Here is a 144179-nt window from a genome sequence, read left to right as displayed (position 1 = left end):
CCTTAAATAAAGCCAAAATAATAGCAATTTTTTTCCAACTCAATATTCCAATTCCTTAAAATAGCCAACTAATTAAAAAAAATAAAAAATCAGCTAAATATGCTCCATAAAATCAGCAACAAATAAAAAAAAAATTGCTTCTTCACATACAAAATCAAAACTCACGTGCAGATGAAGTTTTTTTTTTTTTTTTAATTATTTTTTATTTTTCATATTTTTTTAATATTTTCTTAAATTCTTTTAAACGAAAATTTGATTTTTTTTCCCGACAAGTTTACTACGCCGAATATGACTATAGTTGAATATGACTATAGGCATATTTTCTTAAATTTTTTTAAACGAAAAATTGATTTTTTCCCCCCGACAAGTTTACTACGCCGAATATGACTATAGTTGAATATGAATATAGGCATATTTTCTTAAATTTTTTTAAACGAAAAATTGATTTTTTTTCCCCCGACAAATGTACTACGCCGAATATGACTATAGTTGAATACGAATATAGTCTAATATGACTACATGTGACTATATCAACTGTAGTCATATTCTTTCTTTATATTGCACTTTTTTAAATTTTTAACTTCAAAATTCTGATTATATAGTGCGGTAAAGTCATGTTTACCAAATTATATAAAAAAAACTAAGATTCTCTATTGTTTAGGGAAACAATGCAATCAACATCCACACAAAAAAAACAAAAAACCACAATTTAAATCTTGTTATTACAAGTCAACTTGAAACGAGAATATAGAACATATTCGAATATGACTACAATCATATTCAACAATAGTCATATTCGAAAAACGAGAGGAACATAGTCGAATATAGAAGGATTTGCAATTGGGGTGAGAAACGAGAGGAACATAGTCGAATATGACTATAGTCATATTCGAGAAGATAGAAGGATTTGCAATTGGGGTGAGAAACGAGAAGAACATAGTCGAATATGACTATAGTTATATTCGAATATGACTATAGTCATATTCAACAATAGTCATATTCTCTGTAGCTTCATGAGTAATAGGGAATGACATTTTCCTACTTTGAATTCGTGAAAATTGATCGGAACCACTCTTCATCATCAGAAACTCTATTATTCGTGATTCAAATTCATAAATCACTAATTGAATGAATCAGCAATAGTCATATTCAAATCAGAATATAGTCACTTTACTCCCGTTGCTTCAGATCTGGAAAGGAAAAGAAAATATTACATTACATTAATACTTTTTACAGTACACTACTTAACATAACCAAAAAGACCAAGCATCGGCTTCTCTGAAGAACGGGAACATAGAACAACACTATATACATTAAAAGGTGCAGGATGGAACAATTTTCAAAGCACATACATAAGTGCACATATACAAACATAGATAACAAAACACAACTTGAGAAATCAATATCATACATAATGTTTGCTAAGTCTAGTTTTAAGGCACAAAGAACACCATTGAGTAAGATTCCATATTGTCTACATAATCTAATTAGTTCCAATACACGTATTAACAGTGCCTACTTTATATAAAGTAATAAGCTATGCAATATATACGCTCTTCTTTTGGACTAATGAAGGTTCATTTTCTGTCTTTCTTTCTTTACGAGCAACAAGAAAAAACTCAAGAAACTAAACATAATGAGATATCAAACAAAATTCATAAAATATAACACCAACCTTCGTTCCAAAGGGATTCCGATGGGTGGTTGATTTCAAGAAAGTCCTTTCCCTAAGAACAAAATTAAGGGAGAAAACATTAATCAAATAATCAGAAAAATTTTCTTTTATCAAAAAAAAAAAATTAAAATTAAAAAATTAAGTTATTGCTTCAGATCTAGAATGAAAATAAAAATAAAAAAAATAAAAATAAAAAAAATAAAAATAAAAAATCGAAGATAACGAAAGCCTGGGAGGGGCTGGCGACGACGCCGGGGGTGAATGAAAGAGTAAGTGAGGAAGGTGGCTACTGTGGTAGTGGTGTACAAATCCGGCAAAAAAAAAGACAGAAATCGAGAAGGAGATTACGAACAAGAGAGAGAGAGATTTAGGTGGAGAGAAAGAGGAGGCAGTGGCGGCAGCACCGGCGGCAACAACGGTGGCGGCGGCGGCGGTGGTGGTGGCAGCGAAGGTAGGGAAAGCTCGAATTTTTTGGAGAGAGAGTTGAGATGTTTTGGTGGAGATGTGGAGAAGATGAAAGTGATAGAGATGAAAGTTGAGAGGCAAATAATTAAAATTTAGGGTTATAGTATTTGAGGGTATTTTTGTCTTCTCACACTAATTCAGGGGGGTCTCACTAATTTAAAATGGGATTTGGGTGTAGGCAAAAGTCTTTAAAGTCAATTGGGTTTAGTTCAAAATATTTTCCATATGAAGGGGGTATTGCATATTTCCCCTTGAATATAATATATACCCACTAACTTCACTAACAAATACGATCGTTTGTTCTCAGATTTGTACATAAACCTGCTGTTAGGGCATCTTCCATCCTCTTTCAAATTCTATTTTTCACTTTAAATATAAAAAATAAAATAGGATTTCGTGTAAGTAACACCATTTTATAATTAGGATATAAAATTATTACATCAACCTTTCATATGATTACCAATTTATAAATATATTTATAGTAAATGTATTAGTTAATTAATTAATTGTTCAAAATATAATTCATTTATTTTATTATTATATTATTTTTATTTTTTAATTGAATATAAATGTGTTTGATCCTTACATGAGATTGGATTAACTCCCTACTGACTAATTAGTTATTTAGTTAGTAGCATGTTCGGTTTCTTGGATTAGATTTTCTATTAAAGTTATTAAAATCAGTTATTATATATGAATTGTCTATAAAACCACTTAGTTTATAATAACAAAATATGATTTTAAGGATAAAATTGTATTTTTTCCTTTTTAGTCACCCCTATTAAATTAATCTCAGGAGGAATGGTGCTATACTAATTTAATGAAATAGTAACATTTAATAGCTAGCGGGCTTTGATTTTAGTATCGGGTTTGAAAAAATGTGAATTTTGCCAACCGGACATGTTATTAGCCCCTACTATTTATTCAGTAGAACCTCATAACGACAGCCAAACGAGCTTAAATATGCATTATCAGAAATCTGATAAATCAAGGAGAACATAATAATGAAAAAATAAAAGGTTAATAGCACATTTGTGGGATAAAGGTGATCAGCTAGATTATATAATCAATGTACTTATACCTGGATCTATAAATCAATATTTTGAAAATCAAATAGACTAAAATTATGATTAACATTTAATTTGTTATTTTGTGATATATTTGGTAAAATACTATGGGAGAGCAAATCAAATGCTATTCTATGTCAATAGGAAAATGATGTAATATTATTTATTTATTATTTTGTGTAAAATTCAATGGAATTGGTGAAAGACCAAATACACAATTTCATTACCGAAAGTAGTGAAATTGCATAGTGCCAGTGGTTGTAATGATATACCTAATTGGGTCGACCCAAGGGCCCCACAATTTATCTAATAATTGGGCCCGCTGCACGAAAGCCCAAACACCTTCAAAATAAGGCTTGGGCCCAACAAAGTGAACCCAACCCAACCAACGACATATAAATAGAGGTTTTTACTCATTTGTTAAGATACGTTCTATTATTCACCAGTATTCTAGAGCACATATTCTCTCTACCATCTCCACGATCCGTACATCTGACTTGAGCGTCAGAGGGGTTTCCGCCGAATTAACCCCCGGCTTAGTTCACGTGTGTTTATTTCGCAGGGACCTCATGACCATCCAATTGGCGAGCTACTGATCCACTTTGCTCTCCCAACACATTTACCACACTATCCCAGGTGATCTAAGTAATTAGCATCATCATTTTGGCGCCGTCTGTGGAAAGACAGACAAGATCACGTAGCGCGCAAGATGGCCTTGAGACATCTGCTCAGGGGAGTGTGACACTGCTAAAAACCTCCCACCTCGTGGAGGCTCTAGCTTGCCACTTCCTCCTCCCCGTGCTAGGGATCCACCATGAGACCCTCCTCGTGATGTCCCACTGGATACTCAACAGGATCCACTTCCCGCCCTTCGAACGGTTCAAATAACCGAGGAGGCCCTTCAACGCTAACAACCTCCCACCTCATGGAGGCTCTGGCTTGCCAATTCCCTCTCCCCGCATTCGGGATCCAACACAAGTTCATCCTCGCGAGGCCCCACTGGGTCCTCAACATGATCAACTTCTACTTGCACCTCGAACAGTTCAAATAACCGATGAGGACCTTCAGCGTATGATCGCGGAAGCTTCAACAAGATGAACTTCTACTTGCTCCTCAAATGGTTCAGACAACCGATGAGGACCTTCAGCGTATGATCATTGAAGCTTCAACAAGATCAACTTCTACTTGCTCCTCGAATGGTTTAGTTAACCGATAAGGACCTTCAGCGTATGATCGCGGAAGCTTCAACAAGATCAACTTCTACTTGCTTCTCGAATTGTTTAGATAACCGATGGGGCCTTCAGCGTATCATCGCGGAAGTTTCAACAACATCAACTTCCACTTGCTCCTCGAACGGTTCAGATAACTGAAGAGGACCTTCTGCGTATAATCACGGAAGATTCAACTTGTGTTGCCACTAAAGCAGTGGTACAATACATCGTCATAGCAGGACTCAATGCTCCTTCTACGGCTCCACCCGTTGCACATCCACCGCTATAAGGTAACGACCACCAAACGAGTGTGTCGTGGGCATCCATTTCGGACCCTCGATTTCGGATACAGCAATCCACTCATCGCCGAGAAATACGAATTGGGAAACAACACACACATTCACCTCCAAGAGGCAACGCCTCACCCTTACGAGCTCCTCCTTCCAACTATGTTAATGACATTTGGATTATTTCAACACAATAACAAGGTTCGTGATCGACCAACCCTCATTAGAAGAGTTGGTACCTAGCCTTTACCAATAGGATGAAGATCAATGGTTCGAGTCCCCCCCTCCCCTACTTCCCCTTATAATGGACTTGAATTTACTCAGAAAAAAAAAAAAAAAAAAAAAACAAGGTTCGTGATCGCCTCATCCTAAGCTGGGGGGCTATCTCGCCCCAAGGTTGGGCATCTCATTCCATTGGTTGAACATCTCATCTCAAGGGTGGTAAACCCTCTTACATTTCTATCCAAAAGAATTAGACATCCCATCCTAAAAGTTGCGTATCATTTCACTACCCCAAGGATAAGAAATCCCCCAATGGGGTGGATATCAACCAGCTCAAACAAAAAAAAAATTCAGTTGCATCGCGCGCCCTGCGCCCCAGCAGCACGCAAGCGCGCGCCCCGCTCCCCAGCAGCCCACGCGCGCGCTCCCCGCTCCCTGACCGCTCGCCCGCGCGAGCCCTCCTCGCTCCCCAGCAGCCCGCGCGAGCCCTCCTCGCTCCCAAGCAGCCCACGAGCGGGCGCCCCACACCCCAGCCGCAGCCTGCGCGCTGTCACGGACTTGTTCCCTCAACAAAGAACCGTGCGGCCTTAGCTCCTTCTCGCCCCTCGCGATAGCTAAGTCAGCCTCTCCCGAATGTGTTGCGAATACTTAAGTGATGGAAAACGAAAGAAGAGCTTAAGAAGACAAGAGAGTAAGAAGGTATGAAAGTACTTTATTGATTGGATTTATTGGATATGTGTTGGATGATTACAAATGAGGACCCTACCTCTATTTATACAAGACCACCTCCTCAATGGACGGTGGAGATCGATATGATCTAACGGTTGGGAGTGGAACACTCCAAAGAATCCCTTAAATGTCTCTGCCTACCACCACCTACCTCTACCTACCAAAGAATCCCTACCTACCACTATACAATTGGGCCAACATGGGCCTAACCCTATTTGGGCTACATCTTGGACTCTTTAACCTCCCCAACCCAAGGGAAATCGGCAAGGGGTTGGGTCAAAACTAGCGGGCCGTAACATCCTCCCCCGCCTAATCCGGCGACGTCCTCGTTGCCTCGAACAAGTGCGGACGATCTTGAAATTACCCTCATTGACGAGTCGAATGAGCTCCTTGGCCATTGGATCATGTTCGAGCCCTTCTCGGATCATGTCGGCCAAGTTCCCCCTTGTCGAGCTAATCGCTGCGAGTTCGGCCTCCCTTCTCAAAGCATCGGCCACAACGTTTGCCTTCCCCGGTTTGTACTCCAAAACGTAGTCGAACTCCGCTAGAAAGTCTTGCCACCGTGCTTGCTTTGGCGAGAGCTTCTTTTGCGTTTGGAAGTAACTCGTGGCAATGTTGTCGGTCTTGACCACGAACGGTGCGCCTAATAGATAGTGCCGCCATACTCGAAGGCAATGGATGATGGCGGTCATCTCCTTCTCTTGGACCGTGTAGCGCCATTCCGTCTCGTTGAGCTTTCGGCTCTCGAAGGCGATCGGATGCCCCTCTTGCATCAAGACCCCTCCAATTGCAAAGTCGGAAGCGTCCGTGTGCAACTCGAACGACTTCCCAAAGTCCGGTAAGGCGAGGACCGGCTCTTGGCTCACCGCTGCCTTTAGGTCCTCGAACGCCCGTTGGCATGAGTCGGGCCACTCCCACGTCTTGTTCTTCTTGAGTAAGTCGGTTAGTGGCGCCGCTCGTGCCGAGTACCCTTTTATGAACCGCCTATAATAATTGATAAGACCAAGAAAAGATGGTAACTCGGTTACCTTAGTCGGCGGTTCCCACTCGGGGATAGCCTTGATCTTCGCTCCATCCATTTGGAGTCGCCCGTGCCCGATGATATGCCCCAAGAATTGGACCTCCTCCTTGGAAAACTCGCACTTTTCTTTCTTCACGAACAGCTCGTTTTCCCGAAGTACTTGGAAGACGGTGCGAAGGTGGTTGACATGCTCCTCCATGGTATCGCTATAAACGACGATGTCGTCCAGGTAGATCACCACGAACCGATCTAAGTATGGATGGAAAATCTTGTTCATGAGAGAGCAAAATGTTGCCGGGGCATTGGTTAACCCGAACGGCATGCAAGCCACTCTTAAGAACCGTATCGAGTGATGCACATTGTCTTTGGCTCGTCCCCTTCGGCAATACGAACTTGGTAATAGCTCTTTTGCAAATCCATCTTCGTGTATATCTTGGCTTTACCAAGCCTATCGAAAAAATCGGCTCTCAAGGGAATAGGGTACTTATTCTTAATGGTTACCTTGTTTAGCGCCCGGTAGTCCACGCACATCCTCAAGGAACCATCGTGCTTCTTTTGGAATAAGACCGGTGCGCCGTAAGGTGCCTTTGATGGTGGGATCTTCCCCGTCTCGACCAACTCGTTAAGTTGCTTTTGGAGCTCCTCAAGCTCCGGCGGTGACATGCGATAGGGAGCCATGGCGGGCGGCTTGGCTCCCGGCTCCAACTCGATGGCATGATCCACCTCCCTCCTAGGTGGAAGCTTGTTGGGCAAGTTCGGTGGCATCACGTCTTGGTTGGCCTCCAAGACGGTTTGGATGATCGGTGGCACGCCCTCCTCTTTGCCGACGGGTGGGTTGTTCTCCTTTAAAGTGGCTAAAAATGTTGGCTCGCCCCGTCGAACTCCCTTGGCAACTTGCATGGCCGACAGTTGCCTCGGTTGCGTCCTTTCTTCCTTCGTGGTGCCGTTGATGGCCGGTACCATGCAAGGTGTCCCCTTCTCTAAGATGCAAACCGAATTGAAACAAGGCATCGGGATAGCCATTACCTTGCGGAAGAAATCCATGCCTAGCACCACCTTGAAGTCATCCATTGGTGCTACCGAAAAATCCACTTGGCCCTTCCAAGTGCCTAAGTGTAGCTCCGCGTCACGTGCTACATCGTTGAGCGGTTGTGCCTTAGCGTTAACGGCCTTGAGCCAACCGTCTCGTCTGCTCGACCGTAGGCCAACCCTCTTGGCCTCGTCCTCGGTGATAAAGTTGTGGGTCGCTCCCGTGTCCACCATCACCTTTGCTGGGGTATCGTTGATGCGGGCCTCCACGTACATCAGCCCCTTGCTTGATGTTGTCGGCATCGGATTAGCCTTTAAGGCGTTCAGAAGTTGGAGCGATCCCATGTTGCCTAGCTCCTCGTTTGTGCCTTGCTCGGCCTCTTGTTGTAAGAGTGCCGACAATGACCCCATCTTGGGACATTGACTCATCGCGTGCGGCCCCTTGCACACGAAGCATCCTCCCTTAGGCACAAACGACCTCTTCTTCTCTTCAAGTTGCTGGCGTGAGGATGGCTTGTCTCCTCCCCTCGAGGTTGACGCTCGCCTTGGGTCTCGGTTGTCTCGATAGTCCCGACTATGATTGTCCCGTCTCTCTTCTCCGCCTTTAGTCGGGCTCCACTTCTCTTTTCGCAACAGCTCTCTCGGTTGATACTCGGTTAAAGACTCGGCGGCGGCAATAGCTTCATCGACGGATTTGATGTCTCGTCGGTGGAGTTCTTGCTTGGCCCAGCCTTGTAACCCATCGGTGAAGTGGAAAAGGAGGTCCTCCTCGGAAAGGTTAGGAATTTGAAGGGTGAGGGTGGTGAACTCCGTCACGTACTCGCGGATTGAACTTCGTTGCTTGAGTTCCCTCAACTTCCTTCGAGCCTCATAGACGACGTTCTCCGGATAGAAGTGTCGCTTGAGTTCCCTCTTGAACTCTTCCCAAGTATCGATTCGACAAATGCCTTTCTCGATATCGGCGTGCTTTCTACGCCACCACAACATTGCCGTATCGGAAAGATAAAGGGAAGCAGTTCTTACCTTAGTCGTCTCGTCGACTAGACCGGTACCCTCGAAATATTGCTCCATCCTCCATAGGAAGTTCTCGACTTCATTGGCGTCCCTTACGCCGTTGAATCCCGTTGGCTTCGGGCAGTCCACCCTTGGACTCGAAGTAGCACCAACGCTACCGTTAGCGGCGGCCTTTTTGCACAAGGCCAAGTCGTCGCGCATCCCCTCGATGCTCTCTTGGAGGGATTGGATGATGGCCTCAAATCGATCCTACCGTTCCTCCCGCAACGTCTCATTGTCCCTAAACAAGTCGAGTTGCTCGGCGAAGTGATTCTCCAACACCTCCGTATCATGCTCGAGCTTCTCGAATCGTTCGCTAAGCTCCGCTATGGCGACGTTATTCTCGAGCCTCTCGAGTCTTTCGCCATGATCCGTTAGCACGGCCTCATTACCGGTACTCTCCCCACGAGCCTTGCTATGGTCCCTCTTCTTGTTGTTGTTTACGTGGGCCTCCCTGCCACGTCCCTCGGTCACGTACGAGATATCTTCAACATTCGCCATCGTTGAGAATTCAATCAACACAAAGCCCTTAGCCGGGCTCTGATACCACTTGTCACGGACTTGTTCCCTCAACAAAGAACCGTGCGGCCTTAGCTCCTTCTCGCCCCTCGCGATAGCTAAGTCAGCCTCTCCCGAATGTGTTGCGAATACTTAAGTGATGGAAAACGAAAGAAGAGCTTAAGAAGACAAGAGAGTAAGAAGGTATGAAAGTACTTTATTGATTGGATTTATTGGATATGTGTTGGATGATTACAAATGAGGACCCTACCTCTATTTATACAAGACCACCTCATCAATGGACGGTGGAGATCGATATGATCTAACGGTTGGGAGTGGAACACTCCAAAGAATCCCTTAAATGTCTCTACCTACCACCACCTACCTCTACCTACCAAAGAATCCCTACCTACCACTATACAATTGGGCTAACTTGGGCCTAACCCTATTTGGGCTACATCTTGGACTCTTTAACCTCCCAAACCCAAGGGAAATCGGCAAGGGGTTGGGTCAAAACTAGCGGGCCGTGACAGCGCGCCCTCCTCACGCGTGCGCGCCCCACCAACCCTGCGCTTGTCGCGTGCACGCGCCCCACTCCCCTACCGCGTGCGCCTCGCGCCCCGCTCCTTTGTCCCGCGCCCCAGCCTTGCGAGCGCCCCGCTCCCTATGCCACATCGCACGTTTGCGCCCCGCGTGCACAACACACCTGCGTCCCGCTCCGCGCGCGCCCAATACGCCTGCGCCCCGCGCCCCATCGTGTGCACGCTCTGCGCCGCCTAGAAAAAAAAATAATGAAAATAAAAGAGAATGAATAATAATATATTTATTATTATTCTTCCACAGCAGTGATTAACACAAAACTACAACACCGATCTACTCTCAACTTGATTATGCGCCAATCGCGCAGCGTATGCGCCGTTATCTCCAACCACGCTATGCGCTTGTGCTCCTCCTCTCCGCACGCTCCTCCACCGCGAACCTCCATTCGCGCCAGCGACCTCGACCTACGTGATCCTCCACCGTGTGAAAATGCTCGGTGATTAATGGATCATTATAAGCGTTTGCAGCAAGAGTGGTCTTACCAATACCTCCCATACCAACAATTGGGATGACAGTGAGTCTGGCTGGTTCTCCACAAAGCCTCTCCTTTATGGCCATCAAATCGTCATCAAAACCAACCATGGCTTTTTTTTTTAGGAAGGGTGGAAGTATTAACCATGAAGTAACAACATTTGAATCGTGATTACCGAGAGAGACCTCTTTCATTAGGTCTACATTTCCAGCAATTGAATCAATTTGCATCGATACTCTGCGAAACTGGAAACTAAACTTAACCTTCGCTATCCACTTGATATGTAACGAGTGCATCCTCGACAACCTAAAATTTTCAATCACATCTTCTACATCGTGTGCTACATCTCTGATTTGTCCTTCCAAAGTGTTGTTGACTTTCTCTGGAAATTCTCCAAGAAATTCTCGAAGTGAAGCAATATTTGTATTCATAGATATGATTGATGAATTTTCATGAGTAAAGGAATAAATATCACAATTTAGAATATGGTATATGGTTTGTTCAAGAGAATGAAGAGCATCAAAAGCCATTTTACTTCCTTCTTACAAGATTAACAAATTAATGAATGGGAAATAAGAAACACAACTTTAGAGAGGAATGAATAGGAAGGAATTTAGAGAGAAATGAAAGTAGCTCACACGATGCATTACCAAGCTTCTTTTGAATATTATATATGGAGTCTATGTCATTAATTACTTGCACGTAATTTTGACTAATTGCCAAAAAACACAAGTTGATAAAGTCTTTTCAGATCTCTTAACCTTAAAATACAATTTATTTTTTTGATTAATTATATTTTGAGTAGTTGGTACAATAACTTGTTTACATGACTCCAAATTAGCGATTGTTATATTTTCTTCTTGAAGGAATTTCCAATAGTGACCTATTAAATATTGTTGTCTTGTTCGGATTCAAAAAAAAAAGAAAGATGTGAGATGCTTCTGCTTGGCTCACTTTTTAAACAATTACACTAGGTGTGTCTGGTGAAATTAAATAATTTTTTTTTTGGAGGAAGATAAGATATTATTAGGCACTATCGGCCAAAAAAGTGGGAAGAATAGTTCCTTCCATGGAGTCCAAACTCGAAGACGCGGCTAAACGATGAGCGAGGCAATTGCCTTGTCTCTTAACAAACGAAAAAGAGCAAAACGAAAAACTACTAAAATAAGAAAGACATTCATCGACGATCGCCCCATATGACCGTAGAGTCGGTTCCCGTTTCTGTAGAACATCTATCAGTGGCCAACAATCACTTTCCACGGTGATAGCACCCCAGCGCTGGACCTTAGTTGTGCGGAGAGCTTAGAGAATTGCTTGAGCCTCTCCATCCGATGACACACCCTGCCCAACACACGTCGGACTTGCCACCAAACACATGTTCCTGTATCATCTCGAGCTATTAAGGAGACCCGATAAAATTCCGAGTTTGGGGGGAAGGCTGCGTCCACATTAAGCTTAAGGACTCCTACAGGCGGAGGCATCCATTTATCCGAGAATTCCGACTGTCGAATGTTAATATTTTGGAATTGGGCATCGCCATACGTCTGAAGATACGCTGCACACCATCCAACTACGTCCTCCATTTTGATAAATTCTTCGTTATGATTAATCTTATTCCTACGCTCCCACAATTTCCAACAAACGACAGCAGCAAGTAGCAATTTATCGTTATCCAATTCTCGTTTAAGAGTATCAAACCAATTACAAAAAAGCATATTGTCGCTGCTTGGGGTAATGTGGAAGGGTGCGCTCTCCCACACATGATTGGCGCCCATGCAGCCTGCCACGACATGGATAGTAGATTCCAATTTATTACCACAGGATCTGCAAAAGGGAGATGAGGCAATTTTCCGCCGATAAAGTTCCAAATTTGTTGGAAGGGAGTTAGAGCATGCGCGCCACAAGAAAACCTTAATTTTGGGCGGGATTTGAAGATGCCAAAGATGTTTCCAATCGCCAGTTGGTAAACCACTCGAGGGTCCATTGGCCGACATCCGGCTCGACTCCAAGATCACATGATAGCAAGTTCGTACCGTGAACAACCCCGATGATGAATGAGACCACACAATCTTGTCCCTGGTAGAAACCCCTCCTATCGGGACCGTTAAAATACGGTGACGGTCGACGGGCCAAAAAAAAGAATTAATAACTTGCAAATTCCATTCTCTTGTTTGTTGATCGATCAGGTCGGCTACGGTGTTAGGAAAGATAGAGTGTATAGGCCTTGGCGAAAGGATTTTCGGACGGCCCTCTCCAACGAGCCACGGGTCACTCCAAATCGAAGTTGTTTTACCATCTCTGATTCTGATTCGGATGCCTTCGCTGAGATTGGTGCGGGCTGTGATAATGTTTTTCCACGTTGCAGATGACCGATTGCCAACATTAGCGTTCCAGAAGTCACCGTTGGGAAAATAACGGGCTCTCAAAAGACGAGATAGTAACAAATCCGGTTTCGTGGCCACTCTCCATGCTTGCTTAGCCAGAAGTGCAAGATTGAAACACTTGAGATCTCTAAACCCCATTCGTCCCTCAGCTTTCGGTCTGCATAAATTACTCCACGTCATCCATGCCATGTGTTTGCCAGATCCTGTTCCCCACCAGAACCGTCGTATAAGAGCCTCGATCTCATGTAAAAGGTTTTTTGGTAGTAGGAAACAAGACATCACATATGAAGGGATAGCCTGCAAGACTGCCTTAATAAGGGTTTCCTTCCCGGCTTTCGATAGTTTGTTCGAGTTCCATCCCTGGATTCGGGCCCAACAACGATCCCGAAGGTAGGAAAATATTTCTCTCCGTGACTGGCCGAGCTTTGCTGGAAGGCCCAAATACCGTTCATGAGAGTCGACGACCTTGAAACCGAGAATGGTGTGGATGGTTCCATTCTCTGCTTCGGAAGTAGACGGGCAAAAAGCCATAGTAGATTTCTCCGTGTTTACCACCTGACCCGATGCCTGCTCAAATTGAGTGAGGATGTGGTGAATAATCCGTGCATTCTCCTCCGTAGCTTGGCAGAAAATGAGAGTGTCGTCGGTGAAGCACAAGCTCGAAACCACAGGCGCAGAGGGAGCCACTTTGATACCAGCTAACCGACCTCTTTCGGTTTATGTCTTGAGCATCTCTATGAGGGCCTCTGTACACAGGATAAAGAGATACGGGGATAGTGGGTCGCCTTGACGAAGGCCTCGGGAGGGGGAAACAAACGTAACACAGAGCATAATCAACTCAACCAACGAAATAGGAAAACCAAATTTAACCAGAATGCACCGTAGAAAACACCATTCAATTCGATCGTAAGATTTACTAATATCTAATTTTAATGTCATAAACTTAGACCGAGTTCTTGAGTTCGTTCTAATAAAGTGGTTGATTTCGTATGCAACCAACACATTGTCGGTTATTAAACGGTTTGGCACAAAGGCTGACTGGGTTGGAGAGATTATGTTGCTCAACACTTGTTTAATACGATTAGAGATGGTTTTAGATCCAAATTTATATATGACATTACAGAAGCTTATAGGCCTATACTCTGTCATATTTTCGGGACTATTGATTTTAGGGATCATGACAATGAATGTATGGTTAATCATAGCAGGTAAGGTACGAGTATTTAAAAAAGCGAGAACACAGTCAAGAACGCTAGTGCCAAGAATGTGCCAATATTTGTGTAGAACAAGACAGGAAAATCATCCGGGCGGGGGGATTTAGAGGGGGACATTTGGGAGATGGCTCGGGTTACCTCATCGGCAGTGAAAGGAAGAGAAAGGAGCTGAGAAGCAACACCAGTGATTCGTGGCTCAAAATGACCCAACACATCCTCCATCACTCTCTCGTCTGTGTTTGTCGACGTAAAAAGCTCTTTAAAGTATTTCGAAATAACCTGCTCAATCTCCACCTTATCCTCCCGCCAAATGCCATCCTTATCTCTAATCTTATGAACCCAATTCTTACGTTTACGATTTGACGCTTTGTTATGGAAGAAAGAGGTATTTCGGTCACCCTCTCGGATCCATTGGATCCGACTTCTTTGCCTCCAGTAACAGTCAAGGTCGCCATATGCCCTTTCGAGCTCCACTCGAAGCTCTTGTTGTCGTCGGATCACTTCTTCTGATTGTGTGGCAGCAGCCAATTCGCTCAATGAATTGTGTATTTCGTCAATTCGTTTTTTGGGCTGATGGTAGACTGTTCTACTCCAATAACGCAACGCCCGCCGACATCCATTGGAGTTATTGATAATGGTACAGTAGGGGTCTGATGCTTGCTTCCCTTCCCAATGATTCTTAATAATGTCTTCGCAATCCTCTCGCCTCGTCCACATCGCCTCGAAACGGAATGGTCTACCACGTGAGCTACTCGTGAACACATCTTCCCTCAGAGTATTGAGGAGAAGCGGAATATGATCCGATCCTGCGAACTTTAAGGGTTGAACTAAAGTTTCTGGAAAGAGGTCCATCCATCCATTCATGGCACACGCTCTATCAAGACGGCATCTCACAGTGCCTGTTTCCTCACGCCTGTTGGTCCAGGTGAACGGCGCTCCATTGAACCCCAAATCCGTGAGTCCACACTCGTCGAGAGTTTCTCGGAAGGCTGCAATTTGGCCTGGTGGTTTCACGGCTCCACCCTGCTTTTCCGAGTTATCGAGAATCTCATTAAAATCTCCTCCCACTAGCCAAGGTAAATTACTGTGGGATTGGAGGGAGCGCAACAATTGCCATGTTACCGATCTCCGAGATGGTTCCGGGCATCCATAGAACCCGGTAAATCTCCATTTTGCGCCAACTTGGGGCAATATCGTCGAAGGATGTCTCCGACCGTGTGAATTGTCAAGGGTGCCCCCAACCCTTGACAATTCCAAAGTAAGCAATTCATGAGGATCGGCGCGTCTGCCCTGCAGACGTCGCCGTTGAATTAAAATCGTCGTCCCGTAAGGACAGTTGTTGTCTTTTCCCCTCTCGACAATGGTTCATATCAGCCAATTCCTCTACTCTTTTCTTCTTGTTAGCCGCCGAAATACTCAAATTATTGCGTGGTGCTGAGGGGTGTTCCATGGCCGAAGCTACCTGGATCGGATTATTCACCAAGTCTAAATCACTGTAAGGTGGGCCGCTCGTGTTCTCGTGACCATTATGGGCTGCTGGCTTGCCTCCTACCCCATTCGTCGTGGCACTGAATTCGAAAATGCCCAGGCCCTTCGACGCAACCCTTCCTCCACCAATGTTCTGTTTGCTGACAAAATTAATGGGTTGTAAAGGTATCCTCGAATCGGCTCCCCCGAATTGAGCGGGTGCCTTCAACCACGAGCCATACGGGAGGTTCTCTCCGGGGTCCTCAAATTTCTCTTCGTACCGGAGTGGGCATCTTGCCTCTACGTGCCCTAAGATTCCGCAGAGGAAACAAAAGTTTGGAAGCCTCTCGTATTTGAACTCGATCCATGTGCTGGTGCCTTGGCAGGAGTGGAGATAGGTTCCCCGATGGAGGCGCTTGGAGACGTCCAGGGCTACTTTAACCCTAATGAATTCGTGCACATGCATCTGTTTTACGTTGAAGATTTGGCCAAACACTCCAATCTTGTTTGCAATCCGCGGTTCCACTTCGACTGTTCTCTGACCAGCGGGAATATGGTACAGACGGACAACAATGAGCATATTGTGAACCAGAGATTTACACGTGGTTATTTATACTGGGTGAGTGTGAACCGGAGATTTACACACAATCACACACACACACATCTATGTGTATGTGTGCTTGATGGGTAGTTATTTAATTAAATTTACGGTTCCAATTCGCCTGGTGTAAATAACTAGATATAGCATCTAACTTCTCAATTTGTCTGTTGTCTGCTGTTGAGTGTATATTTTACACTCAATGTATACTTTCTTACGAGGATTTTTGTATACCTTTATTGATTTAATGATGCTTAATGAGTGGTTTATTGTATATTAGGTACAACTTGACGATTTGGGAGTTCCAAGGATGAAACGTGCCAAAAAAAGTCAAACAGGGGCAAAACGGAAGAAAACAAAAATATGCTGAAAATTGGTCCGCGCGGCCGTGCCAAATTTAGCCTATTTTTGGCGCGGCCGCGCCAATTGCAGATTTTGGATAAAAGGTTTCGGCGATTCTCGCGCGGCCGTGTGAGAATTACATTGATTTTCGTGTGGCCGCGCCAAAACACGCTGGAGACAATTTTGGACTTTTAATCACACAAGGAAACCTAAAATCATCGACCAAGTTGGGACATCTATTTAACCAAGCATGAATTAAAGGACTTTTGGACACAATCTTAGAGCCAGAGGAGCGAGGGAACGGAGAATCGAAGACGGAGAATTGACAAATCTTCATCACAATTTTTCTTTTATCTATCTTTTCTTAATCTATGTCTTTTTATATTTTATTATGTTTTTTCGTAGAGAACATGAGTAGCTAAGTTTTTAATCTAGAATTTTGTTGGAACCCTATGTGGGGATGGTGAACCCATTTTCTTGAGATTATGCAATTATGATTTTATGATTATTTCTTCTACTTGTTATGATTGTTAGTGCATGAACCTGATCAATTTATGTGCTTTATCTGTGATTATTGGGATTGACTCGATAGACAGAGCTATTTTGATAATTAGACGGTAAGTATAAGAACCTTTGAGTAGTTTTCACCGAATGAGTGTGTCAATTGCATGTGGTGTCGTAGACATACTGATATCACCTTAGGTAGCCATTTACGAGACTTGTTAGTTAATGCTTTATTCATAATTGGTTTGCATAGACATATAGTGAACCGTTTATGAATAATAGACTCATAATACACGCGACAACGGGTTATGAGTAAATTAGTGTCTCGGGTTAATAATCAGGAATCATATATTTCATAATTGAGGGGTTTTGGGTGAGCAATTATTGCATAGGGGGAAGATAAAATCATAGGTCCGTTTTTATTGATATTTTCTCGTGTTTATTTGCTTTCATAATTAGTTTAATTGTTTAATTGATTTAATTTAACAAACTTGCGTAGGCTGGATAAGAATCATAGTTGTTAGAATTTGGTACTTAGGATTAGATAATTTGAGTATTCCCTGTGGATTGACATCCGACTCTCACGAGTCCACTTTTATTACTTGTTTGCGATACGTGCACTTGCGTGTTAGGTATTTAGCTCCAACATCTGCTAGTGCTATCCAACAACGATAAAAGTAATATAAAATGTGCACCTTTGCTACTATTTAAAACCTCCTCATTTTTTCTCTTTATGTTTAAAATGGCCTATTTAACTAGCCATCTGGTTTGGTGATTGTGGAATCATGTAATATATTACAATAGACACAACAATATAAAGAAAGCAAGAGAGAATGCAAAGAATAAATTGTTGAGTGTAGATTTTACACTCAATACATTTACTTTACGTGGATTGTTTGTTTAGATTTAATTATATTTGTGCTTTAATTTATTGGTTTTGTGTTTTATAGGTGAAAAACGAGAATTAAGTGTCTCTGAAGAAAAAATGATCAAAAAAAAGGAAAAATTTGCAAATAAGGAAATAACTCAAATTGGAAGAAGGAATCTCACAACAGCTTTGGCAGTGTCCACCATTTCGAGCATATCTCTCTCATACGAACTCCAATTAAGTTGATTTTAGCAGCATTGGAAAGCTAATTTCAAGGGCTACAATTCTTATTTCACGCAACTTTCCAACATTCGAACTCCAACATGGTAAAAATCAAAGGCCAGATACTGGTGGGGGAAAGTGGCGGAAATTGATTCCTATTAGGTTTAACTACATTCTTATCAAGAAGTTATACACCACAAAACACGAAAAACGAAGATTGACGAAGACTCATGCATACTTTTTCTTATTTCTTTTATGAATTCTATTTTGTTTATCATAAGAATTACGAGTAGCTAATTAAGTCTGTCTCTCTAGGATTTTATTCGAACCCTATGTGGGATGTGAACCCAATTCTATGATTTCATGCAAGTTTTAATCCCGGATTGTTTCTTCTACTTCACTTATTAAGTGCATGAACTTTATCACTTTATATGGTTTATTATTATTGTTGAATGCATGACTCGGAAGATCGGTTTAACAATTAGAACTGTGGTAGAAGAGCCTTTAGGTAGCCACTATTGAGATTTGTGTTTAATGCTTTGTTCTTGATTGAATTGTGTAGGAATGCGGTAATTTAGTCCAAAATAATAGAATCATAATACACGCGGAAGCGGGTTATGATCAATTTAGCATTTCACGTTAGTAATCCGAATTAGTTGCTTGCATAATTAAGGAAATTGGAGGATCGGTAATCACATAGGGGGAAGATAAAGTCCTAGGGCTTTTTACTTTGATACGTGTTAGTTGCTTACTTGTTTTTGCTTGCATTTTAATTTTAGATAATTTAGTTTAATTTTAGAATAAATCAATCAGTTTTTTCGACTGTGTAGGGTGGGTTTGAACATATTTGTGAGAATCTAGCGTTTAGGATTAGACGGTTGAATATTCCTCGTGGGACCGATACTCAGACTTTTAGTCCATTATATTACTTATACGATACTTGCACTTGCTTGTAGGTATTTCCACCAACACAAATCCTTAGAGAGTACAGAGAAAATTAAAGAGATTAGATGGTGAGGGAGTTTTTCTCATTAATATAAGCATAAACCTCCAGAAAGTTAAATAGACTTTCCAAGTAGTAGTAAGTTAATAAAATAGTGGAAGTAACCATCAAGTGGTTATGATTAGGAAAACCAACACTGTTGATTATTTACAACACTTTACATTTTTTCCCAAATAATAATATTGGATAATTTGACAAAACTCCCCCATTACACAAGGGTCATTACATTAGGCCCAAATTTATTTTTCATTTTTAACATAAATCCAAAAGAGCTTTTATTAATTAAAAACCCTTAATTATCACTATTATGCTCTTACTAATGAATACACATGTTTTTAATATCTGTTATTAGAGAAGATACATAATATTTTTTACAGAAATATTTTAATGAGCAGTTTCTCAATTAATTTCAACATTTTCGCTTACTGATTGCACATCCCTGTTTATGTGGAATCGAAATTGTAACTCACATAAATAATAATTTGTTTGTGTCATTGTATAAGCGGCGGCTGTGCCGATTCACATGGTGGTTTTCGGCTCACATGAGAATTTAAGATGGGTTATATGTGAAGTTTTGTATTGATTTACGTTGGACAGTAGTTTGTATGTGTATGTACACATTTTGTTGATATATATAAGATTTGTATGTGTATGGTGCACTGTACACGTTGTGTTGATGCTTAAACAAATGTAAAAGTGGTTTTTGCAGGCAGAGTGGTTTTTGCGCACAAAGTGATTTTCGCGCGCAAAGTGGTTTATGCCCTTTCCTTATTAAATCCATGAAATTAGACCTTCCCATATTATTGAATCCACTATTATGCAAAGTGAATTTTGCCATTTCCACTGTAATACACGTCATTTTTTTTACCAAAAAAGCTTGTGTGATGTTGAATCAATTTATGTATATTGTTTTCCCTAAAGAGAAGAAGTTTTTGTCCGAAAATAATATTAGATTTCTTACACTAAACGTGAAGCCATTGATGCAAAATTTGGAGATCAAGAGAAAAAAAACGAAATGGATTTTGGGGAGAGAAATATTAGAAGAATTTTCAGGTAATGCGATTTTTTGAAAGGATTCTGCATTTAATTCACCGTATTTTTTATTTAAAATAATGATACTAATAAGTGGGGTCATATAAGGTTTTTTCGGCCCAATAAATTTATGTTAAATATCAATTACAAATTAAGGATTTATCGAGAAGTAAAATCTCAATGAAAGGTGTTTAACAAATAGCCCCTAATAATATATAGAATGTACTTCACCCGGCATACCATAAAATAAACTCTTGTATTCATAAATTCTTAATAACATATCATCCTTCAAGAATATATAACAAATTCATATTGAGAAAATTAAGATTTCCGTCTCTCGAGTTTGCACCTATTTCACATTTAGCCTCTTATGTTTACCAAAAACACATTTTGGTCCCTCATGTTTCAACAATTCGACATTTTTTGTCATTTCAATCAATTTACTGTTAGTCGGCGGTCAGTTTAAATAGGTCACATGCTTGATTCCAGTAATACTAACAAAAAATTGACGAAAATGACCAAAAGTGTTAAATTATCAAAATATGAGGGACTAAATCTATTTTTTATGAACATGGAGCACCAAGTATGAAATCGAGCTAAACTTGGGAGCAAAAAGTGTAATTTCTCCAATTCATTTTTTTTAATAGAAGGGATTTAAAATCAAAACAAATAGGAAGGGGTTTGAAATCAACCACAATTATTCAAGAAATAATTAAAAGTGGGAGCTGTAGATTTGAAATTCATTGTCAAATAACTCAACCCAAACAAGCTCGATAGATTTGTTATTCTGGATTTCAATTTCCTCCCTCAAATCCTCCGATCCAAATGCACCATAATTGTGTGTTTCCCACCCTTGAACATCATAAAGCCCGAAAGGCACTGAGGGTGATCCTAAGTTGGGATAGTTATATTTTTGATCCCCCAAGTTTGCCATTTTTCACTTTTGGTCCCAGAGGAATAATCTAGAATAAGACATGTGTTTCTTCCTAAATAGTTGAGCTGTAATTTTGAAACCAATTTGATTCATTTTCGTCCCTGTACAAATTTGTGTTATCTCATTTGTCACTTTCTTGGGATAATTACACTTTTCGTCCCTATACTTTACCACTTACTCGTTTTTCGTCCTTAAACAAGTTGGAGTGACATTATTCATCCCTAAACATGCCATTTTTCTGCTATTTTCGTCCCTCCGTCAATTTGGCTGGTCAGTTTGGACGGAAAATAACATGTGCTTCGCACATGATACGTAAGAGTCAACCCCTCTCTTCAATTTCAGATTGCATCTTCTTTAGATCATAAGCCTTCTTTTCCAAATGGTTAATTTCTTCAATATCACACCTCTTTGGACTCGTAAATAGCCTCAATAATCCCCAAAAGATAATTTTTGCCATCAGACAAAAATCTGATGCAATGCAATTTATATTTTGAATGATGTTTTTCTTCGAAGAGAAGATGTTAATTAATATATTTGGATTTTTTGAATGAAATTTATTATATGTTAAGCTACTCAACAAGAATTCTTTGTTTTGTTACATATTGAGGATTTGCACGATTTGCAATTTTGTAAACTTAAATTTAGATTGCCTAACCTTATTAGTCATTATCTCCATATTGGACGAAAACCCAATTGACGTTAACTACTCATTTAAACAAAAAAAATTGTCATGGCCGGTGTAGGAGATATTAATCCTATATTATTTAAACTTGTTTTTGATTGATGCAATCTTCAATCGTGTCTAATAATATTGAATAGAAAAAAAATATTAGATGTAGTTGCATGTCTTCTATATTCATTGATTCTAAAGTGTGTGTATGCACACACATTGCAAAAGGTTATTTCACTGTATGTTTTGAGTTCAAATATGGAAATTTCATGCAAAGTCAAAATAAATATTATTCATACAACAATTGTATCGTTCACATTCAATTTTGCGAATTTCCTCTTAATTAGGTGGGAATGGGTCTCTTGCATGGTGGTGGCTCGTTTGCAAAGTTGAAATGGAATGTGCATGGTGGCTCGTTCTCTCTAGCAAAGTTTAAAGACGAGTCTTGTTTGGTGCCAATGCATGGGTAATTTGAGTTAATATGAGTTGGCTTCACGAAGCATATCAACAGCAGCATACATGTGAGTGGCAACGTGGATTAATCGTCCATGTCAGCAGCATACATTAAGATTTTCAGGTTCACGTCAGATTTCCATCCAAAGTAACAGCAAGAATGAACGGTAGGACGGAAACTACTAAAAAATGGCATGTTTAGGGACGAATAATGTCACTCCAACTTGTTTAGGGACGAAAAACGAATAAGTGGTAAAGTATAAGGACAAAAAATGTAATTATCCCTCACTTTCTTTGCATTCCTTCGAGGTTTATATGCTTGGGGTTTTTCGGGCAGATTTTTTCAGCCTCTCCTTCTTCGAAGATTTACCACCTTTAGAATAATAAACATAAGATGCAGCGAGCATAACATTAAACAAAATCTAGGATAGCGCGAAGAAGGATCACAAGAATATTTTGCGCAATATGTTAAAGAAAGAGACGACGAAAAAAAAAAAAAAAGAAAAAACGAAACCTTTATTTGCAGCAGCAACTTCAACTTTCAGCTTCCCGTCCTTCCTATCTGACTGACTACCAGCAAATTCCTCGTCTTCCTGCAAATTATTATATCAAATTATCGGGATCAAATGTTTAAAGTATTATTTTTTTTTTAAATTGATAAGGCAAATATAGAATACCATTTTTTGAAACAACGGTGATGGAGTTCCGATTTCATGACGACCAGTTAGGATCTCCCAAGGTTTTTTAGCTCTTTCCACTAAGAGGGTGTTTGGCTTAGCTTATTTTAAACAACTGATAAGCTCTTACGTCTGATAAGATGTTTTAAGAGCTGATAAGCTCTTACATCTTATTTTTAAGATTAATATTTATAGTATTTGGATAATGAACTTATTTTTTATTGTTACTCATTATAAGATCTTAAATAAAAATGTGGGGTGGAGGTACTTTTTCAAAAAGATCTTATTTGCTCTCCAACAACTTATTTAAAAAAAATATTAAGATTTTCTTTTAAAATTTACCCAACACTTTGGAAGAGCTTATAAGCTCTAAAACATCTTATAAGCTCATTTTAACATTGTATAAACTTAGTCAAACACGCTCTAAGTCGTCAGAAAGTGAAACGTGTTCCTGCTTTCGCTGCGTAAGTACCTAAATGGAATAAAAACACAATCAATTCATTTATTATACCACAAGTTATTATTTTCCATTCCGTTTGATATCAAAATGAAGCTCTTACAAATTACCTTGACCGCGAAAGAGGGCATAGAAGGCTCGAGGAGGCATTCGAGAAGATACACGATTCCAACAGAGGTTTTCAGAATCATAGCACAAGTAGGCTTGTCCGTCTTGTAAAGTTTATGGTACTCGGTTTGCTACATCATAGAATTTCAAAAACAAACCTTAAAATATGGGGCAAATTACGGCCACCCCCTTGAAGTATGGCCAAATTGCGAAAAAACCCCTCTTGTTTGGGTAATTACAGCCACCCCTTCTTATAAATATTTTTACATAAAATTTATGTAATTTAGTTATTTACCGAACCAAACCGTATAAATTGCTTGAATTTATTCTTTAAATGGAGTTATGCTAAAATAAAAAACCTCTTATTAAATATGTTGGAGAAGGCAGAATTTTCGAGAAACCGAAAAAAAAAAGCTCTAAATTTATTCGATAGATCTCATCACACGCGTGATACATGGAGGAACCATTAAACCCCATCAGATTTGCACTGCAATACCCCTCATAATATGAATTTCTTCAATTACATCCGTTATACTCTAACATTATCAACATTGCACATTGACCCCGGATTTATACAAATATGTCACATTAAGCCCATCAGAACTTGTTGCTAGGTTTTCATTATGTACGATTTCTTCCTTCCGATTACGGCCTGTAAAAAAATATTTGAAGGGGATTTTAGGTCCCAACGGAGGGGGGGAACAAAGTATATTGTAATGTAGCCATAAACTTATGTTTTTCCGGTGACTTTTCGCTATTAGTGGAAGATAACTATTGTTGATGGTATATGAAATTGATGAGCGGAAGTTGACTACAGTTGTGGTTGTTTGGGTTGCCGTCAACGAAGATGACTAGTCCTTCTTCGTTTTGGTTGAGCAGTTAAGGGTTTTTCCGGTGAATCTCCGTAGCGAGAAGATGAGTTTGTGATTTTACAGAGAAAAGTTGATTCGTCGATTTTGATAGGTTTTGATAGTAGGGGCGCGTTTATTGGGATTTGATTCTTCAATTGATTTAGAAATTCATGTATGGTTGTAGGGGTAATTTCGGAATTTTTGGTGCTAGGCGTTATCTCAGAGAAAGAATTTTAGGAATGAACTTATCCCTATTTATTTTTCATACTAAGAATGTATATCAAATTGACCCTTATTAAATTATGGAAGAAGCGTGACCTCTCTACAACCAAGCTAGGGTTGGACAATAATTAGGTGATAAGTTGTGATAGCCCATTCCATCATAATCTAGTTTAGGTGCAAATGTGAATCTTCTCTTCCATAGATAGGAAAAATAACGGCGTATTTCGATAATTGGAACACCTCTGTGAAGCGTGCACAACTGCTCAAGAGCTCACTTCACTTTGTGTTCGAGGGGAGACTCTAATAATTGAGTCAAATGATGTTTTGTAAAAAGTACGGCCTCTTCTAAGACGTCTTATCCATGAATTCGAACGTGGGCTGCTTCGTACATGCTTAGGAGACCTTCAACATCACTACTAACCATTTCTTTCAATTTGTTGGCTTTGTCGGTGAATTTGTCGAAGACACATGTTTGGATGGCGTCAGCCAAATCGAATTTTAAAATTGGTACGAAATATTAATTGATTCAATTTATTTACCGAGACTTGTAACTAATATTTTCGATTTTCTTTTTCATTCAATGAGTTTATATTTGGATAAATATTTCACTCCATTGCACCTTTCTAAGCTCCAAATCGTCAAATATATTATTATTAGCTAACATTACAGACGCACAATACTCTTTATTTATTCAACAATCAGAAACCAAACCAACCGAAAAATCCAGGACCGAAAACACAAATGACGTAACGAGAGCATACGATGGAGCTAGGGAAAAAATAATTAAATTAAATGACAATTGGATCAACAAATAAAGCAACAATGTGTGGAGCCAAATTTTTTTCCGGATTTGTAATTCCATCTTCACTGTTCCGGTAAGTGACCTCGGCTGCCCGGGCATAGTTCACAAGTTGCTCGACTATTTCTTTGGGTATCGAACCTTCGGTTTTATTCGTCCATTCCTTACTAATATCCTTCCATCCATCCTCCACTAGTACCTTAAACATAGACAAGACCTCTTCCTTTGATATGCCATAGTGTTTCATGTAGCAATCCACCACTGTCGGCAATTTTCCCTCTTTGTTCTCGCGCTACAAATTCAGACACACGACCGATAGCATGTTAACTAAGATGAAATATGATATCATCAATCAAGTAACATGCAATCTAATGATTTTCCATGAATTTATTTTTTTATGGATACACTTTTTCACTAAAATCTAAAACCAGACCAAATATTAGAATTTTCATAAATATTATATATAATTTCAATTTCAATTTCAATTTCATTCCAAAAAGTTTTAGGAGACAAAAAAATTGTACTTGAAAACTATAATTTTCTGATATGCCTAATTGGGCCAACCCAATGGGCCTACAATTTCTTTACCTACTGGGCTACGAGCCCAATATCGAAGACTAATATCACCGAGGCCCAAACACCTTCAAGTAAGGTTTGGGCCCAACAAAGCAAACCCAACCCAATAAACGACATATAAATAGAGGTTTTACTCATTTTATTAAGGTACGTACTATTAACTGAGCAATACTACAATGCGTATTCTCTGGACTATTTCTATGATCAGCACGTCTGACTTGAGCGTCGGAGGGGTTTCCGCCGGATCAACCCCCGGCTTAGTTCATGTGTTCTATGATCGCAGGTACCTCAGGATCATCAAGTTGTCAAGCTACTGATCCGCTTTGCTCTCCCAATTCATTTTCTACACCACCCCAGATGATCTAAGTAATTAGCATCATCATTTTGGCGCCGTCTGTGGGAGCGATGCAAACCAGATCACGTAGCCAACAAGATCCTCCTGAGGCGTCTGCTCGGAGAGAAAATGACACAGCTAACGACCTCCCACCTTGTGGAGGCTCTGGCTTGCCACCTCCTTCACATCCCATGGATCCGCCTCGCGAGGTTCAGGTGATCCCCCCTCGGGACCCACCACTCGCCGATCCACCACTCCCTGCTCCTCGAATAGTTCAAATAACCGAGGATGCGCTTCAACGCATGATAGCAGAAGCTTCAACTCGTGCTGCCACTGAATCGGTGGCACCATATATCGCCAAGGTTGGGCATCTCACCCCACTGGTTCGTGATCCCTTCATCCTAAATGGGGGGCTATCCCATCCTAAAGTTGGGTATCTCATCTCAAGGGTGGTACATCCACTTACCTTTCAACCCCAAGGGGTTTCACATCCCATCAAGTGTTTCACGTCCCTACTTCAAAAAACAGAAAAAATGGTCTGACGCGCACGCGCGAACCAATGGCACAACCGTGCACATCCACCTCAGACCATAGGTCTCGAGCGCCTCATCCTACAGTGGGCAGTTATCCCCGTCCTAAGGTTGGGCATCACCCTTACCTTTCAACCCCAAGTGGGTTCACATCACATCGCAAGAGACGAGGATAATCTTCCTACTCAAAAAATAGAACATCCCCAAGGGGGTGAATATCAACCACCAAAAAAAAAAAAAAAAAAAAAAAAAAAAAAGAAGAAGATGAAGAAATAGAAGAAAAAAGAAGAAGATGAAAAAAGAAAAAAATGAAAAAAGAGAAGAAGAAAAAAGAAGAAGAAAAAAGATAGAAGAAAAAATAAGAAGACAAAAAAAAAAAGAGGAAAGGAGGCGCGCGTGGCGTACACGCGCCAGACGCGCGCGCCTTCCCATGCACGCGCGCGCGCCTCCCAAGGCCACTTTGGAGCGCGCGCTCTCACCTAATTGGGCACAACTTTTGCTACTCTCCACCAAATTGCGTGTAGATTTCACCTCGCTTCACCAAATCGCGAGAAAATTTCAACGCGCTCCACCAAATTGCGCGAGTTCTTTAACGCACCTACCAAATTGCGTTCGCTATCAAATGGAAAATAAATAAAAAATTTATTTCTCCACGCCATGCCAACGAATAAAGAAACACTACAACACCGATCTACTCTCAACACGATCCGGTACCCTTTTCGACGTGGCTCCCACATCGTCTCGAGAGTGGGGGGCTTGCGAGACAACTCCCACGAGGAGCCAACTCGCTCAGTACTACCACCCGCAGCGAGATAACTCCCACGAGGAGACCACTCGCTCCGTCTTATAACCCGTTGTGAGATAACTCCCACGGGGAGCCAACTCCCTCGGGTCCACGAACCCATAGCGAGATAACTCCTACGAGGAGACCATTCGCTCCGTCCTATAACCCGTTGGGACAACTCCCACGAGGAGCTAACCCCCTCTAGTCTCATAACCATAGCGAGATAACTCACACGAGGAGACCACTCACTCCGTCCTATAACCCGTTGCGAGGTAACTCCCACGAGGAGCCAACTCCCTCGGGTCTCATAACCATAGCGAGATAACTCACACGAGGAGACCACTCGCCCGTCCCACAATTCGCAGCGAGACAACTCCCACGAGGAGCCAACTCGCTCGGTACTGCAACCCGCAGCGAGACAACTCCCACGAGGAGACAACTCGCTCGGCCATACAACCCGTTTCGAGATAACTCCCACGGGGAGACAATTCGCTCAGAGCGACCTCAGTCCGCTCGCTCCTCAGTCGCGCGCCATCTGATGCTCCTACAACTCCCTTGCGAGACAACTCCCACGAGGAGCCAACTCGCGCAGTTATACAACCCGCAGCGAGGCAACTCCCACGAGAAGACAACTCGCTCGGTCCTACAACCCCTTACAAGGAAACTCCCACGAGGAGCCAACTCGCTCGATACTACAAATCCGTTGCAAGGCAACTCCCACGTGCAACCACCTCACTCGATAAATATTACTCACCGCGAGACAACTCCCATGAGGAGACAACTCGCCCGAAATTCACTATATAATCACAAGCTCAAGTTAGCACGATTACAACCCTAGAAGCACTTAGAGACATTATGAGAATCTATATAGCCTGGCCAGCTTGATTACTCAAATTTATCTACTTGTTTTCGATGGGTCATTCATTAAAACGTGGCCACGGTCCAAACATACTTAAGACCCACGAGGTCTAACAAGGGGCACGACCCCCATAAAAAAATCTTGAGAGTCTGATCCCCTCTTCAAGTACATCACGCACAAGGCTATATGTAAACACATATAAGCAACGCGTCAAAACATTGACAATGTCGAAAAATAACAACTCCCACGAGGAGAATACTAGCTCCGTGCTACTACATTATCATGAGACAACATCCACGAGGACGTAACTCGATCAACTCGATTACCCTAGAGACAACTTCCACGAGGACGTAACTCGATCAACTCGATTACCCCATAGACAACTCCCACGAGGAGATTACTTGATCCGTGCTACTACATTATCGCGAGACAACTCCCACGAGGAGATAACTCGATCAGCACTATTACCCCGCGACAAGACAACTCCCACGAGGAGATAATTCGCTACTACATCGTCGCGGGACAAAACCGACGACTCAATTAACTTACATCGCGACGACCTTGTCGCGCTATGCGCCAACGCGCATTCACGCCCCTCCGACACACGCTCCAACGTGTTTTCGCATACCATTTAGGCCATACGCCAACGATCGACTTCTACAATTTTTACTCTCGACACGATTTGAGACACATCACAACATGGCCCCCACATCGACACGAGAGTGGGGGGCTTAATGATATGCCTAATTGGGCCAACCCAATGGGCCTACAATTTCTTTACCTACTGGGCTACGAGCCCAATATCGAAGACTAATATCACCGAGGCCCAAACACCTTCAAGTAAGGTTTGGGCCCAACAAAGCAAACCCAACCCAATAAACGACATATAAATAGAGGTTTTACTCATTTTATTAAGGTACGTACTATTAACTGAGCAATACTACAATGCGTATTCTCTGGACTATTTCTATGATCAGCACGTCTGACTTGAGCGTCGGAGGGGTTTCCGCCGGATCAACCCCCGGCTTAGTTCATGTGTTCTATGATCGCAGGTACCTCAGGATCATCAAGTTGTCAAGCTACTGATCCGCTTTGCTCTCCCAATTCATTTTCTACACCACCCCAGATGATCTAAGTAATTAGCATCATCATTTTGGCGCCGTCTGTGGGAGCGATGCAAACCAGATCACGTAGCCAACAAGATCCTCCTGAGGCGTCTGCTCGGAGAGAAAATGACACAGCTAACGACCTCCCACCTTGTGGAGGCTCTGGCTTGCCACCTCCTTCACATCCCATGGATCCGCCTCGCGAGGTTCAGGTGATCCCCCCTCGGGACCCACCACTCGCCGATCCACCACTCCCTGCTCCTCGAATAGTTCAAATAACCGAGGATGCGCTTCAACGCATGATAGCAGAAGCTTCAACTCGTGCTGCCACTGAATCGGTGGCACCATATATCGCCAAGGTTGGGCATCTCACCCCACTGGTTCGTGATCCCTTCATCCTAAATGGGGGGCTATCCCATCCTAAAGTTGGGTATCTCATCTCAAGGGTGGTACATCCACTTACCTTTCAACCCCAAGGGGTTTCACATCCCATCAAGTGTTTCACGTCCCTACTTCAAAAAACAGAAAAAATGGTCTGACGCGCACGCGCGAACCAATGGCACAACCGTGCACATCCACCTCAGACCATAGGTCTCGAGCGCCTCATCCTACAGTGGGCAGTTATCCCCGTCCTAAGGTTGGGCATCACCCTTACCTTTCAACCCCAAGTGGGTTCACATCACATCGCAAGAGACGAGGATAATCTTCCTACTCAAAAAATAGAACATCCCCAAGGGGGTGAATATCAACCACCAAAAAAAAAAAAAAAAAAAAAAAAAAAAAAAGAAGAAGATGAAGAAATAGAAGAAAAAAGAAGAAGATGAAAAAAGAAAAAAATGAAAAAAGAGAAGAAGAAAAAAGAAGAAGAAAAAAGATAGAAGAAAAAATAAGAAGACAAAAAAAAAAAGAGGAAAGGAGGCGCGCGTGGCGTACACGCGCCAGACGCGCGCGCCTTCCCATGCACGCGCGCGCGCCTCCCAAGGCCACTTTGGAGCGCGCGCTCTCACCTAATTGGGCACAACTTTTGCTACTCTCCACCAAATTGCGTGTAGATTTCACCTCGCTTCACCAAATCGCGAGAAAATTTCAACGCGCTCCACCAAATTGCGCGAGTTCTTTAACGCACCTACCAAATTGCGTTCGCTATCAAATGGAAAATAAATAAAAAATTTATTTCTCCACGCCATGCCAACGAATAAAGAAACACTACAACACCGATCTACTCTCAACACGATCCGGTACCCTTTTCGACGTGGCTCCCACATCGTCTCGAGAGTGGGGGGCTTGCGAGACAACTCCCACGAGGAGCCAACTCGCTCAGTACTACCACCCGCAGCGAGATAACTCCCACGAGGAGACCACTCGCTCCGTCTTATAACCCGTTGTGAGATAACTCCCACGGGGAGCCAACTCCCTCGGGTCCACGAACCCATAGCGAGATAACTCCTACGAGGAGACCATTCGCTCCGTCCTATAACCCGTTGGGACAACTCCCACGAGGAGCTAACCCCCTCTAGTCTCATAACCATAGCGAGATAACTCACACGAGGAGACCACTCACTCCGTCCTATAACCCGTTGCGAGGTAACTCCCACGAGGAGCCAACTCCCTCGGGTCTCATAACCATAGCGAGATAACTCACACGAGGAGACCACTCGCCCGTCCCACAATTCGCAGCGAGACAACTCCCACGAGGAGCCAACTCGCTCGGTACTGCAACCCGCAGCGAGACAACTCCCACGAGGAGACAACTCGCTCGGCCATACAACCCGTTTCGAGATAACTCCCACGGGGAGACAATTCGCTCAGAGCGACCTCAGTCCGCTCGCTCCTCAGTCGCGCGCCATCTGATGCTCCTACAACTCCCTTGCGAGACAACTCCCACGAGGAGCCAACTCGCGCAGTTATACAACCCGCAGCGAGGCAACTCCCACGAGAAGACAACTCGCTCGGTCCTACAACCCCTTACAAGGAAACTCCCACGAGGAGCCAACTCGCTCGATACTACAAATCCGTTGCAAGGCAACTCCCACGTGCAACCACCTCACTCGATAAATATTACTCACCGCGAGACAACTCCCATGAGGAGACAACTCGCCCGAAATTCACTATATAATCACAAGCTCAAGTTAGCACGATTACAACCCTAGAAGCACTTAGAGACATTATGAGAATCTATATAGCCTGGCCAGCTTGATTACTCAAATTTATCTACTTGTTTTCGATGGGTCATTCATTAAAACGTGGCCACGGTCCAAACATACTTAAGACCCACGAGGTCTAACAAGGGGCACGACCCCCATAAAAAAATCTTGAGAGTCTGATCCCCTCTTCAAGTACATCACGCACAAGGCTATATGTAAACACATATAAGCAACGCGTCAAAACATTGACAATGTCGAAAAATAACAACTCCCACGAGGAGAATACTAGCTCCGTGCTACTACATTATCATGAGACAACATCCACGAGGACGTAACTCGATCAACTCGATTACCCTAGAGACAACTTCCACGAGGACGTAACTCGATCAACTCGATTACCCCATAGACAACTCCCACGAGGAGATTACTTGATCCGTGCTACTACATTATCGCGAGACAACTCCCACGAGGAGATAACTCGATCAGCACTATTACCCCGCGACAAGACAACTCCCACGAGGAGATAATTCGCTACTACATCGTCGCGGGACAAAACCGACGACTCAATTAACTTACATCGCGACGACCTTGTCGCGCTATGCGCCAACGCGCATTCACGCCCCTCCGACACACGCTCCAACGTGTTTTCGCATACCATTTAGGCCATACGCCAACGATCGACTTCTACAATTTTTACTCTCGACACGATTTGAGACACATCACAACATGGCCCCCACATCGACACGAGAGTGGGGGGCTTAATGATATGCCTAATTGGGCCAACCCAATGGGCCTACAATTTCTTTACCTACTGGGCTACGAGCCCAATATCGAAGACTAATATCACCGAGGCCCAAACACCTTCAAGTAAGGTTTGGGCCCAACAAAGCAAACCCAACCCAATAAACGACATATAAATAGAGGTTTTACTCATTTTATTAAGGTACGTACTATTAACTGAGCAATACTACAATGCGTATTCTCTGGACTATTTCTATGATCAGCACGTCTGACTTGAGCGTCGGAGGGGTTTCCGCCGGATCAACCCCCGGCTTAGTTCATGTGTTCTATGATCGCAGGTACCTCAGGATCATCAAGTTGTCAAGCTACTGATCCGCTTTGCTCTCCCAATTCATTTTCTACACCACCCCAGATGATCTAAGTAATTAGCATCATCATTTTCCTTAATCAAAATCGGCAGAATTCAAAAGGCTCATTTTCAATAAATAATGTTATGTCGCTTGAAGTAATAATTAATGAGCTATCAACTTATTCTTATGATGATAAACTCTTACATCTGATAAATTGTACTAAGTGCTGATGAGTTATTATGTCTTATTTTTATAATTAATTTTTTAAGTGTTTGTATAATGATCTTATAAGCTATTTTTTACTCATTGTATAAGATCTTAAATAAAAATATGGGGTGTAGGTATTTAAAAAAAAAAATCGTATTTGCTCTTCTACAGCTTATTTATTAAATTTTTAGGAATTTTTCTTAAAAAAATATACCAAACACTTTAAAAGAGCTTATAAACTCTTAAACATCGTATATTTAACTATTTTTAAATCTAAACTAGGTGACAAATCTCAAAACTAAAATCAAGCTATTCATAAATGTAATTAATGCATAAATTTTCAAAAAAAATATTGAAATAATACTATCTTACATCATGGCTGCCCAAATCATCAATAAGTCGACCCATCATCGCAGTCGAAACTACAAGTTTAGGGTTACTGAGCAGCCAATCAATAGTTTCTTGGGTAACAGATTTCATGCCCGGAAAATGAGCTGTGAACATCACAAAAATGCTACTTGTGATCACTGAATTTTTCAGATACTCTTCTAACGGAGGCATTCTTCGTTTCATAATCCAGTTTTGCTCTATGTTGAAAGCCCTAGCAAGTTGTTTCACCTGCGCATGCATCATCCACCAAATATATATTTAATTTGGGGAAAATTACGGTCTTCATCCCTCAAGTTTACACTGATTTCACATTTGGTCAACATGTTCATCAAAAAACACATTTAGTCCCTCATGTTTCAATAATTTAACATTTTTTGTCATTTCCATCAATTTATCGTTAGTCCGTCAGTTGAGGCGTCGATAGGAACATGCTTGATTCCGTTATTACAGACGAAAAATTGACAAAAATAACTAAAAGTGTTGAATTATTGAAACATGAGGGACCAAATATTGAATTTTTGTAAATTTGAGGGATGAGAACTATATATTTTCCCATTTAATTTGATAGTGTGTGGAAATTTTATATATATATATATATATATATATATATATATATATATATATATATATATATATATATATATATATATATATATTCAGCAGTTAATATTGATTTGGCCTTACTGCTTCTTTGTAAGAAGGAATTGCAAACGATTTTCCTTGTTTCGTTGCATCTCGTTTGTAATCTTCATATATACTCATGATGTATTTAAAAACAGCCTTCATATAATCCGGAAGTTGACCAATTTCATTCATATCCCACCTAGAAAGAATTATTATAAATCAAAATATATCATTATATACTCACATTTATCAGCCAACTATATAAGTGCAGTGAGTACTAAACCTACGCTCTCGTACATAAGGCAAGATAGGTACCTTTCAAGAACATCAGTAAAAAGCTGAGCTTCATTGAGTGTAGCATAATTATCATAAGTATCATCTATCACAATAACCATTTGCACAGCTTTCGCAACCGCTTTTCGAACATACGAGTACTGAGGTTCAAAATGGAATGCGACACCCCAGAGATAGCACTCTATCGATCTGTCTCTTGCGTACGGCAATTTTGACTTTAGGTCAAAGTTGTTCCACCACCTTAATTAATTTACCAAAAATAATTATTCAGGAAGACAGGAATAGCTAAAGCCTATATAGGGCGGTTTTGTAGATGCTACACTCGGTGAAAATACATCATGCACGACTTATCTATGTGTATGTGCGCTTAGTGGATAGTTATTTGTCAAGGGTAGCATCTCATAGATTATATATTACCTAGGATCTCATATTTAAAATTGGGGCCCTTGTTTTACTTTTAATATACAAGTATTTTTCTTTTTGTTTATGTATAAATATTTATTACAAGAAATAATTACTATATTATCTTCTCTTTAAAATATTAAGTGATGCATATGCATTTTTATTTATTTATTTATATAAGTTTATTAAAACAAGTCATATTAGGGGGGCCCTAATTGTAATAAAACATATTTTTTTCTGGTGGCCCTAACATAAAATACAATAGTTTGGATATATGTTGCTTACCTGTAGAGTTCGGAGAGCTCTTCCTTGTACATATTCTGCAAATAATTGAAATTCAATTTTGCTAGTTTTAAAATAATGTCATCCCTTGAATCATCTTTTTCGTAGATGGAAATGTAAACGCGTGCTTCGATAATCGGAACACCTCTATGAAGCGAGTGCACTAGAGCTCGCTTCACTTTGTCCTTAAGTGGAGATTCCAACGATTGGGACGACAACATGTGACGAGTCATATGATGTTTCGTAAAAGGTACGGCCTCTTCTAAGATTTCTTCTCCACGGATTCGAACATGAGCTGCTTCATACAAGCTTAGTAGACCTTCAACATCACTAGTAAGCATTTCTTTCAATTTATTGGCTTCGTCCGTGAATTTGTCGAACACACCTGTTTCGATGGCGTCAACCAAATCGAATTTTAAAATTAGTACGAAATATTAATTGATTCAATTTACCGAGACTTGTAACTAATATTTTCATATTTTTTTCATTGAGTGAGTTTATATTTGGATAAATATTTCGCTCCATTGCATCTTTTTAAGCTCCAAGTCTTCAAAGAAAAAAGGGTAAATTAAAACCAACCCCCTCAGGTATGGTCAAATTATGAAAAAACCCCTCATGTTTGGGTAATTACAACCACCCCCATCAACTATAAATTTTCTTACACGTCCACCCTTGCGATGTCAAATTTAGTGGAATATTCTAGATTATATGGAATATTCTCAATTTTGTACCCGTTTTATCCCATCCAAACTCCACATTTTGAAGCAAGATGATCATAAGATGTGTTTTTGGGCTTGTATATATCAGATTGTGGTGCATCAGAAACTGCATTTCTGCACAAAACGAGTACAAACTAGAGAACATTCCACGGAATCTAGAAGATTTTGTTGAATTTGACACCATGAGGGTGGACTTGTAAGAAGATTCATAGTTGATGAGTAATTGTAATTATCCAAACATGAGGGAGTTTTTGTCATTTGACCATACCTCAGGGTTGGTTGTAATTTAACCAAAAAAACAGTTATAAAATTCAACATATTAGATTTATATTATTTGAATTATATATAATTAATTAAATCTATCATCTAAGTGAGATTTCCATTTGCAAATTAGACGGATAAATTAAATAAAAAACGAAAAGGATATACTGCAAGAAACTTGATACTGATGTTGCCTCAACAGACGAAATCGAAGTGCGGTAGTGAACAAGTCATCATATTCTTGATCCTCGTTGTAAATTTGCTCGAGCTTTTCTTCGATCTCCGTCTCGAAATGATAAGCCAACCCTAAACGCTCGATTGTGTCAACCAATACAAGCAGTTTGCCGGATGTTGCTTCCACCAACTTGCTTCTTACTTCTTGCTTTAATGTTTCCATGGCCTTTTCATACTTTTCTTGTACCTAGTAAAATCGAAACGATAGTTTTTAATTTATTTAACTATACACTATGATGCACGGAAACTTCAACCCACACGCATTTCCACGTTTCGGAAACCGAAACTCCACGACACCAGTTGGAAACGTCTCGGGGTTGTTTCCATAAATATTTAAAAGTTTTGGGGACGTTTCTGATAATAATGAAAAATTGGAAACGTGTTTCTACACAAAATAAATCCAAATTTCAGTTTAATAAAAAATCCGAATTGCATACGCTTAAAAAAATCTTAAATATTATGTCTCCTTTTCACTTCTAGTAGTGTTTTAATATTTTTGTAGATGTTAATTCCATAGTAAAATAAATTTATATGTCCCGGATGTAATTTGTGGAATGATATTAAACATAATAATATTTTTTAGAAATTATATATGCACCCCTATATTTTTATTATTTACGCGTTTCCCACGATCACGTATCCAACTTTTTCGAAAACAGAGTTTCCCCGTGTCCGTGTTCCCGTGTCTATGTGCTACATAGACTATACATGATAGGGCGCGTCGACTAATTCAATGTAGCATGTTGCATAGTAAAAAACATTTGCTTCTAGTAAAAAAATATGTAGAGGTAAATATGAATACCTGTTCGTCGAAAGAAAACGTAGAGAAAGTATCACCCCACATGCTGGGGCTAAAAACGGTCATCGGTGGTCGAATATCCCTACGGCAAGTCGATAAGCTACTCGCCATTATATTGTAGCAGCTCTATATGCTTCTACTTAATATGATTTTGTTGATGATGATTATGTTGTGAAATGATAAATAAGCAACACCTATTTATAGTGACATATATGGTCCACCCTCCAAAAAAAAAAAAAAACAAACCACTACTGGGCGCGTTAGAATTCAGTATCATACCATGTGCGCGCATTTAGATGGCAAGATTTGAGAGTGGGATTTCAAATCCATAATAACAGATCTACTGAGCTCGTCAGAATTGAGTCATTCAACAAGGTATTTTAAATTCATGGCTCTCATATGTATTTAATTGTTGTTTTTAGCAGTTGTGGTGAATTTCAAATTGTATTCTTATTTGTAGTTATTTCAAATATTCCCCTTCGAACTTATTGCATTCATCATGACTCATGCATTTACTCTCACTGTTAATAAAGAAGATTAACTGTATCATTTTTATTGGAGATATTAATATTAAATGATATGTTTCATTAACAGCTAGCTTAAAGTTTTTGGTTGAGATGGTTTTCAACATGGTATCAGAGCTAAGTCATATGAAAGGTCTTGAATTCGAATCTCACACCATTTCAAATATTTCAAGTGCAAGGGTTCAAATGTAATTCGTCTGCACTTGAGGGGGCGTATTGAAGATAGAGCTTATTGCAAATACCACCCCTGTGTAATCTCTAATTGTCAAATACCCCCCTGTGAAAAAAAACTCACTAACTCCCCCCTATGTTAACAAAGTCAAGGCATCCGAACCCCTGGAGGCAAATCGTGTCTCTCACTCGCTGAATGTGCGATTCTTTATTCAATTTTCAGTGTGAAATGACATAAATATCCCTTTATAAGAGGAAAAAAACCAGAGTGATTTAATTATAAATAATCTAAATTTATAGGACTAAATTGTAATTTTTAAAATTGTTAAAACAAACAAAACGAATACAGTAATACATCGTCTTCTTCGTTCTTCCACAAATTTCTTCTTCCACCGCCTCCTCCACTCTTCTCGTCGGTGAGACCGTCGTAGCGGAGGTTATTCCCTCTTCGCCTTCATGACTATCTCATCCTCCATCGCCAATTTCTCTTTGTCCCCGAAAGGTTCTTGAAGAACCCCAGCCCTCTGGCATTCGTCGATAATGGAGGATCTTCAGCCCTTGCGTCCTTCAACCACGATTTTCTGGCGAGAACGACGACTGCGGGGAAGTTCTTCCGACGAGATCTAAGGGTGCGGGCTGGTCCAAGGTAGGTTTGATAGGGCAGGCTTTTCCGGCCAAATCTTCCTACGAGTTCTAAAGGTGGGGGTTTCGTTCGAAGTAGATTCGAGAGGGGCAAGTGTTTTCCGGACAAATTGAACAGAAACATTTTGATTCCGCCGAGATCTCTCCGCCACCGGAACATAGATTCCCCGCCGCTGCTTATATGCATATATATATATATATATATATATATATATATATATATATATATATATAATATATATATATATATATATATATATATATATATATATATATATATATATATATTTTCTCACATATGTATATGTGTGTGTGTGTTGATAATTGGTTACATTATAAAGATTAGCAGTCGAAACCATTCTTCCCCAAATTGATTGTTTTTGTTGTTTATGCGTGTGTGTGCTGATAATGGTTACAGGAGCACTATAAGGATTTGCAATCGAAATCATTCTTCCCCAATTTGATCGACTGTATTACATCTGGTCATGTCGTGTGTATGGTACAATTCGCAGTCGAAATCATTCTTTTTGTTGTGTGTTTATAGCTACCATTTTCACTGTTGTTGTGGTGGTGGATATGGAGAAGATGTTTGTGCCTTGTGATGGTGGTGATGGTGGTGTAGCAGGGCAGCACCAGGTTGAGACGGGGCAGAGAAGAAGACCTCGTTTTTTTCCATTTTTTTTTAATGATTATTGTTATTAAATATAAAATATAACAAACAATTACAAAACATATTAAAATACTAAAAAAAAAAGCATATAAGAACTTGTAATAGTACAATTTATATTTAATTCTTGTTTAATTTTTTTATTTTTATTTTTAAGAATTAAAGATAATACATAATATTTATAAAATTAAAGTGATTCTAAAATTTAGTGTGATATACTTTACTAATTGCCAAAAACCCCCTTAGGGTATCTTTGTCTATTCACCACTAGTTAAAGCCTAAAATCAAAATGGGTGCAGTGTGCTTCGAAAACGTTAACACAAGGGGGAGTTAGTGAGTTTTTTTATTACAGGGGGGTATTTGACAATTAGAGATTACACAGGGGTGGTATTTGCAATAAGCTCATTGAAGATATTAATATTACATGATACATTTCACTAATAGCTTAACATTTTGGTTCAGATGGTCGTTCAACAATTTTTATTACCAAAAACCCCTTTGTTTTAAAAATTACCCACAGTTGGATTCCTCTTTTCAAGGTCTTTCTTTTGGTTGTAATTTGGTAAGAGAGAGAGAGAGAGAGAGAGAGAGAGAGAGAGAGAGAGAGAGATTAATCTGGAGAGAGACGTGAATATAAATGTTAAATTTAGGGTAAAAAAGAGGAAAAAATATTAGGAATATGGGTCATAATGTATTGAAAAAAATTATTTGAGATTGTCATTTAGTCCGAATTAAGTTTGGTAGGAGAGCCCCAGAATTGTAACCCCTATTTTTTTTATACATTCAAGCTTTAAAATGCAATTATCAAACAATCTTATTTCATTGATGGGACAATTAATTAGTGGAAAGTACCTCTCATTGGGCAACCTAATTTGAGATAAAGACATACACTTATTTGGATTTCGATTAATTTCCAAAGGTATATATTTTCATTTGAGCTAAATCCCTCGCGCAGTCGTATAGTTACGGTTTGCCAATTAGCTATAGCAATCTCCTCGTGCTGTAAAAATTAGTTGGCCAACTGATGCATATCTGTTGATTTATATGCCTATGAGAATCTACTCGTTCTGTTGAGACATATTACTTGTTATGACATCAGGTGTGGTCACAGAATTTTTGTGTTGTCACAGTAATTAATCTACTAAAAGCAGAACAAAGAACACAAGAATTTAATGTGGTTTGGATACAAATGTACCCCACATCCACGAGGACTTGCAAACAAGTTCAGATTTAAGTGTACAATATTGAACTTAATAAAAATACTAAAGACTCCATCTTTATGTAATATGCCGTTCTTGCACACGACTCGAACTTGTTGATATTCAAAGCAATTCCTCCATCCGCACTCTTGGACTTCCTCCAATGTTGAACTCCCTTCAATCGGCGGATCGACCTCTTCCGAGATCTTTTAAACACTTCTCCCGAAACGCCGATCTTCTTTATGGCCTGGTAGAAGAAACCCGTCATGTGGCCATACCTGATATGCCGACAGGGCTGCAGCACGAGCTGCACCATTCAAAGCCTTTATGCTGGGATTTTCGATTAAAGCTCCATGGGACTCGTATGAGATTGATGGACTTATATAGGCACGAAATTCACCACCCTTAATCGAAAACAAATCTTTGCTAATTTTTAATTTCCACGTATGGTTAATTTCTTCAATCTTCACTAACAGAAATTTGGCGCCAACAATATCAATTGTGTGTAATTTAAATAATCAGTCAATTGTCTCACTATTTTTAATTTGTAGAATTAACTAATTTACAGTTGAGTGAAATTATTTGAGTTAACTTATTCAATTGATTTTAAACTAGTTAACTGATATGAACCAATGGAGTAAACTGATTCATAACAGAGAAATCAATTGGCCATCTAATTAGAATCAGTTGGCCAATTCAGTTGGAAAAAGCGGGCAAATATATATTATTTTTTTAGGGTAAATAACACTTAACCCCTTGTGGTTACAAGTTTTTGCAGATGGCCCTCTTGTACTTGTAATATTAGCATATAACCTCCTTGTGGTTGATAAATGTAGTATCCATTAGTTTTTTCATTAAACTTAACTACGTGTGTCAAACTTAAAGGGGGTCATCTGCAAAAAATTAAAGGAAAAATGTAAGCACGGGGATCATCTGCAAAATAGAGTATTTTGACGTTTGACACCGACAGTCAGGGGCGAGTCCACCCAAGGGCTAGGGTGGACTCAAGCCCCCCCCTCACTTCCCAAATTTTTACTATTATATATATATATATATATATATATATATATATATATATATATATATATATATATATATATATATATATATATATATATATATATATATATTCTATTTAATTTTTTAGTCAATTCAATTATATTATTTAAGTCCACTTATTTTTAGTCCACTTACTCAACGCCCCATGTATATTCTATTTATTTTTTTAGTCTATTTAATTTTAATCCTATATATATCCTATTTTTTTTAGTCTATTCAATTATATTATATTATATATATATATATATATATATATATATATATATATATATATATATATATATATATATATATATATATATATATATATATATATATTCTATTTAATTTTTTAGTCTATTTAATTATATCATTTAAGCCCACTTATTTTTAGTCCACTTACTCAAAGCCCCCTATCACCCCATGTATGACTTGCTCTCATTTTCTATATCTCAAGTTCATTACGTTTCTTGAAAAAAAAAAAAAAAATTGTTCTCTCTCACAGTCACACTAATAGCCGTTAAATTGCCATCCACCGACGATCGTTTTAGCATTTGACAACTTCTCTGTGTCAATTTGATAATCGACTTGATATTCATGTTTCTTAAATTTTCATAGCAATTTAGCTTTCGCGATTCGTTTTGGGATTATCTTCTGAAAGTGAAGGAAAAAAAATTCATATCGAATTTTCATCTCAAATTTCTTTCGTAGCAAAAAAAATTTCGGGGGCGCTGCCCCCGAACCCCCGTGTGTTTAAGCCCCCCCTCACCAAACTTTCTGGCCTCGCCACTGCCGACAGTTAATTTTAATGGAAAAACTAACGAAAGCTACCCCCTACCAACCACAAGAGAGTTATGTGCTGATCTTACAAGCACAATAAAATCATCTGCAAAAGTTTGTAACTATAGAAGGTCAAATACTATTTATCTTTTTTTTACTGGTAGGATGACCGTGAATGTAAATCAAATTTATAAATATATTAACATTAATTTTAATAAGATTTCAATTGAAAAAAATAAATTCAAATCATACCTTATATTTGGAGGAGGAATATAATAAAAATATAGTAATAAGAAAATAAAATATATAAAAGATAAATAAAAACAACTTGGGGCAATGGCCCCTTTCCAACCCTAGTATAGCCAGTGCATGAACCATTAACCGGTCTAACCTAAGATTTAGTAGACCAAACTAAACTAACCTCATGCAACTAAACTAATCACATGCATGGCACATAAGTGTCCCCGTAGATACACAGGGTCGTTCATGAGAAATTGATGGCGATAGATGAGTAAGCGCCCCGAAAAAATGTAGGGGGGGGCAACTAAAATTTTGTGGTTCGGAGCAGCGCCCCGAAAAAAAACAAAAAAACAATGTGTTAAGACAAGTATTTACAAAACTTTGGGGGGGCCAAAAGTAATATTCGAAAAATATAGTACCAAATACCTAAAAAAAATCTTGGGGGGTCAACAGCCCCCCTGCCCCTTGCAAGTACCGCCACTGGCCATTAGATGAGTAAGTCAAAATTTTACAGGGTTCGCAGCAGAGCCCTGAAGTTGTTTTGAAAATAGTCGTGAAAATATTATTGTGAACAAGTAAATATATGTAACATTTGTTTACATATAATAAAATAAAATATAGTATATTTCAACTTGCCGAAACTCCTTTGAAGTTAGAGATAAACAATGTAGGTTATTAAAAAAATCAAAAATTGCTGGAAAAAAAGGTTTAAAATCTTGAAATAAATAGAAATATAGAAGAACTTAATACCTAACTAATTATACAATTGATCTAATGCATTTCATTCACATCACAATGGGATATTTTATCCTGGTTGGAGGAGAAATTACCAAACGACAAATGCAAGAATAAGTGTAAAAAATTCCAACAAATACTTCAATTATATATGTAAAATAATATAGTTATGGTCCGTAGCACAGACACAAAAGCGGTGATACAGAGAAATAGGGAAACGGATACGGGAAAATGGCATATCCCAAAAATTGGGATACGGAAGCTTGGGGAAAACACGTAAATATTAAAAGTACATGGGTATATTTACAAATATGTTGTGTCAACATATATATTTTCGTGCAAACATATTCAAAATAAATTTAACTATCAACTATCAATTGACAATTGATCATTAAATCATATAAATAATTAGGGAATCAACAAAAATATTTGAAAATTTGCTACTCAGACATGTTTCTAACTTTTTTGAAATTGCAAAATGGTCCATAAAGTGTCTAGCAGGTGTCATCGAGTGTCCGACACATCCGAAACGTGGAAACGTTAAGAAGTTAAAGTTTTCGTGCTACATAGGTTATAGTTTTTCAAATTGTTAAACTATTTTTTATATGCTAAATATCGTTTAATACTATGACAGTGACTAGTATAATTAAAGTGTAGAAAACATTATTTGAGGACCCCAATGTTTTCCTAAAAATCAACCGTCTCTCCACCTATAGTCAGAACTGACCCTGAAAATACGTGGAATAGACTCATATGTACTGGATTCTTCTATGTTTTACTTGATAGAAACTTGTGACGAAATCAATTTAATAATTTATGGAAGAAGTGTGACCTCTCTTCAACCAAGCTAGGGTTGGACAATGATTAGGTGACAAGCTGTACATAGTCAATTCCATCATAATCTAGTTTAGGTGCAAATTAGTGGATTGAATATAATATATACCCACTAACCTCACTAACAAATATGACCGTTTGTTGTCTGATTTGTACATAAACCTATTGTTAGGGCATCTTTCATACACCTCCAAATCCTATTTTTCTTAAATAGGATTCGATGTAATTAACGCCATTTTATAATTAGGATATAAAATTAGGGTACTTTACAAATAATTAAGTTCATTAGTGGGTACTTATTCATAAAGAGATTCAGACAATAATTTTTTTATAAACAAATTCACACATGGTCAGAGGTTTGTAAAAGACTAAAATAGCCTATCACACTTTAATATGCTCAAATTTCATCCTTTAATTTAATCTAACATCAACTTGACCCCAAATTTCATAAATTATTCAATTTTGACCCAAAACACATTTTTATGGACAATTTCGTCCGTCACCGCCGGTCTCCGGCGTTGACTTTTTTTTTACGTTAATTTATTGTCAGTGACAGTATAATTACGTTAATTTACTGTCAGTGACAGTATAATTACCGTTAATGACAGCACAGTTACGGTCAACGTTTAGCGGCGGGCGTAAAAAAAAGAAAGAAAAAACTAAAAACACTAAAAAAAGTCAACGTCGGAGTCCGGCGGCGGAAAAAACAGGCATGGAAAAAAAAAAAAAATCAACGCCGGAATCCGGCGGCAAAAAAATATTTTTTGAAAAAAAGGTCAAAATTGGATTTTTGTGGTCAAAATTGATTAAATTGGAGTTACAATTAAGAATTGGGTATAAAGGGTTGGGGGTAATTTTGTCATATACATAAAATTTTCCTTTATTTATAATAAATATTAAAGGGATGGACTTATTGGTGAAAGAGATATATCTCTAAACCTAGAATGATAAAGATGTTTGGTTAGGGATTTATGCACAAAAACCCCATAAAATTATTATATTAACTATTTTTTTATAATTACCAATTTATAAATATATTTATAGTAAATATATTAGTGTTAGTTAATTAATTAATTAGTGTTCAAATATAAATACATTTATTTTATAATTATTATTTTTTATTTTTTAAATAAATATAAATATGTTTGGCCCTAACAAGTTATATGTTTAAACAATAAATATATGTATTATCAGAATTCTGATAAATCAAGGAGAACAAAATGAAGAAAGAAGAAGATTGGTAGCACATTTACGGAATAAAGGTGACCACCTAGATTATATAATCAATATACTTATAATCGGATCTATAATCAATATTTTGAAAATAAAATAGACTAAAATTATGATTAACATTAAATTTAGGGGTCTTTACAAATAAGCCCATCAATGGGTACTTATTCATAAAGAGATCCAGACAATAAACTCCTTTACAAATAAGTCCACACATGGCCATATTTTTGTAAAAGACTAAAATAACCCCCATACTTTAATATGCTCCAATTTTATCATTTAATTTATTTTAACCTCAATTTGACCCCAAATTTCACAAATTATTTAATTTTGACCCAAAACACATTTTTATGGACAGTTTCTTCCGTCACCGCCGGTCTCCGGCGTTGACTTGTTTTTTTTTACGTTAATGTACTGTCAGTGACAGTATAATTACCGTTAATGACAGCACAGTTACGGTCAACGTTTAGCGGCGAGCGTAAAATAAAGAAAGAAAAAACTAAAAACACTAAAAAAAGTCAACGCCGGAGTCCGGCGGCGGAAAAAAAAAAAATTTCAACGCCGGAATCCGGCGGCAAAAAAATATTTTTCGAAAAAAAAAAGTCAAAATTGGATTTTTGTGGTCAAAATTGATTAAATTGGAGTTACAATTAAGAATTGGGTATAAAGGATTGTGGGTAATTTTGTCATATACATAAATTTTTCCTTTATTTACAATAAATAATGAAGGGATGGACTTGTGAAAGAGATATACCTCTAAACCTAGAATAATAAAGATGCTTGGTTAGGGACTTATGCACAAAAACTCCATAAAATTATTATATTAACTAATTTTATATAATTACCAATTTATAAATATATTTATAGTAAATATATTAGTGTTAGTTAATTAATTAATTAGTGTTCAAATATAAATACATTTATTTTATTATTTTTATTTTTTATTTTTTAAATAAATATAAATATGTTTGGCCCTAACAAGTTATATGTTCAAATATAAATACATTTATTTTATTATTATTATTTTTTATTTTCTAAATAAATATAAATATGTTTTGGCCCTAACAAGTTATATTATCAGAATTCTGATACATCAAGGAGAACAAAATGAAGAAAGAAGAAGGTTGGTTGCACATTTATGGAATAAAGGTGACCATCTAGATTATATAATCAATATACTTATAATTGGATCTATAATAAATATTTTGAAAATAAAATAGACTAAAATTATGATTAACATTAAATTTAGGGGTCTTTACAAATAAGCCCATCAATGGGTACTTATTCATAAAGAGATTCAGACAATAAACTCCTTTACAAATAAGTCCACACATGGTCCACATTTTTGTAAAAGACTAAAATAGCCCCTCATACTTTAATATGCTCCAATTTCATCCTTTGATTTAATTTAACCTCAATTTGACCCCAAATTTCACAAATTATTCAATTTTGACCCAAAACACATTTTTATGGACAGTTTCTTCTGTCACCGCCGGTCTTCGGCGTTGACTCTTTTTTTTTTCTTCCTGATTATTTCGCTGGTTTCCAGCGTTAACTTTTTCGAATTTTTTTTTCTTTCTGTAACATCTTTTTTTTTCGTTTAAACAACAATATTTTTGTGATTGATAATATTAACTATAATACTGTTAAACACGGTAAAATTAACTATACTACAGTTTAACACAGTAATATTGTTATATTAATCTCTAGCACAGTAATATTAACACAACAAAACTCATTATTATTGTTTAATAAAGTAATATTACTATGTTGACCGTTCAACAAATGTAAACATAATAAAAAAACCAAGAGAATTAATATTATTGTGAGTGACAGTAATATTACTATAACAACAGTAATATTACTATAACAACAGTAATATTATCACGTTACTCCGTGAATAACTCAAACAAACAAAAAAAACCCAAACAAAATAATAATATTGATGTGGTTGACAGCAATATTACTATAACAACATTAATATTACCGTCAACCAGAGTAATATTATTGTGTTTACACTAATATTACAATAATAGACAGTAATATTATTACGTTACTCCGTGAATAACTCAAACAAAACAAAAAACCCAAAAAAATTAATAATATTGATGTGGTTGACAGTAATATTATTGTGTTTACAGTTATTTTACTGTCAACGACAGTAATATAATTACGTTGACTTGTCAACAAATCAAACAAAATTAAAAAATAATATTACGTTAATTTACTGTCAACGGCAGAACAATTACATAAATGCATTGTCAACGGCAATACAATTACGTTAATGTACTGTTATTGACAGTATAATTACGTTAATTTACTGTCAGTGACAGCACAATTACGGTCAACGTTTAGCGGCGGACGTAAAAAAAATAATTAAAAAAAAACACTAAAAAAAGTCAACGCCGGAATCTGGCGGCGGAAAAAAACAGACCAGAAAAGAAAAAAAAAAGTCAACGGCGGAATCCGGCGGGGGGAAAAAAAAAAAGAAAATCAAAAAGTCAACGCCAGAATTTGGCGGCCAAAAAAAAAATTTTAAAAAAAAAAAGTTTTTGAAAAAAAAAGTCAAAATTGGATTTTTGTGGTCAAAATTGGATTTTTGTGGACAAAATTGATTAACTTGAGATTACAATTAAAAATTGGGTATAAAGGGTTGGGGGTAATATTGTCATATACATGAATGTTTCCTTTATTTATAATAAATATTAAAGGGATGGGCTTATTGGTGAAAGAGATATAGCCCCTAAACCTAGAATAATAAAGATGTTTGGTTAAGGACCTATGCACAAAAACCCCTTAAATTTATTATTTTGTGATATATTTGGTAAAATACTATGGGAGATCAAACCAAATGCTATTCTCTATAAAAAGAAAAATGATGTAATATTATTATTTTATTATTTTGTGTAAATTTTGATGGAATTGGTGGGAGACCAAATACACTATTTATTCACCAAAAGTAGTGAAATTGCAGAGTGCTAAGGGTTGGACATAAACCCGTTTTTTCACCACAAAAAATAGGATTTGGTGAAAAAATAGTGACGACGTTGGAAGATGCTCTTATGAATGCACATTTCTTGATTTACAATTTACATGGTTGGGGTGTCTGATACAGCTTACTATTGTTAGAATTATCTCTTGCGATTACAAGCGTTTGCAGATGTCTATTTGGTGCTCGTAATATCAGTACATAACCCCTCTATTGGTTTATGGGGTAGCTTTCGTTAGTTTTTCTGTCAAACTTAACTGCGGGTGTCAAACTTCAAGGGGGTCCATCCGCAAACATGAAAGGGAAAATGAAAGCTCAAGGGGGTCATTTGCAAAAATATTACTTTGACGTTTGACACTGGCTGTTAAGTTTGACGGAAAAACTAACGGAAGTTACTCCATCAACCACGAGGGGGTTATGTGTCGATATTAAAAGCATAAGGGGTCATCTGCAAAAGCTTGTAATTCCAGGGGGTTAAGTGTTATTTATCCTTGAAGCAATTAAATAGCTTTTGAGAGATTTTCTAATAAAATATAATTTTATTATATGTTGTAAAATGGTATATTTATCTAGCTCCTATTTTTTATGATTGTGGAATAATGTAATGCATAAGAACGTAAATAACAAGAATGAAAATACAGAGAAAGTAAGGGAGAATTCAGGGGTGGAACCAGGATCAAAATGTAAGGGGGGCCAACTAAAATTTTGGCGCCCCGAAAAAAAATTTAGGTTCCAAAACATTGCAAAAGATAAGTTTATATTACTAATTTATTAATTAAAAGATCATATATATTATAATTATTTCATATTTTAATCATCACGGAAAATTCTAAATTAATTCAAATTATTCTAATAATGTATTGCACTTATTTCGGGGATTCATGGCACGATCTCAAGGCATTGATAAAAAAATTCAAAAATAAGTCAAATTCATAAATTTTATTTAAAATAATACAAGTTTTAAGCATCTAATTTTATATTTTATATTAACTATGATATATGTATCTATAATTACAAAATATTTTATTTAAAAAACAACGGGTTCTGACACATATTTACAAAAACTTTGGGGGGGGCCAAAAGTAATATTCAAAAAATACAATACCAAGTACCGCCCCTGGGAGAATTATACTTTTGGTCCCTCATGTTTGGCCTAATTTCACTTTTGGTCCTCTTGTTCCAAAGTGTACAAAGCTCACCACCAAGTTTCAATTTTAAACACTTTTGGTCCCCGCCGTTACATATAACGGAAAACACTATTTTGGGGTGAAAATTGAAATTTAAAATCTTTTGGGGCTGAAAATAATTATAAATTTAAAATAGACTGCTTATAATTTTTACTAATAAAAAAAAAAAAAGAAATCAACCAAACAAATTATTTTTTATAAACTTAATATTATTATAATTATACTACTTATAATTATTTTTTTAATAATAAAAAAATAACTGAACATTTTAATCATACTTAATATTATTTTTAATTATACTACTTATGATAAAAAAGACTTAATAACAAAAAAATAAATTAACTAAACAAATTATTTTTAATTATACTTAATACTATTATAATTGTACTACTTATAATTATTTTTTTAATAATAAAAAATACATTAACTAAACAAGTTATTTTTAATTATACTTAATAGTATTTTTAATTATACTACTTATAATAAAAAAAAATAATAAAAAAGAAATTAGCTAAACAGGTCATGTATAATTATACTTAATATTATTATAATTATAATATTTATAATTAATTTTTTAATAATAAAAAAGAAATTAAATAAATAAATTTCATTATACTTATTATTAAAAATTTAATTATAAGTAGTCTATTTTAAATTTTAAATTATTTTTTAGCCCCAAAAAAAATTAAAAATTTTATTTTCGATTAATAATAAAAAAAGAAATTAAATAAATAAATTTCATTATACTTATTATTAAAAATTTAATTATAAGTAGTCTATTTTAAATTTTTAATTATTTTTTAGCCCCAAAAAAAATTAAAAATTTTATTTTCGCCCAAAAGTAGTGTTTTCCGTTACTTGCTAACGGACATGTAACGGCGGGGACCAAAAGTGTTCAAAATTGAAACTTGAAGGTGAACTTTGTTCAGGGATAATTACATTTTCCGTCCCTATACTTTACCACTTATTCGATTTTCGTCCCTAAACAAGATGAAGTTACATTATATGTCCCTAAACATGCAATTTTTTTGTTGTTTTAGTCCCTCCGTCCATTTGACTGGTTAGTTTGGACGGAAAACAACACGTGAGTCGTACGTGATACACAAAAGTAACCCACCCCCCCCCCCCCCCCCCCCCCCCCCCCCCCCCCCCCCCCCTCCTTCTCTTTAATAAACATCTGCATATTCAGAACAAAATCATAAATTTCTCAATTTCTCTTCAAAGCCCTGAACCCCCTTTCGAAATCTCTAAATTCCTCATGAATTTACCTCATAATTTCCTCAGCAAATCTTGAAAGCAAAATTAGAAACTGTGCGATTCAAATTTCAAAGGTTCTTCATTAGGATTAGCTAACTAAGCACCTGAGGTAGAGGATTGAAAGTAGGCTTCTTTCTCTCTTTATCTATCCTAAGTTTACAATCTTGAATCACAAAGTATGGAGTTTTTTTTTCTACATTGACGAATGCAGTCTGAAGGATGAGTCGAAAAATTGACTGTAGCTACGGATCAACATCTTTAGTTACAAGTGAAGCATGTTATTGTAAATGTGGAATTGAGTTGCCATTGATGACCTCATGGAATCCTAGCAACCTTGGGAGAAGATATCATTGTGTCCAAACTACATCAATTGGGGTTATGGATTTTAGTACTTTATGGGGTAAATTTTTTTTTTTTTTTTTTTTTTTTGCTTTTTAGTTTATTATTATTATTTTTTATATTATTTTATACTGTTGCATTTCTTTTGGTTTAGCGGAAAGTTACATGTTGTGGTGTATCCAAATGGTATAATCCTGAAATATGTAATAGATCAAAGAACATTATATGTGGGTTTCTGAGAAATGTCAACAAACTGGAAGTTGAATCTGTCAGTTACTAAGGAATGAAGACTTAATTGACAAGGAGAAGAGTGAGGTCCAGTGAAAGGGGAAAAAAAAAGGAAATTGGAGAATTGCATTGTACAACAAGAGAATGAAGCTGCATGCAGAAAGTTCTTTTGGTTTTGTTTGGTTGTTTGATTGGATTTGGAAAAGGGGCGTAGGGATTTCAAGAGAAAATTAGGGAAATTTATGTTCACGTTCAATATACAGCCGTTTATTATAAATGAGGAGGGGGTACTGTTGTGTATCACGTGCGACTCACGTGTTGTTTTCCGTCCAAACTAACCAGCCAAATGGACGGAGGGACTAAAACAACAACAAAATGGCATGTTTAGGGACGTATAATGTAACTTCATCTTGTTTAGGGACGGAAATCGAATAAGTGGTAAAGTACAGGGACGAAAAGTGTAATTATCCCACTTTGTTCACTTTGAAACAAGGGGGACCAAAAGTGAAATCGGGCCAAACATGAGGGACCAAAAAGTGTAATTCTCCCGAGAAAGTAACAACAACACGGTAGAGAGATAGGTAGAGATAATGCAAATAACAACAATCCGTCAAGACAAGATGGCATGTTCGTAAGTGCCTTGCACCTTGGATCATTTAATCATGAGTTCGAGACACCGGGGGGGGGGGGGGGAATTGGGAACATGATTTATGTAAGAGATAGATCAACGTACAGTTCTTTGCCCTTTATAGTAACTTTAGGATGAAGCAAATAAATTTTAATCACAATGATGAATGAGGAACTACTTGGGATGCATAAGGGTTAAACGATTTCAAATCTAATAATAATTTCATTCGTAATTAATTGATATTTCCTCTGATATTTTTACATCTGCCCATGAATATTTTTTTTCCGAATTAAATAGTTATTTTGCAGTTGTTACTCAATTTAACTTTTTGTATCAATCACAAATTCATGTCACTAAAATAAGCAAAACATGTACGACATTTAGTATGGATCAAGCATTGCCTCATGCCTATTGAAAGAATTAATAGTCCCGAATTCGTGGTAATTCAACAGAACAAAGATTTGTGTTAAGTGTGGTAATACTTACAAAACATGCAGCAGGATAGAATTATCCACAAGTAAATACTTGTGAACTGCCTTCAAATACGAAATGACTTAATATCAACAATATTACAATTTTACAAAGTAAGGAAGTAAAGATCTTCCTTATTGTGAATATATCATACATAGATCATTCGTACAATTATGTCTAGTGTCTTCAACTCACCCTAACAGATCTCTAAACGTACAAACTATGTACTCAAAGTGAGTACTTAAAACGTACTCTAAAAATGGTGTTACAAAAGAGATATGGAAGCTACAACTTATCACTTTCTTTTCTCTCAAGCATTGGACTCCATTTTTCTCTTCTCAAATACATGTGTAATATGGCACAATGAGCAGGTATTTATAGGCGGCAAAAGCATCCAGCACCTAGACATAAAAACTAAACTAAAGATAATGGGTTAGTGGGTTAATGAAATAGAGTAATCGATAACCGAGATCTACTTTCACACACTATCCACTTTTCTAATATGATGGATGGAAAACATATATATTGAAGTCACCAACAAAAGGTCTATGGAAAAGATAATCTATCATGCAATTGTATTCAATTGTGAAATCTAAAACCGATGCAATAAACTTTAATAATGTCATTTCCGTAATTTTGTTGTTCCCTTAGCATTCTTTTAGCCCACTCTGCAGTAGATTTCAAACCCCACTTAACCTCAATCAGTTCTAGAGTTGGAATTTCGCCAATACCATTTGAAATCTCTCTTAGTTGTAAACATTGATGAAGCTGTAGGCGTTTGAGCTTGGGGAAGTGGTTACTTTCACTTACCCAAAACTCGAGGTTTGAGCTTTCGATCACCAGATGTTTGAGCTCGAGAAATTCGTCCTCACTTGTTTCCCATGTCTCCCCATCAAAAGCCCATCTTTTTATTTTTAGCACTTGAAGATTAGGGAGTGAACCTACAATTCTCATTTTACTCCATGGGCGCCTCCCACCTCTAATAGTTAACGATTTCAACGTGTTAGGAAAAATAGGTGTAATCGTTCTCCACCTCCTAGAAGACCATGAATATTAAATACTTAGTTTCAATCTCTCAAGTTTCTCTAGATGTACAAGATTGTCAAGATGATACTCTTTTTCTTGGTTGTGATTAGAGTAACAAATCGACAATTCTTTAACGTTCGAAATCATTTTGAGGATGTCTTGAGCACATATAAGATCTGTTACCTCCTAAAGTGTGTGCAAGTTTAGTAAACCACAACTATTACTTGCTCCATCCTCTTAAGGATTTGCTAAATCACCGAAACGGTAACAGACAAGATGCCTTAGCTCTCTCATCCTCCAAATTTCCCGAGGCAGAGGTTGAATACATGGTAGCTAAAAGAGTCTCACAAGCTTCTACTATTCACACTTGATTGATGTACAGAGAATGAATTTATACAAGATAATTGACTCAATCAAGCCTTAATTGAGTTATTCTAATCACGTCAAATCTGGAGGAAAATATTATAACAGAATCACGTAAATAAGGGAATTAACTAATCATGTAAATAAGGAAATAAACTAGGATGGAGTGATATCCTTGATATGCCCCCGCAAGATGGCATGTCGGTTAGAGATGCCAATCTTGGATCGTAGACTCTCAAATGTTGGGCCAGAAAGCGGTTTGGTTAGGAGGTCCGCCAGCTGAGCTTTGGATGACACGTGAGAAACACGTAATTGGCCATTCTGAACAAGCTTTCGAACAAAGTGATAAGCCACTTCAATATGTTTCATGCGCGAGTGGAACACAGGATTTGCGCAAAGATAGGTTGTCCCAAGATTGTCACAGTAAATGACCGGTTGAGTGGCAAGAGATATTGAAAACTCGTTGAGAAGGCCTTGCACCCAACATAATTTCCGTGCAGTGATAGCAACAGAGCGATATTCGGCTTCAGTGGAAGAACATGCGACCGACCGTTGTTTCTTGGAACTCCAAGCAATAGGGTTACGACCAAGGAAGACTATGAAAGCGCTTGTAGATGTGCGATCATCTTTGTTACCAGCCCAATCAGCATCTGAAAATGCATGAAGGGAAAGTGGTGAATTGCTACACAAGAACAACCCAAGGTCAGAGGTGCCTCCCAAATAGCGTAGAACTCGTTTTACGGCTGTCCAATGATTCATAGTAGGTTGATTGGCAAATTGAGCAAGTTTATTTACCGCAAACGCTATGTCCGGACGCATGAGCTGTAGATATTGTAAGCTCCCAACAATTGTTCGATATTCTTTAACATCATCAAGATGAGCACTGTCGGCGATAGATAAGGTGTTGCCCGTCGATAGGGGTGTCTTTACGGCCTTAGCACCAATCATATTTGCACGACCTAATAGCTCCATGATATACCGTTTCGGAGAAAGAAATAATCCATGGTTGCTTCGAGTTACCTCCACACCCAAAAATAAGTTCAGATCGCCTAAATCTTTGATAGAAAACCGTGAGCCGAGTTTCTTGATAAATGTCTCAATGGACGAGGAGTGATTTCCTGTGATAATCAAATCGTCAACATAGACACTTAAATATATGATGATGCTATTATGAGCAAAGATAAATAGGCAGGTATCAGATGCAGAATTAGTGAAGCCAATGGAGAGAAGAAAATTTTCTAACTCTGAGAACCACGCCATCGGTGCTTGTTTCAAGCCGTAGATTGCCTTATGTAACTTGCATAAATGATTTGGAAATGCTTCATTTATAAAGCCCGGTGGTTGAGACATATAAACGTCTTCGGTCAAGTGACCATGGAGAAATGCATTATTAACGTCCAATTACCGTAGAGACCAATTCCGTGAAACTGCGATAGAGAGGACAACTCTAACAGTTGTATGCTTGGCCACAGGTGAGAACGTCTCGTCATAGTCAAGACCTGGCCGTTGGTGAAATCCTCTGGCAACAAGACGTGTTTTGTATCGACTGACTGTTCCATTGGAGTTGTACTTTATCCTGAAAACCCACTTGCAGTTGCAGCCAACAACATTAGATGAGGTATGGGAAGAAACTAAGGACCATGTTTTCTGCTTGTTCAACGCATCAAGTTCTTCTTGCATGGCAGCTCGCCAACGAGGATCTTTAAGAGCAGTAGACACAGATTTTGGCTTTTGAGGTTTTGAATTTTCAGTGGAGTTTGGTTTTGTAGTGGAAGAAATCAAGGAAGGAGTTTTGGGTTTGGATTTTTCCGTGGCAAGGCAAAGACGCTGATTGGGTTTAGAAATATTATTTTTGGATTGAGTTATCATTGGGTGGCTTGGACGAGTTGGTGGTTGTGTGGAAGATGAATGTGCAGTAGAACCAGTATTTGTGCAAGATATATGCATACCTGAAATGTTACAGGAGGAGTCCATGCTTTCGCTTGATGAAGGAGCATCGTTGGCGACATCATCAACCGTAGGGGAGGCTTGAGCCGGCGGTGGAGAGATTGAAGTGGTGGATAGTTGGTGGTTTGGGATAACAAAATGAGACGGAGCCCAAGCAGCAATTGGGAGTTCGGTAGGCCGAGTTATGGGTGTTTCTGTACTAGTGTATGGGAAGGAAGTTTCGACAAAGTCGACATGACGAGAAATATATAAACGGGATTTCACAGGGTCAAAGCACTTATAACCACTTTGATTTTCAGCGTAACCGAGAAAAATACAAGGTGCAGACCTTGGTTGCAACTTATTTTGGTTATATGGTCGAAGCCATGGATAGCACAAACATCCAAAAACTCGAAGCTTTGAGTAATTTGGATGTCGGCCAAAAAGGGTTAAAAATGGTGAATTATTATTAAGAATTGGTGTGGTCATGCGGTTAATTAAATAAGTTGCAGCCTGGAAAGCAAATGACCAGAATGTTAATGGTAAGTTTGCCTGATGAAGTAAGGTGAGGCCTGTCTCCACAATATGGCGATGGCGGCGTTCGGCAGTAGCATTGTGTTCAGGTGTATGGGATGGTGTAAGGAAATGAGAGATTCCATTTTCTTCAAAAAAGGAACGCAAATGTATAAATTCTCCACCATTATCAGAGTAAAAGGAGATAATTTTCTTTTGAAAATAGTTCTCGACAATATTTTTGAACTTAGGAAAAATAGTGGAGACTTCAGATTTTCGTTTCATCGGAAAAAACCAAACATATTTTGTGAAATGATCAACGAAGATTAGATAATACCGAAAATCGTTTATAGATATGATAGGTGCCGGACCCCAAACATCGGAATAAATCATTTCTAATGGAGAAGAACTTTTTATTGTAGATTGATAAAATGGAGATTTGTGCATTTTATTGCACTTGCAGGAATTACAAAAGAAGTGTTGGTCTGTGGTGGGGGACGAGATATGCATAATTTGGAGAATTTGGCGAAGAGTTCGAGTAGGAGGATGGCCTAGCCACCGATGCCATTGTGGAGCAGTAGTAGTGGCTATTGTGTGGGCTTGTGGTTGTATAGGTGTTGCTGGTGTAGTGTTAGGAAAATTGGTAGGCCATGGATATACGCCGTCTCTAGGCTTCCCTGCCTGTAGATGTGCCCCCGTTCGATAATCCTTTACAACAAACGAAAATGGTGAGAACTCGACTGTAACATTATTAGTAGAACATAATTGATACACAGATATAAGATTCTTTTGCATTTTTGGGACACAAAGAACATTAGAAAGGTGAAGAGGGCGAGATAAACAAGGTAATGAGAGAGAACCCGTATACGAGATTTGATGATTTTTACCATCCCCTAGCATGATTTCCTCACTACCATCATATTCAGAGTGAAGAGATAAATTATGGAAATCTTGCGTAACATGGTGGGATGCACCGGAGTCCAAAAGCCATGTAGTGTCATTGTTGGCCGATCGAGAGGTGTAGTTGGCCTAGGGTTTTGGATTAGACGGCCTGGTTCCATGGTTGCTGCTATGTGGTGGTTCCGAAAGCCACGTAGATAGAGCAAGAAGTCTGCGGCATTGTCGAGCAACATGACCAGGCTTCTCGCAGATCTGACAAGTTACTCGTGGACGGTTGCTTTGATACCCTTGGCTGAAAGAAGGCCGAGGTGATGGATATGGTGGTCCTTGATGCTTTCCAGAAACAAAGGAACTATGAGACGATCTTTTTCCACGATAGCGAGAGGAGGTAGATGGTTTGGCAACATAATTTGCAACAATAGGAGAGGTGTTTGCGGTCTCGCGGGAGAGATACAACTCAAAATCCGTGAGTTTTTCATGAAGTTCTTGAAAGCTAATGCTGGAGTCACGGGCTCGAAATGCAGCAGCAATTTCTTTATATTCAGAAGGGAGACCATGGAGAACGTGTAACACTATTTCATCCATGGAGATACGAACACCGGCGGCGGCTAGTTGCCCGGATGTCTGCTTGATCTTTTGAAGGAACTCAGTAACCGACATAGATCCTTTCTTCATGCTGCTTAATGATTCTCGAAGACTCATAATACGGCTTCGAGATGGTTTAGCATAAGTATCGGCAAGAGTGTGCCATACGTCGTAGGAAGTCTTGGCATCAACGACGAACGGAATGAGTTCGGCTGATAATGAACCAATCAAAGCGTTGCGGAGTAATTGATCTTGACAAAACCAATATTCATTCTGGTATTGATCAATGGTTGTTTCGGTTTCAATAAATTTAAGAAATTTGTAACCACATAGAAGTGAATACCATTGGGTGTGCCATGACTGGTAGTTTGTGGGTGTAAGTTTAATGGGAGTTTGGGTTGCGGCATTGATGGAGATGAGATGATTGTTGGTTGAAGTATCGATAGTTTGTGGTGGGAGGGATGCGGGTGTAGTGGGTGGAGTGGTGGTGGGGGTGGAATTTTGGCTATCACCAGCCATAGTTGCAAAAAAAAAAAATGAAAAAAAAAATATGAATTGGTGGATCAGAGTTGCCGTGAGGCTGGTGGCTCTGATGCCATAAAAGAGTCTCACAAGCTTCTACTATTCACACTTGATTGATGTACAGAGAATGAATTTATGCAAGATAATTGACTCAATCAAGCCTTAATTGAGTTATTCTAATCACGTCAAATCTGGAGGAAAATATTATAACAGAATTACGTAAATAAGGGAATTAGCTAATCATGTAAATAAGGAAATAAGCTAGGATGGAGTGATATCCTTGATAGTAGCAACATCCCAGCCTTCAATGGATGAATGATTAAAGTTTGAAGATTCCCAAGGTTTGTAATGGTTGTTGGAATCTCAATTGGATAGGGAAAAGCAAGGTACCTTAAATTAGATAACTCGAATACTTGATCGGGGAGCGTCACTATACTTCTATAACCAAACATGTTGATGGAAGAAGCTCCAAAACATATAATTTTGAGAAATCTAAAATCTCCTAAATCCTTATATGGACCAAGATGGTTGACGAGGAAGCACATAATGGTACGGATGGTTGGGCAATATTTGCTTGCAAGGCACTTCAAATCATAGGACTGTAATGGTACGGATGTAATATTTGAGAATATAAACGGGAGTTCAATAATTATTTGGTAGTGGAAAATAAATAATTATTTAATGATTAATTAAATGAATTCTTTTAAGAGTTTGGATTTAATTAATTATTAGTTGCATGGTTTATATTTTCTCCTTTAGTTCCTATTGTAGTCCAATGGATTTTCTAATTAATCGAGAAAATAAAGTCCAACCAATATTATATATTGGAATTAATATAGCCGAAAATTAAGTCCCCATTGGACTGCAATTTTCGACTATATAGAGTTATAGAAGGAGTGAGATTTGTTTCCATGTAATCCTCTCTATGTGTGACTTTAATTCCTTGTGTTGTATATAATAGAGATTAGGTTGATGAGAGTGGGATAAGACTACACGCCTATTTCATGTGAAGAGAAATTATTTTTCTCTTCTTCTTTTCTCTCTAAGTTTCTCGATTATAGATTTAGATTTCTTCAAGTACATGTCCACCCTTGTAGAAGAATTATTAATCCGGGACATATAATAGAAAGATTATGGGGATGTTTGGTTATGTTTCTAATGAGATTTTCTAGTTTTCAAAATTTCTAATGGAAAAAATAAATGTATTGGTTTTTGTGTAGAAAATTAGATTTATGTTTGGATGAAGTAAAATTTTTAGTTTTATATAGGTATGGAAAATGAAAGTATATTTGGTTGTGTGTTTTCTACATGAAAATACGTGTAAAAGTAGAATATACATGATTGGATATAATTGTGATGACGATGATGATGGTGGTGGTAGTTATTCTTATTATTATTATTATTATTATTATTATTATTATTATTATTATTATTATTATTATTATTATTATTATTATTATTATTATTATAAGATTAAAAAAAAAAAAAGGGAATGTGGAATTATGAATGAAGACAGATAAATGGGAGGGGAGACAGAATGTGGATTTTAATGAGGAGAGAGGAATTGGAGGAGAGAGAATCTGAATTCTAATGAAGAGAGGGAGTGTGAATATTAATGAGGATAGAGAAATTGGAGGAGAGAGAGTGTGAATATTAATGATGAAAGATGAATAAAATGAGAGAGAGAAATGAGTTGAATGAATAAAATATATAGGTTAGTAGGTATTAGTAGGTTTGAAAGTTGGAAAAAGTATGAATAGTGTATTTCCATTGGAAATTTTGATAGGAAAAAGTGTGTGTTTTCAAGTAGTTTTATGAATAGTATAGAAGTTGAAAATGGATTTGGAAATGAAAAAAAACATGCCCTATAGATTTTTAGAGCAAACTATTATTCTCGAAATTTCTGAGCAGTCCTGCGAAGAAATTCACCATAAATCAATCGTTCATCCGATTGGCTTGAAATTTACACAGTTGCTTCCTAACTCATAGTACTAATAATATCTCCAAAGGGTTTCTCCATCAGATTAACCATATCGGAGATATTGGTGAAGGAAGAAGGCTGTAAATTTCTGAACAGCAGTTTTTCGAGGATTGAAGGCTTGGTGTGGATCCTCGTTTGTGTGCCGAAGATAGAAACGAACCTGCTCGGGAAAATTATAAGTTGCTAGATTAGATTTATTCCGTTTTAAACGAATCTAATAGAAGCATGATAATAAAATTAAAACCGACCAATCTATAACCTCTTGCGAATTTTCATTGAATCCTGGACTTCACACCCCAACAGTAATAACTAGCTCCAAGCAACAAAATAACTACATAGCCAATATACAGTTCAATCACAACTTTTATGAATCAAATCCACCTTGTCCTTAACTTTTACATAACTCAAAAGTTTTTTCAAGAAGTAGGAAAAAAAAACTCAAGAAACTTTTAATTCCTGTCTGAGTTATTAAGATGACGAATTTAAAATATACAATTCAAACAACGAACTTGAATGTCGTCATTCCGGTAATCTTGTTGTTCCTCTCGCATTCTTTTCGCCCACCCCGCAATAGATTCGGTGCAGAACTTAACCTCAATTAGTTCAAGTGTCGGAATTTCTCCAACACCATCCGAAATCTCTATTAGATATGAACAATCATGGAGCAATACGCGTTCGAGCTTCGGGAAGTGGTTGCTTTCGGTTACCCAATACTTGAGTTTTGAGTATTCAATCATCAGATGTTTGAGCTCAATAAATCCCCCCTCGCTCGTTTCCCATGTCTCCCCGTCGAAGCCGTGATTTCTTATTTTAAGCACTTGAAGATTAGGCAGCGAGCCAACAACCGTCATTTCACTCCACGGACGTCTCCCGCCTCTAATGGTTAACCATTTCAGCGTCTTGGGAAAAGCCGGCGTAATCTTTTCCCACCTGCTCGAAGACCAAAAATAAGGAACAGTTAGTTTCAATCTCTCGAGTTGCTTCAGGTGTACAAGATCGTCAAGGTGGTACTCTTCTTCTTGGTGTTCCTTAGTGTAAAAAATTGCCAACTCCTTAACGTTTGGAATCATTTTGAGGATGGTTCGAGTACATATAAGATCCGTTACTTCCCAAAGTGTTTGCAGTTTTACTAGACCACGACTACTAGTACTTGCTCCCTCCTCTGGATTCGGTAATTGGCCGAATTTTCGGTAGCACACGAGATGCCTCAGGTCGGCCATCCTCCAAATTTCCGGAGGAAGAGATATGAACGACACTGGATGAATGATTAAAGTTTGAAGGTTTTGAAGGTTTGAAATGGATGGTGGAATATCCATACGGAAGTCGAAAGCAATGTACCTTAAATGAAAGAACTTAAACACTTGTGCAAGAAGCTTCCTAATATCAGCATAATTCAACATAGAGTCGTCAGTACTCACCAAATCCAATATCCTGAGGGATTTAAAGTATTGTATATGAAAACGTAAACCGATCACCCTGAAGCATATCATAGTATGGATGGTTCGGTGATCAACGTTTAAATCGTATTGATTGAAAAATATGCGGCGCTGATTTTCTATATTGTTCGTGGGAGCTTGTCCATACATGACATGCAGAAACTTCTCGTGTTGGGCTATTCTTATGCACAATTTACGCATCAGGTCATGAACTCGGCATGTTTTGATTTTTCCATTAGACTTCCTCTTTGACACCATAACAAGACTTCTCTTCACAAGATCCTCCAAATATTCTTCTTCTGCAGCCTCTTCCAGGCTTCTACATTCACTTGATGAATTAATAAACCCCTCAGCCACCCATAATTTGACGAGTTTTGAAACATGGATCTCGTAATCTTCTGGAAAAGCTCCCATGTATAAGAAACACGGCCTCAAATGATGAGGTAAGTTGTTGTAACTCAAAGATAGTATCGCTTCAAACCGTCCATGTTTTGTAGCAACAACTGATTTTACATTTCTCGCAAATTTCTTCCACAAAGATTGATTATTACCGGCCTTGAATAGGACTCCTGCAATCACCACAATTGCAAGGGGCAGTCCTCCGCAGCTTTTTGCAATCTCCTTTCCAATAATTTTCAATTCAAGTGGATAATATTCTTCTTTAAACACTTTCTGCCGAAGCAGATTCCAACTTTGTTCGTCATCTAAGAGATGCATCTTATGAACATGGCTAGAAGAGTCGGGATAAGAGGCAACCTCTCCCAACCTTGTGGTTAGTATGATTCGACTTCCATTATTGTCATTCGGAAATAACCTCCTTACACCATCCCATACCTTTGTACTCCACATATCATCCAATACAATCAGATATCTCTTACCCTTTAAGCTTTTGTAAACACTCTCCACTGTAGTTGACTCATTGCTCCCTCCTGGTACCGGTCTTTCTGGGCTGATGGAAGCTAAGAGCCTCGAGAAAACATCTTGTGCAACGTAATCTTGAGAAATAGTTACCCAAGCACGAATGTGAAAATGCTCGGTGATTAACGGATCGTTGTAAGCGTGTGCAGCAAGAGTAGTCTTACCAATACCTCCCATGCCAACGATTGGAAGGACTTGTAATTTCGAAGATTGTCCACAAAGCATCTCATATATGGCCATCAAATCATCATCAAAACCAACCATGGCTTCTTTCTTGCGGGAGGATTGAAATCTTAAGGATGAAGTAACAACGTTTGACTCGTAATTACCGAGCGGGACCCTTTTCATCCTATCTACCTCTCCAGAGATCGAATCAATTTACATCATTAATCCGCTAAGCTGGGATCTGAACTCAACCTTCACCGCGTGCTTGATGTATCCGTAGCGCATCCTCGACAACTTAAAATTTTCAATCATATCTTTGGTGTGGATTGCTACATTCCTGATTCGTCCTTCCAAAATGTTGTTGACTTTCTCTGGAAATTCTCCAAGAAATTCTCTTAGTGAAGTAATATTTGTGCTCATAGATATGATTGGTGACTTGTCATAAAGAGAAAAGGAATAGATATCACAATTTAGGATGTGGTCTATGGTTTGTTCAAGAGAAAGAAGAGCAGCAAAAGCCATTTTACTTCCTTCTGACAAGATTAACAAATTAATGAATGGGAAATAAGAAACAAAGCTTTAGAGAGAAATGAATTGGAAGGAATTTTGAGAGAAATGATAGTAGTTCACACGATGAATTACCAAGCTGCTTTTGAATATTATATAGGGTAAATTCCACTTTCTTCCCTTTTACTTTGGGTCGATAACACTTTACCCCCTTCTACTCTCGATTGCATCGATTTGCCCCCCCCCCCCCCCCCCCCCTTACTTGAAAAATTGTCTCAATGTGGCCCTCGTTGTTAGTTGTCAAACATTTGACTTTAACACCGTTTAGTCTAAGCTCTGAAATTACAAAAACACCACCACTCCCAATTTAAATAATTATTAAAAAACAAAAAATAAATTAAAAAAACAAAAAAAAATTAATACAAAAATTCAAGACAACGACAAAGCATAGTCCACGACGGCAGCGACAATTTATTTTTAATTTTTTTTTTTAATTTTCTTAATTTTTTTAATAATTATTTAAACTGGGAGGGGTGTTTTTTTTTGTAATTTTCAGACTTAGATCAAACGGTGTTAAGGTTAAATGTCTAAATTAACGGCGAGGGCCACAATGAGACAATTTTTCAAGTATAGAGGGGCAAATCAATACAATTGAAAAAAGAAGGAGGTAAAGTGATATCGAGCTAAAATACAAGGAGGGAAGTGGAATTTATCCTATTATATATGGAGTGTATGGCATTAATTACTTGCACATAGTTTTGACTAATTCCCAAAAAAACAAGTTGATGAAGTCTTTTCAGATCTCTTAACCTTAAAATACAATATCTTTTTTAGATTATATTTTGAGTAGTTGGTACAATAACTTGTTTACATGACTCCAAACTATCAATTGTTATATTTTCTTCTTGAAGGAATTTCCAATAATGACCTATTAAATATTGTTGTCTTGTTCGGATTCACAAAAAGGGAAAGATGTGAGATGCTTCTGCTTGGCTCACTTTTCAAACAATTACACTAGGTTTGTCCGGAGAAATTAGATGTTACCCGTGGTTATTTATACTAGGTGATTATGAACCGTAGATTTACTTATAATCACACACACGTCCATGTGTATGTGTGTTTGGTGGGTAGTTATTTAATTAAGGGGAAAGTACAGTTTGCACCCCTGAACTATGAGGCTTGTCTTAAATACCCCCTTGAACTACAAAACGTAACAAAACGCCCCCTTGTCATTTTTGGTCAACTTTGGAAAACTAACACCGTTAACTTTTATGTGAATTTACTTATTTGCCCTTAAATGTATTTAGAAAATTTGTACCATCCCTACCCAACGTTTCTTTCTCCCATCCATGCACCTCCCCACATCACACCCATCACAATCCTCTCTCCAATTCTCCATCCAAAGCTAGTGATATCCCATAATTGATTGACCGGCCAAATACAAGTGCATGAACCGCATGGAGGCGGAGATCGGCGATTCCACCACACGATACACAAATGGAAGCGGCGGAAGTGGCTAAAAGGGGGAGGGAACAAATCGTCTGGAAGCGAGAGGTGGCGGGTCTGCATTTGGTTACAATCGTTGGCGGCGAGGGTTTTCGGCGGCGCCGCATACCTGTTGCTTGAATTTCGTATGTGGTGGTTGTTGGCCGAAAACCTAAACGCAAGTGCACGTATCGTACAAGTAATATAGTGGACTAAAAGTCCGGATATCGAACCCACAGGGAATATTTAATTATCTAATCCTAGACGCTAAATTCTACCAATTATTATCAAGCCCACCCTACACAGTCGACTTTAGAGAGATTTAACTAAATTAAAATAAATTAAAAAGCAAATTAAAAAGACAATAGCACGAAAGCAATTAAAAACGAAGGTTTAATCAGAGTAAACAAGCCTAGGATTTTATTCTTCCCCCTATGTGATTATTATTCCCCCAATTCCTTCAAGTATGCAAGTAATTAACCCGGATTATTAACCTGAGATGCTAAAATAATCATAACCCGCTTCCGCGTGTATTACGATTCTAATACTCTAGATTCAATTACTATATTCCTATGCAATTAATTCTCGAACACAGCATTAAGCACAAATCTCAATAATGGCTACCTAAGAGATTAACTATATTCCTATGTTAATTCCACAAAGGCTCTTCTACCACAGTTCTAATTATTAACCCGATCTTCCTATTCATGCGATTAACAATAACATAAAAGCACATAAGTTGATCAAGTTCATGCACTTAATAAAAAAAGTAGAAGAAATAATCCGGAATTCAAACTTGCATAAAATCATAGAATTGGGTTCATAAATCCCACATACGGTTCCAAATAAAATCCTAGAAATAAGAAAATTAGCTACTCATGATTAAAGGAAAAACGCAAATAAAATAAGTCATAAACGATAGATTAAATCTATGCTTAGAGTCTTCGAATTCTTCGTCTTCGTTATTGCTTTATTGCTCTTGAAATTGCGTAAAAAAAGATCCCCAATTGTGTGTTTGGCTTGGTCTTATATAGGGTGAAAAACTTGGGGAAGAAGGCAGTTTCCTTGTGCAATTAAAATCCCTTTACTGCGCTGCCTCGGGGTCTCGGACGGCCGTCCCATAATTTGAACTAAAACTCGGACGGCAGTCCGAGCTTTAAATCTTCAGAATTTTGATTTTTTTCACTTTTGGCCCATATTTTCTCCAAAATTGCAGTTTTGACTCCATACTTTTCCAATTCTTCAATTTGTACCTAAAATACAATAAATCAACTTTTGAAGCACCAATTATCGTTAAAACACACCAAAAGCTCAAATAAAAAGGTACGATAAAGTGTAAAAATATACACTTAACACACCCCCAAACTTGAACTTTTGCTTGTCCTCAAGCAAAATCTACCAATAAGCAAATAACTCAACTACTACATCTCATTACATAGATCAATGATCAACTTCACGTTTTCAGAACTTGTAATTATAATGACAATTCTTGGGCATTCGCAAGCTCAAAATTCAACAACACTTAGTCACTCACCATTACCAAAAACCACAATTCATACAATTGCTTCAAGCATCCAATATTTGCAAATTAAAGATAGAAAGAATTTATACTTACATGCATATATTTGACTCCAAATACTCACCAAAGTATTCTAATCTACTAATATCGAACATTAAGTTATTGGGATCATTGGGGCTTTGTGGCTTTCAATTGTTAGGCTCTTTGGTTCGAGGTAGGAAATATGGGTATATGTGGCTATTCTTCTTGAATTGAGGTGATTACGCCAAAATTTGAAAGATAGGCGTTTGAAACAATGAATTCACCTCTAAGGACTTTAATAAACTCGATTCTTAAGAGTTCAAAAGTCTCCACTTTTGCTCTTAAGGCAATGGATCGAGCTTTCAAAACAATTCAACAACTAGTCCTTATCTCTCCCTTCTAGTCTCTTCTTCTTCTCTTTTTCTTTTTGTTTTTCTTTTTTTTTTTGTTTTTTTTTTTTCGAAGAAGAAGAATAAAGACCTTATAAAAAAATTCGACCGAACTCCAAGGGTAATTTTTCAAGAATCTCCACCTATTCAACCTTATATACGTTGGCTAAAAGAAAGAACACCTTTTCTCCGAGGCTCAAATCAAGGTTCTAAGGAATTTCGATAAAAAGGTCGGCTTGAAAGGCTCAAACGGTTCAAAGAAGGCCCAAATCATATCCCAAATCACTCACTACTCAATACTTCGTATCATAAATTTCCTAAGGTGAGTTTTAAAACCGAACATAGCATGATCTAGCACAAATTAATTCCAAATTTAAAATACAAAACATTCAACCAAAGCAATGCACAAAGTGTGATTCCTAGCAATAATTCGCTTCTAAGTTCCGTTGAATCGAAAGCTAAACAAACATCTAATCCTTATCACACAAAACAAGCAATCTCATCATCAAACATTGATCATCTCTCATCATCATAAATCATTGATGCATTCGACTCAAGCAAATTATTATTATTATTATTATTTTTATATTCCGGAAAAAATGAGAAAAGTAATAAAAACAAATAAAACCTAATGCATGCAAACTAAAACAAATAAGCACAAAAACATGTTTTTCACCCCCAAACTTAAAATTTTCGTTGCCCTCAACGAAATTAGCACAAAGTTTAAGGATAGAAAACACCTGATTTAGTCGGAGTCGATGTGATCGGGGTGCTCCTCCATCGTTCTCTCACGCTCGTCCTCATCGGAAAACTCGGGTACGGGCGGTGGCACTTTTCTTTCTCTTTCCCTTCCCTTTGGAAGATGATGCTTCGCGCATGCGGCCTCGTTTGTTGGACGACATAGTTGGGAGAGAGGTTGGAATAGATTCGGTGAGAATTGGTTGACAATCGAACTCAAAATTTGGTTGGAGCAAATTGTCGAACACCTTGTGGGCGTGCCTTGAAAGAGTAGATTTTGGAGAATTTGGTTTGATTCTCTAGCCTCCTTGTGTGTGGGATTTGGAGAGAAGGAACGAGGAGGGTTTAGCCAATAATGGGGGGAGAAAATCTGATTTTTTTAAATTTAAAACGCCCCAAATAGGTTCGGACGGCCGTCCCGGTGTTTGTGCTAAATGTCGGACGGCCGTCCGACATTGTTTTCTCCTTACTGGTCGTGGGACGGCCGTCCCACATTTACACATATTTTTCGGACGGCCGTACCATGGGCAGAGATGACAATTTTTTCGTTATGTTTCCCAGACGGCCGTCTGGGATTTTGCTTGCAATTTCGGACGGCCGTCTCGACCCCCTGACCATGTTTTTCGACCCTGAAAATTAAAATTCAAATAAATTAATTAGAATGCATGCCTATGACAATAAAAACGAAACGAAAAATTAAAGAAAACTACGAAAAACAATAAAGCTCGGGTTGCCTCCCGAGAAGCGCTAAGTTTAAAGTCTTCAGCCGGACGTTGCTTCTTTATTTTCAAGCAAAAGTGACCGAAGTCACTTGGCAATCTTCACTCGCTTCCCAATACAGTTTGAGCCGGCTCCGCTTCACGTTGAACGTACGATTTGAATCTCGCTCCTTTATTTTGACCACTTCGTGAGGAAGAATCTCTTGGACAATAAATGGTACCGACCACTTTGATTTGCGCCTCCTTGGGAATAACCACAGCCGTGATTTGCACAATAACACCAATTGTCCTTTGTGCAATTTCCTTTTGACTTTATCCTTACGACCACAATAGCTTGACTTATCCTTCTCTTGTGACTTGCTCGATTCTTTGGGTGGCAACATCTTCCTTGCACTCTCATCGCCATTAAGACTCAAACTCATATGACTTTCTCTTGGAGGAGTTAAAATTGAGTCCATGAAGTAAACTTGCTCCGTCCGATTCCCGTTTCTTCCATCATCTCCTGCACTCAAAGATACTTTTCCATTGTCCAAGTTCAAAACATCAAATTTTGCATGAGTTGTAAAATCCATAAGTTCAATAGCAAAACAATCATTATTATCACATGGATTTTTATTAGCACTAAAAACATTGAATTTGATTGTTTGATCATGAACAGTCATTGTAAGATCACCACTAGCACAATCAATTAGCGTTTTCGACGTGGCTAAAAAAGGTCTCCCTACGATAAGAGGTATCTCCCTATCCTCATCTATATCAAGTATAACGAAATCGACAGGGAAGATAAATTTATTGACTTTCACTAGCACATTCTCTAAAATACCTTTTGGGTAAACTAAAGATCTATCGGCTAATTGAAGAGTTATAGCCGTCGGTTCAATTTCTCCTAACCCAAGATTTTTAAAAGTAGAGTAAGGCATAAGATTAATGCTAGCACCTAAATCAATGAGCGATCTAAAATTTGTACCTCCTATAGTACAAGGAATAGTAAACTTACCTGGATCGCCGAGTTTTTGTGGAAGAGGCCGAGTAAGAATTGCACTAATTTGCTCCGTGAGTTGGATCATCTCGTTCCCTTGCAATTTTTTACTTTTCTTCACGAGGTCCTTGAGGAACTTCAGCCACATTGGCATCTTTTGAAGTGCTTCAATGAAAGGAATATTTATGCGAATTTCCTTCAACTTGTCCAAAAATCTTTGATATTCGGCATCGAGCTTCTTCTTTATAAACTTTTGAGGATAAGGAATTGAAGGGACTTGTGAAGGTACCGTTGATAGTGGCTCTTCATGAATTGATTCTTTTTCCTCATTCACTTTCGGCTTCTCGATTACCGTGTTTCTCTTCTCTTTTCGTGGGGCTTCCTCCAATTGCTTACCATTCTTCAAGGTGACTGCTTGGCATGTCTCGACCTCGATCTTTTTCGTTAGCAATCTTTGTGGATATGGGATTGGCTCGACCCATTCGGCTACAGTCACTTGCGGCTTGACTTGAATTTCTTCATTTTTCTCGATCTTGAAATCGATAGCTTGGCACGTCTCGAACTTTTGCTTTCGAGGATCTTCCGTATTCGATGGCAATGCTCCTGCCGGGCGTTTCTCTTGATTCACAACGAATTGAGCAAATTTATTCTTCAAATTCCGCAGCGAGGCTTGGGTAGCGGTCATGAATTGGGCCAATATCTCATCCGTGTTTGATTTTTGGGCCGGTGGATTGTTGCCTTGATAGCTTTGTTGAGGAGGGGCTTGATTTTGAAATTGACCTTGAGGTCTTTGATACCCTTGGCCTTGTTGATTTCCTCCATATTGCCCTTGTGATCTCCACCCTTGATTTTGGAATTGGCGAGGTGCATTGTTGACGTAGTTGAGCGACTCCACATCTTGTTGGCATTGGAGCGTGTAATGATTTCCACCGCAAATTTCACAACATGGAGTATCAATTGCTTGGACTTGTTGTGGCGGACTTGCTTTGATGTGCTGCAGAATGAGTTGATTTTGTTGAGCAATTTGGGTCACTTGAGCTTGAAGGGCCGTAATTGCATCTAACTCCAACACTCCGGGAATTTTCTTGGCTCCACTAACTGTCATCTCGCTTGACTTGGCAAACCGATTTTGTGCAATTTGATCCAGCATGATAAATGCATCCGGTATCGATTGACTCATGAAATGTCCCCCGGTTGATGCATCTAAGACGGTTCGTGCATTCTCGTTAATCCCTTGGTAGAAGATGTGGATTTGCCGCCATTGTTCGACTCCATGTGTTGGACACTGCCGCAAAAGAGTTTTAAATCTCTCCCATGCCTCGTATAATTGCTCACCTTGCTCTTGGACAAAATTATGAATTTCTCGTCGGATTCTCTCGTCCTTCTCGGGTGAGCTGTAAACTTTCATGAAAAGGTTGAGGAGTTGAGGCCACGACGAGATAGAGTGGGGGGCTTGGGACATCAACCACTGGCGAGCTCTTCCTTGTAAGGAGTGCTTCAAGAGAATTAATTGAAGCGCCTCTTGGGAAACGTCGTTTTGACGGTGGGAATTACAGGTATCTAGAAAATTGACAATGTGAAGATGGGGATCTTCACCCGCCAATCCACTAAATAGCCCGTTATTTTGGAGCATCGTCAAGAGGCCTTGCTTGATCTCAAAATTGTGCGCCTCAATAGGTGGATACTGAATGCTCGGGCGGAATCCGTCGAGAGTTGGGATTATGTAATCTTGAAGTGCATGTGGCCTAACTGCTGGCTGTAACGGAAGTTGAGGGGGTGGGTCTTGGACTTGGTTTCCATTGGCCTCGAGTAATTACCATCTGCGCGTCTGCGTTCTTCGTCCTCCATTTTATTGGTTGCGCGTTGACGTCTCCATTCCATTGGCCTCGAGTAAATTTAAACACGAAGATTAATCAAAGTATAAAAGCCTAGGATTTTATTATTCCCCGTATGTGATTATTACTCCCCCAATTCCTTCAATTATGCAAGTAATTAACCCGGATTATTAACCTGAGATGCTAAAATAATCATAACACGCTTCCGCGTGTATTACGATTCTAATACTCTAGATTCAATTACTATATTACTATGCAATTAATTCTAGAACACAGCATTAAGCACAAATCTCAATAATGGCTACCTAAGAGATTAACTATATTCATATGTTAATACCACAAAGACTCTTCTACCACAGTTCTAATTATTAACCCGATCTTCCGATTCATGCGATTAACAATAACATAAAAGCACATAAGTTGATCAAGTTCATGCACTTAATAAAACAAGTAGAAGAAATAATCCGGAATTAAAACTTGCATAAAATCATAGAATTGGGTTCATAAATCCCACATAGGGTTCCAAATAAAATCCTAGAATAAATAAGAAAATTAGCTACTCATGATTAAAGGAAAAACGCAAATAAAATAAGTCATAAACGATAGATTAAATTTATGCTTAGAGTCTTCGAATTCTTCGTCTTCGTTATTGCTTTGTTGCTCTTGAAATTGCGTAAAAAAAGATCCCCAATTGTGTGTTTGGCTTGGTCTTATATAGGGTGAAAAACTTGGGGAAGAAGGCAGTTTCCTTGTGCAATTAAAATCCCTTTACTGCGCTGCCTCGGGGTCTCGGACGGCCGTCCCATAATTTGAACTAAAACTCGGACGGCCGTCCGAGCTTTAAATCTTCAGAATTTTGATTTTTTCACTTTTGGCCCATATTTTCTCCAAAATTGCAGTTTTGACCCCATACTTTTCCAATTCTTCAATTTGTACCTAAAATACAATAAATCAACTTTTGAAGCACCAATTATCGTTAAAACACACCAAAAGCTCAAATAAAAAGGTACGATAAAGTGTAAAAATATACACTTAACAGTGGTTTTACTTTGAGAGGTCTAGTAAAAAGAACAAAAGAGAAAAGAGTATATGGAATGAGAGAAAAGACGCTGTGAATAATGGTAATTGGGCTGAGATCTTGAAGCAATTGAGGCATCCAAATTTACTGTCATTGTTCGGGGTTTGCTTGGTCGAAGATGAAGAAGCTCTATTTACGCTTTTTTTTTTAAAGTTCATTTTGGCTTCATTTAGTGTATTTGTTGAGGGTAAAAACGTCAAAAGATATTACAGTATAAAAATAATAATTAAAAGAAAAAAAGTCAATTAACCACATCATTACAAACAAAAGGATTGCAAACGGAGGGGGCGTTTTGTTACGTTTTGCAGTTCAAGGGGGTGTTTCGGACAACCCTCATAATTCAGGGGTGCAAACTGTACTTTCCCCTTTAATTAAATTTACGGTCCATATCCATCCGGTGTAAATAACCAGATGTAGCATCTAACTTCCAAGTTTGTCTGGTGTCTGCTAGTGCTATCCAACAACGATTAAAGTAATATAAAATGTGCATATTTCCTACTATTTAAAACCTCTTCATTTTTCTCTTTATGTTGTAAAATGGCCTATTTAACTAGCCATTTGGTTTGGTGACTGAGGAATAATGCAATATACTATAATAGACACAACAATATAAAGAAAGCAAGAGAGAATGCAAAAAACAAATACGTAAAGAGAAAATTATAGGGATTAGATGGGGAGATCGAGTTTTTCTCATTAATATAAGCATAAACCGCCATCAAGTTACATTGAGATTACAAGTAGCAGTAAGTTAATAAAATAGTGGAAGTAACCATCAAGTAATTATGATTAGGAAAACCAACACTAAAGATTATTTACAACACTTTACATTTTTTCCCAAATAATAATATAAATAATGTACTTCACCCGGCATACCATAAAATAAACTCTTGTATTCATAAATTATTAATGCCATGTCATCATCCTTCAAGCAAATATAACAAATTCGTTTTGAGAAAATTACGATTTTCGTCCCTCAAGTTTGCACCTATTTTACATTTAGTCTCTTATGTTTACCAAAAACACATTTTGGTCCCTCATGTTTGAACAATTTGACATTTTTGTTCATTTCCGTCAATTTACTGTTAGTCGGCGGTCAGTTTAAATAGGTCACATGCTTGATTCCGTTAATACTAACAAAAAATTGGCGAAAATGACCTAAAGTGTTAAATTATCAAAATATGAGGGACTAAATCTATTTTTTTGTTAACATGGAGGACCAAATATGAAATCGAGCTAAACTTGGGGACAAAAAGTGTAATTTCCCCAATTCATTTTTTGTTTTAAATAGAAGGGATTTCAAATCAATCCAAATAGGAAGGGGTTTAAATCAACCACAATTATTCAAAAAAATAATTAAAAGTGGGAGCTGTAGATTTGAAATTCATTGTCACATAACTCAACACAAACAAGCTCGACTTCTTCGACCCTACACCCGGTGATAATAACTGGGTAGGTCTTCTGCTGGCACGTGTCTTTTTTTTGTATTTTATAATATATTCTCCGCTAGGGTTTACCTTTAGGGGTTTTAGAAAAATAAAATAAAAAAATGATATGGTGGTTTACGAGGGTGGAGAACACAATAAGGTATGTTTTAACCGTTTATTTTTGCTTTTGGGTCGTTTTCTTTTTGTTGGGAGAAAAAGTCGACGATACCAAAAATCGGTACTCATAAACTAATTTTTGTTACGAAAGTTGGCAAAGTCCGATTACTAGAATACAACTCGATACTCAAAACCCGATTTTTGTAGTATAAAACGGCATGACAAAGCCGATTTATTTTTCTATCATCGGTATTATCATGCCGACTTGGACTACATAAAATCGGTTTTTGAGTACCGATTTTATTATCTATGTTTTTTTAATACCGTTTCCGCGTACTTTCTTACAACAACCTAGGGGATTGATGGAGGATTATTCGGATAAATTTTCTACCGAACGAATATTTGAGACACGAGAAGCTCTACTCGATTGGATTAAAGGAGTTGATAGACGCCACAGAATAATGATAAACATTTTCGTTTCAAATATGGGGTTGAAAGGGCGTAGAAGACCATATGTTGTACTCGCATGTGAGCGTGCGGGTGAATATCGTAGGAAGAAGAAAACCGGTGAGGATGGCCAAGGAGAGGGAAACAAGAGGACGGATTCTAAAAAATGTAATTGCACATTTAGATTAAAGGGGACAAAACGAGGAAAGGATACTGATAATGTTGGGTGGGATTTAAAAGTTGAATGTGGTACTCACACCCACACGGATTTTGAGAACTTGCACGACCAGTCTTATGCCGGGAGACTAACAAAAGAAGAGATGGTACTTGTTGAAGGAATGTCTTAAGCAATGGCGAAGCCGAAGGCGATTCTCAAATCATTGAAGATAGGGGACGAGACGAGTGTAACTGAAATGAGGACAATTTACAATCATCGCCAGAAGTTGTAATTGAAAGAGAGACTTGGAAGAACTCAAATGCAAGAATTGTTTGCAAGGTTGTCAAAAGATAAGTGTACTTTCTACCATAGAGTTAACAATAATAAAGAGGTAATCGATATGGTGTGGACTCATCCGAGTTGTGTTAAGTTAGCTCGTAGCTATCCGTACGTATTCATCATGGATTGCACATACAAAATCAATCAATATAAACTCCCATTACTTGAGATTGTTGGCTTTACATGTACGCACAAGACGTTCTCCATTGCCTTTGCTTACTTGGAGTACGAAAAGACAGAAAACTACGTTCGGGCATTGCAAAGTTTGGAGAAGATACTCGGAAATTTTCCTCAACCTAAATGCATCGTAACTGATCCGGGATTGAGTTTAATGAAAGCGGTTGGAGATGTATATCCAACCAGTCATCACTTGTTGTGTCGTTGGCATGTGAACAAGAATATATATTCCACCTGTAAGGTGATGTTCTCATCTGAAAAGTTGTGGAATCAGTTTAATAGAGATTGGGCGACTCTTATTGAAGTGGATGCAAATGACTTTTGTTGATTATCCAGATGCCGTAGCATATCTTACCAAATTATGGTTGGATCCGTACAAGGAGAAGCTTGTATCGGTATGGACTAAGAAGTATCAACATTTCGGTAATTACACTTGAAACCGGGCGAAGGGTGCGCACTCTCAGCTGAAGAGCGATATGGGCAATTGCCTTGGCACATTTGTTCAGGTGTATGAACATATCAACAGTAGTATTATGACGCAACATGATCACACAAGGGCATCATTTGAGAAGAGCAATAATACATACCTCCATTGTTTCAAGAAATCAATCTATAGTGAGCTTCGAGGAGCTGTCTCGCAATGCGCCCTTGACCATCTAAAAATTGAGCTTGATAAAGCACAAAAGTTGCTTCCAAAGAGTGACAATTTACCTCATCCGGTTTCAACTCGTCTAACATCAAACGCAAATTCCGTGCTCGTTCAACATTTGTCGTCGAATTCTTCGGATACACCCATCGGTTGGCCAAGTACCCCTAAAACTGTGGCCGAAATGTTGGATTGAAGGATGGGAAATGCTCATAAATCCACGCTTGAAAGAGCGTCAAGTATCCGTTCAGTTGCGCAGTTGTAGCCTTCAACGCTTTTGACAACGCGCGATATAAGAACCATAAACACGCGGTTCCCCAATCATACTCGCCAATAGTATCCACATTCTCAAGGAACTGCAACCACTCAATGCTAACCAACGAGCCCGTCTTGTCCACAAAAATGATGCAACCTAAGAGATACAAAAGATACGCCCTAGTAGCGTATAACCTTTTCATCTCACAGTCCATCGCGGTAATCTTGCCGAAGGTCCGATGTAACCATCCCAATTTCAGTGTCCTCTCCCCAGCTCCCATAGCTTCCGAATCTGGGTATACACCTAGCATTTTTGCAACATACGTCTGTCCACACGTATTAGATTGTCGCAATCGATTCGAAGCTACCGCACGACCAACAACTGGAAGCCCTATCAGTGTACTGATATCATCGAGAGTGATGGTCATCTCCCCAACAGACAAATGAAACGTGCATATGGTAGGATGCCATCTTTCCACAAATGCCCTCAATAGATATCCATCTATAGCATTGTACGACGAAGTGACAAGTGGCATCAAACCGGCCCTCGAGACAACCTCGAAAATGAACGGCGCGCACACCCAAGTAACCAACTTCTTCGTGTGGTTATGGGTTCTGAAATCTTCGCGCTCGTCTCAGGAAAGAATACTGTAAGAAATGTGATCCTTGAAGTTCGGGATCAAATCTGCTATTTTTGGACCTTGCGGTGTGTTCGGTTGGCTACTCGAAGGACCAACTTCCACGGTCGAAGCCGGTGGGGCGGATAGAGCGAGTGCAGGGGCCGTTGTAGTTGTTGCTGAAGAAGGATCTTCATCAGTCCAAGTGCGTCGACAGGGAGGATTAAAAGGGGTACGCCTTTTTTTGGCTTTTCCACCTTGCTCTTTTGAGCATTTTCCTTCCGTTTACAGTTTGAGACGGTCGGTGATACACGAGGAGGTTGAGGTTCCACTGCAAAACATTTAAAAAAAAAATCAATTGATCAAATATATAATATATTATTTAAAAAAAAGGAAAAAAAAAACGAAAAAAATCGGTATACTAAAACCGATTTTGTACTCAATAATCGACATTACAACGCCATTTTTGATTTGTAAAATCGACGTTGTATAGCCGGTTTTCTTAACAAATATCGGCATCATGACGCCGATTTTCGTTTAATAAATCGGTCTGTATAAACCGATTTCCGAAACCAACGAAGAATAAAAAAAAAACCAATTTCAATCTCAATTTTTTTTTCAAAATCGGCTAAATCATTGCAACCCAACAAGAAATAAGTATAGATTAATGTTCATCCACGCATATTTATCAAGAATCGATGCTCGATTGATGTTTTCGTATGTACAAACAAAAGTTTAGTAAAAGGGACTTACTTGTTGGTGGTGGTGCGGTGGTGGTGATGGTGTGGTGGAGGTGGTGCGGTGGTGGTGGCTTGCTGATCGTCGTCGGTGGTCTGGCGGTGGTCGTGCGACAGTCTTGACGGTACTCTTGCGGTCGTGCGTTCTTTTTTATTTTTATTTTGTTTTTTTTATTTTTTGGTCTTGAACAAATAAAAAATAGGATTTATTTGTATTTGGATATTTGTTGGATGCTAAATACCCACACGCAAGTGCACGTATCGCAAACAAGTAGTAAAGTAGACTCGTGAGAGTCGGATGTCGATCCCACAGGGAATACGCAAATTATTTAATCCTAAGTACCAAATTCTAACAATTGTTATTTTTATCCAGCCTACGCAAGGTTGTCAATTTAATTAACTAAATAAATTAAAATAATTAAGAAAGCAAGTAATTACGAGAAAATATCAATAATAAACGGATCTAGGATTTTATCTTCCCCCTATGCGATAATTCTTCACCCAATTAATCTCCTATTATGCAAGTTACGATTCCCGATTATTAACCCAAGACACGAAATTATTCATAACCAGATGTCGCTGCGCTATAAACCTATTATTCATAAAAGATTCACTATATGTCTATGCAAACCTAGTATAAATAAAGCATTAAATAACAAGTCTCGTAAACGGCTACCTAAGGTATTATCTGTATGTCTACGATAATACATGCAATCAACACACGCATTCGGTGAAAAACTACTCGAAGGCTCTTCTATCCCTGTTCTAATTATTAAAACGATCTGTCAATCAATTCTAACAATAACAAATAGCAACATAAGTTAGCTACGCTCATGCACTAAATACGATCAAGATCGAAGAAATAATCGAAGAATTAAACTTGCATAAAAGTAGAAAAATAGGTTCGAATCACCACATAGGGTTCCAATAAAATCCTAGAATAAAAACTTAGCTACTCATGTTCGTAACGACAAGCATAATAAAAATATGAAAGTTCATAAAAATCGAAGAATAAAAGTAAAAGGAAAACTCGGATGAAGATTCGTCAAGTCTTCGTCTTCGTTCTCTTGCTCGCGTGTAGAAAGATGAAAGATAAAAGATAGATGATAAAAAGATGATCCTAATTGTGTGTCTGACTTGGTCTTATATAGGGTGAAGAACTTGGGGAAGAAGGCAGTTTCCTTGTGCAATTAAAATCCCTTTTCTGCGCAATTTCGGAGTCTCGGACGGGGGTCCCACGATTTGCACTAAAACTGGGACGGGGGTCCGAGCTTTAAATCTTCAGAATTTTGATTTTTTCACTTTTGGCCCATATTTTCTCCAAAATTGCATTTTTGACCCCATACTTTTCCAATTCTTCAATTTGTCCCTAAAATACAAATAATAACCAAATTAAGCACCAATTATCGTAAAAACACATCAAAAGCTCCAATTAAAAGGTACAATTAAGTGTATAAATATACACTTAACACACCCCCAAACTTGAACTTTTGCTTGTCCTCAAGTAACATCAAATTAATAGCACAAAACAAAACCATACATCTCATTACATAGATCGATGGGTCAACTTAGCGTTTTCAGAACTTGCAATTATGATGATAATTCCTAGGTATTCGCAAGTTTAACATTCAACGGTACTTAGTCACTCCCCATTACCAACAATCACAAATCATACAATTGCTTCAAGTATCCAATATTTGCAAGTTAAAGATAGACAGAATTTATACTTACATGCATATATTTGACTCCAAATACTCACCAAATTATTTTACTCAACTAATATTGAACAATAAGCTATTGGGATCATTGGGGCTTTGTGGCTTTCAATTGTTAGGCTCTTTGGTCCGAGGTAGGTAATATGGGAATGTGTGGCTAATTTTCTTGAATTGAGGTGATTACGCCAAAATTTGAAAGCTAGGCGTTTGAAACAAAAAATTCACCTCTAGGGACTTTTATAAACTCGACTCTCCAAAATTCACACGTCAACACTTTTGCCTTGAGGCAATGGATCGAGTTTTCAACACAATTCAACCACTAGTCCTTATTTCTCCCTTCTAATCTATTCTTCTTCTTCTTTTTTTTTTTTTTTTTTTTTTTTTTTTTTTTTTTTTTTTTTTTTTTTTTAATCGAAGAATTTAGATATATAGATATATATGAAGATGCGCATATATATCTATTTTATTTTATTTTATTTTATTTTTTTTTTTTCGAAGAAGAAGAAAGATCTTATAAAACATTTCGACCGACCCGAAGGGATAATTATTCAAAAATCTCCACTTTTCTACCTTCCACATATTGGCTAAAAGAAAGAATACCTTTTTTTTTTTCACCGAGGCTCAAATCAAGGTTCTAAGGATAAAAATTTAAAGGTAGGCTTGAAAGGCTCAAACGGTTCAAAGAAGGCCCAAATCACATCCCAAATCGCTTATAACCCAACACTTCGTATCATAAATGTCTTAAGGTGAGATTTAAAACCGAACAAAGCATGATTGAGCACAAATAAATTCCAAATTTAAAATGCAAAACATTCAACCAAAGCAATGCATAAGGTGTGATTCCTAGCAATAATTCACTTCTACGTTCCGTTGAATCGAAAGCTAAACAAATACTAATTCCTTATCACATAAAGCAAGCAATTTCATCATCAAACATTGACCATCTCCCATCATCATAAATCATCGATGCATTCGACTCAAGCAATTTTTTTTTTTTTTTTTTTTTTTTTTTTTTTTTTTTTTTTTATTCCGAAAAAAACGAGAAAAACAATAAAAACGAATAAGACCTAATGCATGCAAACTAAAACAAATAAGCACAAAAACATGTTTCTCACCCCCAAACTTAAAATTTCCGTTGCCCTCAACGAAATTAGCACAAAGTTTTAAGGATAGAAAACACCTGATTTATTCGGAGTCGGTGTGATCGGGGTGCTCCTCCCTCACTCTCTCACGCTCGTCCTCATCGGAAAGCTCGGGTACGGGCTCAAGATTGGGTGCCGGTAAAAATTAGACGAGAATCAACCCCCAAACTTGGTTGGAGCAATTTGTCGAACACCTTGTGGGCGTGCCTTGAATGAGTAGATTTTGGAGAATTTGGTTCGATTCTCTAGCCTCGATTTGTGTGTGGGAGTTTGATAGAAGGAAAGAGGAAGGTTTAGGAAATAATGGGGAAAAGAATCTAATTTTTGAAAGTTAAAACGCCCTAAAAATCGTCGGACGGCCGTCCCGGTTTTTGTGCTGATTTTCGGACGGCCGTCCGAATTTTTTTTTTTTCTTCCTGGTTGTGGGACGGCCGTCCCACAAAATAGGCATATTTTGGGACGGCCGTCTCAAATGCAGTGCTGCAATTTTTTTTTTTTTTTTTTTTTTTTTTTTGGCGGACGGTCGTCTGGACTCCCCGATCATGTTTTCGACCCTGAAAAGTTAAAATTCAAATAAATAAATTAGAATGCATGCTTATGATATCAAAAACGAAACGAAAAATTAAAGAAAACTACGAAAAACAATAAAGCTCGGGTTGCCTCCCAAGAAGCGCTAAGTTTAAAGTCTTCAGCCGGACTTTGTCTGCTTCTTTGTTCAAGCTAACGTGACCGAAGTCACTTGGCAATTGAATTCCTCTCCCCGATGATGCTCGTTTGATTTTTTAGGTGGCCACCTCCTCCTTGCACGTTCATCACCGTTAGCACCCCAACTCTTTTGACTATCTCTCGGAGGAGTTGAAATTGAGTTCGCACAATAAATGTGTTCCTTCCGATTCCCTTTTCCGTCGTCACCTCCTGCACTCAACGATGCTTTCCCATGGTCCAAAATTGAAACATCAAATTTTTCATGATTTGTAAAATCCATGAGATCGATAGTAAAACACTCATTATTCTCACATGGATTTTTATTAGCATAAAAAACATTAAATTTGATCGTTTCATCATGCACCGTCATTGTAAGATCACCACTAGCACAATCAATTAGAGTTTTCGAAGTGGCTAAAAACGGTCTCCCTAAAATAAGAGGTATCTCCCTATCTTCATCTATATCGAGTACAACAAAATCAACCGGGAAGATAAATTTGTTCACCTTTACTAGCACATTCTCTAAAATACCTTTTGGGTAAACTAAAGACCTATCGGCTAATTGAAGAGTTATAGCCGTAGGTTCAATCTCACCTAACCCAAGATTTTGATAAGTAGAATAAGGCATGAGATTAATGCTAGCACCTAAATCAATAAGCGATCTAAAATTTTTACCTCCTATAGTACAAGGGATAGTGAACTTACCTGGATCGCCGAGTTTTTGTGGAAGGGGCCGTGTAAGAATTGCACTACATTGTTCCGTGAGTTGGATCATCTCGTTCCCTTGCAATTTCTTCCTTTTTGTCACGAGATCCTTGAGGAACTTCACCCACTTTGGCATCTTTTGAAGGGCTTCAATAAACGGAATATTTACTTGGATTTCCTTCAGCTTGTCCAAAAACCTTTGATACTCGGCATCGAGCTTCTTCTTCATAAGCTTCTGAGGATATGGAATCGGAGGCGCTCGTGATTTCACTGGAGATGATAGTGGTTCTTCGTGAGTCGCTTCTTTTTCTCCAATCACGCTCGGCTTCTCGATCACCGTGTTTTGCTTCTCTTTTCGTGGGGCTTCCTCCAACTGTCTCCCATTCCTTAAACTCACCGCGTTGCACTGCTCGACGTTGTTCTTCCGAGGATCTTCCGTATTCGACGGTAGTGCTCCTGATGGCCTCGTGGTTAGCTGGGTTGCAAGTTGACCCATTTGTGTTTCCAAATTCCGGATGGAGGCTTGGGTGGTTGTCATGAATTGCGCCAAGATATTTGCGAGATCTACACCTTGCGGTTGAGCTTGAGGCGGATTTTGGAATCCGGGAGCTGGTCGTGAATGATTTGGCGGTTGACCTTGAGGTGTTGCTTGCCTTTGTCCTTGCTGATTTCCTCCCCACCCAAAGTTAGGGTGATCCATCCATCCCGGATTGTACGTGTTGGAGTACGGGTTCCTCTGTTGGCGGTTGGTGTCATGCACATAATTCAGAGACTCCGTTTCTTCTATGCGCTGGTCGGGAACTTGGACTGCATGGACTTGCTGAGTTTGCAAAGCCGCTACTTGTTTCGATAGCTTCTCTAATTGGGCCGTGATTGCAGTGACTCCGTCTAATTCCAGAATTCCCCCCGTCTTGACTGCTCCGCTATTCGACCGGTCCGATGCCCGCATGTACTTATTTCTAGCAATTCGCTCCAAGAGTTCGTATGCTTCGTCATAGGTCAAACTCATGAACATACCTCCAGCTGCAGAGTCGAGCACTGTCCTTGAGTTGTCTTGCAGCCCATCGTAAAATATCTGTAGTTGGCGCCACTCTTGAAGTCCGTGATTCGGGCACCTCCTTACTAGCTGTTTGAACCGCTCCCACGTCTCGAATAGTGCTTCACCGGCCTCTTGTATGAAATTTTGAATTTCTCTCCGGATTCTCTCAGTTTTTGTTGGGGAGTTGTATGTGTTCATGAAAAGTTGTGCTAGCTGGGCCCAAGATGAGATGGAGTGCGGTGCGCGAGTTTGTAACCATTCTCGGGCTGCGCCTTGTAAGGAGTGCTTGAACAGGCGGAGTTGCAATGCTTCGGGTGTTACTCCGTTCATCTTGTGCGAATCACACGTCTCGAGAAAATTCACCAAGTGGAGATGTGGATCTTCATGAGCTAGGCCGCTGAATAATCCATTGTTTTGGAGCATAGTGAGGAGTCCCGCTCGAATTTCGAAATTGTTGGCTTCAATGGGGGGCTGCTGGATGCTTGATTGGAACCCATTGAGTGTCGGGACGGTGTACTCATGCAGTGCTCGTTGACGAGGCGGTGGATTAATCAGCTGGCGTTGCTGTTGCTCGATAACGACTTCTCCTGCCGCATTCGGTGGGCGCCCTTGGTTACCTCCCCCACGATTATTCTCGTCTTCCATCGTTGCCGGAGTGTTTTGGGCTAACCGTTGATTTCTCCTGGCTTGCCTAAACGTTCGCTCAATTTCGGGATCAAGAGGTAGCAGGCTCGTGTCGTGTCCTCTTCGCATAAAAAGTACCTAAAACAAAATAAAAAAAATAATTAAAAAAAAAAATAAATAAAAAATTGGCTGAAGTAAGAAAAATTGCTCAAATTTAATATTAGGATCAATAAATAATTTAGCCGTATTCCCCGGCAACGGCGCCAAAAACTTGTTGGATGCTAAATACCCACACGCAAGTGCACGTATCGCAAACAAGTAGTAAAGTAGACTCGTGAGAGTCGGATGTCGATCCCACAGGGAATACGCAAATTATTTAATCCTAAGTACCAAATTCTAACAATTGTTATTTTTATCCAGCCTACGCAAGGTTGTCAATTTAATTAACTAAATAAATTAAAATAATTAAGAAAGCAAGTAATTACGAGAAAATATCAATAATAAACGGATCTAGGATTTTATCTTCCCCCTATGCGATAATTCTTCACCCAATTAATCTCCTATTATGCAAGTTACGATTCCCGATTATTAACCCAAGACACGAAATTATTCATAACCAGCTGTCGCTGCGCTATAAACCTATTATTCATAAAAGATTCACTATATGTCTATGCAAACCTAGTATAAATAAAGCATTAAATAACAAGTCTCGTAAACGGCTACCTAAGGTATTATCTGTATGTCTACGATAATACATGCAATCAACACACGCATTCGGTGAAAAACTACTCGAAGGCTCTTCTATCCCTGTTCTAATTATTAAAACGATCTGTCAATCAATTCTAACAATAACAAATAGCAACATAAGTTAGCTACGCTCATGCACTAAATACGATCAAGATCGAAGAAATAATCGAAGAATTAAACTTGCATAAAAGTAGAAAAATAGGTTCGAATCACCACATAGGGTTCCAATAAAATCCTAGAATAAAAACTTAGCTACTCATGTTCGTAACGACAAGCATAATAAAAATATGAAAGTTCATAAAAATCGAAGAATAAAAGTAAAAGGAAAACTCGGATGAAGATTCGTCAAGTCTTCGTCTTCGTTCTCTTGCTCGCGTGTAGAAAGATGAAAGATAAAAGATAGATGATAAAAAGATGATCCTAATTGTGTGTCTGACTTGGTCTTATATAGGGTGAAGAACTTGGGGAAGAAGGCAGTTTCCTTGTGCAATTAAAATCCCTTTTCTGCGCAATTTCGGAGTCTCGGACGGGGGTCCCACGATTTGCACTAAAACTGGGACGGGGGTCCGAGCTTTAAATCTTCAGAATTTTGATTTTTTCACTTTTGGCCCATATTTTCTCCAAAATTGCATTTTTGACCCCATACTTTTCCAATTCTTCAATTTGTCCCTAAAATACAAATAATAACCAAATTAAGCACCAATTATCGTAAAAACACATCAAAAGCTCCAATTAAAAGGTACAATTAAGTGTATAAATATACACTTAACAATATTATTTGTGAATAAGGGTATATTCGTCCTCTTTGGTCTTGATGTAATAAAATTAGATTAATTGACGGGCTTGAACTAATAAATCCCTTTATGTGGGTTTGAACTAATAAAAAAATGAGTTTGCATATAACCGCCGCCTATTCAAAACTCTCAAAACTCAACAAACTTTACAAAGAGGGCAAGTATGGAGTCAAAAGACATCAAAACAGAAGATTCTACAGTGGAAGAACTCAATGAAGTATGCATTTATGTGTTTTATTAGCTAGGCTACCGTTTTTCAAAAAAAATCCGCACAGATGCTATTGGACATTTACAGGTCGGATTTTATCCCCAAAACTCGACATTAAGATGTCTGACGTGTGAAACAAACTCGACATGAGCACGATATCAATATTGTTGCCTAATTATCGACATCTTAATGTTAATTTTGGTGACAAAATTTGACATCTCCTTAATGTCGATTCCTTGTGCATTAATTCGATCCCTGTATGTCGAGATTTAACAACGTGTTTCGACACACACTGTGATGTCGATTATCGTCTGTCTCAATCTTAATTCTTTTCGCTCTCCTTTTCTGAAGATCGAACATAATATGGAATCAGCAGTGGATTATTATAGTGAATTTACCAACGTGCATATATATGTTATAGAAAGAGACGAAAGAAAAAAGAAAGAAAAAAAACGAAACCTTTCTTTGCAGCAGCAACTTCAGCTTTCAGCTTCCCTGTCCTTCCTCGTCTTCCTGCAAATTATCATATCAAATTATCGGGATATATCAAATGTTTAAAGTATAATTTTTTTTTAAAACCTACAACAAGTGGAATAAGGCAAATGTAGAATACCATTTTTTGGAACAACGGTGATGGAGTACTTCCGATTTTCATGACGAGCATGTAGGATCTCCCAAGGTTTTTTAGCACTTCCGACTAAGTCGTCAGAAAGTGAAACGCGTTTCAATCTCAGCTGTGTAAGTACATAGATGGAATTAAAAACACAATCAATTCATTTATTATATATACCACAAAGTTATTATTTGTCATTGCGTTTGATATCAAAATGAAGCTATTAAATTTTGCCTTGACCGCGAAAGAGGGCATAGAAGGCTCGAGGAGGCATTCGAGAAGATACACGATTTCCAGCCGAGGTTTTCAGAATCACAGCACAAGTAGGCTCGTCCGTCTTGTAAAGCTTATGGTACTCGGTTTGCTACATCATAGAATTTCAAAAACAAACCTTAAAATATGGGGCAAATTACGGCCACCCCCTCGAGGTATGGCTAAATTGCGAAAAAACCCCTCTTGTTTGGGTAATTATAGCCACCCCTTCTTATAAATATTTTTACCTAAAATTTATGTAATTTAGTTATTTACCGAACCAAACCATATAAATTGCTTGAATTTATTCTTTAAATGGAGTTATGCTAAAATAAAAATAAAAAACTCTTATTAAATATGTTGGAGAAGGCAGAATTTTCGAGAAACCGATAAAAAAGCTCTAAATTTGTTCGATAGATCTCATCACACGCCTGATACATGGAGGAACCATTAAACCCCATCAGATTTGCACTGCAATACCCCTCATAATATGAATTTCTTCAATTCCATCCATTATACTCTAACATTATCAACATTATTGCACATTGACCCCGGATTTATACAAATATGTCACATTAACCCCATCAGAACTTGTTGCTAGGTTTTCGTTCTGTACGATTTCTTCCTTTCGACTACGGCCTGTGAAAAAATATTTGAAGGGGATTTTAGGTCCCAACGGAGGGGGGAAACAAAGTATATTGTAATGTAGCCATAAATTTACGTTTTTCTGGTGACTTGTTCGCCATTGGTGGAAGATAACTACTGTTGATGGTATATGAAATTGATGAGCGGAAGTTGACTACAGTTGTGGTTGTTTGGGTTGCCGTCGACGAAGATGACTAGTCATTCTTCGTTTTGGTTGAGCAGTTGAGGGTTTTTCCGGTGAATCTCCGTAGCGAGAAGATGGGTTTGTGATTTTACAGAGAGAAGTTGATTCGTCAATTTTGGTAGGTTTTGATAGTGGGGGGCGCGTTTATCGGGATTTGATTCTTCAATTGATTTAGAAATTCATATATGGTTGTAGGAGTAATTTCGGTATTTTTTGTTCTAGGGGTTATCTCAAAGAAAGAATTTTAGGGGTGGACCTATCCCTATTTATTTTCCATTCCATCATAATCTAGTTTAGGTGCAAACTAGTGAATCTTCTCTTCCGTAGATGGAAAAATAACGGCGTATTTCGATAATTGGAACACCTTGATCTGTGAAGCGTGCACAATTGCTCAAGAGCTCACTTCACTTTGTGTTCGAGGGGAGACTCTAATAATTGAGTCAAATGATGGTTTGTAAAAGGTACGGCTTCTTCTAAGGCATCTTCTCCCTGAATTCGAACGTGGGCTGCTTCGTACAAGCTTTGTAGACCTTCGACATCACTACTAAGCATTTCATTCAATTTATTGGCTTTGTCCGTGAATTTGTCGAACACACCTGTTTCGATGGCGTCAACCAAATCGAATTTTAAAATTGGTACGAAATATTAATTGATTCAATTTACCGTGACTTGTAACTAATATTTTTTCATTCAATGATTTTATACTGGGATAAATATTTCACTCCATTGCACCTTTTTAAGCTCCAGATCTTGAAATATATTAATATTAGTTAACATTACAAACGCACAATACTCTTTATTTATTCAACAATCACAAACCAAGCCAACAGAAAAATCCAAGACTGGAAACACAAACAAATTTAGGTAGATAGTACAAAACGCAATAACGTAACGAGAGCATACGATGGAGCTAGGGAAAAAAAAGAAAGAAAGTTTAAATGACAATTGGATCAGCAAATAAAGCAACAATGTGTGGACCCAAATTTTTTTCCGGATTCGTATATCCATCTTCACTGTTCCGGTAAGTCATCTCAGCTGCCCGGGCATAGTTCACAAGTTGCTCGACTATTTCTTTGGGTATCGAACCGGTTTTATTCGCCCATTCCTTACTAATATCCTTCCATGCATCCTCCACTAGTACCTCAAACATAGACAAGACCTCTTCCTTTGATATGCCATAATGTTTTATGTAGCAATCCACCACTGTCAGATATTTTCCCTCTTTGTTCTCGCGCTAAAAATTCAGACACACGACCGAGAGCATGTTAACTAAGATGCAAAGTCACCAATATATGATATCGATCGATCGATCAAGTAACATGCAATCTAATGATTTTCTGTGGAAAAAAAAATTATAGATACACTTTTTTACTAAACTAAAATCAGACCAAATATTAGAATTTTCAGAAATATTATATATAATTTAAATTTCAATTTCATTCCAAAAAGTTATAGGAGACAAAAAAAAATTGTACTTGAAAACTATAATTTTCTTTAATCAAAATCGGCAGAATTCAAAAGGCCCATTTTCATCGCTTGAAGTAATAATTAATGAGTTATCAGCTTATTTTTATGGTGGTAAACTCTTGCATGTGATAAGTTATATTAATAGCTAATAAGTTGTTACATCTTATTTTTATAATTAATTATTTTAAAGTGTTTGAATAATGATCATTATAAGCTATTTTTTACTCATTATAAGATGTTAAATAAAAATGTGGGGTGTAGATATTTAAAAAAAAATCTTATTTGCTCTTCTCCAGTTTATTTATTGAATTTTTAGGAATGTTTCTTAAGAAAATACTAAACACTTTAGAAGAGCTTATAATCTCTTAAACATAGTATATTTTAACTATTTTTAAACGTAAACTAGGTGAAAAATCTCAAAATTAAAATCAAGTCATGCATAAATGTAATTAATGCATAAATTTTCAAAAATAAATATTGAAGTAATACTACTTACTTCATGGCTTCCCAAATCGTCAATATGTCGACCAATCATCGCAGTCGAAACTACAATTTTAGGGTTACTGAGCAGCCAATCAATAGTTTCTTGAGTAACAGATTTCATGCCCGGAAAATGAGCTGTGAACATCACAAAAATGCTACTTGTGATCACTGAATTTTTCAGATACTCTTCTAACGGAGGCATTTTTCGTTCCATAATCCAGTTTTGCTCTATGTTGTAAGCCCTAGCAAGTTGTTTCACCTGCGCATGCATCATCCACCAAATATATATTTAATTTGGGGAAAATTACGGTCTTTATCCCTCAAGTTTGCACTGATCTCACATTTAGTCCACGTGTTCCTAAAAAACCTCATATTTCAATAATTTAACACTTATGGTCATCTCCATCAATTTATAGTTAGTCTGTCAGTTAAGGCAGTGATAGGAACATGCTTGATTTTGTTAGTACAAACAGAAAATTGACGAAAATAACTAAAAATGTTGAATTTTCGAAACATGAGGACCAAATATGGAATTTTTGTAAATTTGAGGGATGAGAGCTATATATTTACCCATTTAATTTGATATTTTGTGGAAATTATATATATGTGATAGCAGTTAATATTGATTTGGCCTTACCGCTTCTTTGTAAGAAGGAATCGCAAACGATTTGCCTTGTTTGGTTGCCTCTCGTTCGTAATCTTCATATATACTCATGATGTATTGATAAACAACCTTCATATAATCCGGGAGTTGACCAATTTCATTCATATCCCACCTGAAAAGAATTATTATAAAACAAAATATCTCATTCTATACGTTCATCAGCCAACCATATAAGTGCAGTGAGTACTAAACCTACGGTCTCGTACTTAAGGCAAGATAGGTACCTTTCAAGAACATCAGTAAAAAGCTGAGCTTCATTGAGTGTTGCATAATTATCATATGTATCATCTAGCACAGAAGCCATTTGGGTAGCTTTCGCAACCGCTTTTCGAACATACGAGTACTGGGGTTCGAAATGGAATGCGATACCCCAGAGATAGCACTCTATCGATCTGTCTCTTGCGTACGGCAATTTTGACTTTAGGTCAAAGTTGTTCCACCACCTTAATTTACCAAAAATAATTATTCAGGAACGGCTAAAGCCTATATAAGGTGGTTTTGTAGATGCTACACTCGGTGAAATGAAAATACACCAGGTGGCCCTAACATAAAATACAATAGTTTGGCCCTAACAAGTCATATTAGGGGGCTCTAATTGTAATAAAACATATTTTCTTGGTGGCCCTAACATAAAATACATAGTTTGGATATATGTTGCTTACCTGTAGAGTTCAGAGAGCTCTTCCTTGTACATATTCTGTAGATAATTGAAATTCAATTTTGCTAGTTTTAAAATAATTTCATCCCTTGAATCATCTTTTTCGTAGATGGAAATGTAAACGCGTGCTTCGATAATCGGAACACCTCTATGAAGTGAGTGCACTAGAGCTCGCTTCACTTTGTCCTTAAGTGGAGATTCCAACGATTGGGACAACATGTGACGACTCAAATGATGTTTCGTAAAAGGTACGGCCTCTTCTAAGATGTCTTCTCCATGAATTCGAATATGAGCTGCTTGGTACAAGCTTAGTAGACCTTCAACATCACTACTAACCATTTTTTTCAATTTATTGGCTTCGTCCGTGAATTTGTCGAACACACCTGTTTCGATGGCGTCAACCAAATCGAATTTTAACATTGGTACGAAATATTAATTGATTCAATTTACCGAGACTGTAACTAATATTTTCATATTTTTTCATTCAATGAGTTTATATTTGGATAAATATTTCAGTCCATATATTGCACCTTTTTAAGCTCCAAATCTTCAAAGAAAAAAGGGTAAATTAAAACCAACCCACTCAGGTATAGTCAAATTACGAAAAAAACTCCTTCTGTTTGGGTAATTACAACCACCCCATCAACTATAAATTTTCTTATACGCCCACCCTTGCGATGTCAAATTTAGTGGAATCTTCTAGATTATATGGAATATTCTCAATTTTGTACTCGTTTTATCCCATCCGAACTCCACATTTTGAATCAAGATGATCATAAGATGTGTTTTTTGGCTTGTATATACCAGATTGTGGTGTATCAGAAGCTGCATTTCTACACAAAACGAGTACAAACTAGAGAACATTCCACGGAATCTAGAAGATTGTGTTGAATTTGACACCATAAGGATGGACTTGTAAGAAGATTCATAGCTAAGGGGTAGTTATAATAATTATCCAAACATAAGGGGCTTTTTATAATTTGACCATACCTCAGGGGTGGTTGTAATTTACCCAAAAAAAAATTAAAAAAATTCAACATATTAGTTTCATATTATTTGAATTATAATAAATTAAATCCATTTGCAAATTAGACGGATAAATTAAAAAAGAGAACGAAAAGGACATACTGCAAGAAACTTGATACTGATGTTGCCTTAACAGACGAAATCGAAGTGCGGTGGTGAACAAGTCATCATATTCTTGATCCTCGTTGTAAGTTTGCTCGAGCTTTTCTTCGATCTCCGTCTCGAAATGATAAGCCAACCCTAAACGCTCGAGTGTGTCAACCAATACAAGCAGTTTGCCGGATGTTGCTTCCACCAACTTGCTTCTTACTTCTTGCTTTAATGTTTCTATGGCCTTTTCATACTTTTCTTGTACCTAGTAAAATCGAAACCATAGTTTTTTTTTTATTTACGTTAAGTCGTTAACTATACATGATAGGGCGCATCGTCTAATTCAATGTAGCATGTTCCAAAGTCAAAAACATTTGCCTCTAGTGAAAAATATGTAGAGATATATATGAATACCTGTTTGTCGAGAGAAAACGTAGAGAAAGTATCACCCCACATGCTGGGGCTAAAAACGGTCACCGGTGGTCGAATATCCCTAAGGCAACTCGATAAGATACTCGCCATTATATGGTAGCAGCTCTATATGCTTCTAGTTAATATGGTTGTTGTTGATGATGATTGTGTTGTGAAATGATAAATGAGCAATCACCTATTTATAGTGGTATTTATGGTCCCCCAAAAAAACAAAAAGGAACAAACCACTACATATTATAATTAATTAGATAGCAGTATTTGAGAGCGAATTTCAAATCCATAATAACAGATCTATTGAGCTCGTCAGAATTGAGTCATTCGACAAGGAATTTTAAATTCATTGCTCTCGTAAATATTTAAGGGGAAAGTACAGTTTGCACCCCTAAACTATAGGGTTTGTCTCAAACATTCCTCTAAATTACAAAACATACCAATATAGCCCCCGTCATTTATGGTCAACATTTGAAAATCTAACTCCATCAGTTATCTTGTGCATTTACCAATTTACCCTATCGACAAACGCCTTTAATTTTGATCTAGGAAAAATTGGAATTTGCCACATTTCTTTGGGAAGGAGAGTCACAATATTTACAGATTACTTCTTATTCTATTATAATTTAATGCAACAAAAATATGTATCTGAGTTCTTGAAATAAATAAGGGTGAGGAGGGAACGTGAAAACAAAGTTGGGAAGAAAGATTTAGCACACAATTACATGGGTAAAACAGTCTAAAAAGTACTATGGCAAAAAAAATTGAATGTAAACCATAAAGTCAGCGTGCCATGTCATCTTCCACTAGCGCATTGAAAACGGAGGGGCCATTTTATTACATTTTGTAGTTTAGGGGGGTGTTTGTGACAAACGCCATAGTTTAGGGGTGCAAATTGTACTTTCCCCTAAACATTATAATATTTTTTTAGAAATTATGAATGAAAGCCTATATTTTTATTACGTGTTTCCCATGTTCTCGTATCCAACTTTTTGGAAAACGGAGTTTCCTTATGTCCGTTTTCCTGTTTCCCGGTGTCCGCGTTCCTGTATTCGTGCTACATAGGGGTAAACTGATACATAGCTGAGAAATCAATTGGCCATCTAATTGGAATAAGTTGGCCAATTGAGTTGGAAAAAGCGGGCAAATACATATTATTAATTTTTTTAGAGTAAATAGCTCTTAACCCCCTATGGTTACAAGCTTTTGCAATTGATCCCCTTGTACTCGTAATATCCACATATAACCCCTTATGGTTGATAAGTGTAGCGTCCATTAGTTTTTCCGTCAAATTTAACACGCGTGTCAAACTTAAACGGGTCATCTGCAAAACTTAAAGAAAAAATTTAAGCACAAGGGGTCATCTGCAAAATAGAGTATTTTGATGTTTGACATCCGCAGTTAATTTTAATGGAAAAAGTATGTTGTTAGAACCGGACCGAACCGGCCGGTCGGCCGGTTCGACCGTGACCCGGCCTCGAAGCGGTCCGGTCTGACCTCTAAAACCAAAGAAAGTGAAAACCGGGGTAGAATGACCAAAATTCGGTTCGACCGAGTTAAACTCGAGAACCGGCGAGTCAGTCAAAAAACCCAATTTTCGGCCAAAACGTCTCAAACCACCGCTGAGAAAAACATTGAGAAAAACGTCTCAAAACCCGGTTGAACCGGTTCGACCTTTTAAAACCATGACCCAGGCCAAATGGTCGTCCGGTTCCATAGTCGGTTCGATTTCTAACAACATTGACAAAAACTAAAGGAAGCTACCCCAGTGGTGAATCCAGAAATTTAACCAAGGATGTTCAAAATATAGTACAGTAAAAAAATTAATTAACACTTAATAAAAATGAAAAAGTTTATGGGGGTTCAGGGGCAGCGCCCCCGATTTTTTTTTAATAGTATACTCGTAAAACAATACATATATGTAAAAAAAATTAAAAATATTATCTGCCATGTTTTTAGGACAATTTTTGAAATATTTGGAAAACTATTGGTAAAAATGTGCATTTTTTTGAACATGCAAAAAAAAATCCCCATGTATATTTCCAAGAAAGTTGGTAATATAGTAAAACAAAAATTGTAGGACCTATGTATTGAACCCTTTTTGTTTCAAGTCAAAATTAAACTCTTTACCACTTGAGCTACAACAAATTACTTCAAGTATTTCTCGTTTATGCATATATATATATATAGAGGGCAAATTACCAACACCCCCATGAGGTAAGCCTAAATAACGAAAATCCCCCTCACGTTCTCGTAATTACGAAAACCCCCCTTCACTAACGGTTGACCGAATTTTTTTAACCGAAAACGTGAAATGTCTATTATATCCTTCTGTTAAATATGTAAAAAATAAAGGGCAAATTACCAAAACCCCCCTGAGGTAAGCCTAAATAACGAAAATCCCCCCTGACATCCCTTTCACTTGATGATTTATTGCTTTTATAAATTTATTTATTACTTTGTAATTTGTATTGATAATTTGATATTATAATTTTTTTATTTTTTTTATTTATATATTTTAATTGATTTTATTTATCCAGAGGAGTATTCATACGGATTTATACTTTTAGCTTGAATGATGCATGGTTGTATTTCTCGAATTGTAAAATATTTAATTTTATATATAAAAAATAATTAAATTTTGAAATCTCATCCATTGATTTTTTTAATCCAATAAAAATACATTGTACATTCATAATGATTGATTATATTTGGGTTTAATTTAAGAAAAATAAGTATTTTGCAGACACTTGTATATTTCATGAAGAGTATATATTTATGACCCCTCATTAAATAAAATGCTTACAATTACCCCCCAAGAGTAATTTCGTGTACAAGGGCAAAATTGGTATTATCGGAGGAATATTCGGGAGAATCAAAAAGATTCTATCGAGTTTAACACCGTTAGAGCGATTTGTAAGATGTCTGCATACCTCAGGGGGTTTTCGTAATTACGAGAACGTGGGGGAATTTCCGTTATTCAGACTTACCTCAGGGGGGTTTTGGTAATTTGCCATATATATATATATATATATATATATAATTATATATATAAAAAATATTTTTTAAAAAAATCAAAGTGTACAACTGCACACCCTTGCTAGTTGCTACAGAGCAGATCCGCCGTTGGCAACCTCTATCAAATACACGGGAGTTATATGATGATATTACAAGCACAAGATAATCATCTGGAAAAACTTATAACCACGGAGGGGCTAATGTTATTTACTTTTTTTTATTGTTTGGATGATAGTGAATGTAAATCAAATTTATAAATATATAAACATTAATTTTAATAAGATTTTAATTTTAAAAAAGTTGAATTCATACCTTAAATATGTAAAAGAGAAATAAAAACAACTTGGGCAATGGTCCCTTTCGAACACTAACCAGTCTAACATAACATGTAGTTGACCAAACTAAACTAATCACATGCACCTAAACTAATCACATGCATGGCACATAAGTCTCCTCGTATATACCCCGAAGTTGTTTTGAAAATAGTCATAGAAATACTGTGAACAAGTAAATATAATTGACATTTGTTTAAATATAATAAAATGAAATATAGTATTTTTCAACTTGTCGTAACTCTTTGAAGTTAGAGATACGCGGTGTAGGTTATTAAATTGCAAATATAGCTGGAAAAAGAGGTTAGAAATCTTGAAATAGATAATAATTTGATAGAAGAACTCAATATCTAACTAATTAATTGATCTAAAACATTTCATTCACATCAAATGCAAGAATAAGTGTAAAAAAATTCCAACAAATACTTAAAAGGGAAAAATACATTTTTACCCTCAAATTTGCACCAATTTCACATTTCATCCCCATGTTCACAAAAAAAAACACATTTGGTCCATTATGTTTCAAAAATTCAATACTTTTAGTCCTTCTTGTCATTTTTTTGTTATATCTAATGTAATCAAGCATGTGTCCATGACTGCCTTAACTGGCGGATTAATGATAAATTGACGGAAATGACCAAAATTGTTAAATTATTGAAACATGAGGGACCAAATGTGTTTTTTGTGAACCGTGGCGGGGCAAAATGTGAAACCGGTGCAAACTTAAGGGATGAAAACATAATTTTTCCAATACTTAAACTCTATATGTAAAATAATATAGTTAAGGTTATGGTTATTAAAATTGCTGAACTATTTTATATATTTTAAATATCGTTTAATACTATGACAAGTATATATAAAGTGTAAAACATTATTTGAGGCCACCTACTTTTTCCTAAAAATCAGGGGATGGAGGCGACCGTTTATCTCGCCTATAGTCAGAACCGGCCCTGAAGATACATAGAATAGACTCATATGTACTGGATTCTTTTATGTTTAACTTGATAGAAACTTGTGACAAAATTTGGGAGGGAAAATATTAATCAATTTAATAATTAATGGAAGAAGCGTGACCTCTCTACAACCAAGCTAGGGTTGGACAATAATTAGGTGATAAGCTGTACATAGTAAATTCCATCATATTATAGTTTAGTTGCAAATTAGTGGATTGAATATAATATATACCCACTAACCTCACTAGCAAATACGACCGTTTAGTTCTGAGATTTGTACATAAACCTGCTGTTATGCATGCCCATTTCTTGATTGACAACTTACTTGGTTGGGGTGTCTAATACAACGTACTATTGTTAGAATTCTCCCTTGTGGTTACAAGCGTTTGTGGTTACAAGTGTTTGCAGATGTCTCTTTTGTGCTCGTAATATCAGCACATAAATTCCACTTTGTGGTTTATGGGTAACTTCTATTAGTTTTTGCGTCAAACTTAACTGTATGTGTCAAACTTCAAGGGGGTCATCTGCAAAAATAAAAGGGAAAATGAAAGCACAAGGGGGTCGTCTGCAAAAAAATACTTTGACATTTGACAGTGGCGGTTATGTTTGACGGAAAAACTAACAGAAGCTACGGGCCGGCCTACCCCCATCAACCACGAGGGGGTTATGTGCTGATATTAAAAATATAAGGGGCTCACCTGCAAAAGCGTGTAACCACAATGGGGTTAAGTGTTAATTTGTTGTTGAACACGAAATCCCCTGAAGTTTCATGATCAACAGCAAAAAATACAGGATTTCAAAAGTTTTATCTCGTAATACAAATCTGGTTTGGTTATTGAAGTTGTTGTTGTTGTTCGTCAGTTATATTTGTGAAACGAGCTTCAGAGTCCAAGATTTTTGAATTCAAAAGTTGAGAGGGTTTCGACTTTTTTAGAATGTTTGAAAATAATAAAAAAAATCTCATTACATTTCAGTAAAAATCCCGCTACAATTAGCATTTCAAATTCAAAAATTCAGAAAGCAAAATGGCAAATCGAATCTTCAAGTAAGTTTTCATGATAGACTTGCACGATAATTTTATTTTGCTACAAGCCTACAACTACAAATGTCTAATAATTTTTTTATTTTATCTTTTTTTTTTTAAATGAGAGAGGCTTATAAAAGGCATACATTAAAAAATGTTAATAATAAAATAAAAACCACTAGACTCTAAATTCTCATTCATGAACAAATACAACATCCAATTAAAAAAATTAAGAGTAAATGACAAAAAGGTCCATGGCAAGGGACTTAAATGCACATATGTCCAGACAAAAAACACTTTTGCAAATAGACCTATTTTTTGTCTAAAATATATCTCATTATATAATTCTCATCTATTTCATCCGTTATACTCTAACTTTATCATATTGCACATTGACCTCAAATTTGAACAAATATATCACAATAGCCCCCACTTTTTGAAAATAAAAATAGAAAATAATTTTCTTTATGATTTTTTTGCCGGGCAGATTCTGGCATTGACCGCGCGGGCTCCAGCATTGACCTTTTTTTTGTTTTGAAACTTTTTATTTTATGTTTCTCTCCCTAAATTATTGTGTTAACAACAAAATTACTGTCTGAGACAGTAATATTGAATGTTAAAACAATAATATTACTAATATTATTGTCTCAAACAGTAATATTACTAACATTACTGTCGGAGACAGTAATATTACGGTCGGAGACAACAATGTTGCAGGCCAAGACGATAAAGTTAATTAATACATTAATATTACTGTATTAACAACAATAATATTGTTTGAGACATTAATATTACAGTTATGAGTTATGACAGTAATATTAATGTCTTTGACAATAATATTATTGTCTTTTACTGCAATATTACTTACTGTCTTACAATATTACTGTCTCAGATATAGTAATATTGCAGGCCAAGACAGTAATATTATTGTCAAATATAGTAATATATATTAATGGAAAACTAGTTTTTTGTTTTTTTTAAGTTTTCAAAAAAAAAAAAAAAGTCAACGCCGGAGAGCAACTGACATGCCAAAAAGAAATATTCAAAAAAAAAGTTTTCAGAAAATAAAAAGGGTCAACGCCGGCTGACCGACGGTCACCAACGATAGTGGTCAAAATTATAATAAGGATTAAAATTGGTTAATTGATGAAATTAGGTTTCAAGGAGTTTTGACTAATTTTGATATATATAAAAGAGTTTTTCCTCATTAGCAAATAAATTTGAATGAGGTAGATATATTTACAAGACAAAATAGTAGGATATTCTTTTTTAATTAAGTGTCTTTGTCATGGGCATATTTCTCGTTTACCCTAAAACTAAATATGCACTTTACAAGACAAAATAGTAGGATATCCTTTTTTAATTAAGTGTCTTTGTCATGGGCATATTTCTCGTTTACCCTAAAATTATAACATAGAGGTAATTTACATATGATACCCGATAATTGGCTTCTTACATATGACCAACTATTAGGGGTGAAAGTCAGATGGATCGGATCGGAATTAGCCTTTTTCGGAAAGTTTCCAAAAAAAACTCAATTCCAATTCCAATTCCAAAAATTTCAGAATCTTAAAATTCATTCCAATTCCAAAAGGCCCGGAAATTTCGGAATTTCGGAAAAAATCGGAAATCACATAAGCTTTAAAATTTCAAAACTTAACAGAAATTTTCGAAAATGTTCATAATTTTCCAAAAATAAGAACATCTACGTTGATAAAAGTAAAGCTAGTAAATACTAAATTTCAGTTCAAAAAAATAAATGAAAATAAACACAACATAATATCCAATAAAGCTTCTAACAACAATACATTAGGTCAAAATCCTAAAACAAAACTTATAGGTGCATTTTTCGGAAAATAAGTACTATATAATATATATTATTTATAGGTGTATTTTTCGTAAAAGAATCGGATTTTTTCGGAATTTATTTCGGAATTAAATCGTATCGGAAATCAGAAATTCCAAATTTATTTTATATAATTCCAATTCCAATCCAAAAAAATCGAAAAATCGAAAAATCGAAATATCGGAAGTCGGAATGAAAAAAGTTGTTCCAAAATCGGAACTTTTCGGATCGGAACCGGCGGAAATTGGAAATTTCGTTCCAACTTGCACCCCTAATTGCAGGAGTTCCAACTTTATGACCACCATGTACGATATCCCACGGTCTTTTAGCACTTTCAACATCATCGTCGGAAAACTCGGAAAGTGAAACGTGTTCCAAATTCAGCTGCTGGAGTACCTAAAATGGAATTATAACACAATCAAATCATTTTATTACACAATCAAAGTTATGCTTTGCCAGCTATCCCATTGAAGCTCTTAAAATACCTCGCGCGAGAAAGAAGGCATGAAAGGCTCCCAACCGAAGATAAACGATCCCAACCGAAGTTTTCAGAATCAGATATATTCATGGCTTTCTTCAAGTCAAATGCATGCTAGCAACACTAGTAGAAAATTCGCTTTTTACTACGAAATTTTTTGCTACGGTAAAAAACCGTAATAAAAGGTACTTTTTATTACGGAACAATTTTGAAGTCGTAGTAAATACTAGGATTTACCGTAACAAAAAAGTATTTGGTACGGCCATTTACCGTAGCAAATGCGTAGCAAAAGCCTTTTTACTACGAATTTGATACCTTTTGCTACGGTTAATGGTGGTAGTAAAAAATCATTTTTCTACTAGTGCAATAGTGAAATTCCTATAAGTACTACTCTTAACCATATTATATTTTGGAATTCTCAGAGATGAAATTTTATCTGGCAAACAAACATCCATATTAGATACCTATTCCACTATATATAATAAGTAATCAGTAAATAGATTTTCATGCTAAGATAAAAAATTTAAAAACAAAAATTAAAAATTAAAAAAATTAAAAAAAATTTAAAAAGTTCTTAACCAAAAAATGGATTTGATGAAAGCTCCGTAGATTGAACGTATACCTGGATCTTTGGCAATGAATTTCAAGACTCGGTTGAAGAAATTTCCTTGATTGCGCGTGTAGCAACAAATTCTTATCTGCGATTTAGACAAACAAGAAAAACTTGCACAAAGATAATTTATTGAATTAAAATAAAATATTGCGGGTTACAAACTCTAATTTAATCCTCTGATTCTTCTCTCAAGAACGATATGCGTTTGACTTTGAATTTCGGAGTCGGGTCGTTGACTTGATCTTCTCCGGATTTGATTTGGATTTGAATAACGTCTTCCAAGGGTCTTGCGACTTGAATTTCGGATCGAACGCTGAACTTTGATGGGTTTTGACTTGAAGATCTTGGAGTTCTTGATGGATTTGGCCCTTCAATCTTCCTTCGATCTTGATTTGTTCTTGAAGATCTTGGAGTTCTTGATGGATTTGGCCCTTCAATCTTCCTTCGATCTTGATTTGTTGAAGAACGCCCTCGATTTGATGAAGAACGCCTTGAATTTGTTGAAAAACGCCCTCGATTTGATGAAGAACGCCTTGAATTTCATGAAGAACGACTTGAATATTGTAGAGAGAATTTTCTCTACGGTTTTTCTCCTTCTTGAGTTGTGTTTTGAATTGTGTAGGGATGGTCCCTATTTATAGTGGTAGAATAAAAGTCCTACTTAAAGTCTGCTTGATGACGTGGCGCGATTTGATTGGCTCTCTTTAAATTGATATTTATCTCTTATAACTTGGAAGAGAAGAAATAATCCTATTGGCCAATAATTAATTGATAATTATCCCCATGACTTGTCTTGCAAGACAAGGTATAATTTAATTTAGACACAATTTAATTGGCTAATTTAATTAACCAATTAATTAATTTTATGCGTATACAAATGCCCCCTCGAGACTTGTTCACGGACAATGCATCTTGGAGTGGATGAGTCTCGATAATTGCTCAACTTCAATTGCAGCTTGATCTAGCAAAGCACATATAACTTTTTAAATCATGACTGGACTTAGAGAGATTCTAAGTTGCCTACGTACCCTACCCTATAAAGGGATCAAGTCATAACGTAGTTCAAAATATACCCTTTTGAGGGATGTCATGCACAGTTTACACTCATGTGGACAAGGAGAAACATTTGCAGTTTAAGCTCGTGCTGAAGGAGCATTTGACTTGGATTTGTAGATAGTTTATGCTCGTAATAAAGAGCCTTGACTTGACTTCGATATGTAGATAGTTTATGCTCGTATCAAGGAGCCTTGACTTGATTTCGATACATAGATAGTTTATGCTCGTATCGAGGAGCCTTGACTTGATTTGGATATATAGATAGTTTATGCTCGTATCAAGGAGCCTTGGTTTGATTTGGATATGTTGACATTTTAAACTCGTGTCAAGGAGTACTTCGTTTGATTTGGACATGTAGACCTTTTAAACTCGTGTCAATGAGTACTTTGTTTGATTTGGACATTTAGACTTTTTAAACTCGTGTCAATGAATACTTCGTTTGATTTGGACATGTAGACCTTTTAAACTCGTGTCAAGGAGTACTTCGTTTGATTTGGACATGTAGACCTTTTAAACTCGTGTCAAGGAGTACTTCATTTGATTTGACTTGTCACATTGCATAGGATGTTGTTTCTTCAAAAGACTTGCCCCCATCCTCATGATCTTCTTGTTCTTCTTCAACATGTTCTTCTTTGAGCTGATACGACTTTTGGAATGAAGGTTCTTCGACTTCATTTGCAGTTATGCTCAATTCCATATCATGTGCTCGAGTGGCCAACTCTTCAAAACTTTTAGGTTGAATTCCTTGAAGGATATATCGGAGTCCCCATTGCATTCCTTGGATGCACAGTTCAATAGCTGATGTCTCGAGCAGTCGATCCTTGCAATTAAGACTCAAATTTCTCCAACGGTTGATGTAGTGGATGACAGGTTCCTTCTTCCATTGGCGGGAATTGGTGAGCTCAATCATGCTGACTGTTCTTCGAGTGCTGTAAAAGCGGTTGAGAAATTCTTCCTCCAAGTGCTTCCAACTATCAATGGAGTTTGCCCCCAAATCAATGTACCAATCAAACGCGTTGTCTTTGAGCGATCGGACGAATTGCTTGACGAGGTGATCTCCGTACATCGCGGCATCATTGCAAGTCTCGACGAAGTGTGCCACATGTTGCTTGGGGTTGCCTTTGCCGTCAAATTGTTGAAACTTTTGAGGTATATAGCCCATTGGCATCCTTAGATCATCAATCCTTTGCGTGTATGGCTTGACATAGGTTGATGGAGACTTCGAGCTTCCTTCCAACTTGTCTTTGATGGTTCCACTGATCAGCGTCATCACTTGATCTACATGAATCATCCTTTCTGGAGAAACTTGAAGTTCTTGAGCTGGAGCCTTCTCGTTTTCAACTGGTTGATGCTTTGTGGATGTCTCGACTTCGTCTTGAACCTCTATCTGATTCTCCACAGCTTGACTAGCATCGGCTTTGTCCATCTTGTTGATCAACTCGGCAATTTGAGAATCTCGTTGTTGAACATGCTTTGCGAGTCCCTCAATGGCCTTTGTCAAACTTGCAATTTGCTCCTCCATGGTTGTAGCGTTTGTTGTCATGACGGATGCCACCTCTGAGTAGCTTGATGTTGAACGAGGCGTGGGCTGTGAAATCTCTCGTTTTGAACCTTCCACGTCTGCGCTTGTGTTGACTAGAGGTGGTAAGCCTTTCTGAATGGTTTGAGGTGTCGAGTTAGTCTCGGAGGATGCTTGCAGCTTCTTAGCCATACTCCTTGTACCCAAGCCCACACTTGATGAATCCGAAGTAGCAATCTTCATTGTAAACGTAGAGCAATCACTGCAACACTTCGAGGAACTTCGAGAGAGAGAGAAAAGATGAGAGGTAGAGATGTCCCACCGGGCGTGCCCAAATTTGTAGCAACAAATTCTTATCTGCGATTTAGACAAACAAGAAAAACTTGCACAAAGATAATTTATTGAATTAAAATAAAATATTGCGGGTTACAAACTCTAATTTAATCCTCTGATTCTTCTCTCAAGAACGATATGCGTTTGACTTTGAATTTCGGAGTCGGGTCGTTGACTTGATCTTCTCCGGATTTGATTTGGATTTGAATAACGTCTTCCAAGGGTCTTGCGACTTGAATTTCGGATCGAACGCTGAACTTTGATGGGTTTTGACTTGAAGATCTTGGAGTTCTTGATGGATTTGGCCCTTCAATCTTCCTTCGATCTTGATTTGTTCTTGAAGATCTTGGAGTTCTTGATGGATTTGGCCCTTCAATCTTCCTTCGATCTTGATTTGTTGAAGAACGCCCTCGATTTGATGAAGAACGCCTTGAATTTGTTGAAAAACGCCCTCGATTTGATGAAGAACGCCTTGAATTTCATGAAGAACGACTTGAATATTGTAGAGAGAATTTTCTCTACGGTTTTTCTCCTTCTTGAGTTGTGTTTTGAATTGTGTAGGGATGGTCCCTATTTATAGTGGTAGAATAAGAGTCCTACTTAAAGTCTGCTTGATGACGTGGCGCGATTTGATTGGCTCTCTTTAAATTGATATTTATCTCTTATAACTTGGAAGAGAAGAAATAATCCTATTGGCCAATAATTAATTGATAATTATCCCCATGACTTGTCTTGCAAGACAAGGTATAATTTAATTTAGACACAATTTAATTGGCTAATTTAATTAACCAATTAATTAATTTTATGCGTATACAGCGCGCTCCGCAGCTCATTGTTCAACTTTGCTTGCAAATCTGTCCATTGGAATTTTGTGTCTGATGCCTAATATTGTGAATTAATACAGTAATCGATCAGCTGTGGTTGCAGTAATTCGATCGGTACAATCTAGAACATGTATGCAATAAATAACTAATTCAAAGCAACAAAATAACTTACCAACCCTCATTAGGAGAGTTGGTACCTAGCCTTTACCAATAGGGTAACGGTCTAGGGTTCGAGTCCCCCCTCCCCTACTTTCCCTTGTAATTGACTTGAATTTTCTCAAAAAAAAAAAAAAAAAAAAAAAAAAAAAAAAAAAAGCAACAAAATAACTTCGTGGACAAGCGTCTCGTGTGAATCAATTTACCTTTGTCCTTAAAATTCTCGTGCGGAACAGGAACTCCCCATTTCAAATCTCTAGCGCGATACGTACACCGTGGTTTAAGCCCTTCTCTAAGCCAAGCGTCTGTTATTTGAATAGCATTACGACTCCACCCTCCGGACGCTGATGTGGCGCTGATTTATTCCTCTAACTTATCCTTCAGCTTCGGAAGTTCAAGAAACAGGTGGTTTGTATCACAGATGCATGGAGAATCCCGACAAACTTGTTCATTATACACAACCATTGTTTAAACTCAATTGTTTATTAAATCCTCTACGTGTGAATCTCTGTGTTCGGCTAAGAATCTTTCACATCTATCGCAGTATAGCTTCACAAACAAATCGATCGATAAGCTTCAGCACCGAAAAAAAAAAAAAGAAATGACAGAATATTAGTTTAGGAATAATATTAATGTACCAGCTGCATTGTGTTTTCTGAAAAACAATCATTCTCGAAATAGTTTCTTGAAAATTGATTGACATACTTCAGTCTGCTGCGGACTCGAGGTGCGACCGAACTCATCGAAGCTTATATCGAACCAATCATATACCTCTTTATGAATCGCGTGATATCTGAAAATTAAAGAAAATCAAATGCCAGACAAGTTTTAGTACTGCAAAATGATGCTACTCAAACTCGACTTCACATGTAACGATATAGAAACCGGCAACAAACGGTAAGTTAATTCTATCGCTATACCTATGCTGCGTCTAGTGTCACGTTCCTATACAAGTTCAAAAATGATTTTCATATACAAAAAAACACCGAAAAAAATCCGAATAAAATTTCCATGAAAATTAAGCCATAGTGCTACATATAGTTCACCGAATCGAAAATTAGAGAACGCATAAGTGCTGATACACCTATAAAAAGGAAGTAACTTACACTAGAACCTCGATAAATTAATAACCTCGCTTAAATAGTCCGACTCGATAAAAACCTACTAATTATTAGTTCGATAATTTAATATTTCGCTAAATTAATAGAATTTTGCTAGTCCCGACTGTAATAATTTATAGAGGTTTAACTGTGCTTGTCACAAATTTCTTTGGGAGAGCATTGCACTAAATGTTGAACAATTTCAGACGAAAATACCCTATAGTTATGTATGAAAAGTGTTGTATTCATTTTACTATGAATTTTTTCATGTTTCTTCCCTAATTTAATTTTCCACAATCTAAAAATTTCACCCAAATTTTCTGAAAAAAATTATATTAAGAAGACTATTTATAATTTCCTTTTAAATTTATGAAAATTTGCAATTATTTTCCCAGACTAAAAATATCGCCTAAAATTTATGAGTTTCTTTTATTTTGGATAAGATTTTTAAATTCATTTTAGCATTCTGAAGAATTTTCTTTTGAACTTTCAGCCTAAAAATTATCATTTCAAATGCTTCCCGACCTTTAGTTCTATCCAAATTCATACATCTCATTTTTTACGTCCAAACACTACAAGACATATTTTTCTAGAACCACCACTTGTCGATGCATCGGAGTGTTATGTAATAAAGTAAAAAAAAATTTGACCAAGTAATAAAGTCAAAAAATGGCTACTTATATCATATTAATTAATGTAAGAGTAAAAAGGTAACCACGCTGTATAAACTAACGTGGTTAAATATTTGAGGGTTGACCGTTAAGTTGATGGATTATTTTGTCTCATTTTATAGTATATGGGGGTATATGCGACAATGAATACCCTTCTTTGGAACACGGACCAAAGTGAAACCTACAACCACGTGCCAAAGGTCGCGCGTGCGTACCACCCCGAATCTGGTCAAAATCAAGCATTAGAAACTGAAAAGGGTTCCCCCATTAAGAAATTATCACTGAGAAGTGAAAAATCCCTCTCTCCGATTTCAAATAATAAATAAATAAATAAATAAAAATATAATTATTAAAAAAAAAAAAAAAAAAAAAAAAAAAAAGGGGAAAAGCGCAGACGAATTTGCATCCATGTACAGTGGGCAATGGTATGCATGTACATCTATCCGCTGAAATTTGAAATCACACCGTTGCGAGCGGACGACGCTGCTCAGATCTGAATTCGGAAGGTGAATACGTATATTTATACTGTATTTTTATACGAACAATTTTTTTTTTTTTAATTACGAAATTGAATTTTCATGTGTGAAGCTTGCGATTTTGTGTGTGTATATGTTATATATATGGTGGTGAACGTGGCGCGGAAACTGATCGATTTGTATATGTGTATGTATATGTTATTTTGAAGATTGTTTTCTGGTTGTGAAATTTCTATTTGAACGAATTGATGTTAAATTTTAACGGTCATTTATTCTGTTTGGTGATTCTTTAGACCTTTAGTTTGGAAGAAAATGTTGCCTTTTGAACCAAATGTAAGCTTCATTCATCAGTCTTATTTGATTGGTTCCGGTAAACAACACGGAAGCCGATCGGCGTTTTTTTTGAAATACCTTATTTCGGCAACATACTGCACAAAAAAAAAAAGGAACAAAAAAAAAACCGAAAAACAACTAAGTTCTATAGTGGGAGTTATGGAGTATTTACTTAACTGGAAGAATATGGACATTCTCCCCGAGTCCGAGCGTTTGCGATTTTTATGGTACATTTGGTCCTCTGCATAGTGTTTTATTGTATCTATATCTTTATGGTAGAGGTCAACGAATTGCCTGAACACATTTCCGTAATATATTTCTGATTAATTCCTTAGCAACCATGCTGATGTACCGTTTCTATGAGAGTCATCTGCATTTTTTTTTTGGGTCCTGAATAAGTGATTTCCCATCTTTTCTCGTGCCTTTGCCTTATGATTGCTAAGTAAAAAAATTTTCCCTGTTTGCGTTCGTACTTGAAAATTCGTATGAAATATCTTCTTTTTTTGGCGATTGAAAAATTATGTTTCGGGTCATACGAAAGGTAATTTGATGTTTCTGTTGAAGTTATAAGATAACTTCCCCTCTATATAGATGAGAACTGGTAAGAAAACCCGACTGTCTTCAGAATGAGAAGGGAGTTTTAGTGGTGGCAATAGTTCCAACATTTTTTTAATCAGGGATTTAAATACTTAGGCCTCGTTTGGTTGGGGAGATTAGACATGATTAACTAAATAATTGGACTTTGTTTAATGTTTGGTATCCCCAATAACTTGCCGGGTCAACTCGCAAATATTATGTTATCGTGGCCTATCTTGCCTTCAAGGCATGTTTTTTGTTAGACGTCTCGAGGTCCAATAAAATAATTGGGTTTTCATTAGATTATTTAATCTTATCTTGGCTAATCCTATCTTGGCAATCAAACGAGTCCGTATTGTTTTAAGCAAATGCTGACGGTATGTTGTACTAGGGTATTAGGGATCTATGGGCTGTCATAACAATAGATGGTCGTGTATACACTCGAAACTGGTGATAACACTAATCAATTATAACAACGAAAAGGAGATACTTCACTGACGGCAAAAGTTCGAGTCTCGTTCCTTCACTTAAATCCTTGTTTTAACTTGACGCATTGGATGCACTTTTACGTGATTGGTCATTCGGTCTGTGTGAATACTATGCAAATTTTGATGGTATGTTATAACCATGGAGGTCGAAGGAAAACGGGGTGCATGTTATTTAACTTCCTATGTATTACTATTTATTGATTTGTGAAGGGATTCTAGACCAGTTAATAAATCTCTTAAGTTGATGGCTAAATGTTAGTAGTTCTATCGTATGAATTGGGGGGTGCACTTTGGATTTGTGGTCTTAAAAAAAAAAGTTGCTTGAAAATCATCTAATTATTTTTCAAAAGTTGTTCTCGTTACACAGTTCTTAAGACAGGCCTAAGCAATTAACAAAAACGAGTCTCGACCCAAACAAACAAGATTCTCAATAGCTTATGAGTAACTTAAAGAATATATTGAAATCTATGTGTTGGTTTTCTTGATTTGTATTCGCAGTGTATATTTCATTTCAGAACCAACATTCTGCAATGATACAAACATTAATTTCTTTCAAATTCTCAGTTTGCGTAGCTATGTTTTGGTAAAAGCGTGTTTGTATTTAAGTTTACCGATGCTTCATGTTGAACTGTTCTTGAAATGTTCATGCTCGACACACTGTCTCTTCCATCTCTTTATCTCTAGAGGATGATTATCAGTCAACGAATATTCGGTTCAAATTAGGAAGAGGTATTGCGAACCAAATCTCAAAACAATGTCACTTGAAAAAGCAACTGAGAAGGGTTAGGGGAACTCAAAATGTCTTAAGTAGATCTAATGCTGACTTAGCTGTTTGCTTTTATAAGATTTTTTATGGGCTAGGTTAATTTTTTTTTCTGCCGGGACGTTGGTCGCCATTTACTTTCCTTGGAATTTTGACAGTTTCCAAATTATTTTAAAGACAATTAGTGTAGCATATAACTATTCGGTCACTAATCTTGATATTTTCATGGATCTGTAGAAAGTAAATACATTCTTCGCAAGGATAATAACGTTCAGGGACTAAATATCAGAGAAATGGCAGACGGAGCGTCAAGTTTTTGGGGGCCCGTCACATCCACACACGAGTGGTGTGAGCCAAATTACGTCTACTCTTCCTATATTGCCGAATTTTTCAATACCATCTCTATCGTTCCGAGCATCCTTTTAGCACTCGTTGGTCTTCTGAATTCGTTAAGGCAGCGGTTTGAGAAAAGGTTTAGTGTCCTTCACATATCAAATATGATACTTGCCATTGGCAGCATACTGTATCACGCCACATTGCAGCGGCTGTAAGTTTTTATTTTATGTTCTTGCCTTTCTATTTTTCTGATTGAGTGAATTATACGAGTTTGTTCGTAGTCATTTGGTGAATAACGAGTTAACAAATAATCAAGACTTGCATGGTAATGAATTTTAATTTGACTGGTTATCATCTGATTGGCTGATTAATTTGTAATCTGATGCATGGCAATGAATTTTTATGTTATGGATTATTTTGAAAGATTGATCTGTAAATAGTTGTTCACTCGTTCTATTTCTACGGATAGAGCAATACCTAGCGTTAATTTATCACGTGATTTTTAAGCATTTTTAGTGCACAAGATGATGTTAAATTTGGTTAGTGCCTTATGTGACGATGAACAGATGTATCAAATGAAATAAGGGTAAATTACGGCCACCTCCCTGAGGTAAGGTCAAATTACGAAAAAAAACCCTCATGTTTGGATAATTTCAACCACCCCTCAACTATGAATCTTCTTACACGTCCACCCTTATAGTGTCAAATTCAACATAATCTTCTAGATTCCGTGAAATGTTCTCTAGTTTGTACTCGTTTTGTGCAAAAATGCAGTTTCTGATGCACCACAATCTGATATTTACAAGCCAAGAGACACATCTTATGATCATCTTGTTCTAAATGTGGAGCTCGAATGGAAGTAAACGGGTATAAATTGGAGAATATTTCACATAATCTAGAAGATTCCACTAAATTTAACACCACTAGGGTGAATGTGTAAGAAAATTCGTAGTTGAGGGGGTGGTTGTAATTACCCAAATAGGAGAGACTTTTTTGTAATTTGACCTTACCTCAGGGGTGACCGTAATTTACCCAATGAAATAATCATCTTGACTTATCTCAAAACGACAAAAGTCCTCAGTTTTTCTCTAATTCTTTAGGATTTCTTGATATTTGAAAGTTTAATTAATTTCGTCTTGTTTTTTTTTTTCAGGCAACAACAAGGCGATGAAACACCTATGGTGTGGGAAATGCTCCTATACATCTACATCCTCTACTCGCCAGATTGGCACTACCGTAGCACGATGCCCACTTTTCTATTCCTCTACGGTGCAGCATTTGCCATTGCGCATTCACAGCTTCGCTTCGACATCGGTTTCAAAGTGCACTACGTGCTGCTTTGCCTTCTCTGCATTCCAAGAATGTACAAGTATTATATTCTCACCGAAGAAAAATCGGCTAAAAGGCTAGCTAAACTGTACGTGGTCACTCTTTCGTTGGGCAGTCTTTGCTGGCTAGTTGACCGTCAATTCTGTAAGGACATTTCTCGATGGTATTTCAATCCACAGGGGCATGCGTTGTGGCACATTTCTATGGGTTTCAATTCTTACTTTGCCAATACTTTCTTGATGTACTGCCGTGCTGAACAAAAACGGTGGGACCCGAAAGTCGAACACTTTTTAGGGTTTTTTCCGTATGTGAAGATTCAGAAACCGAAAGCGCAGTAGAAGAAGATTACTGCTTTAATAGGGTTTTCAGCATTACCCGTGAAAGCGAGTGCACATTTTTGTGTTTGTTCGTTGGTTGGTTGGCAAATCGTTAGTAACGGTTTTCAGGGTTTTTTTTACTTGTCTCTCCCAAATGAGGAAATGCGATGTAAATTGGTGACCGGGAGTGGGAGTTATTTTCTTTTTATGTTTTTTTGGGTTGGTGATTTTAAGTTCGACTGTAAAAGTAGCGTTTCTTATGGTGATGTACTACGATTCCGAATGTTAGACGAATTAGGTATTATAGTCAATTGAATTAATAATCTTCGATTATGGTTTACGAACTTGGTATCTTCTTTTAGCCGTTGCGAAATGATATGGAATCATGTACGTTTTGAAGTTTTTTTTTCTACAGCAGGGTGTTATGATATACTCTTGGCGCTATGAGAGGTGAATACTAGTTTTATACTTGCTAATGAATTATAACTATAGTATAAAAGCATATATCAGGTATATTCCTAATCTCGTATAACTGTACCTATAATATATTTTTCTAAATTCTTTCAATTTTCAAAATGCAGAAATTTGTGCGTTTAAGCTTTTTCAATCATGTTGGCAACAACTGAACAATTATCGATAGGGACAACCACCTATGTAGCATGGAAACTTCAATTTTTGAACGTTTCCGCGTGTTGGAAACTCGAAGACATCTGCAGGTAGGGTGCAAGTTGGATTGGAAATTCTAATTTCTGCCGGTTCCGATCCGAAAAGTTCCGATTTTGGAACATCTGCTTTCATTCCGACTTCCGAAATTCCAATTTCCGTTTTTTTTTTATTGGAATTGGGATTATATAAAAATATTGGAATTTATGATTTCCTATCCGCTTTAATTTCCAAAAAAAATACACCTATAAATAATATATATTATGTAATAGTTTTTTTTTGTTTTCTGAAATAGTAATTAGATTTAAATTTTGTTTTAGGATTTTGACATATTGAACTGATATTAGAAGTTTTATTGGATATTATGATGTGGTTTATTTTTATTTATTTTTTCGAACCAAATTTTAGTAGTTATTAGTTTGTTTGTTTTTTTTTTATCGACGTGGATGTTCTTATTTTTAGAAAATTATGAAATTTTCATGAAATTTCCGCTAAGTTTGGAAATTTTAAAATTCATGTGATTCCCGATTTTTTTCCGAAATTCTGAAATTTCCGGGCCTTTTGAAATGTTGTAAGAAGATGAAAGGAACGTAGGCGGTGGCTTTAGAACATACGATATGGGGACTTTGTTTTTTAAAATATGAGGCTAAAAAAAACTTTAAGTAGGAAGAAGATTGCTGCATGGTGTTTGAAATTGCAGCGTTTTCTTGCATCCTCGTTTAGCACCGTTAGGACTGAGGAAGATGTCTCCCTAGGTTTTCAGTGAAACTCGACCGATTCAATTAGAAGGAGTGGGCTTTTTGTAATTTACAAGCCTTAACCAAACGGCGTCAAGGTAAAAAATCAGAAAACTAACGGCGATCGCCATATTGAGACAATTTTGCAAGTTCAAGGAGATAAATTGAGGCAATCGAGAGTAGAATAATGTAAAATGGTCCGGATTCTAAATACAACTAGTACTTCACCCGTGCGTTGCACGGGAAATTCATTATAAAAATAAATATTTAATTTTAAAAAGTTGTCGGAATAGTAAGATCAATGTGCAATACAAAGTTTAAAAAAATTTATTTCATGTAAATAACAAATTCAGCCAAAATAAGTGAAAAAAAGAAGCTAAATATCGAAGGTTTAATTTCCGTATACAAATGGCGAGTACATCGTTACCATTACCGTTACCATTACTATTACCATTACCATTACCATTACCATTACCATTACCATTACCAATATCAACACCAATGCCAACACCGTTACCACTACCATTACCATTATCATTGCTATTATCATTACGAAACCAATATTGATATAGATACCGATACAAATACCGATACTCATACCAATACCAATCACTACCATTACAACTACCGTCACCATTATCATTATCATTACCTACCATTGCTAATACTAATACTAATATAGTAATACTAATACTAATCTGATAATAATACTATTACTATTAGTAATCCTAATGCTAATCTTAATCATAACGTTAACGCTAATCCTAACCATAATCCTAATCCTAGTACTACACCCAATCATTATTCTAATCAAAATTATAATCATAATCCTAATACTAATATTAATGTTAATGTTAATCTTAATTCTAATACTAATTCTAATTCTAATTATAATCCTAATCCTAATAATAATACGAATCATAATTCTAATCCTTAAAGAAATGCAAATATGCTATTGCTAACACTAATTTTAATATTATTCTTAATATACTAATGCTAATGGTAATATTAATCCTAATTCTAATCATAATTCTAATTATAATGCTAGTAATATTAATAATCAAAATGCTAATATATCGCAATACTAATATTCATACTAATATGCTAATAATAATGCTAATGCTCATCATAATACTAAACTAATACTTATATGCTAATGCTAATGCTAATCATAATTATACTAATGCTAATGATAATCGTAACTCTAGTTCTACTGCCTATTTCTAGTACTAATATTAGTCCTAAACTAATACTACTAATCATAGTCCTAATGCTAGTGCTAATATTAATCATAATCCTAATCTTACGTATAATCACAATGTTAATTCAAATGCTAATGCTAATGCTAATGCTAATTCTAATTATAATTCTAATGTCAGTGCTAATTCTAATAATAATAATAATCATATTCCTAATCATAATCATAATAATAATCATAATCGTAATCCAATCCAAATCCTAGTAGAAATAATCATAATACTTACTAATACAAATACTAAACTAATGTTAATACTTACTAATACAAATACTAATACTAATGTTAATACTCATGGCCGTTCCTGAGAATTCAGGGGCCCTAGGCGAGATTTAAATACCAACTTAAAACCGGGGGCCCTATTTGACAAATCAATTTTATTAAAAGGTGTTCAAAATTAAATATACTAAAAACATATAAATAATATTTTCTAAAAATGATGAAATAAAGATTACGGGGGTTCAAGGGCAGTGCCCCCGAAACATTTTCTGAAATGTATGAACATAAAATAACTTCAAATATGGAAAAAAAAATCAAAATTAACAGGATGATTTGCTGGTTCACTTCCTCCCGTGACGTATAATCTTTATAGAAAATAAACTTCATAAATATTTATAAAACTTAAATAGACTAATGAATAATGATTCTTATTTTAGGTATAATAATAAATAATTAAGACATTATAAATTTAATATTTAGGGGCCCCAAGGTTAAGAAAATTGAAAAAATATCTATTGATCATTTATATTAAATTTATTTTAGAATTGATGTTCCAAAATATTATATATAATAAAGTTTAAAAAAATAAGTATTCATATATAAAGTGTATGTAACATAATTTGGGGGACCTAAATTTTCTTAAAAATCCGAGAGCCCTAGGCGACCGCCAACTTCGCCTCCCCCAAAACCGGCCTTGTTAATACTAATACTAATACTAATACTAATATTTATACTATAGTCATATTAAAACTAATACTAATATACTAATCCTAATATGTTAATGCTAATCCTAATATATTAATGCGAATTATAATGTTATTATTAATATTAATGCTACTCCTAATTATAATACTAATGTTAATACCAATTTTAATGCTAATGCTAATACGAAACTAATCTTAATCCTAAGACTAAACATAATCTTAATATTAATACTAATTCTAATCCTTATCATAATCATAATCCTAATACTAATTCTAAAATGGTAATGCTAATACTAATGGTAATGCTAATGTTGATGATAATGTGATGCTAATGCTAATGCTAATGTTAATACTAATGGTAATGCTAATGATAATCTTAATACTCATCTGAATACTAATATTAATATTAATCGTAACATTAAATAAAATCAGACATATTTTTTCCATAATTAATTAATATTTCCTTTTAATAGTGCACAAAAAATAATTAGGAGTACAAAAAATCCGTTTACTCCAATTAAAACATATCTCTATGAAGTAATATATGGAAAAAGAATTGATGACATGTTTACTTTATAATTTATTTTCATTATAAATTGCCGTTTATCCTTTTTTTTTTAAATCTAGTAGTTAGTAATATTAACAAAATAGATATTTTATAAATAATTTATCAATATTTAAATGGGTTTAGGTTAGTTAAAATAACTAAAATCGTTGAACACATCTAATCCACTAAACAATTACTTATTGTAAATTTTCGTTTCTCCATTTTTTAAATTATTTGTCCAGTGATAATAACAAAATATATATTTTAAATGTAATTTATATATTTGTGGTTTTATGTTATTCAGAGAAATTAATATCGTTCAATGCACATAATTCACCGAACAATAACTTAAAATTTTAAAATAATTATTTCACTATGAAATAAGTAAACAATTATTACTTTTCCAGTATGAAATGTCATTTAATCATTTTTAAAAATATTTTATCTAGTTGTGGTAACAACATGGGTATTTCGAAAATTATTTACCAAGATTTGAATGGGTTTATTTTAGATGAGGCAACTAAAATAGTTAAAACACACAAAATTCATCGAACTATAACTTACAATAAAAAATATTATTTTCCCATTATAAAATATCGTTTACCATTTTCTTAAATGTTGTTTCTAGTAATGCGAACAATATAAATATTTTAAAAATTATTTATCCCTATTTAAATAAGTTTTAGATTATGTCAAGACAATGAAAATAGTACAACACACATATATAATTCATCAAACAATAATTAAAAATATTACCTAGTTTTTACTTTTCTATCTAATTGCAATAAGAAAAATAATATTCTAAAACTACTTATCCCAATTTAAGTGAAATTAGGTTTATCAAAACAATTAAAATAGTACTACACATAGTTCACTAAACACAATTAAAAAGTAAAATTATTTGTTCACCCAATTTTTAAATATTGTATTATTGTTTATGGTTTAGAGGAAAAAAGTAAAAAAATAAATAAAAAAAAAAAAAAATATGTCGCAACTTGTATATTAGGATAATTCATTAGATAATCGAAATTATATTGCAAGAATACCTATTAGGATGTCAAAGAAAAATATATGAGATAAAGGTATTTGAGGATAAATTGTATGTGTATAAATAAAAAAGGAACAATTCAGTTAAAATTGAAAATGCGTAATTAATGGGATTGTCATTGAATGAATGAAACATAGAGTGTAGAATTTATATTTTTCTAAACAAACTTATATGTTAAATATTGACCACATTTAATTGGTGGTTTTCTAGTAAGTAAATCCAAATTAAGTCTTAATTAGACTTAAATTTTTACTCAAAAAAAAAAAAGTTAGACTTAAATTTGAATGATTCAATTGAAATAAATAAATAAACAACGTAGTTATTTGTTTTATATGTATTTATCCGTTTAGAAAACTCAAAATAAAATATTAAAGATTAACCTAAGGTGAATGGTGGTTGTATCCAAATTAAGCAATAGTTAAACTATTTTGAATATTTCGATTGGAACAAATTAATAAATAAATAATTTATTTATTATTTGTTATGAATAAATGGTTAATTATAAATATGTAGATATGTAATTGATTGTCACATTCAGAGGTGAAAGTCGGATCGAATGCATTAGAATTATCCTTTTCGAGAAATTTCCATTTCTGGATGTATGAAAATCAATTGCAATTTTAGTTTCAATTTTTAGTATGTAGCTTGTTTCAACGAATATTGATGAAAATCAATTAGTAAAATATATATATAAAAGGAGGTTTTATATGTGTGCAGGGTGTGCAAAATAGGTAAGACAATTAATCAAATAAATTATTAATATCATTGTTTTTGAATTTTAATATCTAATTTCATGAAAATATTGAAAAACACGTAAAATATTTTTTTTAAACAAATAATTGTGAAATCCATTGATATAAACAGTAACCGAGGAAAGAAATCACCAAGAAAATAAATCTGGTTTAAAATACGGTATATTAGTCTACTTATTGCTACTATTTAAAATATACATGAATACCATAAAATCGTGAAATATTAAGAAAATGAAAAAAAAATTAAAAAAAACATAAAGAATGGATTTCCACTTTTATATAAATATATAAATATGATTCAAAGTCGTTAAACATTTGAACAAACTTTTGAATAGAATTATTAAAAAATAGAAATAAAAATGAATAGTGAATCGAATTTTATATTAAAAATAATGCGAAACAATAATAAAATGCTACAAAATTATTGAAATAAAATTATATGAAAAAAATAGCATTAACATTGGGAGTTGTTTAAAATATAAAAATAAAACCAAAACTAACAGAACATAATATACAAAAAGAATAATTCAAACTTATTAAAAAAATGTATAAATATTTGAATGGATATATTAAAAAAAGTGAAATAAAATAGAATGGTAATTTAAAATATCTTTTGAAAGCAATAGAAATAAATAAGTAAATAAAAATGATAAAGCATCATTGAAATAAAATTGTATAAAAATTATAATAATAAAAACGAAAAAAACAACACTAACAAAATATCATCAGCCAACTTTTTTCTTCTTTCATCTTTTTTCTTCTTTCATTTCTTGCTTCTGGCGTCGGAGTGAGGTGAAGATGAAGATAAAACCGGGTGGACAATTTTGCTTTGGTGTTGGATGAGAAATGTGGTTTTATACTTGTATTGAGTATCATAATTAAGTTAAATATGTATAAATAAGGAAATAACCATTTATTATATAATTAACATAAATGCTGATATTCAAATTTGTAAGAAAAAATAAAAGATATGATTGGCCAAATCAAAGGAAATTCGAAATTTCCTTATTAAATATCAATATAATATTTATTTTATAATTAACATAAATGTAATAAAGAAATCATTTTTTTGAAATAAGTTAAATAATAAATAAGACAAAATGAAATAAAGACTAATTAAGGAAAGAAGTCCACAAATAAAAGAAATGAAAAGATTTGGGATCAAAATTGAAGATGTCAAAACTTCAATTGTGTATTATCCCTTTATATATTATATAGATGGGGCAAAGTGGAATTTGCCCTAAAATAATAATGGACATGACCTTTTCTTTTCTTTTAACTATTCTTAACTAGTATTTTTCCCCCTCTTGCGATGCACGGGATATTATTTAAACAGTGAAAATAAAATATTCAATTTAATACATAATAAGAAAATATAGTACACTAATATAATAAAATTTAATAATATAGTATTATTCGTATTAAATTTCTAGCTTTATTTCTTAAGATTTGAAACATATTGATGAAAATTAGGAGATCAATACTTGTTGAAAATTATAGTTAAAAAATTAGTAAAAAAAAATATTAAAAATAAACAATTGCATAAGTAGCAATACTGTAGGATTCTCCTGAGGTTAATTTTAATTTTGATAATTATTAAAAATTATAGTTAGAAACTAGTAGAGAAAAAATATTAAAAATAAATAATTACAGGTAAGATATCTTATTAGTATAGAAAGAATTTGTAGTATTCAATATTAAATTTTGAATAAACTAATTAAATTTGACATTTATTCTATCTAAATTTGAATTATAATTCCAACCACACCAATTTTATTTTAAAGTTTACAATTTAATGATGTATGGGCCTGTCAATTAAATTGGGCTGAGCCCATAAAAAGCCCTAACCCCCTCTCATATATAAATTTCACCCAATCCACCATTTCACACCACTGCCACTCTGCTCGTGAAACCCTAGCCGCGGCGGACAAGTGAAGAAGACCCGACCTTTCTCCGATCTCAATCGAAACTAAATCTCCGGCAACCATGGTTAATGAAGCGTTATACCCTGCTATTAATTTTTATCAATTCACTCGCACAAAAAAAAAAAAAAACACGCTCACTGTGTGTAAAATTGTACTGACTGTTTAATTATGCAGGCGGATGTGGACCCAGAGGTGGCGGCGGGGCAGCAGCCGAAGAAGAGGACGTTCAAGAAGTTCAGCTTCAGGGGTGTCGATCTCGATGCTCTTCTGGATATGTCCACCGATGACCTTGTTAAGCTCTTGAACGCTCGTGCACGAAGAAGGTTCAAAAATTCTATCTTTTTTATTTTGTTTTTTGTTATTTTGTTTTTGTTTGTGTAATGGTTCTTCATTTTTTTTTGTTCAGTGAATTTGCCTATTTTTATTGTTTTGCATTTTTGGATCTGAAATTCGTGCTTTGCTGGGAGGATTTGATTGGCACGTGTCATTTTTTATTCCTATTTTTAGGGTTTGATGATGTTGAGTTATTTAGTGTTTAGCAACTGATGAAGCAGACTGTGGTTGCTACTTATTGATAGGGTACGAGCAGTGGCGAGTCTAGTAATTTGTTACGCCGCGGGTGTAAAATTTTGGGGGTCAATTGCCCCCAATATTTTTTTGACGACAAAATCAGAAAATAGGAAAAGAACAAAAGAAAAAGAACATTTTTTTAGAGCCTTTTTTTTGCTTTAATTTGGATTTTTGTTGGGCTAATTAATTAAATTTGGGGATTTTTTTTTTGTGTAATTTGTATTTTAGGGGGGCTAGGTAGAAATATAGTTATAATTTAGGGGATAAATTATCAATTGAGGGTGGGCTTAAGTCCACCCTGGATACAAGACTGTACTTTTCTTAGTTTAAGATTTTTTCGATTTGTGCTTTTTAATTATGCACATTTGCTTGCCTTTTGCATTATATCTCTGTTATTTAGGAAAGTGTATATAATTGATGCTATGTTACTGTGATGGTAAAGGTTGATTTTGGTGCTAATTGCTCAGTTAAAATGTTCAATCTGCTTATATAAAATGAACAAGTGTCTGTGTATGGATGACATGCCGCGTTTTATTGAACCTGAATTCTCTTGTTTATTTATTATGTTCGGCACATTAATATTAGCCTAGTGATGTATACGAGATGTTTTTTCGCTCTTTGATGCACACATTTATCTCCGAAATGGGCGTTCTGTTGAGGTTATATTTTATCTCATTTGCATGATATGCAGGTTTCAGAGGGGTTTGAAGAGGAAGCCGATGGCTCTGATCAAGAAACTCCGCAAGGCTGTAAGTTTTATTGATTCAGAAGTTACATTTACCGATTATTTTGTACTCTTAAAAGTAGTAATTTGTTTGAAGCTGGATGTCATCAAATCCATATTTCAAAAGCATATTTTAGCAACTCGTAGGATTTGATTCCCGAAATCATTAGAATGGTAAATAAATTTAATTTAATACTTCCGATTCATAGCTACTGGTTGCTGCCTCAGTGATTTAGTTCTCAAGAAATTGTACAATATCGTGCACTTATAATATGACCTAGTCAAACCATCTAATAAACTTTATGATTATTTAGGAAATCTCTATTTCATTGTGAATAAAATAAATTTCTCGTTTTTGTAGAAACGTGAGGCTCCTCAAGGTGAGAAGCCCGCTATTGTGAGGACCCACCTGAGGAATATGATCATTGTACCCGAGATGATCGGAAGTGTTCTCGGTGTGTACAATGGAAAGACATTTAACCCAGTTGAAATCAAGCCTGAGATGATTGGCCACTATCTTGCCGAGTTCTCGATCTCGTACAAGCCTGTTAAGCACGGTAGACCTGGTATTGGAGCCACCCACTCTTCAAGGTTCATTCCTCTTAAGTGAGAAGTGTGCGATCAATCTCGGGAATACATGGAGAAGGAAGAATCATCGGGTTTTGATTTTTTATTCCTTCTTTATGGTTGGTTTATGTTTTTTTTTTGTTGGATGTTGAAATTTTGATCAAGAGATTCTATACATTTTGAACTCTAATTGCAGATGTTAGTTTTATGGATTTGTGTCTTTGTTTGAACTAATGTTTATGGTGTACACTCTTTTTGGTGTTTACTTGTATGGAAATTCATTTGGTTATTCACATGGTTATGATTTTTTGTTTTTTGGTTTTTGAAACTTTTAGTAATTTCATGAATTGGGCATTGCTCAAATTTCTTTTTCTTTGAAAACTCTTCAATTGGCTAAATTAATTCTTTGATCCAGTTGAAAATTTTATTGGTTGAGTTACTGTTACAAGTGATGCAGAAACACTATTGGTTGAATGAATATTGTAATACTTCAGCATCATTATAAAACCAGTTATGGAGTAAATTTTATCTTTTTTAGAATTTAAAAATTCTGTTACAAATTGGAAAAATGGGGGAGAGTTGGGATTCGAACCCTAGACCTCTTCTCTAATAGTAGAGGCTAGGACCAACTCTCCTAATTGGAGATGGTAAAACTGTCTTTTATATATTCCGAAAAACATTCTACAAAACCTAGAAGATTTTGTTAAATTTGACACCATAAAAGTAGATTTGTAAGAAGATTCATAGTTGTAATTTGACCTCACCTCGCTAGGTAGAGTGGCCGTAATAGCCCAAGAGTTAAAACTTAAAAGCCATTGATCCGACCATAGACAAACCCTACTTTAAGGTGCTAAGAATATTTAACCATATATACTAACACACAGACACACAAACACAATTCTTTTGTATGTTAAAAATGAATCTCAGCTACCAAGTTGTTTGCTTTTATTACATTCTTATATCGTTCCTCGCTAAATCTTAACATGGAACGAACATTCTCTAACAAAAGGAAAACGACATGCAGTTCTTGCTGAAGAAACGGCTACCCCAACTATCTAAGGCCAACAAATTCCCCAAAGGAATGTAAATAGTAAGAGTTAAACAGAACAATTTTTAGACACGAAAAAGAAAATCGGGAGTCGGAATTTTTGAAATCAAAGTTGAACGGTATCGAGAAAGACCTCGTTAATCTTCTTGTCTAGTTCAGATACATCAACCCACAAAGAACTTTGTTTGCGCAGAAGCTCATTCTTATCTTTCTTCTTCTTCTGAATGTTCTTCTCTCTCATCCTCCAATATTCAAGCTTATCTTCTCTTTCTTTCATCTGCAAAATAACCCCCAACATTACGAATTAGAACAAATCCAGTTCAGCCCAAATCAAAAGTTTTTCGCTGTTATTTTGTTATATAAAAAGTAAGGCGTGACGATATTGTAATATTTAAAATTGGATGACAATTTCCGAAAAACTCTTGACTGAACAAATACAACTATTGCTGTTACTTGGCCTGTAATAAAAAGCCTGTACCTATTCCTTGCACTTACAACATAAAAAATATTGTTATACAAGCAAATGCTTGTGTCGAACACTTCTGAGTTACGACTGTTCCATCTGCCTGGATTCCAACCTTGGATGCATACTCCAAAACCAAATAGGATGTAAGCGTTATTTTATTAACCATTAACGAGATGAAGTGGTGGTTATATCATAGATAACCTAAACTTTATAATTTACTACAAATAAAATAAAAGGTGGGAATACCTCAAATTACAATAACAACGACGAGTACTTTTTCGACTAAAATAAGCTATAATTGTAGAAATGAAATTCATAATAAAATTTTAAAACAAAGACCTTTACGAAATTTGTCTTAAAATATAATTATACAAACAATATCACTAGTTTTTCTTTTGAAAAGCTGAGGTTTTACATCGCTATACTATACATGCTTATAATAGGATTAACAGATTTGAGGGGGCTGTTAGCGTAATTCAATTATTCAAAAGCAAATAACGAATAATTTTTTTGTTTCATAAAAAAATTAAGATAGATGGGATGACCACCATTAGCTATCCCCTAGCTCCGCCTACTTAGCTGGTTGCAACTAAGCGATAGAAGAAACTAGGAAAAAGTAGCAAAATATCTGCACCCACACACACACACACACATATATATATATATGTATGTATATTAAAATGATGCATCAGCGGAAGTTTCTCATCGAACATGGTAACGTATTTTACTAACCAAAAGTAACAAACGGCGTCAAAATGCTTTTAAAGTAGATAAAACATATGCTTTCATGTAGTTCATACTCACAGGTGAGAGTCTAAGCCACATAATGTGAAACTAAATTATTTAGGGTGCAAAACAGTTATATTAATTTACCACTCGGGATTCTTCAGTTCTCAACCGGACATAAACTAAACGAGACTCCATCATTCATTTGACAAAAGGCTAAAACCCAATACTGAAGCATATGAATGCGCTCGAATTAAATTTAGTCATTATAGAGTTGAGACTACAGAGACCCCCAAATTTCTTAACCAATGAGAATGTTTTGTTTCTTTGTTCTCAACGGCAATTCTTAAGAATTAGTTAATAACAGTGACGGAGCCATAGAGTCACAGGGGGGCTGGCCCCCCAAACACTTCTCAAAAACCTAGTATTTAAAAAGAAATTACTGGCCATGCCTAACAACACACGCGCACGATTCGAACATCCGACATCTCACAAATCCCCCTGCAATTCAACTTAGGCTAAACCACTAAAGCCTTGGTGATAAACAATATCCACTACTTCATATAAAGACATGATTTTAAACTAGTGTAATATTGTTGTGCATTACATCAATTTTTAATTTTTTTTTTTTAATTTCGTCTTGGCCAATGGTTAATACTTAATAATGAAATAAGTTGAAACAATTATAGAATCAATTTAAGAACAGTGAACACCAAATTACACACAGTAAGAACATAATATTGGCAAAAATTGTACGGAAAAGGGCAGAAAAGGGGTTTTCACATACCAAAACTTGCCGGAACTCTTGTTCGGCGGCTTGCCTCTCGATGGCTTCGGCTTTCTTCTTGGCATCTTTCGCCGCTCTCTTCTCCTCGTTGGCAATCCTCAGCGCCTCCATTCGAGCCTCGTTCTTCCGCATCTTCTCGATTTTCTGGAGCTCCATTTCTGTGATGAAATCCTTGCGTATTTCCTTCATTTTGCGAGCGTAGTCTCGGCGGAGGAAGGTCAGCTGTACGGCGGCCTCCTTGGGGCTCCGGGAGGGCTGCCATGAGTTTATGAATGTGCTCGGTGAGAGGAAATCGTGCTGGTTGCGGTGCGCCGATGAGGATGAGGATTCGGATAACGAGCTGGTGGAGAAGTGGCGGCGCACGGCAGATCCGGGCGGGGATCGCCGGAGTAGGTGGCGGAAGGGCGACATGTTTTAGTTGGTGTATGTGAGTGAGAGAGGGTTTTTGTTTCACGGTGGTTTTTGCCCTTAATCTTTTTTTTAATTATTATTTTCACCCTCTTTTTTTTTTTTATTTTTTTTTGAGTCATTAAAATTTCACTCTTGTATAATTTGCCACTAAAAAAAGAGCAACTTACAAATAACCCTTTTTTTTAATTGACTATTTTATCATCAACATAATTTCTTTTTTACTTATATAAAAGTATAAAAAAAATATAATTTTGTGCTTATATTAAAAGTACAATGAGGTCATCATATGCACAAAGTTCAAATTACAGTGGAGTCGTGTGTTTGTATTGAAAGTACAAGGGAGTTATGTGCACAAAGCTCAAACTACAGGGGGTTAAGTGCTATTTACCCCAACAATAAATTATGAATCTCTACAATAATATGAAATGAAAAAAATGGCTTTACTTAGTAAACTTGTTGCAAGGATTTAACTCAATTTGATGACATAATCCGAGTTTGAACGAATTCTTGATTTTTTTTTTCTTCAATTTTTACAAGTGACATAAGAATCTAGATAGCATTAGATGGCTCTACTAGCTCACTATCTGATAATTATGTGCTCTTAGCATCGATTCTTCGTGGGCCCGACCGACACATTTGCCGGATTCTAAAAGATGGAAGCTTCATATCAGATGAACTGCTTCAAGAACTCTGTAGCAACAAGCCTCCCTCGTGTGTTCATCGATAATTTCAGTTCGCTAATCTCTTTATCTATGTCCTGTCATTTCAAAGAAGAAAAATAAGTTTCTCCACATATTTCTGCATATACATATCCCGTTTTCTCGTAAGCCTAAGATTCGGTAAATCAAAACAACGAAAGATCACGTAGACCCAAAATTCAACTTTTAATTCATGAAATAATTCATACGTATTTACCTCCATGAACTGAACAATAAAATCAATCAGCTTCTGCTTCTGCATCTCCTCGCAATGGTAATTGGTAATGAGAAAACTAATGTCATATCCCTGAGGAAGCAAACCAGTCGACGAAACACCATTACGATTTCTTCAGTAAATATATGAAAATAAAAAATAATAATAAATAAAGATATTAATCGGGAGATAATTAAAATGAATATTTATTACACGAACCAGAAATATATCACATATTCACAGTTAGAGAGATGGGAGATCCAAGACGAAATCAAGTCAAATAGTTTTGAAACAAGATTACGAAGGAAAAACGCATCAATTTGTGTGCAAACATTGAACGAATTTCAAATTTCGCACCGTCAAAGCTTCCATGCAGCTTTATTGGAAAAGAAAAGATGGTGCACATATATCATCGTAATGTACAAAAGCTTCTCTAAATGCAATACCGAAGCTATTTGTTAACTAACAACGAAAGAGAATTGCGGACCTGCACTGGTTTTCTCCTCAATACTTGAAATGCTTCCGCTCTCATCGACAAAAATCGAAGGAACTTCTTCGTCAGAATGTTCTCAAGTTCATCTGCCTGCTTAACCTATAATGAAAACGCACCATACGGATTTCAATGTTTCGCAAATGTGAGATATCTACTGAGATTCCATATCAATTGATATGAAGAAATATGAGCTTATTCATTTGGTTAAGCGCGATTGACAAAATTAGGGATCTATGTAAGCGCATAAAAGAATACGGGTATTAGATTTTGCAAGTACGAAGGCATTTTAACTTACATCTAAAGTTACTTATATTACAGGAAATTAACTGTTAATATGATATTACTTTGGACATCATCCAATGAGCTTCTGAGGGCGACAAACTCGACAAACATGACTATGTGGTAGGAAAAATATATCTCGCAATTGGACAAATGATGAAGAAGGAACACACTTATTCCTTGATAAACGCACCGATGGTTATACTTGCACTTTTTTTTTATGTTGGAAAATAAACTAGAAATGTAAAATAACTAGTCATAACTCGTTCTTCTCCAATCTGTCTACATAAATCAGGTAGGTACACCTTTGAGGATTTGGTTTACTTATTTATATTCTGTAGTCACAAATTACTTCCATTAAGCTAATGGAGACAACATACCAAATGTTTCAACACATGAAGCTGATTTTTTTTTTACCTTAAGGCTTATTCGCAACGAGTTTATAGATGTTTCTATCAAGCATTTCTCCGCCTCATTTCTGCAGATCATAACCTGGGATATGGAAGTTGCACAAGTAAATAAATAAAGTCCAGCAAAATAATGGGTGATTGACTAAGATATGATCACCAAGTTGGAGTTGACAATATCGACAACAGTGCAAAGTTAACATACTTACATTCGGCAAATGTGTAATGGAAGAAACTAAAGAAAACACAATCGTCAGAGATGAAAAAAAAAAAAAAAACAATTTTGGCTCTTGCTTTATTCTGTTGATGCAAATTCAGAGAATAAAAAGGGCCCATTTGTAATTTAAAAATATTAACCGAAGTTTGATTTCCCAATGGAGTAGAACATTGGTATCAGCTATCAACAGAAACAAAATTTAAAATGACGAATAGCAAGAAGATGTGACTACCCATGAGACCACAAACTACGGATTTCATACAAGATTTGTAGCCAGTCAGCAATTCAGTTCTTCGATAACTTTTAGACTGGTAGAGGTAGATTTCCATTCGTGTGTAGTAAGTTTGATGTGCAAAGAACATTGAAACAAAAATGACACTTAACCCAGAAAGGCTTGAAAGTAGATACATTTGATGAGCCCTGCTGGCCAAAATTTCAATGTATTTCTGAAAAGAACTCTTGCTAAAGAGCAAGTTATAATTAATATTTAGTTAACCAGGTTTACTTTTGCGCTGGTGAAACTTCACGAGTGATATACACTCATTCCAGGAAAAACAGATCAAGAAAAGCCCAACAGAATAAAGAAAGTCTATAAGGAAATTACGGCTAATAAACTGCAACATAGGATGTATCATATTGCCTGGTTATTTGGTACATCACTGATTACGAGCTTTTCCGTACGCACATTCGTTTATGTGTTTTAGATTTTTGAACTTATTATGTATTAGTTTATCTATTTCTTGTGTTGTTTACTTGTTGTGTTGATTAATTTTAACATTAACAAACAACAACAGGATTACATTTAAATTATGGTGTATATATATTTGCTCATCTTAAATCATGATACAAAAGGTTTATTTTGCCCTACAGGCATCTATATAATAAGTGAGAAGGTCTCAAAATTTCCCTCCCGTAGATCTTCTACATACGTAGTTAAATCATCTAGTACAAAAGATTACACATGAAAAAACAGTACAGCATACTTAGGCAAAAAGAATTCTTACAGGATTCAGAAGAAGCTCCGGACTGGTCCTGAAAGACAGAAAGAAAATAATGAACTCCGATTGTATCGTTAGATAGTGCTAAGATTTGAATGTTATTCCATCAACTGATAAAAACCCAGATTGTGCGGCATAAGTCATAAGATATTAGAAAGACACGCGATTAATCAAGAATGTATTCTTGGTAGTAACAGAATATTCATACATCTGTACCAGAAAGTTGTGACCAAACTTCTAGTTACAGCTCTAATCGGTAAACCGAAGCAAATTATGTAATTTTCATTCAAACATCTAAATTGGTACGATTGCAAAACTTTTTAATATTATTCAATTTGTGTATTAGAGATTTGTCAATCGTGCACGTACAACATAAGACAGTGCGTTCTCAATCAAATGACATCCCATGCTCGCTTCAGAATCCATTCTATAGCAACAAAGCAACATTATATTTCGTTACACAAAATAATTTTACAAATTATATATAGGTGGCCATTCATTGAATCATCATCCGCAAATAATTATCTATTTGAAAAGAATGGGGGGGGGGGGGGGGGGGGTGTCATCTCTAAATAAGAAAAAGAGTTTTCGTCCCAGCAGAAAAACTCGATCTTTAAAGCCCAGCACAAACTCGATCTTTAAAGCCCAGCACAGTTGTTCGTATTTCATTTACTTATTCCAAGACAACTTTCACTTAGCTGACCACAATTCACATATTGCATTCCAATATTTCAACAAACTATTCCTAATCTTAGTGCACCGATTTCTAAAAACGAAACTTCCTCTCGCATTACAGAACAGGAAACATCAAATCAACGAACAAAGTAATGCAAACGAGTAAGTACATACTTGAGTTCAACTTCCGGTTTATTGTGCCTTTCAACTTCCTGACAGGGGAAATTCTACAAACACATTGCAGACGAATCAAATATTACAATCAAAACACCTAAAAATAAAACTAATCATATATAACTAAAGAAAAAAAATGCTGAAAATGAACACAAACAGAAGACCTGCAAGCACAAGGCCGCCTCCAGAGTGTTCCGAATGCAGGTTAAGTACAATCGCAGTGAGTTTGCCTACAAATTCCGCCGGAAATTGAAAATTAAAACAAATAAAAATAAAATAAATTTACACGAATTATAAAGGAAAAACTCACCATCAAATGTGTGAGAAGAGAAATTAATGGATTGGGATCTACGATTTTCTCGGCGAATTTTAACCAAATAAATGAAATAAAAATGTGTTCTTTGGGTTTACACTAATTTTTGCAATTGAAATATTTGTGTATTTTGACGTGGTCGCTTTTACTATTTTAAATCCTTTTTTAATTGGAGCATTATTCCTCTTTTAAGCTAATAAAAAATATTTAAATAATTAATCTAACACTCGTTTAATAGAACATTTAAATAAATAAAAAATATATTAAAAAATTAAAATAAATTCCGACTTGCCGGATTCGAACCAGCGACCTAAAGATAACAGCTAGCAAACTACAGTCTTCCGCTCTACCAACTGAGCTAAAGTCGGACCTGGGAAGCATATTTTAATTAGCCTATCTATAGATAAATTATTCGACAGTTACTGACCCAAAAAAGCAAAATATTCCGACTTGCCGGATTCGAACCAGCGACCTAAAGATAACAGCTAATTCATACTACAGTCTTCCGCTCTACCAACTGAGCTAAAGTCGGCCTGTGGAGATTCGGTTTTTAAAAATTTAATTATCATGATATATTTTATTTAATACATTGTGTTATATGTTTACTTTGGCATTTTATTTTAATTTTGTAATGTGAGCAAGTATATTACCATTTTGAAATTCGAAGCATTTATTTTTAATATATAAATTGGAAATTCCGGTCCTTGTGTCGAAATCTGAAGACTTATCGGTCGGGATCCTAAATTATTAGATTTCTTGTTTTATTAGCATGGTGATTCAAGTATTAAAATATGAATCCCGAATCCCAATATTGAAAATACTGAAATCCCCGTCCGGAACCCATCCCAAATTGAATACGGTTTGTTCTATGCTATTGATCCGCCCTAAAATGGTTTATTATATGCCATCCGGACCGTAAATGCTGGTGTCATAACATTTAATGTGTCGATAGAAACATAAGGAATGACTGTCAGTATTGAACTAATGCGTCCTTCTGTACATGTCGTAGCCATTAATGCCTGCAGTAGCGCCCTTGCGCCCCTTATCTCGCGCATCATGCGCGCCCCGATCTCTTCGAGCGTTGATCCTTCCGTTAGTCCCGATCGTTCATGAGGGAGCCTGGATTGCATGGGAGGGATTCATGGGCCTTCTTCAAAATGGGTTGGGTGGTGCCTTGCTTTTTGGATTGCATTTCCGTCCAAATAAGTTATACTTAATGGACTTCAGTCCTTCACCGATTTATATTTTTACTATAAAAATGTATAGATCAGTATATATCACGTCATCACGTGTATATAATTGTGTGTATAGTTATATGTAAAAAAAAAATAATCCATGTGTTTTCACTAATATTCCATGGGCCAAAAATTGAGAATATTCCATATAATCTAGAAGATTCCACTAAATTTGAAATCGCAAGGGTGGACGTGCAAAAAGATTTATAGTTGAGAGGGGTGGTTGTAATTACCCAAACATGAGGGGGTATTCGTAATTTGACCAAACCTCAGGGGTTGGTTGTAATTTACCCAAATTCAAATGATAATCAATTAATCATAGCTTCGAGCATTGGACAATTGGAGACGACGGAGTCTAACCCGACCCGTTATTTAACCCATCAAGTAACCCAAACGGTCCGAACTCCAAACCAACAAAAGGACTTGACCCGCCAAATAAACCCGGTTCGCAGTGATCTATCACACAAATCTCTCTCTCTCTCTCTCTCCCACACACGCGCGCGCACACAAATAATCCAGACTCCATCTCCACTGAACTGAACACAACTGCTGAGTTTCAAACATTTGGATCCAGAACAATCATCTTCAAATATGAGAAGGTGAATTCCTTCATATATATATATATATATATATATATATATATATATATATATATATATATATTTTTTAATTTCAATGGAGTCGGGATCTGCTGAGTGCTGATAGCATTTTGCGTGCTTTTTTCAGCAGACTGGGGCATAGGCACCAATTGAAGCAATCAGTAGTTAAGGGCATATTTGGCAGGCTATCAATTGCCGTAATTGTACTGGTGATCTGTACTGTTTCGCTTTTGTCCACTATAAAGACCACCAAACAACCCTTCTCTCGATCGGAGGTACATATTTTTTGTGAATATTAATTTTATCATAGTTATTTGGTTATCTGTTGCGAATTTGGTCAATTTTAATTGTAAATGTAGTGACATTGTTATAGAGGAGCAAAATAATTTAGACGAAAACTCCATTTTCATTAATAGTAATAGCAATAGTAATCCAGCTGCATTTTATTCGTAGGAAGTAATTACTTATCATTTTGATTGTAGATCTGGTGTAATCTTAAGTTGAAGTTCAGTGGTTGGGTTTTTGTTTAAGTTGTTACGAAGTTTGTTTATTTGTTATACGTTGTCGTGTGTGAGCAGATCGACGTGGATACACTTTGGGGTACAGCTGCTTCTGGTGGATGGAGACCATCATCTGCTCCACGATCTGATTGGCCCCGTAAGGTTTTATTTTAAAAAAAGTTTGTTTTGTATTTGTATGCTGTTTTTGATAATTGATAACATGATTACGTATAAAATAATTTTGTTCGTGATTCTCGTTTTCATTAGGATCCACGAGTTTCTGTTGATTGATTTCTGGGTGTACTGGTTTTGATTATTTGTCTCTGTATGCACATGCAGCCCCTCCAACAGAAACCAATGGCTATTTACGAGTTCGATGTAATGGTGGCCTCAATCAGCAAAGAAGTGCGGTATGCTACAAAACCTAGCTATTACATTTTAACAAAATGTTCTCGTTCTCCTTTAAAAGTTCCTTTTATGTGATTACATGACGATCTGGCCCTATCATTATGTTGAAATCTTATTTTGCGAATTTAGAATCTCTCATGGTATAAACATTCTTTTGCTGGTCTGTTTATCTGACACTAGACTTGTATGTTTAGATAGTTAGCGTGATTTGATCTTTTTAATTGATGCGTGCACCATATAATTGTTTATTCTCGATGCTGCACAAACATTGTGCCATTATTTGATTTAGAATTCAAGGCAAAAGTTACACCTCAAGTTGGTCTTTGATTCCTTTGGAAAGGAGAGTTCATTCGAAAAATCTGTATTCTACTTCAAGTTGAAACTGAAACACCCATTTTTATTAATTAGCCGATTATATTTTACTAGAATTCTGAGTACTACTTTGTATTAGGTACGGAATACCTATTCGGCTTTATTAGTGATTATCCTCTGATTAGTTCATATACCTCAATCATTTAGCATTTAATGGACCGTTGGAAAACAAAAATTTCTGAGTTATTATAAGTCCAATTATTTTGTTCAAGAATTTGATACTAGTTCAACTAAATCACGAAATCAAAGGTTATTTTCTTTAACTAATTCATGTACATGAAGTAAGAAGTAATTCTTTGAATTTATTTGATAACCGGGGAGTTTCTTGTTACTAATCCACATTTTAATTTCCGTATGATGTTTGGAGGTATGTGCTAAAGAAGTTTGGTAATGATTAGCTAGCATTTCTCCTTTCTATATTTTTTTCCCTCAGCAAATCTGTAAGAAGTATTTGTTTCAAGGAATCTAACATTCCTTAAGTCTTATCATACTGCTTTTGGTGGGTTAATAAGTTTTATGTGTCTGCCAAATTATGCAGCTGCTACAAGTAGGTATACGTAAATGTATGTTCGTCAATAACTTGTGACCAGATATAGTTAGATAACTTAATAATGAAAGCCTAGTAATGTTCAGTTTTACTTCTCTTTCACTTTCGACAGTGAGATAATTGGCATCATTGGTTCCATTATTACAAATAGAACTTTTTCCGTTGTCAACATCCTTATATCGGAATAAACCCTTGTGTTTTTTCTATATAAATACTTATCTCCTCCTTGTCGAAATAAAACTTCAGCCGCATCTGCTAGCAAATATGAATATATAGCATAGTAAAACCTTCTTGTACTAGTTACATCTGTTGGTTACCTTGTTATATAACCTTAAAAGAACCAGGAACGAGCTTATTTAAACTCAGGTATGATTGAACTCTCAAAGAATATACATTTTTTGGGCCTACTAATTGTTATTCTTATTTTGCGAGAATGCTACCCATTGTGTGTATATTGCGAGAATGCTACCATTGTGTGTATAATATATCTAGACACGAGGTTCCTTGGTCTTGCCACCACTTCCAATTATTCATTGGTCTTTACTTGATCCAGTGTCAAATATTTGGTTATGCATATCCATGAAAGTTGAAATAGTCTTTAATAATATATGAAAGAAAATAAAAATAAAATCTCATGCTCCTTGCTTCAATATTATAAAAAAGGTCACTTCTTGTCTCAATTTATGTCTGCCATCTGGTGGCGAGTTTTGGTGTAAACCATCTGACCACGTTTACTTCTGTGGTACTCCAGATCTGTAATGCTGTTCTTGCTGCACGGATCATGAATGCTACTCTTGTATTGCCTGAACTGGATGCGAATTCCTTCTGGCATGACGACAGGTGCCTATTTCCAGAAAAAAAACACAACTCTTTTACCTGTATAAATTTAAAATATATGTTGTGTAGCTTCACATGAGAGTTTGGCCTTAGTTAATTTAGAAGAGATTTCTGCATCTTTAATGCCTGCTAAAATCGTTAGAGTAGAATATAGGGAATTATGGAAACAAATATATTTTAATATCTTAATTTGAATACTTGATTGTGAAAACTGATTACTGCACCCATCCTAAATCCTAATGGTTGGTTTTACGAATACATCTTGTAAATGATGTTTGAAAGCTTGAGATATGATGATAATTTCAGAGCTTTTAAATAACTTCCTTTTTGACTTAATGTGCATGCTTGAAGTTATTCTCAATATTTATGCTCCTGTGTTGGTGAACGAAAGGCATACTTTACTCAGTGTTAGTTAAATGCATACCTTACTCGTAGCATAAAGTAAAATTTTGCAAAAATGGCTGTCTGCTTAGGCTGGTAGTCTCGAAAGCGGGTGTCAAGTTTGTCAACTAATCCTAATAATATTTTCTGAAAACAGCATTTCCGAAATCTCAAATAAGAAAATTAATGTGATGCTTTTTCGGACTCAATTTCATTTCATGATAGTTTAATGTTAGTATCTATCTTATACTTGTTCCTTTTTAGTGGTTTTCACGGCGTCTATGATGTCGACCATTTTATCAAATCACTGAAATACGATGTACGAATAGTGGAAAGCATCCCAGATATGCAGAAAAATGGCAAGACCAAAAAGATAAAACCTTTTCAGGTGAAGCTCGTGATTATTATAAAAAGTTTTGCAATATATATATATATATATATATATATATATATATATATATATTTTGCACGATTATAAATTCGACATAATATTTTATATGCACAGATGAGACCCGAGAGAGATGCTCCAATCAGTTGGTACACAACAGATGCTTTAAAGAAGATGAAAGAGCATGGTGCTATTTATCTCACGCCTTTCTCGCATCGCTTGGCTGAAGAGATTGACAACCCTGAGTACCAGCGCCTAAGATGTAGAGTGAACTATCATGCCTTAAGATTTAAGCCTCACATTATGGAGCTGAGTAACTCAATTGTGAATAGACTCCGTGCACAAGGTCGCTTCATGGCCATACATCTTCGTTTTGAGATGGATATGCTGGCATTTGCCGGGTAAGTTCCTACTTCCATAAAGATTACCATGCCAGAAACTTTGTTTCTATTGAAATTTATAATTAGGAACCACCTCCCCACACTCTTATGTCTTGCATATGCCCCCACCATCTTTAAACCTTTTGAAGAAAGACAACGGACCAGAAAAATAAATAAATAAAGGGGAAGAACAAATAGAGTAAGTGGAAACAGATGGTTGTCACAGAGACTTGATAATTACATGCCAATAATGATTAGTGTTCGCAGATCACTGCTTAACATTGCACGATTGTCTGGGAAAATAATGTTTTTGAAATACATTTTAGAGATTGAGGTTATCGAAGTCTGATTTTATTTTTTTCCAGGTGCTTTGACATTTTTACTCCAGAAGAACAAAAAGTTCTGAAGAAATATCGAGATGAAAATTTTGCACCAAAGAAGCTTGTTTATAATGAAAGAAGGGCAATTGGAAAATGCCCTCTAACTCCAGAAGAGGTAATTCTTCAATATTTGGTATTAACTTCGTCATCTTTTGCTTGCATTAAAAAATAAATGATTTTCCAATGATCTAACAGGTTGGTCTTATCTTGCGAGCAATCGGTTTCGACAACTCAACCAGAATATACCTCGCGGCAGGCGACTTATTCGGCGGTGAGCGGTTTATGAAGCCTTTCCGATCCTTATTCCCTCACCTCGAGAATCACAACACAGTGGACCCCACCTCTGAGCTGGCGAAGAGCACAAACGGCCTGGTGGGCTCCGCTGTAGACTACATGGTTTGTCTCCTCTCAGACATATTCATGCCAACATACGATGGGCCGAGCAATTTTGCGAACAATCTTCTTGGCCACCGCCTATACTATGGCTTCCGCACAAATTTACAGCCTGACAGAAAAGCCCTTGCCCCTATCTTTATTGAACGGGAGAAAGGGCGTACAGCTGGATTCGAAGAATCCGTCAGGAGTGTGATGCAAAACACGAACTTTGGTGGACCCCACAAGAGGGTTTCGCCCGAGTCGTTTTATACGAACTCATGGCCTGAGTGCTTTTGTCAGGTAGAGGCTGCTAATCAAGCTGATAAATGTCCACCGGACAATGTTTTGGATATCTTGGACAGTCGGTTGAAAACCGAAGGAATTGATGATTCGGAATCTCTAACATCAAATTCAACGGATTAAGTAGGACCTTTTTCTTCATTTTTGTATCGGTTACTTCAGATGAAAAGGGTTCACACTGGAGAGTGTCTATAATGATTTGGCTACGCAGGTACTTCTTTCTCTCTTGATTATATACTTTTGGTAACTTGAGTGAGTTAGTATGTATAAACGTGTAACTATAGAATGTCTCTTTTCGAACGATAAAATTCGATTTCTGCGATTCACAAAGTACAAGCTTCTTGTTGTCCAGAAAGTTGGTAAAATCATTAAACTTTTTGTCCTACTTTTGCAGTCAACCTTATTTCATTTGCTGGTTAGCTTGGGAATGGACCAAATTGACCCTGGCAATAAATTGCTGTGCCCGAAAGTAGTGAAGGATCTGAGTGGCACTTTTGGAAGTTTGCTATATGTAAATCTTGTACTGGTACTGTGTAAAATGTAAATGACCAATTATGAAGTTAGTTAACACTGACCAAACTATGGATTTACGGCCCGTGAGCTAAGGTCAAATTACGAAAAAATCTCTCATGTCTGGGTAATTACAATCACTCTCCTCAACTATAAATCTTCTTACATGTCCACCCTAAAACAAAAAGAAGAAAGCTATATGATGGAAACTTAAGAAAACAAATGGAATAGAAAAATGATTTATTGAAGAGAGAGTAAGGTTCTTATTCATAGAAAATGAAGATAGGTACAGTATTTAAATAATAAAAAATCTCTAAGTAAATCCTACTTAACAGAATAAAGCTAATCACCTCTTAAAATCTCTCTAACTATTTTCTCATGTTTACCACTAACAAATTGACTTGGTAGATAAAACAAATAACAAACCAACTAAAAATATGACTACTCATGTTCAACTAATGTGCAAGAAGTTGCACTAATATTTTTGACACCCCCTTGCAGTGTCAAATTTAGTGGAATTTTCTAGATTATGTGAAATATTCTCCAGTTTATACCCGTTTTACCCTATATGAGCTCCACATTTTGAAACAAGATGATCATAAGACGTGTCTCTCGACTTGTAAATACTAGATTGTGGTACATAAAAAACTGCATTTTTGTACAAAACGAGTACTCTAGAGAACATTTCAGGTGATGTGGAAGATTATGTTGAATTTGGTACGTAAGAGTGGACGTATAAGAAGATTCATAGTTGAGGAAGTGGTGTAATTATCCAAACAAAAGATGTTTTTTCCTAATTTAACCTTAGCTCACTAGGGCGGCCGTAATTTACGAATAAACAAATAGTCATAGTTGTCGAACTTTAATTATTTAAGATTCTTTTGAAGCTCTCAACTTTTTGATTTGAATCTTTAATAAATTAAATAAGAAAAAAGTTTAATCTAACTATGAAGTTTTACTCATATATTTTATTTTATTGCGAAGAGGTCCTTTCCTTGCATGTCTAAGACGATTTTCTTACTGGGAAAATTAGAGAAAACTCCCCATATAGGAAATATAGTTAAGGAAACACCTTATCCAAAAAATAATTAGAAAAAACGCTCTTAGTTAATATTCCACCCAAGTGATTCGTAATCCTAAAATTACCCTTAATTGTCTATTATACTTTTTCAAACCCTAATCTTATTTTTAATTTTTCATGCCGCGTTCTCGTTTCCAACTTTTCTCTCTTCTCGGTTCTCTCTCTCTCTCTCTCTCTCTCTCTCTCTCTCTCTCTCTCTCTCTCTCTCTCTCTCTCTCTCTCTCTCTCTCTCTCTCTCTCTCTCTCTCTCTCTCTCTCTCTTTTCCTATATTTTCTCTGGCAATCCTCTCCCCACCGCCGCCGGAAAATGGAAAAAGAAAAAAGAAAAAGCACTCGTTGTCGGCGTGTGGAGGAGAAACACTCTTCTTTCTCAACAGCTTGTTCCACCCCGTCGGCGTGTGGAGAAAGAAGAAGAGAAATAAGTTGTTGAGAAAGATGAGGAAGCACTCGTCGTCGGAGGACAATCAACGGAATTGTTGATGAAGGTATTTGTGTGTTTTTTTTCCTTTTTCTTACTTTCATTACTTTTTTAGTGTTGGTTTTGTCATGTGCTCAGAAATTGTTTATGGAGTGACCAAGAATGGTTGACAAATACCTTTGAATCGTTCCTTTTTTTTTTTTTTTTTTTTTTGTGGACATTGAAATGCTAATTTGTGTTTTTTGTTATAAATTATTTATTTTATTCTTGTTAAGGATTGGTTAAAGTGTGTAGTGCGACGATGTGGTGACGATGGGGAGGCAAATTTAGGATTTTTTGGTGGATCGGGCGGAGGACGGCGTGTGTAGAGAAATTCACGCATACTGGAATCTTAATCGACTATGTACATGCTCAATAGTCGATTAAGCTAATCGACTATGCTCTGTTGGTCGATTAAGGTTGATCGACTCCAATTTTTTTGTTGTTGGATTTTTTGTTTATTGATTCCAATTGTATAAATCATTTATAATGTTTGTATATTTTTTGTTTTTGTAAAATATAGTTGATTTTGCATTTTTCGCAGTTGTGATTTGTTATTTTTAGTAGCAAATTCTTAAGCAACAATGCTCAGGTAGTCGATTAAGGTTGATCGACTCCAATTTTTTTTTATTTTTTTTGGATTGTTTGTTTATTGATTCCAATTGTATAAATCAATTATAATTTTTGCATATGTTTTATTTTTGTAAAATAAAGTTAATTTTGCATTTTTTTGCAGTTGTGATTTGCTATTTTTAGTAGCAGATTTTTAATCGACTATGCTTCATCATAGTCGATTAATATACCTGATATAGAAAAAAAAAATTAAAGAATTTCCTTAATCGACTATGGTTAATAGTCTATTTACCTTAATCGACAAAAAAAAAATCGCTGATGACCAGCACGTGACCCACAGACCCAGTGAAGATGTGGCGGGCGAGGGGCAAAGTTGGAAAACATAATGGCTGAAAATGGGTGTGGATTTTTCTCAAATGGAGCAAAATATTTTGAGTCTCCAAAATTTTTATTGCACAATGCCTTCCAAAATTTGGCTTATGGGGCAAAGTGCAATCAATATAATATTTCGAAGGGGGAATATCCAATTTTTTTATTTTGAGGGGGAAAATTTGAAAAACAGAAATTTATTGGGGGAAAAGTGCATTTTGTCCTATTTATTATAATATTAATAAATTTGCGTCTATGTAACGGCCCAGGGGGAAACAAATATAGTGGATATCGATCCCCAATATATGAAATATTGGCTCCGATAATTGTTTCAGGGTATGACTGTAATTACCAATACTACGTGAACCTTGAAAGTTATTTTAACATATTCAAGGTGTAGGTGTAATTTACCCTATTTTTTATGAATGAACAAAAAACATAACATTACTTGAGAATATATTAGTTATTTTTCGAGGAAATTATAGTTTTCACCCCTCAAGTTTGAACTGATTTCAAATTCGGCCCCCCATGTTCACAAAAAAATACATTTAGTCTCTCATGTTCCAATAATTTAACATTTTTTGTCATTTCCGTCAATTTACCGTTAGTTCGTTGGTTAAGGCAGTGACGGGCACAAGCTTGATTCCGTTAGTTTTCAACGGGCTAAAAGTGTTGAATTTTTGCAACATAAGGGACCAAATATGTTTTTTGTGAAAATGAGGGGCCAAATTTGAAATTGGTGCAAACTTGAGGGCCAAAAACTCTATTTTTCCTTTTATTTTTCTGTAGCACTTCTTCACACAAGCTCTGAAGAAGATGAAGGAATCTGGAATGGCTCTGATTCGTAGAGTAATTGCTGCTAATCATGGTTACGGTATTTATGCCGATCCCTTTTCTCTCTTCCGTTCAAGTTTTCATAGTTTCGGTGAAAAAGATATGCCCTTTTCACCCAATCCCAGAATTGATTTGAGTTGTATTAAAGAAGCAGACGACGCCGTTTTCTTGTTCCGTAAAATGGTAAGAGTGCAGCCACAGCCTCCCGTCTTCGAATTCACCAAACTACTGCAAGCTGTTTTCAAGATGAAGCAATACTCTGTTGCTCTTCAACTGTTCGACGAAATGCGTCAATGGGGCGCCCCTGTAAATGAGTACACAATGAGCATCTTGATTAATTGTTGTAGCCTTTTGAATAGGGTAGACCTTGGTTTCGCTATCTTCGGCTGCTTCTTTAAACACGGTTACGAGTCAAACGTTACGACATTCACCACTCTCTTGAAAGGGCTCTTTCTAGTCGATAAAGTGGCCGAGGCAGAAAAAATGTTCAAGAAAATTTTGACATTGAAACTTTGTGAGCCTAACGATGTTATGATTCTTACTGTGATAGACGGGTTCTGCAAAGCCGGACACGTTCTTACTGCCTACGATTTGCTCTCGGCATTCGAAGAAACAATCTACAAACCCAATGCCAAAGCTTATACCACAGTAATCGACGGCTTGTGCGATTTCGGTAGATGGAAGGAGGTGAAAGACTTATTAAAAAGAATGGTCAATCACAAGATACCTTTAGATGTTGTTACGTTTAGTATATTGGTCGACGCACTTTGCAAGGAAGGATCTATCGAAGAGGCGGAGGATGTTTTGAAAACTATGAAACAACATAACGTATGTCCGAATATTATCACTTACACCGCACTGATAGCGGGCACTGTTTGCAAGGGAAAATGAATAAAGCAAGACGAGTATTCGATTCAATAGTCGGCAAGGGCCTTAAGCCATCTGTTGTCACATACGGCACTTTAATCAACGGGTATTGCAAGAAGGGAGAAGTCGATGAAGCTTTGCGTCTTTTTCTCGAAGTTTCTTCTAAAGGTTTAGAGCCCACAACGGTTACCTATAGCGCTATGATACATGGATTACTTAGTAAAGGGAGAATTGGCGATGGATGGAAACTGTTTAACGATATGGAAGCTCGACAAGTGCGTCCTAATTTAGTTACTTATAATATTTTGCTGGATAGCTTGTGCAGGAACCGACAGATTGCTGAAGCATTTTCGTTTCTACGCACGATGGAGGATAAAGGGGTAACTCCGAACATAATCACTTACGGTATCCTCATTAGTGGTTTGTGTAAAGATGGGAAACTTGACGACGCGAGAAATCTTTTAAACGAACTTCCTTCCAAAGGTTTGCAACCTAATGATTATACGTATAACATCATTATTGGTTCGCTTTGTCGAGAAGGGTTGGTAGAGGAGGCAAAACGTTTGCTTATAATCATGGAGAGAAGTGGTTGTGTGCCCGATACCGTGACGTACAACCACATTATCCAAGGTTTGCTAAAGAGGAATGAAATTTACAAGGCAATGCCGTTCTTAGAGGACATGTCGGAAAAGGGATTCTTTGCCGATGCAGCTACCTCGTCCATGTTGATTAATCATCTGCAAGGATCCGAGAAAAATGACATTCTTCAGGAAATGATTAAGAAAGTTGTGCCGAAAATATAAATTATCTGTTTGGGCTTCGGTAGATGGAAACTGGGGGCGCTAGATTTCGCCTTTTGGTGAGGTGAAATAGTTAACCCATCTAATTTAGAAAGTTATGTATATATATATATATATATATATATATATATATATATATATATATATATATATATATATATATATATATATATATATCCCTATAAGTTTCATATTAGCTAATACTTAACTCATTTGACCAATGACTTTTTTGAAATTCTATTTTTTACCTTTGACCAAATAGTGATTAAATTAAATGGTCCCCAAGGTTTATCCCTTGTATTTCTAAAAATATTATAGAAAGCTCAAAGTTTAATTTTAGGGTAAATTATGCATACACCCCTGAAGTAGGCTAAAATAACTTGAAGGTCCCTGTAGTATTGATAATTACAATCATCCCTTGAAACATTGTTAGAAATCCTAACGGTGCATTGAATAAGTTATTCCGTTAGGGTTCTAACGGACTATTAGTTTCAGGCACTGGTGGAGACATCATAGAGCTAGGGGGAGCTAGGGGGTGACATGGCTCTCCTAACATTTCTTAAATCCTTATTATTTTATATAAGATTTATAAATTTTTGTCTATAGTAGCATTAACGGCCCCGCGAGAAACAAATATAGTGCATATCGGTCCCATGACATAATTTGCCAAATTATAATGATTTTAGCTGTAATTGCAACAAACTTTAAGGGAAGTAGGTGTAGTTTACCTATTTTGCATTTTTTTTTATTATTAGTTGTGTTTTTTTTTTGGTGTTAAATTTTTCTTTTTTTTCTTTTTTTAGGGAAGAATTTTCAATCCTTCACTAGAAAGGTTGAATGAGAAATGAAGAATATGGTGAATCGAGACGACTTCTGAGTTAAAAAATAGTATATGATGCGACTCGAATTGGGTACCTCAGGAGTTGAGCTGGAGAATTGACGATAATGCGAGTTTATTGCAGATGAGCTTCAAGTGTTTTTTTTTTTTTTTTTTTTTTTGAGAAATAGCTTCAAGTTGACCAAATGGAAAAGGTATACTTGTCTTACAATCTTACTTGCAGAATAGACTAATATACTAAGATGATGTTTGCATAAGCTTTTAGAAATAACTTTTCAGGTTTTATTTGTTCGTAATCTGTTTTTAGGTGTTTGCAGAATCAACTTTTACTCTTGTTTCTCTTAAAGGAAGTTGATTTAAGCTAGTTTTTTAAAAGCACCCCTAGACCTGTTTTTTCTATTGAAGTTGATTTTCCAGCATATTTGCGAATACCCCAAACTTTTAGAAAAAAACCCTTAAACCTGCGTAGCTCACAATCAATAACTTCTGCTTTTAAATAAACTTTTGCAAACCACCTAAAAACTCCACATGACACGCTAGATAATTTTCCAATTGATGCGGCCTATATGGTCAAGGTATGTAGAGGGAGAAGGTAGTGTTTAAGAGGTGTTGAGAAGCCCAAAGATCACTCCAAATAAAAGCCCAATGAACCTACAAAAAGAGAGTATCGGGGAATGGTCTCACGGCGTTAGCACGCCGACGAGCAAGTTAATCGGAATTCAGATGAAGGGAAAAATATGTAGTGGGAAAAGTAAAGTGATCCAATTGGTTACATTTTCTTGTACCTCAAGGTTGTTATTTATACATGCCCAATGGGTGAGGTGGTGGGGCCACCTTCTTTTCCCATGTTCCCACGTGGGGGTGGCACGACTTCCTAGAATTGTTTGTCTGTAGGAGGCGGGCTTTCCTTCAGTGCAATGGGCTGGACTAGCTTATGAGAGAAGAGTTTGCAGGTAGCAGAAAAGCGCGCTATCGAGCTCGCTCTTCTTTGGGTCCTCTGTTGGCTTTATTCCTATCTACATTACTGCAGGCTTTTCCACCTCCATCACAGTCGTTAATGCGGTCACATCAGCTGCCGTCTATTCCACGTGGGATAGGTGTGGGCCTGTCTTGTTACGGGCACGGTCCTATATTCCTGGACTTCTTGTGGGGGTTTTATTTAACGGGCCGCAAGGGCAATTAGGCTCGTATTACCAATGATTATACTCAGACACTCAAAATCAGATATTGCATGTTGATAGTAAGCATACTTTTAAAAAGTAGAAGTGATCAACTTTTTATAGTTGAATACTAGGTGATTGTTTCGTAAACTATCGATGTGTGGTTTGCAACGTTCGTTTCATATATATAAGACTTAAGAATTGAGCCAACTGGACTGGAGTCCAACTTTGTTAGATTTCAAGAGCTTTATAATCATTTTGTAGTGTGGACTAGGTATTATCTATGTAGCACGAAAACTTCAACTTCTTAACGTATCCGTGTTTCGGAGTCGTTTTATGTCGGAAATTTCGAGGACACCTGCCGGACACCTTATGACCATTTTGTAATTTCTAAAAAGTTAGAAACATGTTTAAATAGCAAATTTCCAAATACTTTTACTGATTTCCTAACTATGTGCATAATTTAATGATCAATTTCAAATTTATAGTTGATAATAATATTTTGAATATATTTGTATCAAATATATATAAATAAATAAAATGTTATATATGTTTATTTAGCATTTTTATAAATATAGCCTAATACTTTTATTATTTACACGTTTCCCCTAAGTTCGCGTATCCCCATTTTCGCAACATGTTGTTTTCCCGTGTCCGTTTTTCCGTTTCCCCGTATCGCTGTTTTCGTGTCCGTGCTACATAGGGTATTATGTTAGTATATTTATCGCTTAAATCAACTAATTTGATTATTATACGCATTTTTTATTTTCTCATTAAATATTTTTAAGGTTTCTCATTGTAAGAATTATAATTATAGTGACATGAGTATCAAGAAAAATAAATTTATATAAATTTACAAAATAAAATCATTTCTATATTTTTTTTATGTAAGATAAAACAGACTATTATACCGTTTGAGTTTTGATTATCTAAATCCTTATTAATATTTTTCTCAATCAATTTGTTATAAAATATTGTCAAAATTTCTATATCGAAATTCATAATGAGGGCTTTTCATTTTATGTAAGTACACAATTTTCATACACATGTTTCTGCATTTATAGAATTTAAAGAATAACTGAGTAATTTAAGTAAGGGCAAATTCAGTTTGCGGTGTATTGCATTTACACCCCTCAATTATGAAACGTACGAAAAATATCTTTACCTTTTGCAATCTGTTTGCATGCGCTTACATGACAAGTTGACTTAAAAGAAATTCTTGTTGCGATCGATTTTGAGAGCTTTCCATTTATGTTGTTACAAATATACCCCTACATATAATTTGACGTTTATAGTATTGAAAGGGCATCTAAATAATCTAATTAGTATTTAATTTGCGATAATGAATTAAAAAACAACTAGTAATTGTACCCGTGCGATGCACGGGACAACAAATTGCATTGTTTTGATGTTGTAAGAATATAAACAAACGTTTAATGTATCGCATGATCAAAATTCTATTATAATCATTCATTAATAATTCATCAGTGGAACATTAATAAGTATACTACACACAAAAAAAAAAAATGCAAATAAATTTACTGTTGAATAATTTCCCAAATGAATTGAATCAGCTAGTACCAGTAGATTGAAAATTTGAACCAGGAAAAAAATCATCAACTATCTCTTTCATGTTGATCTTAAAATTAATTAGATTTAATAACTTATTTAACATAATCAAAACTAAACTATCGACAACATACTATCGTAAAAAGGCCATCTATACATCTTGCATCGGAACTAAGCCCTTCTCCACAGCCTCGTTTTAGTCCTGTTTTGCGACTGGAATTAACAATTGGAAAATTAAGAAACAAAAATAAATATAAATAATAAATTAAATATCGTATACAAAACAATAAGTGTTAAAGGTCGACTTCCAATAGCTTGTGGCTTCGCCCATTTTTGGTTAATTCTCTCAAATCATCATTTTCAATAACATGTCCAATAACATATAAAATGAAATAATTGTTATACATAAAATTTGAAATCTTTGGTATAAATTAATGAACCACAAAATTTAACAAAATGAAATTACTTATAAGCCATGATGGAAAAAGATGTAAACTAATTACCACACAGTGAATAGGATGATGAAGAAGAAAATAAGAAAAAAAATCTAAAGTCGGTTTACCAAAATAAGAAGCCTTAGGTAGGTAAGAAATAAAATTCAAATGTTGCAGACATTCTGTAAAACGATGTCACAAAATTCGCTAGAGATGAAAATCAAATTTATTTACCCTTTTCTGTAAAAACCGAAAATCAGGTTATTATAAATAATATTAGGAGATAAAAATTTGATGAAAATCGATAATAATATTTAAAATAATATTTAGGAGATAAAAAATTGATAAAAAATAAAAAAATAATATTTAGGAGATAAAAATCTGATAAAAATCGAAAATAAAATTTAAATTAATAGTTAGGAGATAAGAATTTGATATAAATCGAAAATAATATTTCAAATAATGTTAATGAGATAAAAGTTGATAAAATACGAAAATAATAATTAGAATAATATTTAGGAGATAAAATATGATTACAATCAAAAATATTATTTAAAATAATATTTAGGAGATAAAATTTGATACAAATCGAAAATAATATTTAGGAGACAAAAATCTGATAAAAATCAAAAATAATATTTAGGAGATAAAAAACTAATAAAAACATGATAAAACTCGAAAAAAATATTTAATATATTATTTAGGAGATATAAATTTGATAAAATTCGAAATTAATAATTAGGAGATAAAAATCTGCTAAAAGTTGAAAATTATATTTAAAATTATATTTAGGAGATAGAAATTTGATAAAATTAAAAATTATATACTAATATTTAGGAGATAAAAATTTGATAAAAAAAAAAATAATATTTAGGAGACAAAAATCGGATAAAAATAAAAAGTAATATTTAAAATAATATTTAGGGGATACAAATATGATACAATTCGAAAATAATATTTAAAATAATATTAAGGAGATAAAAATTTGATAAAAATTGAAAAAACAAAGTTACAAATATGACATTAGGGTTTCTTAGGGTTGACCTAGCATTTCTTTCTTTTATATATAAGCTATCTAGGAGATAAAAATTTGATGAAAATCGATATTAATATTTAAAATAATAATTAGAAGATAAAAATTTGATAAAAAAAAATATATTTAGGAGATAAAAATCTGATAAAAATCGAAAATA

The 144179-nt window shown here is 36.2% G+C and overlaps 9 protein-coding genes, 1 long non-coding RNA gene, 2 other non-coding genes and 1 pseudogene across 13 annotated transcripts; 4 read left to right on the top strand and 9 right to left on the bottom strand.

Moving 5' to 3' along the window:
* Window positions 1-686: 686 nt before the first annotated feature.
* On the bottom strand, window positions 687-1814 carry LOC148769024 (uncharacterized). Its single transcript, XR_016032152.1, has 2 exons — window positions 1676-1814; window positions 687-1190 (listed from the first exon to the last, which is right to left on the bottom strand). It is a non-coding gene; the product is annotated as an uncharacterized LOC148769024 (long non-coding RNA).
* A 2693-nt stretch (window positions 1815-4507) lies between these two features.
* LOC148769023 (uncharacterized) lies at window positions 4508-8921 on the bottom strand. Its single transcript, XM_088820918.1, is given in 4 exon segments — window positions 4508-4587; window positions 5368-5574; window positions 6021-7001; window positions 7004-8921. Coding segments are annotated over 4 exon segments (3186 nt in total).
* Window positions 8922-24955: 16034 nt separating this feature from the next.
* LOC105964663 (cis-muuroladiene synthase-like) lies at window positions 24956-37121 on the bottom strand. The gene is made up of 7 exons (XM_088820806.1): window positions 36774-37121; window positions 35906-36158; window positions 34761-35142; window positions 34095-34313; window positions 33840-33978; window positions 33138-33383; window positions 24956-25426 (listed from the first exon to the last, which is right to left on the bottom strand). Exons 1-7 carry the CDS (start codon window positions 36879-36881, stop codon window positions 25124-25126), a joined length of 1650 nt encoding a protein of 549 aa, XP_088676932.1. The 5' UTR covers window positions 36882-37121; the 3' UTR covers window positions 24956-25123.
* A 22988-nt stretch (window positions 37122-60109) lies between these two features.
* Window positions 60110-62447, bottom strand: LOC105964565 (putative late blight resistance protein homolog R1B-16). The gene has a single exon (XM_012989074.2). It carries the CDS (start codon window positions 62445-62447, stop codon window positions 60228-60230), a length of 2220 nt encoding a protein of 739 aa, XP_012844528.2. The 3' UTR covers window positions 60110-60227.
* Window positions 62448-86556: 24109 nt separating this feature from the next.
* LOC105964660 (gamma-cadinene synthase) lies at window positions 86557-91119 on the bottom strand. Its single transcript, XM_088820802.1, has 7 exons — window positions 90626-91119; window positions 90224-90476; window positions 89100-89478; window positions 88662-88880; window positions 88411-88549; window positions 87787-88032; window positions 86557-87057 (listed from the first exon to the last, which is right to left on the bottom strand). Exons 1-7 carry the CDS (start codon window positions 90731-90733, stop codon window positions 86758-86760), a joined length of 1644 nt encoding a protein of 547 aa, XP_088676928.1. The 5' UTR covers window positions 90734-91119; the 3' UTR covers window positions 86557-86757.
* A 13614-nt stretch (window positions 91120-104733) lies between these two features.
* LOC105964659 (alkaline ceramidase) lies at window positions 104734-109519 on the top strand. The gene is made up of 3 exons (XM_012989161.2): window positions 104734-105063; window positions 107431-107740; window positions 108683-109519. Exons 2-3 carry the CDS (start codon window positions 107487-107489, stop codon window positions 109194-109196), a joined length of 768 nt encoding a protein of 255 aa, XP_012844615.1. The 5' UTR covers window positions 104734-105063; window positions 107431-107486; the 3' UTR covers window positions 109197-109519.
* Window positions 109520-116947: 7428 nt separating this feature from the next.
* Window positions 116948-119149, top strand: LOC105964658 (small ribosomal subunit protein uS19u). The gene is made up of 4 exons (XM_012989160.2): window positions 116948-117089; window positions 117200-117348; window positions 118287-118344; window positions 118681-119149. The coding sequence occupies exons 1-4, from the start codon at window positions 117087-117089 to the stop codon at window positions 118927-118929; spliced, it is 459 nt and encodes a 152-aa protein (XP_012844614.1). The 5' UTR covers window positions 116948-117086; the 3' UTR covers window positions 118930-119149.
* A 638-nt stretch (window positions 119150-119787) lies between these two features.
* On the bottom strand, window positions 119788-122414 carry LOC105964610 (uncharacterized). Its single transcript, XM_012989118.2, has 2 exons — window positions 121914-122414; window positions 119788-120211 (listed from the first exon to the last, which is right to left on the bottom strand). The coding sequence occupies exons 1-2, from the start codon at window positions 122322-122324 to the stop codon at window positions 120041-120043; spliced, it is 582 nt and encodes a 193-aa protein (XP_012844572.2). The 5' UTR covers window positions 122325-122414; the 3' UTR covers window positions 119788-120040.
* Window positions 122415-122667: 253 nt separating this feature from the next.
* On the bottom strand, window positions 122668-126978 carry ARPC4 (binding protein). The gene is made up of 8 exons (XM_012989159.2): window positions 126790-126978; window positions 126644-126709; window positions 126480-126532; window positions 125637-125664; window positions 124426-124500; window positions 123724-123828; window positions 123240-123329; window positions 122668-123081 (listed from the first exon to the last, which is right to left on the bottom strand). Exons 1-8 carry the CDS (start codon window positions 126790-126792, stop codon window positions 122992-122994), a joined length of 510 nt encoding a protein of 169 aa, XP_012844613.1. The 5' UTR covers window positions 126793-126978; the 3' UTR covers window positions 122668-122991.
* Window positions 126979-127074: 96 nt separating this feature from the next.
* TRNAY-GUA (transfer RNA tyrosine (anticodon GUA)) lies at window positions 127075-127160 on the bottom strand. The gene is given in 2 exon segments: window positions 127075-127110; window positions 127124-127160. It is a non-coding gene; the product is annotated as a tRNA-Tyr (tRNA).
* Window positions 127161-127236: 76 nt separating this feature from the next.
* On the bottom strand, window positions 127237-127324 carry TRNAY-GUA (transfer RNA tyrosine (anticodon GUA)). The gene is given in 2 exon segments: window positions 127237-127272; window positions 127288-127324. It is a non-coding gene; the product is annotated as a tRNA-Tyr (tRNA).
* Window positions 127325-128347: 1023 nt separating this feature from the next.
* LOC105964655 (O-fucosyltransferase family protein) lies at window positions 128348-134073 on the top strand. 2 transcript variants are annotated; one of them, XM_088820801.1, is made up of 10 exons: window positions 128348-128626; window positions 128757-128901; window positions 129205-129283; window positions 129466-129536; window positions 131205-131293; window positions 131936-132059; window positions 132177-132460; window positions 132805-132934; window positions 133015-133705; window positions 133889-134073. In XM_088820801.1, the coding sequence occupies exons 1-9, from the start codon at window positions 128619-128621 to the stop codon at window positions 133615-133617; spliced, it is 1533 nt and encodes a 510-aa protein (XP_088676927.1). In that variant the 5' UTR covers window positions 128348-128618; the 3' UTR covers window positions 133618-133705; window positions 133889-134073. The 2 variants fall into 2 exon arrangements, with proteins under 2 accessions (XP_088676927.1, XP_088676926.1); XM_088820800.1 differs by having other exon boundaries at window positions 128471-128626; window positions 128754-128901.
* A 3210-nt stretch (window positions 134074-137283) lies between these two features.
* On the top strand, window positions 137284-139055 carry LOC105964654 (uncharacterized; annotated as a pseudogene).
* Window positions 139056-144179: the final 5124 nt, after the last annotated feature.

The sequence above is a fragment of the Erythranthe guttata genome, chromosome 7, assembly GCF_056151865.1.
Source record: "Erythranthe guttata isolate IM_541 chromosome 7, IM_541, whole genome shotgun sequence".
Classification (NCBI taxonomy): Eukaryota; Viridiplantae; Streptophyta; class Magnoliopsida; order Lamiales; family Phrymaceae; genus Erythranthe; species Erythranthe guttata.
This window is presented reverse-complemented; position numbering and strand designations above follow the sequence as displayed.

Excerpts from the sequence above, each read along its gene's own strand:
- LOC105964663 (XM_088820806.1), bottom strand. The coding sequence starts at position 36,881 with ATGGCGAGTAGCTTATCGACTTGCCGTAGGGATATTCGACCACCGATG. Across the intron at positions 35,143-35,905 it reads TCAGTATCAAGTTTCTTGCA|GTGTGTTCGACAAATTCACG; the intron begins GTATATCCTTTT and ends CCATCGAAACAG. Across the intron at positions 33,384-33,839 it reads TTCCTTCTTACAAAGAAGCA|GTGAAACAACTTGCTAGGGC; the intron begins GTAAGGCCAAAT and ends ATGCATGCGCAG.
- LOC105964565 (XM_012989074.2), bottom strand. The coding sequence starts at position 62,447 with ATGAAAAGGGTCCCGCTCGGTAATTACGAGTCAAACGTTGTTACTTCA.
- LOC105964660 (XM_088820802.1), bottom strand. The coding sequence starts at position 90,733 with ATGGCGAGTATCTTATCGAGTTGCCTTAGGGATATTCGACCACCGGTG. Across the intron at positions 90,477-90,625 it reads CGTTTTCTCTCGACAAACAG|GTACAAGAAAAGTATGAAAA; the intron begins GTATTCATATAT and ends CGATTTTACTAG. Across the intron at positions 88,033-88,410 it reads TTCCTTCTTACAAAGAAGCG|GTGAAACAACTTGCTAGGGC; the intron begins GTAAGGCCAAAT and ends ATGCATGCGCAG.
- LOC105964659 (XM_012989161.2), top strand. The coding sequence starts at position 107,487 with ATGGCAGACGGAGCGTCAAGTTTTTGGGGGCCCGTCACATCCACACAC. Across the intron at positions 107,741-108,682 it reads CACGCCACATTGCAGCGGCT|GCAACAACAAGGCGATGAAA; the intron begins GTAAGTTTTTAT and ends TTTTTTTTTCAG.
- LOC105964658 (XM_012989160.2), top strand. Across the intron at positions 117,349-118,286 it reads AACGCTCGTGCACGAAGAAG|GTTTCAGAGGGGTTTGAAGA; the intron begins GTTCAAAAATTC and ends CATGATATGCAG. Across the intron at positions 118,345-118,680 it reads TCAAGAAACTCCGCAAGGCT|AAACGTGAGGCTCCTCAAGG; the intron begins GTAAGTTTTATT and ends TCGTTTTTGTAG.
- LOC105964610 (XM_012989118.2), bottom strand. The coding sequence starts at position 122,324 with ATGTCGCCCTTCCGCCACCTACTCCGGCGATCCCCGCCCGGATCTGCC. Across the intron at positions 120,212-121,913 it reads AAGAGTTCCGGCAAGTTTTG|ATGAAAGAAAGAGAAGATAA; the intron begins GTATGTGAAAAC and ends GTTATTTTGCAG.
- ARPC4 (XM_012989159.2), bottom strand. Across the intron at positions 124,501-125,636 it reads CGGAGCTTCTTCTGAATCCT|GTTATGATCTGCAGAAATGA; the intron begins GTAAGAATTCTT and ends TCCATATCCCAG. Across the intron at positions 123,330-123,723 it reads TGAGGAGAAAACCAGTGCAG|GGATATGACATTAGTTTTCT; the intron begins GTCCGCAATTCT and ends TTGCTTCCTCAG.
- LOC105964655 (XM_088820800.1), top strand. Across the intron at positions 129,537-131,204 it reads TCAATCAGCAAAGAAGTGCG|ATCTGTAATGCTGTTCTTGC; the intron begins GTATGCTACAAA and ends GTGGTACTCCAG. Across the intron at positions 132,461-132,804 it reads GATATGCTGGCATTTGCCGG|GTGCTTTGACATTTTTACTC; the intron begins GTAAGTTCCTAC and ends ATTTTTTTCCAG.